This window comes from Nerophis ophidion, linkage group LG08 (assembly GCF_033978795.1).
Source record: "Nerophis ophidion isolate RoL-2023_Sa linkage group LG08, RoL_Noph_v1.0, whole genome shotgun sequence".
Lineage (NCBI taxonomy): Eukaryota > Metazoa > Chordata > Actinopteri > Syngnathiformes > Syngnathidae > Nerophis > Nerophis ophidion.
The window spans coordinates 64,870,335-65,013,723 of NC_084618.1; the positions used below are offsets into that span (position 1 = coordinate 64,870,335).

The following is a 143,389-nucleotide window of genomic DNA, read 5'->3' on the forward strand; positions in this document are numbered from 1 at the left end:
ATCCATTATGGATTGAACTTTCACAGTATCATGTTAGACCCGCTCGACATCCATTGCTTTCCTCCTCTCCAAGGTTCTCATAGTCATCATTGTCACCGATGTCCCACTGGGTGTGAGTTTTCCTTGCCCTTATGTGGGCCTACCGAGGATGTCGTAGTGGTTTGTGCAGCCCTTTGAGACACTAGTGATTTAGGGCTATATAAGTAAACATTGATTGATATTGATTGATATTTTGCAGTTATACAATTTAATAAATGAGAAACTGATGACAAAGTGCTGTATTTTACTTCTATATCTCTTTTGTTCAACCAAAAATGCTTTGCTCTGATTAGGGGGTACTTGAATTAAAAAAATGAAATCACCGAAAAAAGGTTGAGAACCACTGTTTTAGGAGATGAATAACGTGTCTCCCTGCCGACACTAGGGGGCGATAACGAACCTTTCGAAGCGCAATACTCCACGCAAAAGAAAGTAAAGAAAGCTCTTTTCCGGTACTCGTCAGGAGCAGCGGGTGAACGCAGACTGTTGAATTGTTTTGTTGTTTTTAATCCCGCGTGTCGCAAGCTGCAGCGGCCAACATGTCCGACGCCCTGCCAGTGTGGTTCGCGGTCCAGGCGGAGCTCCTGGGACACGAGGAAGAAGTGGACTCGCAGTCCAAGAGCTGCTTCGCTTGCTACGACGACGACACTTTGTTCGAGATGTTCCATCTAACGCGCGCTTGCATCGAGTTCGTGGCGGACATCGTCCGTGTCCGCATGAAACAATACATGCTCACGCCCTCATCCGTGGACATCATGATCATGATCACGCTCAATTTCTTCGCTCTCGGCGCCTCCGCCGTTTCCCTCCTCAGGCGCTTCGACCTGAAGACGGACTGCCGGCAAATTGTGTGGACGGTGTCCGAGGTGGTCGCCGGTATGTCGGATCAGTTCATCTCCTTCCCGCAGACTCGCAAAGCCAAAGTGGACATCGCACACATGGCGGAGGAGTTCTGCGGGATCCCCGACGTCCTGGGCGTGCTGGCCCCCACGCACTTCCACATCCGAACCTCCACGCATGACAAGAACTGGTCGGAGTTGGTACGCCAGCAATACGTCAACGCGCTGGGCTACAAGTCGGTGGTGAGCCAGATGATTTGTGACCTGGACGGCAATATTCTGAGTGTGGAGAAGTGTTGCGTGGGCAGCACCAGCGACCAGGACTTGTGGTGCACCTCCTTCCGAGGGCGGGAGATCGAGGATGAACTTTATGGACAATACTGGGTGATCGGTGAGGATGTGCAGATAGTTTATGTATTGAAAGCATCAATTGTCTCGGTGTCAAACTCAAAGCCAAGGGGTCTGATCTGGGCCGCCACTTCCTTTTATGTGGTCCATCACGTCATTTAGCCGCATCATTTAGTGTGGCCCACCACTTCATTCAACAAATTCCGTCACGTCATTTAACCATATCATTTAGAGTGGCCCACCACGTCGTTTAACGTGGTCTGTCACGTCATTTAACCACATCATTTTGTGTGGCCCACCACATCATTTTATATTCATTATGGTCTGCCACATCATTCAACCACATCATTCAGTGTGGCCCACCACATCATTTCTATTCATTATGGTCTGCCACGTCAATCAACCACATTATTTATCTTGGCCCGCCACATTGTTCAACGTGGTCCGTCACGTCATTTAATCACATGATTTGGGGTGGCCCGCCATATCGTACAACATGGTCTGTCACATCATTTAACCACATCGTTCAACATAGTCCATCACGTCATTTAACCACATCATTTAGTGTGGCCCACCACTTCATTCAACGCATTCCGTAACGTCATTTAACCATGTCATTTAGAGTGGCCCACCACGTCGTTCAACGTGGTCCGTCACATCATTTAACCACATCATTAAGTGTGGCCCACCACGTCGTTCAACGGGGGTCCGTCACGTCTTTTAACCACATCATTCAGTGTGGCCCACCACATAATTTCTATTGATTATGGTCTGCCACGTCAATTAACCACATGATTTGGGGTGGCCCGCCATATCGTTCAAAATGGTCAGTCAAATCATATAACCACATCAATCAACGTGGTCCGTCACATCGTTTAACCGCATCATTCAACGTAGTCTGTCACGTAATTTAACCACATCACTTAGCGTGGCCCACCACATAATTTATATTCATTATGGTCTGTCACAAATTTTAACCACATCATTAAGCGTGGCCCGCCACATCGTTCAACGTGGTCTGTCACGCCATTTAACCACATCATTAAGTGTGGCCCACCACATTGTTCAACGTGGTCCGTCACGTCATTTAAACACATCACTTAGTGTGGCCCACCACATTTCTATTCATTATGGTCTGGCACGTCATTTAACCACATCATTTTGTGTGGCCCACCACATCATTTTATATTCATTATGGTCTGCCACATCATTTAACCACATCATTTAGTGTGGCCCGCCACATCGTTCAACGGGGGTCCGTCACGTCTTTCAACCACATCATTCAGAGTGGCCCACCACATAATTTCTATTGATTATGGTCTGCCACATCAATTAACCACATTATTTATCTTGGCCCACCACATTGTTCAACGTGGTCCGTCACGTCATTTAATCACATGATTTGGCGTGGCCCGCCATATCGTTCTCACATGATTTGGGGTGGCCCGCCATATCGTTCAACATGGTCTGTCACATCATTTAACCACATCGTTCAACATAGTCCATCACGTCATTTAACCACATGATTTAGATTGGTCCGCCACATCGTTCAACGTGGTCTGTCACGCCATTTAACCACATCAATCAACGTGGTCCGTCACATCGTTTAACCGCATCCTTCAACGTAGTCTGTCACGTAATTTAACCACATCACTTAGTGTGGCCCACCACATAATTTCTATTCATTATGGTCTGTCACAAATTTTAACCACATCATTAAGTGTGGCCCGCCACATTGTTCAACGTGGTCCGTCACGTCATTAAACCACATTTTTTAGTGTGGCCCGACACATCGTTAAATTTGGTCCGTCACGTCATTTAACCACATCATTTAGTTTGGCCCGCCACATCGTTCAACATGGTCCGTCACGTCATTTAACCACATCATTTAGGTTGGCCCGCCACATCGTTCAACATGGTCCGTCACGTCATTTAACCACATCATTTAGGTTGGCCCGCCACATCTTTCAATGTGGTCAGTCACGTCATTTAACCACATCATTTAGTTTGGCCCGCCACATCGTTCAACATGGTCCGTCACGTCATTTAACCACATCATTTAGGTTGGCCCGCCACATCGTTCAACATGGTCCGTCACGTCATTTAACCACATCATTTAGGTTGGCCCGCCACATCTTTCAATGTGGTCAGTCACGTCATTTAACCACATCATTTAGGTTGGCCCGCCACATCTTTCAATGTGGTCAGTCACGTCATTTAACCACATCATTTAGTTTGGCCCGCCACATCGTTCAACGTGGTCTGGCACATCATTTAACCACATCATTTAGGTTGGCCCACCACATCTTTCAATGTGGTCAGTCACGTCATTTAACCACATCACTTAGGTCGCCCGCCGCATCGTTCAATGTTGTACGTCACATCATCATTTCTATTCATTATGGTCTGCCACATCATTTAACCACATCATTCAGTGTGGCCCGCCACATTGTTCAACGGGGGTCCGTCACGTCATTTAACCACATCATTCAGTGTGGCCCACCACATAATTTCTATTGATTATGGTCTGCCACGTCAATTAACCACATCATTTAGTGTGGCCCGCCACATTGTTCAACGTGGTCCGTCACGTAATTTAATCACATGATTTGGGGTGGCCCGCCATATCGTTCAAGATGGTCTGTCACATCATTTAACCACATCGTTCAACATAGTCCATCACGTCATTTAACCACATGATTTAGTGTGGCCTGCCACATCGTTCAATGTGGTCTGTCACGTCATTTAACCACATCATTCAATGTGGTCCGTCAAATCGTTTAACCGCGTCATTCAACATAGTCTGTAACGTAATTTAACCACATCACTTTGGGTGGCCCACCACATAATTTCTATTCATTATGGTCCGTCACAAATTTTAACCACATCATTAAGCGTGGCCCGAAACATTGTTCAATTTGGTCCGTCACGTCATTTAACCACATTTTTTAGTGTGGCCCGACACATCGTTTGAAGGGTCCGTCACGTCATTTAACCACATCATTTAGTGTGGCGCACCACATAATTTCTATTCATTATGGTCTGTCACAAATTTTAACCACATCATTAAGTGTGGCCCGCCACATTGTTCAACGTGGTCCGTCACTTCATTTAACCACATTTTTTAGTGTGGCCCGACACATCGTTCAACGTAGTCTGTCACGTAATTTAACCACATCACTTAATGTGGCCCACCACATAATTTCTATTCATTATGGTCCGTCACAAATTCTAACCACATCATTGTCACTTAACCACATTTTTTAGTGTGGCCCGACACATCGTTCAACGTGGTCCGTCACGTCATTTAACGTGGTTTGCCATGTAGTTCTACGTGGTCCGTCATGTCATAATGTGGTACGTCGTGTCATTTATATCTGGTCTGCCACGTTATTTTTTTATTTTTTTACAGACAGACATAGTTTTTTATTTCATTATTGTTATTTTGTTAATGTCAGAGTCCGTTCTGCAAAGGGATCATCCCTAGAAGCACGCAGCTTATGGACAGGGACCCACAGTTAAAATATACATCATCATATAATATACAAAATACAGTACAATACAATACGTTTCAAAAACTACCCACCAAATACCAATTTACAATTTCATATATAAATAAAAAAGGAATCTTTAAATCCACCAAATCAGTCTCAATATCCTATTATTCAAATTTGATTAAAAGGTTGCATCTTGAAGATCTGCGACAATCTCATCATACATACAGAGGTGAAGTCTAAGACCAAAATTATGCGACTAATGTCAATTCCTCAACCATAAGGGGTGTGCTAAATGTGCTAATCATAACACCGCAATAAATTTAGATTAAAACGCTTTATCAAATAGTTTTGAGAATGTGATTATTTTATAGAGATATTTAAATGTGGTTTTCCCCTTCATTTCCTTCTCAATGTGGTCTGCGACATCAATCAAGGTGGCCCTCAAAAAAAGGAGTTTGACAGATCTGGTCTGCACTATTTGTCCTCATCGTAGTCACAGGGTCAGCTGGAGCCTACCCCAGCTGACTTTGGGTGAGAGAGGCATGGTACATCCTGGACGAGTCAACAGCCAATCCCAGGGCAAATACAGACTAACAACTGTATGCACAATTTAAAGCAAATGTTTTGGCCATTTGCGGCCCGCAACTAATTTTTTATTGGCCCGCGACACATTCGAAGGACAAAATAAACACATCCCGGTTCAGAACATTTAATCAAAGATAAAATGCTACATGTGTACATATAACTTGCAAGATATGGTACGTTTTTGTGTGTGCTAAAGCCCTCAAAAAAGGTTTTATATGGTCGAATAAAAATATTAGAAAATAATAAGTACAATATTAGTCTAAATAATAATACATATGCCTTAGATGTTACACTAATTTGCTTTGTTACTCTGTAAATTAAAAAAAAGTGGATTTTACGTTACAATTCTGACAATTGTAAATAATTGTACTGTAAAAAATAAGTGGTACTATTTTTCCCATTCATAGTAACGCACTGTAAAAGGAGTAAATTTTACTGTTAAAAAAAATTGCAGCTCAGGTGCCAGAATTTTACCGTAATAAAAAAGTGGTACTGTTATTTACTTTATTCAGTGTAAAAACCATCATTAAAAATGTTTGACGACCTGCCAGTTTTTTAACGTAAAATCTCCAGATTTTTTTTTTTGAACAGTTTACCCTATAACAAAGCGGTAAGATGTAGATGTTTTGTTCAGCATATATTGATTGACCTACATTGTATCTGTTTTCGTATCTTCAATGTGTGTACAAAGTGGCCCCCGCATACGCCACTTGTTATGTGTACGGCCCTTCACTGAAAAAACTTTGGACACCACTGATTTAAAGTCTCCAATTAGCCCAACATGCAAGCTTTTTTAGACACTGTGTGTATTTGAACCACTAATGCTAACCACTACCTGGTTGTCATGTTGGTACAAAACCAGGGGATACATTGTGGTCATCTACCGGCCCCTCATTTGTTGTTGTTCAACATAATTTGTTTTTATGGTCTCTGACTTCCGGTTAATTGCCCTTTTTTGTCTATCCGTTAAAAGGAGGCGAAGGCTACCACTTGAGCAAACGCGTCCTGACTCCCGTGTCGGACCCCAAAAGTGACGCTCAGATCCGCTTCAATGAAGCCCACGCCAAGCTCCACTGCGTGACGCGGACAACGCTGCGATCCCTCAAGTGGCGCTTCAGGTGCTTGACCAAACTCGGCTTCACGCTGGACAAGTTGACCAATGTGGTCAAGGCTTGCTGCGTCTTGCACAACATCGCCAAGAAGTTCTCGGTGCCCCTGCCGCCTGGGGAGGAGAAATTTGAAGACCCTCAGCCGAGGAATCCTTGCCAGGGGTCGGCGGCGGTGATCAACCCCGACGGCTTGAGAGCTCGGCAGGAACTCATCGAATCGAGCTTCAGTACTGTACCCGGTCAAGGAGAACCGGAATAACATCCAACAGGAGGACAATGTTGAATTTTCACACATGAGGCCGACACTCACCGGACATTCCACACCTAATCCAATACATTTACCTCAGTGTCCATTGAACGACCCCATTTTTATTATATTTTAAATAAGCAGTGGTTCCATATTGGAAGTACTGTGTTCAAAATCTAGCCTTGATGCTGGAATTTTGAGTGTTTAAAACTGCTTTTAGGTTTATTTACAGGTCATTGACTACAAAGATGGAAACAATAAGAAAATAAGTAAACTATTACCAATACATTGTACACTGTTTTTTAAATGCATATTATCTAAAAGAAGTAGTAGCATAGTGTAATCTAAAACAGGAATACTATTTACATAGAGAAACATACTACATCTTGGTGCAAATCGAGATAAAAGTGCTTTTTTTTTTGGTTACCGTGACAAGTATTCAGGATTTTTTGGGGGACCTGTGGGAAAATGCAAGAAGGCTTTCTAATTCAAACTCTGAGCGTCTATAATTCTCATATATATCACATAAGCATTCTCTTTCACATTTTCACCAGTCTCGCTTTAAGACTTCAGACGGTCCAAGATGCACTGGTTCAGGAAAACATACTGGGACTGCAACGAAAGCAGAAGTCCAAGTTGAAAGGTCGAAAGAACATGCCGGCGTGTGAGCTGTATTCCTGCCCAGTGCAACTCTTGTGAGAATATAGCGAGCGCATGCCTGTTTGTGTGCGTTTGTGTTACCTCGTTCTGCACCATGTGTGGCCGCTGTAGTCTCATTTTGTGCACAAAAGCCTTGACATTCACTGTCTTATCTCTGTGCAGCTGTTGAAGCAGAACATCTAAGGCTATGATGGTGCCGGTCCGGCCCACTCCGGCACTAAAAGACGAGATCATCCATTCATTGTGCCCCGTCTTATTATTACAGACATATTTGTCGTTTGAAGCACCATACCTGCAGTGAACTACAATGGGAGCATTGTTCCATTGTGCTTCTATATGCTGCCTAATGAGGCTTCTGAACTGGATCAGGACATCTGTACCCTGAGGGACTCCATGGTCAGGCCAAGCAGTAAAGTGGAAGTGTTTGACCATCCTCTCCACCAGGTTGTTTCGCTGGAAACACACATATTAGGAAGCACATTTGTACAGCATTAAAAAAAACCCACCACATAGTAATAGTGACCTCTCTTCAACATTTATTGGACCAGTCTGTGACAGTGCCAACATAAATGTTGAAGTTGCAGGTTCTATTTACATTGAGCACACATTTTTATGACATCTAAAAAAATAAAACCCTGTTGTTCCCCTCTTACTGATGCATTAATTAAGAAATTGTAATCAGATTACATGTTTCACATGGAATTCCCTTAACGTCCAGTTGGGCTTTTGCTGTTCCGATGCGATTGTGATGGTCAGCTCTCCGTGAAGGCAACTTTTGTTTTGTGAAGGCCAGTAACATTCACATTTAGTCTGGGGGGAAAAAACATGTATTTTACTCAATACCTTTGTGGAACTAACGGTTGTATGCAGTGGTGTGGTGTCAGAATTTTTTAAGTAACAGCCAGACACCCACACAAATATTTTCTGTGCATTAAATATGGTAAAACCAACTCCCATGTGGGTAAATATATGCTAAGCCAGGGGTCATCAACCCAAAACGTTGAAAGAGCCATATTGGACCAAAAAACTAACCTTGTCTGAAGCCACAAAAAAGGAAAAGTCGTATATGAGTGTTATAATGAAGGCAACGTGCTACGTAAGTGTCTGTATTAGCTATGATAGCCTACTATCAAAATAACTATGTGTTGCAGGCTGAAGCAAATCTTAGTTGACAGAAATGTTGACACTTTTTTAATTTATTCTGCACATTCTTACAACATTACAAACTATTAGTAAATCAGAGGTTACTTGAAAGGTGAGATAATTCCTGGAAATTACTGGCTTTTAATGGCCAAAGGTATAAATGTTTGTTTCCAAGTTAAAGGAAACGCCAGGCTGTCTTCTTTTAACAGATTTATTACAATCTTTGGCAAGCTAGGTAATGTTTGCTGTGGTCTGGAACAACATGGCACACAACTCTGAAATGCAGCCAATAAGAGGATAAAAGTAAAGAATATTAAATGAGCTCAAATATACCTACACATGAGGCATAATGATGCAATATGTACATACAGCTAGCCTAAATAGCATGTGAGCATTGATTAGCTTGCAGACATGCTCTGACCAAATATGCCTGATTTGTATTACAAGTAAATAACATCAACAAAGCACCGCCTTGTGCATTCACGCACAGCATAAAACATTTGGTGGACAAAATGAGATAAAGAAGGAGTGGAATATGTTCATGTAAACAAGCTGTTGCGTCACAGTCCACACTATACTGGGATGACGTGGCACAGTTGAGAGAGGTGGCCGTGCCAGCAACCTTAAGGTTCCTGGTTTGATCCCCACCTTCTACCAACCTCGTCACGTCCTCACCCTTCCTCCTGATGGGTTGTGGTTAGGGCCTTGCATGGCAGCTCCCGCCATCAGTGTGTGAACGTGTGTGTGAGTGGGTGAATGTGGAAATAGTTTCATAGCGCTTGAGTACCTTGAAGCTAGAAAAGCGCTATACAAGTATAACCCATTTATCATTTACTATGGTGAGTTCAAGAAACGCCCAAAATTAGCAGGACAAAATGATGTTTGTTCACCAAATACTGTCATCAGCGAAGCATTCACACAGAACATATTAAACAGTGGGCTTTCTAACAATTGGGAAGGTTTGTGTCATGTTTTTCCTAAAACAAAAAACATACAAAAACAAAAAATGTTTTTCCCCCCATCTTTTTCCATTTTCAATCCTTTTTTAAAAATGCTTCAGGGAGCCACTAGGGCGCCACTAAGGAGCCGCGGATTGATGACCACCATGCTAAATCATTGAAAAAAACATCCACATTTTAGGTTAGTGCTTAAGTGAAAAAGTAAATTGGTGTAAAACCATTAAGCAATTTTACACTTTGGACACCTCTGGTTTATTGTAGGATTTAGTTGCTAAACGCACCCGCGTGCCTTCAACGCAGTTGGTCACCATGACGATGGCGCTCACTCTCTGCTCCCAGATCATTCTCCAGAAGTCACTAACTGTGGAGGGCAGAGGGCCCTGAGTGGCGATGTACTCACAGCTACTGCTGTAACCCTGCGAAAGCAATAAATATACATGCTGGTTTGAATTGTTTCACTTGGAAAGGAAATAGCTGGTGGCCAACAGGCCAAATCTGGCCCATGAATGACTTAAAGCCTTTTTGTTTGTGAAGTAAAGAAGTATATATATAAAGTAAAGTTAAAGTACCAATGATTGTCACACACACACACTAGGTGTGGTGAAATGTGTCCTTTGCATTTGACCCATTCCCTTGTTCACCCCCTGGGAGGTGAGGAAAAAACACTGAGGCTATTTCATTCCTACAAGCCTGTTTCGCAGGTTTCTCTGCTCTTCAGGGGATTTTAAAATGTGTTTTTTCCTGACCTAACGTATATTCTGCTACACCCCGGTATTGAGCACTGTATTATAGATAAATCACAGAAACCTTGACTATATATATATATATATATATATATATATATATATATATATACGTATATATATATATATATATATATATATATGTGTGTATGTATATATATATATAAGGGGTGGGCAAATTAATGCGTTAATTACGCGTCAACTCATCAATCTATTAACGCCGACAATTATTTTATCGCACATTTGCGTATGTTGTTTACATGCTTTTATTTTGTGAACGCCTTTTCTTAACAAGATGGCATCTCCCGGATGTACTTCGGCGTCGAGGGGCTCTTGGTAAAGATGGAACATTTGGCAAAAATACCGGACAATTCTGCAAATTTCATGGCTGGCTTACAGCGTGGTCACTCCGGGATCACTTACGACCTCCAGACAATTCTGAATGTGGATAGATCGGGCCGTTTTGGACTGAATGGCGCGTGCTTGCTAGACCGGCTAGCTAGCATGGGAATACTTTGCCGGCTACATCCAGCGGCTTGTGAAGCAGCGGAGTATATGTGTTGTCTTTCTATTTATGAATAATGCAGACGAGGCGTGTTGGCTGAGTTCTTAACGTCTGCTTTCAGAGCGTGCATATCACAACATACAAGATGCCGTCATGGCGACACACAACCTATACCGGGCTACCGCGCATGCTCGTCACTCCTGTTGCATGCTGGGTGGGGTAGTTCTTTTTTTCCCTGGCTCATAACATCACAATATAGTACCATGTATATGCGCTCAGTTTATCAAAGCACCAAGCAAACAATCGGAAAATTCCCATCATATCAATTCCTAGATATGGTCATGATTATTTTAAGTGCACTACGCAGAATAAACACAACATTATTAATATTGCTACTACGGATAATTTGATCAAAAATTCCCTAAAACAGCCCACTACCTAAAATATGGGTTTTTTTAAACATAAGATCCCTGATAAAAAATAATGTTTCTGCTGTTACCTCAGAAATTGCCTGTTCAGATGTTATGATTGTGGCTCAGAGATTTGTATGTAGATTATATTTATTTTCCATAACAAACAGGATAACTTAAATACCCTGGCAGTGACAATAAGCTTAAATGTTTGTATTTACATTTTTTGAGTTGATTTTCATAAAATATGCTATTTAACTGCTACTGTTTAACAAGGACTGATTTAAATTGTGTTTGGACAACCAATGTTTTGGCGCTTTTGTTCATGTGGGAGAATATTCCAATAAAGGTGCATTACACACTACTTTTGAATTCATTATTGGGCTTTGCGTGTACAATGCAGTTAATCGCGATTAATCGGAGAAATAGTGCGATTAACTTTGATTAAAATTGTTAATCATTGCCCAGCCCTAATATATTTATATAAATATATATATATATAATTTTAATATAAACACACAAACATACAAAGAGATTTCCCAGCCACATTCAATCAATCCAATGTTGCCCCCTTGTTTAAACCGTTTGGCACTCCTGAAATAACACATGTATATAAAAAAATATATATAACAGTTTTGAAAGATTTGCTGCTGTTATTATATTTAATCGTGAAGTTTAATTTTAGGAAGAGAGGAAAAGCAACAGATGCTATTATTTTAGTGTTCAAAGTAGTTTAATTAACCTTTTAACATGCTAATATATACAATCAGTTTTCAAATGCAGAACACTTTGGTTAATAGAAAACTTTTATTTTACAGCTACTTTTATCATGCATGTATACGTTTCCTGGGGATGCAAATGGAGACCCCTATAATCAATTTAAATTACAAACCCCAAAACCGGTGAAGTTGGCACCTTGTTTAGATCGTAAATAAAAGCAAAATACAATGATTTGCAAATCCTTTTCAACCTGTATTCAATTGAATAGACTGCAAAGACAAGATACTTAACGTTCGGACTGGAAAACGTTGTTATTTTCTGCAAATATTAGCTAATTTGCCTACAACATGTTTCAAAAAAGCTGGCACAAGTGGCAAAAGAGACTATGAAAGTCCAGGGTGTACTCCGCCTACCGCCCGAATGCAGCTGAGATAGGCTCTCACTCCCCACAAGCCAGAAAAAGGGACAAGCGGTAGGAAATGGATGGATGGAAGTTGAGGAATGCTCATCAAACACTTCTTTGGAAAATCCCACACGTGAACAGGCAGGTGCCATGAGTGGTTATAAAAGCATCTTCCATGAAATGCTCAGTTATTCAAAAACAAGGATGGTGCAAGGGTCACCACTTTGTGAAGAAATGCGAGAGCAAATTGTCAAACAGTTTAATAGCAACATTTCTCAATGAGCTATTGCAAGAAATTTAGGGTTTTCACCATCTAAGGTCTGTAATATCATCAAAAGGTTCAGAGAATCTGGAGAAATCACTGCACGTAACATTGAAAGCGACATCAGTGTGTAAAGATATCACCATATAGGCTTAGGAACCCTTCAAAAAAACACTGTCAATAACAACAGTTTGTCGCTACATTCATAAATGCAAGTTAAAACTCTACTATGCAAAGCGAAAGCCATTTGTCAACAACACCCGAAAACGCCGCCGGCTTCGCTGGGCCCGAGCTCATCTAAGATGGACTGATGCAAAGTGTTTCTGTGGTCTGACGAGTCCACATTTCAAATTGTTTTTGGAAACTGCGGACATCATGTCCAAAGTGGAAGAAAACCATCAGAACTTTTATAGGCGCAAAGTTCAAAAGCCAGCATCTGTGATGGTATGGGTGTGTATTAATCCCCAAGGCATGGGTAAATTACACATCTGTGTAGGCACCATTATTGCTGAAAGGTACAAACAGGTTTTGGAGCAACATATGTTGGCATCGTCAGCAAGACAATGCCAAGCCACGTGTCACAACAGTGTGACTTCATAGTAAAAAAGTGCGGGTATGATACTGGCTTGCCTGTAGTCCAGACCTTTTTCTCATTTAAAATTGTTAAAAGGAAAAGCAATTTTACCAATTACAGTGGTAAAAATGGCCCTGTGCCAATTTTTTTGCAATGTGTTGCTGCCATTAAATGCTAAGTTATTGATTATTTGCCCCCCCCAAAAAATAAGTTTCTCAGTTCGAACAATAAATATCTTGTCTTTGGAGTCTGTTCAATTGAATTATAATTTGAAAAGGATTTGCAAATCACTCTACTGTGTTTTAATTTAGGATTTACACAATGTGCCAACTACACTGGTGTTGGGTTTTGTATTACTTACCGGCATGTAAGAGGCATTAATGTAGTCAGACATGCCATTTGTGGTTTGTAGCTTCACTCTGCACCAGTCATCTGGAAGAAGATAAGAGTTACGTTTTCAACTTGTTGTTTTTTTAAAGCGATCATCACACCCTTACATGGCAAGATGTTAGTGAAGCGATTCTTCGCAGAGTTGACAGGCATCAGAGCAGCATTTTGCATTTGATCCATGCCAACAGAAGCAAGACTCTGAGTGGCAAAACAGGAGTGTCAGACAGCTAAACACAGTAAAAAAAACCTGTTCTACAGTGTTTTGATCACCTCATATTCCTCTCTGAAACCTCGGTTCATATCCATGCTTAAACTGTAAAAGTGTGCGGGAAACTTTGCAAGAGGAATATCTCTGGAGAAAGAGTAGAACAAGCATTTTACCTTATTGTTCATAATATAGGAGCAAACAGATCCCATGCGTGAGTGTTCAGATATTGGCGATTCGCCATACATCGTGCCAAGACATCCCCTGTGAGATTTTTGCATCATAGGGATGACAGCGCAAAACGAATGTACATGCTTTGAGGCAATGCCGTGACATCATTGATGCATTTTGAGCTTCATCTGGAAAATGGATCAAGTTGGAATCCTTACACACAACAAGAATTTTGGACATTATTAGTGAATTATGTATGTCTCTCTGCCTACACACAACACAGTAATACCTCGCATTTCCCATGACCCACGTTTCGTATGATTCGTTTTTTGGCGGAAATACAAGTTTGCCCTAATAAGCACTAGGTGTGTCATTCAAAAGAAATAATCTAACTCATTGGTGACTCAGTCGTTGTGCCTTTTGCCAGAGCCAGCACATGTAGGTGTCTGGAACTGGAAAGTAATTGGGTTTGCTTCGGTTTTTGTCCGACCTGGTTTTCTGTCTCTCTGTAATTTTTGTCTGCCCTTGAATAGGATTTTGCTGAAAATCTTAATTTCCCCTCTGGGCTTAATAAAGTACTTCTGATTCTGATTAGAATAGGCAAAAAAAATGTTTCATTTCAAAGGCTAATTAATAGACTGCAACTTTTTAAGATTCCTTCTGTCAGTTCAGGATTGCTTCTTACATTTTCTCTACTTGTAATGTATGGCTAATAGCTCCATCTTACGTGACTTTGTGAGTAGAAACGGTGACACCGTCAAGGAAAGACTTTCTGCTCCTGAAAGAAGCAAAAGGACTACTCTCACACTTCTGATGCAACCAAAGAAGCATTTATCACTAGAACTCCCACAGAGCAGCCATTTGGCATTTCTACTTATAAAACCCACCGGTCAGCCGATCGGCAGGAAGGCCCTCCTTTTGTTATTTAAAAGGTTGCAGTCACATGAGCCATTATGGCCACATTGATCATTAGCATGGCAGTGCTCCTTGAGTTGAGTTTGAGTTTATTTCAAACATGCAAGCATAAAACATGATACATCACAATTTCCAGTTTCTCTTTTCAACATATTGGAAAAGGAATAGGAATAAGCAGAGCTTATTTATTCCTACCCCTTTTCTTTTACATAACAGTTGCTAAAACTTTTGTACACTTCATGTTTTCAATGTATTCACAATATACTCCATAGTAATCACAATAAAAATAAATAAATAATTGGTGAAGTAAGTTTTAGTCCATACGAGGAAATAAGTAAGATTATTTTGAGAATGAAAGAATGAATGGGTGAATACATTCAGAATGTTTATCATGGTTCTTCTTTTTTGCACTTTGTAAACACTTTAAGTTTGAAGAGTTTCTTGAAGTGGATCATATTAGTACATTGTTTGATTGCTTTGCTTAATCCATTCTATAATTTAATTCCACATACTGATATACTGAAGGTCTTAAGTATTGTACATGCGTACAAATGTTTTAAATTACATTATTCTCTCAGATTATATTTCTCCTCTTTTGTTGAGAAGAATTGTTGTATATTCTTGGGAAGCAGGTTATAGTTTGCTTTGTGAATAATTTTAGCTGTTTGCAATTTCACTATGTCTTGGAATTTCAGTATCTTTCATTCAATAAATAAAGGGTTTGTATGTTCTCTATATCCAACATTATGTATTATTTTAACTGATCTTTTTTGTAACACCTTTAGTGAATGAAGTGTACTTTTGTAATTATTTCCCCATATTTCTACACAGTAACTCAGATATGGTAACACTAGTGAGCATTAGAGAATATAAAGTGATTTTTGGTTTAGAACATATTTGGCTTTATTCATTATTGACGTGTTTCTTGCTACTTTATGTTGTATATTTTTTACATGAGATTTCCAGTTCAATTTATCATCAATCATTATACCTAGAAATTTGGTTTCATTTACTCTTTCAATTTCTATTCCGTCTATTTGTATTTGTGTTAGACTTTCTTTTCTACTGTTACCAAATAGCATTATTTTAGTTTTACTGAGATTCAATGATAGTCTGTTTTTGTCAAAAAACTTTTTTTTAATTTGTTAATTTCTCAAAAATGTTTCAATTATTAAGAGCAAAACAGGCAAAAACAATATACAAATTCTAAAATAAAACAAATCAAATACCTTTCTGGTGTATCTCAGTTTGAAAAAATTGTTACTTAAAATAAATCATTATCTTGTACGGATATCAACTTGATGAGCAATTCTGTAAATGACTGGTGGGGCTGCCACAGATTTTGAGTGTTTTTTTTTAATGTGGTTCTGTTCTTTTACTTTTCCTATGTGCCTGGTGGGGATGTTGGAAGCCCAGTGTTGTAGGGTCCTGATAACTTCTACATCAGCTCCTATCTGATTCTCCACCTCTCCCATATTAGGTCAAGGTGTTTTGAGTGAAGTGGCCCAGTGATTGCCCTCGTTTTCATAACAAAATGAAGGTTCACAGGGGGCCTTCCAGCCGATCAGATGCCCTCTGGTAGAGCAAAAAATCCTGGGAGTTCTAGTGTTATGAGTCTGTGCGCACCAACCTGATGATACCATGCGGTCGTTTCACTAAAATAAACACTGTCACACACACCAGGACGCCGATAAGCAGGATAGAGATAACTGACGCTGAAATGACCCCTGGAAAGATAAAAATCCAGGCTAAAATCTCTCAACAAAAAAAAAGGATACACAAGTAAACAATTAGACTTGAACTCACCACGCGGATCAGTAGAACATTGAAAAACATACGCTTTGGACCTCATCATTCTTCTTGACAATGACGCCAGAGACACCCCGTAGGTTCTCGCAGGTTGGAAACCAGGTATCTTGACATGTTGTTGTCCGATATCATCCACTATGCACGTTTTTCCACTCACATTAACCTCCACAGCAGTCCACAAACCGTCTGGCTTATCCCAGGCGACAAAGACAGAATAGCCTGAATCCCAGTAGTTGCAGTGAGCAGTTAAATCCGGCGGAACTAAATGGAAGTGAAAAGAAGATGCATGACAAAAACAATGTGATCACAGAGCGATAAACCAGTTTAGTACTTACTGGTTGTCAATTGGTGACGGCACTGCACAAAGTGAGTGGAATTCCTTTCATACCGGAGTGACAAGTTGTATGTCGCGCCCGGATATAGTCCTGAAAAGGACACCGTTTGACTTCCTGTTGCACTGACATGAGAGTGAGAGCCGTTGGAGGCGGTTGCGCTTGTAAATAAGCCCTCGATCGCTCCTTGGATGGATGATGTTGTGACATGCCAGGGAACGTTGGTGCAGTTAATGGCTGAAATGCAAACAATATTGTTGGGAACTATCATGTGTACACATACTGGTGCAGTTCACTTCAGCTCTTTGGGAAAAATATCTGGTTGATTGAGAAATATGTTTTACATTCCTGTGCATGGAAACACAATTTAATATGGATCATTGCAAATTGATATTCAGTCTGAACAAAAAACTGAAATAATATTTTTTGATTAACTTTAACCAAAAAAATAAGAGTAACTTTGCAAAAAACATTGTATTGATAAAACTAAAAAATAAATACATTTAGAAACAACAAATACTAAATTTCAACCCAAAATTTGTAGTCAATTTTAAAATACCCAAATCCCAGTTTCTACACCTCCTATAAATATGATAACCGTGCTTAATTGCACTCAATTTTAAAATACCCATATCCAAGTTTTTACACCTCCTATAAATGGTAAATGGGTTATACTTGTATAACGCTTTTCTAACTTTTTTTTAAGGAACTCAAAGCGCTTTGACACTATTTCCACATTCACCCATTCACACACACATTCACACACTGATGACAGGAGCTGCCATGCAAGGCACTAACCAGGACCCATCAGGAGCAAGGGTGAAGTGTCTTGCTCAAGGACACAACGGACGTGACTAGGATGGTAGAAGGTGGGGATTGAACCAGGAACCCTCAGGTTGCTGGCACAGCCACTCTTCCAACTGCGCCACACCGTTCCCTAAATATGATAACCATGCTTAATTTCCCCCTATCTTTTCTCCAACCAGTTTGTTCTGCCTGTAGTGGGTTTAATACATCCATCCATCCATTTTCTACCGCTTGTCCCGTTCGAGGTCGCGGGGGGTCGCTGGAGCCTATCTCAGCTGCATTCGAGCAAAAGGCGGGGTACACCCTGGACAAGTCGCCACCTCATCGCAGGGCCAACACAGATAGACAGACAACATTCCCACACATTCACACACTAGGGCCAATTTAGTGTTGCCAATCAACCTATCCCCAGGTGCATGTTTTTGGCTGTGGGAGGAAGCCGGGGTACCCAGGGGGAACCCACGCAGTCACGGGGAGAACATGTAAACTCCACACAGAAAAATCCCGAGCCTGGGATTGACCCCAGGACAAGTCAGGACCTTCGTAATGTGAGGCACATGCACTTACCCCCGCACCACCGTACTGCCCGGGTTTAATACAGTCCCAAACTGGAATTGTATACTTGCAGTACCTGTTACAGAGAAGCCTGTATAAGCGGTGCTGTTGAGCCCAGAGAACATTGTGATCACAGTGAATGGATACTCCGTTCCGGGTTGCAGAGACGTGAAGGAGTGGGAGACATTTGTCGATTTGACTGTGACATTTGTGCCGTGAATGTGAAGCAAGTAGGTCCACTGGGCATCCATCTTCTCCCATGCCAGAGTCAAACTGGTTTCTGAACGCTCAGTCACGTTGACCACAGCCACCATTGAGGGCACTGATGTTGACAAAACACTTGAATTGAAGCAAGTTCTCAGGTGATATTATATAGAACAGTACTGTATTGGCAAGGCTACGTACCTGTTGAAGCGGCAAACGTGAATCCGGTGCTGGTAACGTTCTCAAACATGGTGATGAGAGTGAAACTGTATCTTTTCCCAGCAGCGAGCGAAGAAACCTCACGCATAACCACCGCTTTCCATCCATAACTCATGTCCCGTTTGGTTATGTTGCAGTCGGGTGTACATTGTAGGGTGTACGTTGAGATATTGCCAACCTTGTCCCATGACAGAGTAATGCTGCTTTCAGTCTGGGTCACCACATCCACATTTTTGACATCCTCAGGGGCTGAAAGAAAAGCAAATTTGGTGCATGGACACAATTTGGCTAAGCAGATATCATTTTGTTCAAAGAATGTGAGACAACTTACCAGTGGGAGCAGAAAATATGTAACCACTGCTGTTGGCGCCCATGAATTCGGAGATGAGCCTGAATTGGTATTTTCTTCCAGCAGTCAGATGGGTAACCACATGCTTGACCAACAACTGACCCGGCCAAGCATTAACCCGCTCCTCCTTTTCACCGCCGCGAAGGCCATATTGTAGGAAGTATGTGGATATGCTGTTCAACTTTTCCCACTGGAGTGTTATACTGGTTTTGTTCTGCTCCTGCACCGTCACCTCTTGAACATTTTCCGGCGCTAATTAGACAAAAGAGTTTAGCAGCTAAAAAGGCTTGGAGGTGAAGGCAACAGTTAATACCCACGCTGGTTTGTGGTCAAGAGGCTTGTCAAGGTGGGGGAAATCACCGTTGTTATCCCTGTTGTTATTTCTGTGCTGCTCGATGTTGAGTGCGTCGTTGGTTCTTGAGTGGTAATGCCCTTAAAAAAATAATAAATAACTGTAAATAGGAAATCAAAACTTGTACTGGAATCTTTTATATTAACTACTTGAGATATCAAACATATTTGAGATATCAAATTGAAAGGCTAATTTGTAAATTTTGCCTTCAGCTCAGTTGTGATCATTAAACTTGATATCCCAAAAGTGAGTATACATACACGCCTTACTACTATAGAAAATAAACTTTAGAGTAGTCAGTGGAAAAACTCACAATTTCATCAAGAATATATCTGTAATTTAGAGTCAAAATATCTAAACAAACTTAAGTTGCAATCCCCTGAATAGTATTTTTCAGTGAGACATGACTTCTTCACCACAACTGAAGATGCCGCACCGATCCGCCGAACAAGGTGCTTGAAGTCCTACACTTGGGGCAAGATCTCTTCCCCAAACCGGAGATGGCACTCCACCCTTTTCCGGGCGAGAAACATGCAGTCAGACTTGGAGGTACTGATTCTCATCCCAGTCGCTTCACACTCGGCTGCGAACCGATCCACCGGGAGCTGAAGATCCTGGCCAGATGAAGCCATCAGGACCACATTCTCTGCAAAAAGCAGAGACCTAATCCTGCAGCCTCCAAACTGGATTCCCTCAACGCCTTGACTGCGCCAAGAAATTCTGTCCATAAAAATAATGAACAGAGTCGATGACAAAGGTCAGCCTCGGCGGAGTCCAACCCTCACTGGAAACAGCTCCGACTTACTGCCGGAAATGTGGCGTCTTTAGTAATGGGGACGCTTTATCGGTCCGTTGTGGTGAAGAAGGAGCTGAGCCGGAAGACAAAGCTCTCAATTCAACAATCGATCTACGTTCCCATCCTCACCTATGGTCATGAGCTTTGGGTTATGACCGAAAGGACAAGCTCACTAATACAAGCGAGCAAAATTAGTTTCCTCCGACTGGTGGCAGGTCTCTCCGTTTGAGATAGGGGAAGAAGCTCTGTCATCCGGGAGGAGCTCAAAGTAAATCCGCTGCTCCTCCACATAGAGAGGGGCCAGATGAGGTGGTTCGGGCATCTGGTCAGGATGCCGCCCAAACTCCTGGAGTTTACGGCACGTCCAACCAGTAGGAGGCCACGGGGAAAACCCAGGACACGTTGGAAAGACCATGTCACCCGGCTGGCCTGGGAAATCCTCGGGATCCCCTGGGAGGAGCTGGTCCAAGTGGCTGGGGCGAGGGGAGTTTGGGCTTCCCTGCTTAGGCTGCCGCCCCCGTGACCCGACCTCGGATAAAATGGATGGATGGATGTACATAACAACTTGTTTTTAGGCAATAGATCCTCTGAGGAAAAAAATACTACTTTTGAGGATCAAAAGTTTGTTATACAACACAAAACTTCACAATACAATTAAGTATATATACCTAATTGTATTGTGAAGTTTTGTATAGCTATTAATAAGTTGTAATTGCTCATTTCAAGATCACTTTTAAGTTTTTAAAGCTTAAATATATTGTCTTATTTCAAGTAGTTTTACAAAGACAATTTTGACTTGTTCCATTAGCAGATTTATTTCGCTCATTCCAAGAAAAAAAAAGCCTAATATCTGCAAAACACGTTACTATTAAGACAATTACCTCAAGTGGTAGTAGCGTTATAGTATGGGGCTGCATGAGTGCCCCATGTATTAGGGAGCTGCGGTTCATCGAGGGGAAACATGCATTGTACTGGGACATTGTGAAGGAGTTTGTACGCCACTACTTTATACTGAGAGCATTTTCTAATGTGTTGACATGCAGCTCAATAACCATATCTTTTCTACCAGTTGGATGGTGCAGTTGTCCCTAATGTTGACACCAGTATGTTCAAATAACTAAAGCCACCGGAAGTACACAAATAAGATTATAATATATATATATATATATATATATATATATATATATATATAAGCACAATAAATTCCAATATTATTAATTTACTGAACGTCATTTTCACTTCCTCATGCATGGTTTCTCTAGGTGGATATAGATGCTGAATGTAAACCAAGTCTGTCACTGACATGCAGTGAATAAAAGTGGGTGATCAGCAAACTTACCCAGAGTAGACTCGGGTAGACACAAAGCATCAGGAGAGCGAAGGTGATCGTAATCGCTGTCATTTTTTTAATGCCTTCTTTGAGTTTACAAGAGTCACATCGGATTTGCTGGCAAAAATAGCAATAAAGGTTGACGAGAAAGTTTCAGTATTAACTTCATTCCAGAGGTGTTGTCTTTTAATTCAATTCTGGACCGCACCCTCCTCTGGTAGACTCTTGTCCACTTGACATGTTTGCAAGGCTCTCCTTCTGCTTCTCCCCTTTTACAACCACTTCGACCTTTGCTATGCCTGCTACTTCCGTGTGAACATATGCACTTGCATGTCGATCCTTCAATATGAAGGCAATTTTGGTTCGCATTTTCATGAGTCAAATTGAGGAAATAACTGTGTGCCTACTTTCTCTGAGGAAGTGTGCACCCTAACCATCAACAATACGATAGTTTTAGACTCTACAAAGAATTAGTATTCATCTTTTAAGAATTTAAAAAACTATTATGCCTAAAACATTTTATTGTTGTTGTTTATTCCATCCTTCCATTTTGTTTATATGGCTTGCCTCCGTTAGGGTCACGGGTCAGCTGCAGCCTATCCAAGCTGACTTTGAGTAGAGGCAGGACACACCCTGGACTGGTCACAAGTCAATCACAAGACACGTACAGTATAGACAAGCAACCTCATTGTACATTAATGTAAAACAACAAACGCACAAAAATATGTATTAATTAATATAGTTAACGCTTTAAATTGTGTGCTTAATAACAAAAATGTTTCGCATTGATCATGTTTAAACACAGGCACAAGACATTGATACAACGTTGAAGTCCTTTAAAACTGACTTTTGAAACAACAATGCAAAATAGCTGTATTTGTAAATTGAGACAACGTTTGTTAGAATAATTGTATCTAAGTTATCAAAAAACGTTGTGTTTCAATGAGTTCCCGGCGAGCAGACTAAAGATGTCTTTAATCCTACTAAGCAAAAGGTTTGTAAAACTCCACTGTGTAGGATGGGAAGCAACATGAAGGTGTTCTGTTTTTTTCATGTATTAAAGTTAAAAGTTAAAGTTAAAGTAGGAATCAACTGAACAATATTGTATTGACCCAAGAACTGCAAAGTTGAGAGGAAGCAGGGTCTGACTCCCCTCAAGGCGACTTTTTGGTTGAACTGTTTTACGACCTTTTCTGTGAACTGTTTACGACCTTTTCTTTGAACTGTTCTGTAACCACAGGAGATGGCTGTTTACGACCCTTGTCCCTTAGAAAAAGCTGTTACCATGTAATCAAGGAAAGTCCAAATAAAAGAGTCTTTCGCCAGAGCGTGTTGAGACACTGTACAAGGCTACATCCAAGCCGTGGATTGTCGTTGTGGCTTGTGCAGCCCTATGAGACATTTGTGATTACGTCAAGTGATCTTTGTTTACAAACTTTGTAATTGATTAAATAGTTAGGAAATGACCAAATTTCAATTGTCAAATCAACGTCACAAGCTGACATTGAAAAAACGTCAAAAAGCATGTTGTTTGAACGTTGTATTTGTGTTGTAAAACATTTTTGGGGAAATGATTAAATTTCAATGATCAAATCAACGTCAGAACCCAACATTTTCAAAAGGCATGTTTTTTCAACGTTATGTTTGAGCTGCTCAATGTCAGGAACTAATTTAACAAGTCCTCAACATTGTTTTAATGTATTGTGCCTGCTGGATAATCACATAATTTATTTTGACAGCATTTGCTGCTTTACCTTAGCTGCAAAGGGTTAGTGATTTGGTGTTCTAGCTGGCAAACTTCCCTTCAAAATACACCCTGACAGTACTTTAAATAAAACTGTTTGCAAGTTTTATTTAAAGTTCCAACATCAACACACTCCACTTGCCCTGGACATTCAAGTAAATTCCCTGATTACCCGGAATTACCAGTAATTTGCCCCTATTGAAAATAGATGGGCAGTATACAAAACTCTCCATATCCCACATTTCTCAATCGTTTTGAAACGTTCCAACATCCACACACTTCACTCACACTGGAAACTCATGCATTTCAGTTCCACCCACGCGTATCAGCAGTTCATGTATATATTCCTACTGAAAATGCAAATTGTAGTTTGTAATATCATAGTCCCGGCGGTCCAAATCAGTAGCGGGGCGTGCGTTTTCAGCGATGTCCGACTTCAATGAATACCTCTCAAAATACAATAATTGATGTCCCCACATGACCATTGCTGGAGAAATACTATACAGAAACACATTCATGCATTAATGGGCATTGTACAAAACGGATTATTTTAATATATTTGTATTGGTAATGTACACGAAGAATAATCACAGAACTGAATAACCTTGATTTATTTTGTCCTGAAATGCTCTTTAACCCTAACCACAGACCTGAAAGACGAGCTGCTGATCAAGTCAATACATACGCCAGTTCGAAAATGATTGAGGAGAGTCTGACTGGTGTGCTTGCTGGCAAATTTCTCTTTGAAATACACTCTGACTGGATTTTAGAATAAAACTGTTACCATGTTTCGAGCAATTGAATGACATGCATTCAAGTAAAACATTTTCAAATGTTCTTAAAAGACATTCTAACAAAAAATTGCATTTGTGTCCAAATATCTTTTTAAGTTAATTTTGGCTATGCAAGCGAGTAACAACATGTGAATAATCATAAGTAATCCAAAAATAAAAAGTGAGATTAATATGATTGAAAAAAAAAAATCATTTGACTGCACTAATATAATATTAGACAGCTATAAGACAAAGTCTTATAATATAATAAAAAATATTATTATCTCAATTGAAGAGACATGTCTATCCGACGTGTACTCAGTGATTATTGAAAATGTTATTTTGCGTTTTTTCAAATACTATGAAATAGTTTTGTTAAATGAAATGAATTTTCCAATAATTTCACAGCCACGTCGTTCACAGCATATCACTCCCCTCTCTTCTTTCAACAGTATGTGGTTATGTTAAATATATTAGCAAAGATAGATAGATAGATTAATACATACATAATTTCACCTGGAGGCAAAGGATTATTGGTACTGTATAGAGCAAAAATAACGCAAACATATACTCCCCATTGTGTAATACTTTCCACATTTTTGACCAGCAATTTACTTTTATAATGCATTTGTATAGGGTGGTGGTCAGCAACTCGCGGCTCTCCAGCTGCATGCGCCTCTTTAGTGCTGCCCTAGCGGCTCCCTGAAGCATTTTTTCTGTATTGAAAATGGGAAAACATAGGGGAAAAATATTTTTTTTGTTTTAGTATGTTTTTCGTGAGTGTGTGTGTGTGTGTGTGTGTGTGTGTGCGTGCGTGCGTGCGTGCGTGTGTGCGTGCGTGCGTGCGTGCGTGCGTGCGTGTGTGCGTGCGTGCGTGCGTGTGTGATTCACTGATGACAGTATTTGGTGAACATCGTTTTGTCCTACTAATTTCGGCGTTTTTTTTTTAGCTCACCATAATATGGACTGTGACGCAACAGTTTGTTTACATGTAAAATCTTCCACTCCTTCCTTGTCTCATTTTGTCCACCAAAAGTTTTATGCTGTTTGTGAATGCAGAATGTGGAATAGATATTACATTTCAACATTTCTGTCAACGAAGATTTGCTTCGGCCTGCGACAAATTGTCATTTTTTTCATAGAAGGCTAATATAGACACATCATATGTTGCCTTCATTTATATTATGGGATCTGAGCCGAGGATGTGGTTGTGGCTTGTGCAGCCCTTTGAGACATTCGTGTTTTAGGGCTATATAAGAAAACTTTGATTGATTGATTGATTGATTGATTGATTGATTGATTGAAACTTTTATTAGTAGATTGCACAGTACAGAACATATTCTGTACAATTGACCACTAAATGGTAACACCCGAATAAGTTTTTCAACTTGTTTAAGTAAGGGTCCATGTCAATCAATTCATGGTAAATATATAACAATAATATGCAGCTTTTCTTTTTTTGCGGCTTCAGACAGATTTTTGGGGGGTATTTTTTCAACGTTTTGGGTTGCCGACCCCTGGTACAGGGACTTTACAGTACCCCAGCGCCTCTAAAACCCAGACTAGACTCCACACTTCCCAGAACAAAGTAGTCAGGTTACTTCTAGACCTCCACCCCAGATCACACCTCACTTCTACCCACTTCTCCAAAGTGGGCTGGCTCAGGGTGAAGGACAGAGTAAAACAACTTGCACTGAGCCTCGTCTATAAAATCCGCTCCAGCTCCCAATACCGAAGTACATGTCAAACTACTTCCATAACGTAAATGACCACCATGACCACGACACCAGGGGGAGCTCCACAAACCACGTTAAACCCAGATTTTCATCTAACAAAGGTCTAAACTCATTCTCCTTCTATGCCACATCAATAAGGAATGCACTCCCAACAGGTGTAAAAGAAAGTGCATCTCTATCCTCCTTCAAAACCGCACTAAAAGAACACCTCCAGGCCACTACAACACTACACTAACACACTATACCACCATGGATTGTAAATAATCAAATGTAAATCAAATGTATATACTTGTTCTTATATACTTTCTGAGCTGACTATGTTCACTGCTCGCTGTACATATCCTACCAAGTCAGACCTACACTGTTTCAAAGTCCATTTCTCTGATGATGCAATTGTTGATGACTGAAGTGCTGATATTAACCAAACCTGACCCCAAAACCCGGATTGTAAATAATGTAAATAACTCAATGTATATACTCTGATGATTAACTTGTGTGATGACTGTATTATGCTGATAGTATATATTTGTACCATGAATTGATTAACGTGGACCCTGACTTAAACAAGTTGAAAAACTTATTCGGGTGTTACCATTTAGTGGTCAATTGTACGGAATATGTACTGTACAGTGCAATCCATCCACCCATGCATTTGTTACCCCTTTCTTCCCTTTGGGGTCGCGGGGGACGCTGGTGCCTATCTCAGCTGCATTCGGGCAGAAGGCGGTGTACACCCTGGACAAGTCGCCACCTCATCGCAGGGCCAACACAGATAGACAGACAACATTCACACTCACATTCACACACTAGGGCCAATTTAGTGTTGCCAATCAACCTATCCCCAGGTGCATGTCTTTGGAAGTGGGAGGAAGCCGGAGTACCCGGAGGGAACCCACGCATTCACGGGGAGAACATGCAAACTCCACACAGAAAGACTACTCAGGACCTTTGTATTGGGAGGCAGACGCACTAACCCCTCTTCCACCGTCACTGTGAAGCCCTGTACAGTGCAATCTACTAATCAAAGTCTCAAAACCCCGACTTAAAGTTGAAAAACTTATTCAGGTGTTACCATTTAGTGGTCAATTGTACGGAATATGTACTTTACTGTGCAAGCTACAAATAAACGTTTCAATCAATCAATCAATCAATCAATCAATCAATCAAACGGATACCATACAGCAGTGATTCACAACCTTTTTTCAGTGATGTACTCCCTGTGAACATTTTTTTAATTCAAGTACCCCCTAATCAGAGCAAGGCATTTTTGGTTGAAAAAAAAGAGATAAAGAAGTAAAATACATCACTGTGTCATCAGTTTCTGATTTATTAAATTGTATAACAGTGCAAAATATTGCTCATTTGTAGTGGTCTGTCTTGAACTATTTGGGGAAAAAATAGATATAAAAATAACAAAAAACTTGTTGAAAAATAAACAAGTCATTCAGTTATAAATAAAGATTTCTACACATAAAAGTAATCATCAACTTGAAGTGCCCTCTTTGGGGATTTTAATAGAGATCCATCTGGATTCATGGACTTAATTCTAAACATTTCTCCCCCAAAAAAGAAATATTTAACAGCAATATTTATGGAACATGTACACAAAAATCTAGCTGTCAACACTGAATATTGATTGCATTGTTGCATTTTTTTTCGCAGTTTATGAACTTACATTCATATTTGGTTGACATATTATTCAATAAATATATTTATAAAGGATTTTTGAATTGTTGCTATTTTTTAAATATTTAAAAAAAATCTCACGTACCCCTTGGCATACCTTCAAGTACCCCCAGGGGTACGCGTACCCCCATTTGCCATACAGTTCCCAGACCAACATGTAATAAGCCCCCAAGACGACAGGAGGCAGTAGAGACACACACAATATTAAGCGAGTCAGCCAATGCTCGCCAAGGGGAAAAAAAAGGTGTTTGCTTATTTTTTTGTCCTTTTACTGCTGTGTTGCGAGGAAGGCTCACTTTTTCCCCACACACGCTACGGGGTGACGACATGCAAAGGTGAGCGACGCCAAGGTATTATAATTGCCATGATAACTGTTTCTCAGGTAACATTTCGACCTCGCTGGGAACGTGTAAACAACAGCTAACCTTGTCGCAACTGTTGTAAGAACGGGACATGCCTTGAAATGTGCTGTGTTTTTAATTGACTTTCGGTGGATATCCTGTGGTAGTCTTTCGACATTATTTACTCTCGCCACTCTTGCAAGTCAGTATGTTTCTCTAGTTCAGAAATGCAGTCTGCCGTGAGGCAAAACCTCCACTCCGAGTGTGAAGGAGAAATCAACAAGCTCATCAACCTCAAACTGAGTGCATCTTACACCTACCTTTCCCTGGTAACCCTTTTTTTTTTTTAAACCTGTTCTACGTTCTTGCATACACTAAATGCATCATTACATGTTGCTCTTTTCCTTCTACAGGGCATGTATTTTGACAGGGACGATGTTGCCCTGAAGAAATTCTCCAGTTATTTTTTAGAGCTTTCCGGAAAGGAGCGAGAACAAGCTGAGAAGCTGCTGGAGTATCAAAATACACGAGGGGGTCGTATTTTGCTGCAGACTATTTCTGTAAGTGGCAGATTTTTTTTGATTAAATTAAATTAGGGCTGTCAAAATTACTTACTCAACTCACGCGATTAATCACAAACATATTGCATTAATCATGTACAGACTATGATTATATAACAACAGACCTGGGCAAATTAAGGCCCGGGGGCCACATGCGGCCCGTTAAGCTTTTCAGTCCGGCCCGCCGGACATTCCCAACTGATTTTTTTTTAGATCTTTAAGATGGAAAGTGTAGCTGCCATTATTTTGTGCAGTGATGTTTTCTAATGCAGTGTTTTTCAACCACTAGTGTGCCGTGGGAGATTATCTAGTTTCACCTATTTGGGTTAAAACTATCGTTTGCAAAGCAGTATTAATAGTCTGCAAATGATGTGTTGTTGTTGAGTGTCGGGAGGCAGTGTGCAGGTAAAAATGTGTTAAGCCAAAAATAAACAGAAGGTGAGTGCCCCTAAGAAAAGACATTGAAGCTAGGGAAGGCTATGAAGAACGAAACTAAAACTGAACTGGCTACAATGTAAACAAAAACAGAATGCTGGACGACAGCAAAGACTTACTGTGGAGCAAAGACAATGTAAGTCCGAACATGACATGACAATCAACAATGTCCCCACCAAGAAGCATTAAAAACAACTGAAATATTCTTGATTGCAAAAAAAACTACAAATATCGCTCAAAGGAAGACATGAAACTGATACAAGAAAATACCAACAACAAAAAAGGAGAAAACACCACCAAAATAGGAGCACAAGACAAGAAGTAAAACACTACACACAGGAAAAGACCAAAAAAGTGAAAATAAGTCAGGGTGTGATGTGACAGGTGGTGACAGTACACCTACTTTGAGACAAGAGCTATATGGACGAATGCTTGATTATGCTTTAAAGTCATATCCAACAATTGTGACGACTTTTTACTGTCAACTGAGTTTCTTTTTTTAATGATTTCTGCTGGTGGTGTGCCTCCGCATTTTTTCAATGCAAAAAATGTGCCTTGGCTCAAAAAAGGTTGGAAAACGCTGTTCTAATGACCGAAAATCTTCAACTGTACTAAGTATTTCAATGGTTGGAATCTGCGCTTTTAAATGATATACCAGTTGCTATGGTAATCTAATTATTTACTATGGTCATCTGATTGGTTACGATGGTAAGCCACCAAGCAGTGTGGGTGGGAAGCGTTTCCACAGATGCGGAAGGAGATTTTCACAACAAAGTGCTAAAGCTTAGTGATGTATCGGATATATCAGATTGTAGGTGGGTTTATTTTGTACCCTTAGTGTTCATATTTCACTGTTTGTTGCATTTATGTTGCGTTTCAGTTGATGGTAAAATATGTCGATGGAAAAGGGGTGAAATGTTCATATTTTGTAATTGTTCAGTTTTTTATCGTTCATAGAAAAATTTAAAATTCTATTACGTTTTTTAAGGCGGTCTGTCATAACGTTTTTAGCATTCAATCAGACATTATTGTGAGGTTTTGTATTAGTGTTCTTAAAAATAGATACACCGGCCCCCAGACACTTTTTTTTCTCTGAATGTGGCCCTCGAGTCGAAGTAATTGCCGTGGCCTGCCTTACAACATACTTGCCAACCGTCCCGTTTTTCCCGGGAGACTCCCGAATTTCAGTGCCCCTCCCGAAAATCTCTCGGGGAAAACATTCTCCCAAATTTCTCCCAATTTCCACCCGGACAACAATATTGGGGGTGTGTGCCTTAAAGGCTCTGCCTTTAGCGTCCTCTACAACCTGTCGTCACGTCCGCTTTTCCTCGATACAAAAAGCGTAACGGTCCAGTCACATAATATATGCGAAACACATAAGTGATACTTGGTCAACAGCCATACAGGTCACACTGAGGGTGGCCGTACAAACTTTAACACTGTTACAAATATGCGCCTCACTCTGAACCCACACCAAAACAAGAATGACAAAACACATTTCGGGAGAACATCCACACTGTAACACAACATAAAAACAACAGAACAAATACCCAGAACCCCTTGCAGCACTAACTCTTTCGGGACGGTACAATATACACCCTTTGCTCTCACCCAACCCCGCCCACCTCAACCCCCCCATCTCCCGAATTCGGAGGTCTTATGGTTGGCAAGTATGCCTTAGAAGCTCTTTTACCATAACCGCAACGCGGTCAGTGATCAGATCAATGGATAAGTTCAGTTTCAATTTATTTCAAACATGCATAGGACTGCGCGGGTTCCCTCCAGGTACTGCGGCTTCCTCCCACCTCCAAAGACATGCACCTGGGGATAGGTTGACTGGCAACACTAAAATTGGGCCCTAGTGTGTGGATGTGAGTGTGAATGTTGGCACTTTGATGAGGGGCAACTTGTCCAGGGTGTACTCTGCCTTCCACCCGAATGCAGCTGAGATAGGGGCGGGGGTGTAGCCTTTCTCCTCTTTTGTTGAGAAGAATTGTTGTACATTCTTGGGTAGCAGGTTATAGTTTGCTTTGTTCATCATTTTAGCTGTTTGCAAATGCACCAAATCGTTGAATTTCAATAACTGTGATTTAATGAATAAAGGGTTTGTATTTTCTCTATATCCAACATTGTGTATTATTCTAATTTATCTTTTTTGTAACACAGTTAGTGAATAAAGTGCACATTTTTATTTTTTTCCCCCCATATTTCTACACAATAACTCAGATATGGTAACACTAGCGAGCAGTAGAGAATATAAAGTGTTTTTTTGTCTAGAACATGTTTTGCTTTATTCATTATTAATGTGTTTCTTGCTACTTTGTTTTATATTTTTTACATGAGATTTTCAATTCATTTGATCTAATATTAAACCCAAAAATGTGTTTTCTTTCACCCTTTCAATATCTACTCCGTCCATCTGTATTTGTGTTTGACTTTCTCTTATATTGTTACCAAATAGCGTTGTTTTAGTTTTACTGGGATTACTGTTTTTGTCAAACCATCTTTTTAATTTGTTAATTTCTTCTGTTATTATTTGTGTTATGTTCTGTGATTTCTCTCCTGAACAAAATGCAATTGTATCATCTGCAAATAATACTAACTTTAAGTCAGTTTGAAAATGAATGAGGATACTCCGACTTGTGAGCTCCCTGGCAAATGTATCTCCAAAATACAGCATGAACAAATTTGGATAGAACTTTTATCAAACAAAGCGACATGCATTCAAGTAAAAGGTTTAAAAATGTTTGTGGATGACATTCTGAAGATAACATTGCATATGTGTACACATGTTGGTGTCTTTTCTTAATATAATTATAATCACGCAAGTAAGTAGTCACCCGAAATGTGATTGATCTGATTTAAAAACATTTCATTTGACAGCCCTAATTAAAATATATACTTTGTTAATTTTATCGTTCTGAATGCAGAAACCAAGTAGGGAAGATTGGAGAGGCGGTCTGGACGCATTGTCATTCTCCCTGGACTACCAGAAGGCAATGAACACTTGTATTCTGGACGTGCACAGCAAGGCTGGCAGCCACACTGACCCACATGTAGGTCAACCCCACAATCCTGCAGAAAACAAAGCCTGTGCAAGTGAAATGCTCACCGCTGTTTGTTGTTCGTAGCTGTGCGACTTCCTGGAGCAGCACTTCCTCAACGACAGCCACGACACCATCAAGAAGCTGGGCGACTATGTCGGCAGCCTGACCCGCATCACCGCGTCCGAAAGCTACGGCCCCATGGGAGAATACCTCTTCGATAAACACACCCTGTAAAGACCAGCATCGTACAATGAAAACCAAGTAGCAACCGCCTGGCAAAATAATGTTTACGTCTAAAGCTAGTTTTGTACTACAAGAAAACCAACTACCCTCAGGTATCTCTATACCTCATAGCTATGGTGCTTACAAGTAGTATTTTCCTACTCCCTTATGTATGGATTCTACCCTATTTCCTACATTCCTTTTGGGTCATAGTTTGAATAAACCAACACTGCCAAGACCTCATTTTTGATCACACTCTTGTTTTTCTGCAAGCTTCTTGACATGCTATCATTTGACCTGCCATGTCTACCACTATAGAACACTGTAAAGATAACGGGACTTTGCTTCGTTACTGTCATGTTGTAGCTTAAAGTTTAACTTTTGAGCCAGCAGCACCTACTACATAGCCTGTGGTAAAAAAAAAAAAAGTGAATGACATGTTTCAGCAAAGATAACGAGGACGTCACTTGTGCGGCACAACCACACGTAATCTAGTGATCCAGTGTACGCACACACCCTTAATGACGCAAACGTATTCCACTGCTGTAAAATGAGTGTGCAGTCACCAAAAAAAAATTATAGTTTTTCAGCAATAAGACAGTGTTCAGTTAGTATGAGTTTAATATGACATTGTGACCAGTGTTTAGATAGATAATACTTTGATTCCTTCAGGAAAATTAAAAATGTATACGCAATTGCAGGAAGTACCAGACATTTTTTCCCTCCAAATTAATTTTAAAAATTGGTTTTATAAAGCGCTTTTTTTCAACTTAAGTCGGGGTCCATGTTAATCAATTCATGGTATTAAAAAAAATATATATACATATATATATATATATGTGTGTGTGTTTCATGCCCTTTTATTCAAAGAAAATCCTGTTTTATGGCAAAAACACATGTTTTCAATGTTCTAAATGGAAAACTTGATGTAAAATATTTGGGGCCTCAAATAGGTAAATAATTCACAATAACATTGTTAGTGGTTTATTTATCTTTTAACAATGAAAGTTAAAAAAAGATAGACTAAAGGTCTCGGAGATCCATAACCATATACCGTATTGTATTCATAATATGTGCATACCTGGCCCCTTGTCCAGGGTCTACCCCGCCTACCGCCCGAATGCAACTGAGATGGGCTCCAGCGACCCCCCCACTACCCCAAATGGTACAAGCGGTAGAAAAATGGATGGATGAATGTGCTTTTCAAGACAAGACGGTGTCAAACAAAAAAAACTACATAAATTATTAAACATCTTTTCGCTAAAAATACTTACTACTATTCATTATATTATTATGGGCTTAGTCACTCACTGAAGCATATATTTATATTTGATTATTTCTGTTTGTCAAATATAAATCCACTCTTCTGTCAAAACCCATTAAATTGTTTTGGGGTCAATGTTAAAATGTTTAGTCCCTCTAGCTACGGAATTATTACTGCAACACCTTGTCTCTGGACTCCACTGTAAATAACAGATTGACAGATAAGACATTGCTTTTTTTTTTTTTTTTTTTTTTTTTAACCACATATACTGTTATATAAATTTGTCGGATTATGGCAAGAATGCTAATTTCCATCCGCAGTCCCTCAACATAAAAACATATTGGCACAACAGCACAATACAATGTAATAAGTTAAAAAAACACAAGCATACGGCAGCAGTCATAATGAAATGGGTTGAAAATGTATGTTTGTAGTGGTAAAGACATCTACCACGAGGAGGATTACAGCATCTATTTGAGGTATGGTGTTTATCTAGCTGAGTCAAGTGTGTCCAAAGTGTGGCTTGCAGCTTGCTTCTTAGGCATTCAAAAAAAATACAATCCAACAACAAAACTAAGCAAAACAATTAATGTTAAAAGTAATAGCACTAATATTAATAATCCTATTGGCCACCTACACTATATAGCTGATATGATAGCACTTTTCCCCCATTAAATACATACAGTATACTATCTGAGCATATCTACATACTTTTAGCCTGTTTACAAAATGACCCAAGAATCTTTAGATTTTTCAGTACTTGGCCATCTGTGAAAAAAGTCTGGACACTTCTGATAGAAGTGGACCTACTGTTACTATAACAATCTACAAGGTTAATACAGTCTGCTTCTCTTTCTTCCCCTCCATTTAGATGCTTTCTTTTGTATTTCAAGTAGTGATTACATAAATGTATTGTTGCATTTGAACAATTGTATTGTTGATAATAGAGGTCTATCCATCCATCCATTTTTCTACCGCTTATTCCCTTTGGGGTTGCTGGTGCCTATCTCAGCTACAATCGGGCGGAAGGTGGTGTACACCCTGGACAAGTCACCACCTCATCGCAGGGCCAACACAGTTAGACAGACAACATTCACACCCACATTCACACACTAAGGCCAATTTAGTGTTGCCAATCAACCGATCCCCAGGTGCATGTCTTTGGAAGTGGGAGGAAGCCGGAGTACCCGGAGGGAACCCACACAGAAAGATCCCGAGCCCGGGATTGAACCCCAGACTACTCAGGACCTTCGTATTGTGAGCCAGACGCACTAACTCCTCTACCACCGTGAAGCCTGGGAATAGAGGTAATTATTGTTATTATTCATTATCAATAGTGCTATTTCTATTGGTATTTGTATTGCTCCATTTATAGTGTAATAATGTTCATTGCCATTTCTATATTATTATTTATTTCACTAACTGCTTCTTTGCTATCACTTTTACCATCATATTTGTACAAATTATATTTGCTGATGTTGTTCTATTGTTGTTATTGTTATTGTAGTGTTTGCTGTTGTTGTTGTTGTCATCTCTCTGTCTTATCTCCCTCTTATCCCCACAATTTCCCCCTCTGTCTTCCTTTATTTCTCTTTCTATTCCCTCGTGCTCCAGCCCGGGTGCAACAAATAATAATATAAATTAATTTAATAAAGTCAACAAGAGAAGTAAACCACACTTCTCTTTTGTAAAGTAAATTTGTACAGCCGATATGGGCATCTACATCAACTATATAATTTGCCTGAGAAGCTGGACAGGACAAAAAAAAAAAAAAGAAGTGGACGATGCAGTCGGCAATGAATTTAGGCCTGACCTGTATTTAAACGGTTCAAAAATATTGGACTTTTTCTGCAAGAAGCTGTACTGCGACAGTTAAGCAATGCTGCAGTAATGATGTCACTATCTGCTATGACATGCTGTGATGTACTAACCAACATGTCAGTTCTCAGCTAAAGCAGCTTCCATTTGTTAGTTTTTCATTTTAAGTCCTGCCTTGTTGGCTGTCAACTGCTGACTATTTAGAGGCTGTTGCATGTTGGATCGTCGCCTCTGCCATGTCCAGATGTGACGGTGCAAACACATGGCAGCCTGCCCGTGGATTACTGCGCCCACAACGCTCTACTAAATGTGCGGATATTTACAGTTACAGTGCTTCCGAATTTCCAGAATTTGTTATGTTACAGCCGTATTACAAAATGGAAAAAAAAAAAAAAGTTGTCCTCAAAATTCTACACACAATACCCCATAATTACAATGTGATTAATTTTGCAGGTTAATTAAAACTAAAAACCCTAAAAATCACATGTACATACGTATTCAAAGCCTTTGCTCAATATTTTGTTGATGCACCTTTGGCAGCTATTATAACCTTAAATATTTTTAAATATGGTGCCACAATCTTGGCACAGCTAGCTTTGGGCAGCTTTTCCCATTCCTCTTTGCAGCAGGTTTTCATCTAGGATGTCTCTGTACATTTCTGCATTCATCTTTGTTCTTGTCAGGGAGGTGACCAAGAACCTGATGGTCACTCTGTCAGAGCTACAGCATTCCTCTGTGGAGAAATGAGAACCTTCTAGAAGGACAACCATCTAATCCAAGCCATGATAAACAAAATTCTCTGGACTGATGGGACAAAGGCTGAACTCTTTGGCGTGTATGCCACATGTCATGTTTGGAGGAAACCAGGCACCGCTCATCACCAGGCCAATACTATCCCTACAGTGAAGCATGGTGGTGGCAACATCATGCTGTGGGGATGTTTTTCCACAGCAGGAATCGGGAGACTCGTCATACTAGAGGGAAAGATGAATGCAGAATTGTACAGAGACAGTTTGGATGGAAGCCAATGCTTCCCATCCAACATGATGGAGCTTGAAAGGCAAAGCAAGGAGAAGTTAAAGTTCAAGTTTAAGTACCAATGATTGTCACACACAGTCATAGGTGTGGTGAAATTTGTCCTCTGCATTTGACCCATCCACTTATTCACACCCTGGGAGGTGAGGGGAGCAGTGAGCAGCAGCGGTGGCCATGCCAAGGGAATCATTTTTGGTGATATAACCCCCAATTCCAACCCTTGATGCTGAGTGCCGAGCAGGGAGGTAATGGGTCCCATTTTTATAGTCTTTGGTATGACTTGGCCGGGGTTTGAACTCACAACTTACCGATCTCCACCGATTCAGAGTACACACTCTAACCACTAATCCATTGAGTAGGTGGCCTAGTGAAATTGGTAAAACTGTGCCAAGGTTGTGGTATTCCAAAATACTTGAGGCTGTGATTGCTGCCAAAGGTGCATCAACAAAGTATTGAGCTAAGACTGCGAATACTTATGTACGTGTGATTTTTTTCTTTTAAATACATTTGAAAAATGTAAAACAAAAAATTCACATTGTCTTTATGGGATATTGTCTGTAGAATTTCGAGGACAAAAATGAACGTATTCCAGTTTGGATTGAGGACGTAACACAACCAAATGTGGAAAAAGTGATACTTTCCGAATGCACTGTATATGGCAAAGCATTGCTTCCAATTTCCTATTTTGAGTGAAAGTGGTTAAATTTAAGGTACAGCAGAAGCAGCGAGGATTAACGAAAAGAAAAGACTTGTGTTTCACGGATCATTTTAATAAACTTTTCCAGCTCAGACATTTTCCTCAACGTGTGTGCAAGTGTGACAGAGGCTAAATAGAAAAATCATGTGTTCATTTAGAATCCGACATAAAGTAACAGATGTGTGTCACCATTGGAACATCACAAGATGGGAAAGGTGGCTGGGGTGGAGGATTAAGCCCCAACACTGCTCTAGTGATTTGCCAACGCTTCAGCTTTCATGTTGCCAGTCGTACGGAGGGAGTGATGGCTGTGTAAAAAAATATATTTTCTTCAAATACAACTTAATAGGTGTGTCTGTATAGAGGGAATACCAGGGACATATTCACAGGTAAGATGGATACTGTTCATTTCATACAGTAGGATCTAACAGCATTTGTCATTCATCTCACTCAGAATTGTCCTGGTTTTAAAGGCGCTTTATATAAAAAAATATCTGAAACGTTTCTGTAAATGCTATTCTAAAAATTTATCATCCCTCCTTTAAGTAATAGCTCTTGGGAAAAGTTACTAAAAGGTCATAAGTGTTGCATGTGCATACAAATGTTTTAAATTAGATTTGAGAAGAATAGTTGTACATTCTGGGGTGGAAGGTTATAGTTTGCTTTGTACATCATTTTAGCTGTTTGCAAATTCACTGTATCGTTGAATTTCAATATTGTTGATTCAATAAATGAAGGGTTTGTATGTTCTCCACATGCAACACTATGTGTTATTCTAACTGACCTTTTTTGTAACACTATTAGTGAACGTAATGTACTTTAATTTCCCTGGATTTCTTCTACACCAGTGGTTCTCAAATGGGGGTACGTGTACCCCTGGGGGTACTTGAAGGTATGCCAAGGGGTACGTGAGATTTTTTTTAAATATTGTAAAAATAGCAGCAATTCAAAAATCCTTTATAAATATATTTATTGATTAATACCTCAACAAAATATGAATGTAACTTCATAAACTGTGAAAAAAATACAACAATGCAATATTCAGTGTTGACAGCTAGATTTTTTTGTGGTCATGTTCCATAAATATTGATGTTAAAGATTTCTTTTTTTGTGAAGAAATGTTTAGAATTAAGTTCATGAATCCTGATGCATCTCTGTTACAATCCCCAAAGAGGGCACTTTAAGTTGATGATTACTTTCTATGTGTAGAAATCTTTATTTATAATTGAATCACTTGTTTATTTTTCAACAAGATTTTAGTTATTTTTAAATCTTTTTTTCTAAATAGTTCAAGAAAGACCACTACAAATGAGCAATATTTTTGCAATGTTATACAATTTAATAAATCAGAAGCTGATGACATAGTGCTGTATTTTACTTCATTATCTCTTTTTTTCAACCAAAAGTGCTTTGCTCTGATTAGGGGGTACTTGAATTAAAAAAAAAATTCACGGGGGTACATCACCGAAAAAAGGTTGAGAACCACTGTTCTACACAATAACTCAGATACGGTAACACTTGCGAGCTGTAGAGAATATGGAGTGATTTCTGGTCTAGAACATATTTTGCTTTGTTCATTTTATAAATGTTTCTTGCTACCATGTGTTGTTTATTTTTGTATGAGATTGCAAGTTAATTTGATCATCTATTATTACACCCAAACATTTGATTTGAATTTGTATGTGTCTGACTTTCTCTTCTACTGTGACCGAATAGCATTATTTTCATTTTACTGAGATTCAAAGATAGTCGTTTTTTGTCAAACCATCTTTTTAATGTGTTAATTTCTTCTTTTGTTATTTGTATTGGTTTCCGTGTGTTTTCCCTTGAACCAGTTGACATTAGACTCAGGAAAAGAAAGTTAGTTACAGGTGGTTATATCTGATAGAATTGAACTGCACCATGAATTTGGCCTTTAAAGAATTACTCGTTTTGGCGAGCAAGTAATTTAACCATTTTTATTGTTGATGTGGCATTGCATTATATGATATATAATATCTAGACTCCTGTATGGAACACTGCAACTGTCATATTAAACATACAGTATGCCTCTACAAACCTAAGCAACATTATCTTTCCAAAGGTGGAATATAGTTCTTCTATTGGATCTCATGATATTGCGGCTGGTTGCGGAATGACGGAGAAAGCCAACTCCTTTTTATCCAAGCTTTCAGAGATCCAGCGTCTGGATTAAAATTGCCGGGTTAAATCCAGTTACGTGCAGAGACAGTATACGAGCACAAAAGCAAGAGGGCCAAACGGTGGAGGGAAAGCATGGGTAGCGGTGGGGAGGGCAAACAAGAGGGATTAAGGTCAGCCATGTCGAGCTTCTAGCTTAGAGATGTTCCATGCTCCTGCTGTAGTGCAATACACAAACGTGGGGATTACACCAGTGTACATACGCAGCTGTGATATCTGTTGATACGGCGGCCAATGTGACGCACAACATAGCAAAATAACCGTTGTTGGGGGTTTTTTTGGCTGCAGACATGAGGCTGGTCAGCGGTGGGATCCGGGCTCGGAGGGCCGCAGAGCCCTCGGAACCAGAGTCGGAGGAGGCGACGGAGAAAGTTCACCAAGAGCACCAGCATACAGAACACCATGGGCACACCGAGCATCACCCCGGACACGACTACAACCACATGAAGGACAAGTTCATGAATGAACTGGAACATCTACCCAGTGAGTATTCTTACTGTCTTTCATCTTGTGAGAAATAAGTAGGAAATAAAAAATACCACTCGAAAATGGCGGAACTCCGTAAACCTGACAGACGTATACAGCGTTGAAAATCATTATAATTATTACAATGGCACAGGCCAAAATTTTGGACACACCTTCTCATTACAATGTGTTTTCTTTATTTTCATGACTATTCACATTGTAGATTGTCACTGAAGGCATTAAAACTATAACACCTGTGAAGTGAAAACCCTTTCAGGTGACTACCTCTTGAAGCCCATCGAGAGAATGCCAAGAGTGTGCAAAGCAGTATTCAGAGAAAAGGGTGGCTATTTTGAAGAAACTAAAATATAAAACATGTTTTCAGTTATTTCACCTTTTTTTTTTAAGTACATAACTCCACATGTGCTCGTTCATAGTTTTGATGCCTTCAGTGACAATCTACAATGTAAATAGTCATGAAAATAAAGAAAACGCATTGAATGAGAAGGTGTGTCCAAACTTTTGGACTGTACTGCACTTAAAAAATGTTATTGGATTTTTGAATGCATTATTTTATTTGTATTTTTGAATCACAATATTTATTCGTCTTGGACAGTGACAAAAAAATAATTATTTGTCAATTTTCTACTGATTTGGCATGCAACTTTCTTTGGCATTCTACAAACCTCTCATGAGAGCCTTTTATCAAAATGTATTGATATCTGGCATGGTAAAATATCAATAAATTATATTAAAACTAAGAAATATTACATTATTATTTTATAGTTATCCAATATGTTTTACCGTTTATAAATGTTATTAAAATGTATCAGTAGGTCGTGAGTTCAAACCCCGGCCGAGTCATACCAAAGACTATAAGAACGGGCCCATTACCTCCCTGCTTTGCACTCAGCATCAAGGGTTGGAATTAGGGGTCAATTCACCAAAATGATTCTCGAGCGCGGCCACCGCTGCTGCTCACTGCTCCCCTCACCTCCGAGGGGGTGGAACAAGGGGATGGGTCAAATGCAGAGGGTAATTTCACCACACCGAGTGTGGGTCTGACTATCAGTGGTACTTTAACTTTAACAATTCCATCCTTCCATTTTCTACCGGTTGTCCCTTACGGGGACACAGGGGGTGCTGGAGCCTGTCCCAGCTGAATTCGGGCGGAAGGCGGGGGACAAGTCGCCACCTCATCGCAGGGCCAACACAGATAGACCGACAACATTCACACTGACATTCGCACACTAGGTCCCATCCATTTCCATCCATTTTCTACCGCTTATTCCCTTTCGGGGTCGCGGGGGGCGCTGGCGCCTATCTCAGCTACAATCGGGCGGAAGGCGGGGTACACCCTGGACAAGTCGCCACCTCATCGCAGGGCCAACACAGATAGACAGACAACATTCACACTCACATTCACACACTAGGGCCGATTATAATCTACCCTAAAAGACAATTAGACACTTTCTAAAGATTTTGTTTTTAATTCTACTAGGTTGTCGGGAGATTCCTGATCAAATGTCTGTGCTAAAACTCTACAGCATGTACTTAAATTATGCATGCATTTCTATAGTACAGTCGTCCCACATCAAGCTTCAAATATTGCGGCTTTAATACATTGCAGATTTTGGGGGAATATTAAAATGTTTTTAAATTAAAGTTGAAGTTAAAGTACCATTGATTGTCACACACACTAGGTGTGGTGAAATTTGACCTATCCCCTTGTTCTACCCCCTGGGAGGTGAGGGGAGCAGTGAGTGGCGGCGGTGGCCGCGCTCAGTAATCATTTTGGTGATTTAACCTCCAATTCCAACCCTTGATGCTGAGTGCCAAGCAGGGAGGTAATGGGTCTCATTTTTATAGTAATTGGTATAACTCGGCCGGGGTTTGAACTCATGACCTACCAATCTCAGTATGGACACTCTAACCACAAGGCTACTGAGCAGGTAAACCACATTAAACCGCATTCTACTTTTTTCAGGTCCTAAATGGCGCATTTTCAAGCATACAATGGCTGGATAAACTAAAAGCATCAATACTACAGTAGTGTTAGCCACTGTTCAGTATCATCACCAATGATTGGCTTAGCCTAAAGCAGCATTACTATATTGGATTAAAATAGTGTAAAGGTGGCAAAAGGGTGTTATTTCATGTTAGAGGGCTCTCATAATGTTGAAACCTTTCTTTTAGAAAGTGGTAAAACAATGTTTTGTGTTCTTGCTATTCAAGTATTTGAATTAATAATGAATGATTTCTACTTCGCAAAAATTAATTAATCGTGGTCATATCCAGAACCAATTAATGGCGATAAACCATATATGTAATGTTTGCTAAAAGTTGTTAGGTGTTATTATATAGTGCAAGTTTGCAATAATAGTTCATTTTTCTGCTCATGCCCACTAGTATTATCTGATTGAGCAGGTATCTATAGCTGAAAAGAATGCCATAAACTGTCTCTTGAAAATGTGCTTGTTCCAGTTAGTAGGAGAAAAAGCAAACTTTGTTCGAGCAATATCACAGATTAAACTAGTGGTTCTAATTTCAAGCTCTAAAAACATACACAGATGGCAAGTGCTTTAGATTACTGAAATAAAACAGTCATGGATTTTTTGATTTCATGTCATTTTAAATGAGATTAAAATCCACTCGAGGTCAGTTTGGTGTTTAAATCTTGACAGATGACATTCAAACACGCAGTTTGGTGATGTGACTTTAAGGCAGAGTTCTTCAACCTTTTCTAAGCCAAGGCGCATTCTTTTCATTGAAAAAATCTCGAGGCACACCACCAGCAGAAAACATTAAAAAATGAAACTCAGCAGCCGATATTAACACTTAAAAGTAGTTCTCGCAGTTTTTGGATATGAATTCAAACAATAACCAACCATGCATCACTATAGCTCTTGTCTCAAAGTAGGTGTACTGTCACCACCTGTCACATCACGCCGTCACTTATTTGGAGTTTTTTGCTGTTTTCATGTGTGTAGTGTTTCAGTTCTTGTTTTGCGCTCCTATTTTGTTGTTTATTGTCATGTCATGTACGGGTGTACTTTGTGGACGCTGCCTGCTGCTCCACACGCTGTAAGTCTTGGCTGTCATCCAGCATTCTGTTTTTGCCTACCAGTCAGTTTTAGCTTCGTTTTGCATAGCTGTCACTAAGCTTTATTGCCTTTTCTTAGCAGCATTTGCCTTTAGTTAATTTTTGGTTTAAGCATAAGATACCTTTTTACCTTCACTCTGCCTCCCGCTGTCGTCTGCATATTGTGATCATGAAAAACCATGGTTCCAAAGCCTACTGATATGGAAGAGTATTACACGGTTACTCCGCCAATCTCTAGACAGCACAGACACTCAACAACGGCACATTTGCGGATTATAATTACTGTTTTGCAAAAAATATTTTTAACCCAATTAGGTGAAATTACATAATCTACCATGGCTCACCAGACAATATCTCACAGTACACTAGTATGCCGTGGCACAGTGGTTGAAAAACACTGATTTAAGGATTAGAAATCAATGTTCTCCATTTTTTAATTGAACGTTGCAGTTCCCATGTGGGCGGTGGGAGCCATCGTGGTGCTGGTCCTGGTTTTGGTGGCGTGCTTCATCTTTTGCCTTTTCAAAAAATGCTTTGCGAAGAAGAAAAAGCCAAAGAAAGTGAGAGAGAGGAAGACGGGACGCCGCAGGAAGGACAAGGAGGGTGAAGGCGAAACTGGAGAGAAGGTATATGACCAGATGTGATGGCAGAGCATGATCCAGGAGGAGTACTCACGGCACAGATGCGTCTCCTTGCAGGAAGGGGAGGTGAAGAAGGAGGGTGCGGAAGAGGAGAAAGAGCAGGAGAAGTTGGGGAGGTTGGAGTTCTCCTTGGATTACAACTTCACCGATTCCCAGGTTCCTCTCCTGAAAGCCAAAATCAGTCAAGTCAAAGAATTCTACTTGAGGCTAACTTGCTGTGCTTTACCACAAAGCTCATCGTGGGAATCCTTCAGGCTCAGGACCTGGCAGCTATGGACATGGGGGGCACCTCAGATCCTTACGTCAAAGTCTTTCTGCTGCCGGACAAAAAGAAGAAGTACGAAACCAAGGTTCAGCGCAAGAATTTGTGTCCTGTTTTCAACGAGACGTTTATTTTTAAGGTATGGACAACATATTTGTTTTTGTTGTTGTTTAGAACTGTAGAAGAGTCTGTCCTTTGAAACGCTTGTTTTATTCTCTAGATTCCATATGCAGAGCTGGGAGGAAAGACGTTGGTGTTGCAAGTGTTTGACTTTGATCGCTTCTCCAAGCACGACATGATCGGTGATATCAAAATCCCCATGAACAGCATTGATTTAGGCCAACCAATTCAGCAATGGAAGGACTTGGAGAGCTCGGAAAAGGAGGAGGTACATCTTGCTTTCATTCCATGACGCCTTTATCTTTATTGGAAAGTGGTTATTCACTTGTTTTTGTCTCAGCAGGAGAAACTGGGTGATGTTTGCATCTCTTTGCGATATGTCCCCACTGCCGGGAAACTGACGGTGAACATCATGGAAGCCAAGAATCTGAAGAAAATGGATGTTGGTGGCTTGTCAGGTGAGGTTGTGATACTTTATGCCAGTGGTTCTCAAATGGAGGTACGCGTATCCCTGGGGGTACTTGAAGGTATATCAAGGGGTATGTGAGATTTAAAAAATATTCTAAAAATAGCAACAATTCAAAAATCCTTTATAAATATATTTATTGTATAATACTTCAACAAAATATGAATGTAAGTTCATAAACTGTGAAAATAAATGCAACAGGTGTTGACGGCTAGATTTTTTGTGGACATGTTCCATAAATATTGATGTTAAAGATTTATTTTTTTTGTGAAGAGATGTTTAAAATTAAGTTGATGAACCCAGACGGACTCTATTACAATCCCCAAATAGGGCACTTTAAGTTGATGATTACTTCTATGTGTAGAAATCTTTATTTATAATCAAATCATCGTTATTTTTCAACAAGTTTTTAGTAATTTTTATATCTTTTTTTTCCAAATAGTTCAAGAAAGACCACTATAAATTAGCAATATTTTGCACTGTTATACAATTTAATAAATCAGAAATTGATGACATAGTGCTGTATTTTACTTCTTTATCTCTTTTTTTCAACTAAAAATGCTTTACTCTGACTAGGGAGTACTTGAATTAAAAAAATGTTCACTGTACATCACTGAAAAAAGGTTGAGAACCACTGCTTTATGCCACAGATCTTGCCTGCTTCATCTTTTTAATAAGTGGCCAACCACGTGTTTAAAATTGGCTTTCCACATTTTGGAACGTGGCCTGCCACATAATTTTTATGTATTTGGCCAACGAAAGGCTGAAAAATAAAGTACTTTCTGCCCCTAAGTATTTTTTCTTTCACCTTTGACAGACACATGTACTGCATGCAGTTGTATATAGATAGATAGATGGAGATAGATAGATAGATAGATAGATAGATAGATGGATAGATAGATAGATAGATAGATAGATAGATAGATAGATAGATAGATAGATAGATAGATAGATAGATAGATAGATAGATAGATAGATAGATAGATAGATAGATAGATAGATAGATAGATAGATAGATAGATGGAGGGATGGAGGGATGGAGGGAGGGAGGGAGGGAGGGATAGATAGATAGATAGATAGATAGATAGATAGATAGATAGATAGTACTTTATTTATTCCTTCAGGAGAGTTCCTTCAGGAAAATTAAAATTCCAGCAGCAGTGTAGAGTTGAGATCAATTTAAAAAAATAAAAAAAATAATGGGGGTGTAAATGGAAACAAAATAGAGAAATATTACAATAAGAATAAAAAAAAAAGCAACAATGGGAATAACAATATAACAGTAAAATAAGAATATAACAAGAGAAAGTAGGCAGTAGTGACCATGTTATGAAAACGTATTGCACGGTTATTGTTTTGCATCCCCTGTCATCCTAATACCCCCCGTCCCAGAGAGGAGTTGTACAGTCTAATGGCGTGTGGGACAAAGGAGTTCTTGAGTCTATTAGTCCTGCACTTGGGATGAAGCAGTCTAGCACTGAACAGGCTCCTCTGGCTACTGATAACGCTATGCAGAGGGTGACTGGCATCATCCAGGATGCTCACTAGTTTGTCAACAGTCCTCTTCTCTGCCACCGTCACCAGTGAGTCCAGTTTCATTCCGATTGTAGAACTGGCCCGCCTGATCAGTTTCTCAAGTCGGGAGCTGTCCTTCTTAGATGTACTGCCCCCCCAGCACACTACCATATAGAACAGAACACTGGCAACCACAGACTATATATATACATATATATATATATATATATATATATATATATATATATATATATATATATATATATATATATCTATCTATATATATATACACATATATATGTATATATATACACACACACACATATATATATATATATATATATATATATATAGACTATATATATTCTACACTTTAATATATTTAATAAAAAAAACAAGGGATTCATTTGCCCCCATTCCTGGGTGGATCTCGCATGAGAGGAAGAGAGGGGGCTATTAATTTTGCAATGTAGTTTACTGAAAATGATGGAAAGCGGCACTCTAGCTAGAAACTGACGCTGTGGTCAATGTTGGAATTGCCACAAAACACATTTTAAGATATCCATCACTCTACTGCCATCTGGCGGCTGAAATAGATAGCGCACCCTCATTTGGTCATGTTTTGTGTCAGGTGAATTGCAACGAATGGGGCCATATGGATCCCATTCCTTCTGTAGGATATTTAATTTTATAATTAGTTAGTATCAACATTTCAGTTATTCTCTTTACCTTGCACCTTTCTGTCTATTTTTCCATTCTACAATGTGCTGCAGCCTCATAAAAAATCGGCCACTTTCGGCAAATGGCCGCACTTTGGAAACTACTGGTTTATTTACTTTACCGGGAAGGCAAAGTGTTACCAATTGACTCCCTCTCGTCAAAGGCTAATACTTCGTCCAGACATGCAGTGTTACTGCCCCGGCATGTCTGGATCTTCTCTCCAGCAGCAATTACTTTGCCTTTTGTGACCGCAATGTATGATGCAAAGAACACTTCCTGTCTTTCACTTTTAAATGCACACAGCAAGTGTTTGTCTTTGCTTCCATTTCCAGATCCGTTTGTAAAGATTGTCCTGCAGCAAAACGGAAAACGTATCAAAAAGAAGAAGACGACTGTCAAGAAAAACACGCTCAATCCCTACTTCAATGAGAGTTTTAGCTTTGAGGTGCCCTTTGAACAGATACAGGTAGGTTAATGCTACCACATAAAGGAATCCTAAGGAATTTACAATGCAAAAAGGTCATTTGTGTTGTCTATTTTCAGAAAGTGCAGGTGGTTATCACAGTGTACGACTATGATAAACTTGGCAGCAACGATCCTATCGGTAAGACCTTCATGGGTTATGGAGCTACAGGCGTTGGCCTGCGCCACTGGTCAGACATGTTGGCCAATCCCAGACGTCCAGTCGCCCAGTGGCACACTTTGCTGCCAGAGGAGGAAGTCGACGCAGCGGTCAAAGCAAAACCTCGTTAGATAGTGACTTTGTGTTTCTTGTGTCAACCCTTATGTTTCGCTCTCACACATTTATTTTGGTATACTTTAATGTGTGGATGTGTGGATGTAAAACATGAATGTTTTCTTTTTTTATATTTGTCAATCTCTTTACCCCCCAATTGTAAATGTAAAACTTTGCTGCTCACATGTTCAGATGTTTTTCACTACATGTTTTTAGTGTATTGCTTCATGTAAACAGTGGATCAAGCATACAGCAAATAAATCTACAATTGGCACTTATCTTGGATGGGGCTAAACCTTTTTCATTATGTAGTAAGTTTGTTTTTACATATGTGTATTTATACTGTATATGTAATATGTAATATTTATATATACATATATAATTGTGTGTGTGTATATATGTAATGTAATATATATAATATGTCATATTTATATCTAAATGTGTGTGTATTTGTATGTATATAAATATATATATACATACCATGTATAAATATACACACATTAATATACTGTATGTATACAGTATGTACATACACACAAAAATAAATATACATACATATATGTATATATAATGTATATATATGTATGTATATATATATATATATATGTGTGTGTATACATATATATACATACATATATATACACATATATATATATATATATATAAATATATATATATATATACATATATATATATATACAGGTGTGTATATATAAAATATAAAATACATGTGTGTATATATAATATATATATGTGTATATATATTCACACTTATGTATTTTATGTATATACACACCTGTATGTATATATATATATATATATATATATATACATATATATATATCCATCCATCCATCCATCTTCTTCCGCTTATCCGAGGTAGGGTCGCGGGGGCAGCAGCCTAAGCAGGGAAGCCCAGCCGCTCCTCTCTCCAGCCACTTCGTCCAGCTCTTCCCGGGGAATCCCGGGGAATCCCGAGGCGTTCCCAGGCCAGCCAGGAAACATAGTCTTCCCAACGTGTCCTGGGTCTTCCCCGTGCCCTCCTACCGGTCGGACGTGCCCGAAACACCTCCCTAGGGATGTGTTCGGGTGGCCTCCTGACCAGATGACCGAACCACCTCATCTGACTCCTCTCGATCTGGAGGAGCAGCAGCTTTACTTTGAGTTCCCCCCGGATGGCAGAGCTTCTCACCCTATATCTAAGGGAGAGCCCCGCCACACGGCGGAGGAAACTAATTTCGGCCGCTTGTACCTGTGATCTTGTCCTTTCGGTCATAACCCAAAGCTCATGACCATAGGTGAGGATGGGAACGTAGATCGACCACGTGTTTAAAATTGGCTTTCCACATTTTGGAACGTGGCCTGCCACATAATTTTTATGTATTTGGCCAACGAAAGGCTGAAAAATAAAGTACTTTCTGCCCCTAAGTATTTTTTCTTTCACCTTTGACAGACACATGTACTGCATGCAGTTGTATATAGATAGATAGATAGATAGATAGATAGATAGATAGAACTTCCAGCTCTGCTCCTTATTCACCACAACGGATGGATACAGCTTCTGCATTACTGAAGACGCCGCGCCGATCCGCCTGGCAATCTCACGATCCACTCTTCCCTCACTCGTGAACAAGACTCCGAGGTACTTGAACTCCTCCAATGGGGCAAGGTCTCCTCCCCAACCCGGAGATGGCACTCCACCCTTTTCCGGGCGAGAACCATGGACTTGGACGTGCTGATTTTAATCCCAGTCGCTTCACACTCGGCTGCGAACTGATCCAGTGAGAGCTGAAGATCATGGCCAGATGAAGCCATCAGAACCACATCATCAGCAAAAAGCAGAGACCTAATTCTGCAGCCACCAAACCGGATCCCCTCAACGCCTCGACTGCGCGTAGAAATTCTGTCCATAAAAGTTATGAACAGAATCGGTGACAAAGGACAGCCTTGGCGGAGTCCAACCCTCACTGGAAACGGGTCCGATTTACTTTATATATATATATATATATATATATATATATATATATATATATATATACACACATACACACACACATAATGCCAAAAAAATAATCATTGTACGTGCATCAAAGCGTGTGAAGACCGGTCATTTATATGCACATGCTGAATATGTAACGTATTTTAACGGTGAACATAATGTCGTCATCAATGTGTTTACTTTTGGGTTGTCGCCCTGCCACAAGAGGGCGACACGCGGTTGCCTAGCAACGACAGATAAACTCAAGTTCTTCCATCTTGTCGACTACACATATCGTTTTTTTTAGTGTTTGTTGCTCCCACGAAACTTCTAGTAACACTTACGTCGAGTTGGAATCGAGTGTGAGCCCCCACAAGACAGAATGAGCGCCGGGCGGCCATCAGAAGGAGCAGGCTGCGTCACCTGGTGGGGCTTCAGTCCTGCACGAGACCTCGTCAATACAGGTGGTTAAAGCTTTTACTGTTTTTGGTGACTCTTCTAAATGTTTTGTATACGATACATTTGGTATATAAATATATATATGGAGTGTTGAAAAAAGTAAAGTAGCATTTTATAACAATTTAACAAAGAGAAATTACTTACCGTTCAATGGCCCCTTAAAAACAGCACCAATTGTTTGGGATTAACTCTCGCGAGAATTTCATGATCGATTAAAACATTTAAAAAAATAAAAGCCCAGTCTAATAAAAGTATTTGAATTGGTATAATAATTTGTTGATATAAAACTGGATACAAGTAGAAAATAATAAAATAGAACAAATCTTGATTGTCCACCGAGGTAGAAATTTGTCTTTGGCTCACCAACACGAGACAGACAGCACTAAAAACAACCATTGCCAATAACAATAGGAAGGAATAAAATTAAAAGTATCACTTTGTCGAAATTTAAATAGCAATGGCGTTTGGTATACAATATCATTCATTTGCAATTCCAGCAATTTGTATACCTCTTATTTACTATTTTTATTCCAATTGTAGTTTTTTATTTTTAGTCTTATTGTAATATTTTTTCTATTTTGTTTCCATTTATACCCCCATTATTTACTTTTTAAATTTGATCTCAATTCTGTACACTGCTGCTGGAATTTTTATTTTCCTGAGGGAACTCTCTTGAAGGAGTCAATAAAGTACTATCTATCTATGTATCTATCTATCTATCTATCAATCAAAAGTGGACTTCTATTTTTGCAGGTGTACCTAAATCCCAGTTCAGCACATATTCCGTACAATTGACCACTAAATGGTAACACCCGAATAAGTTTTTCAACGTGTTTAAGTCGGGGTCCACGTTAATCAATTCATGGTACAAATATATACTATCAGCATAATACAGTCATCACACAGGTTAATCATCATAGTATATACATTGAATTATTTACATCATTTACAACCCAGGGGGTGGGATGAGGAGCTTTGGTTGATATCATGAAAACAATATTTTAGAAAAGCTAAATCATTAATAAAACTAATGAGTAGGGTAATATCTTACGAAATTATACAACAAAATACAAGATGAATTAAAAAAAATGTTTATTAAAATGTATTCACAAAATTCAAAATGTGAAAAACAATTTAGTGATTATGATATTTAAAAAAAAAAAAAAAAAAAAGTTGTGTTCCTTTAGAACAAATGTGTCCAAAGTGCGGCCCGTGGGCCATTTGTGGCCCCCGGCCCATTCTAAAAAATACTATAATACAAATTTAAAACATAAAAGAGAGTAATAAAAGAGTAAACAGTGACATGTAACAAGAAAAAGTTGCAATGTTGACACTAATAACACAAAGCTGCCATGCGGACTGTTATTGACCTGCTGAAGGCTCCAATTACTTCACTGGAACAATTTCACTTTCAAATATTTTGGGGGGATAATATTGCATATTTTGTGCGAAACAAAGTTTTCTTTTATAAAAAGGGCATCAAAAAAACAAAAAAGTATGAAAAAAATTATAAAATCTTATAATCAATAGATCTACAGACTTAAGCGTTAAAGGTAAAAAAATATAAATATACATTTGGCTTAATTTCAACACTTATTCTTTTTTTATTGTTATGAATTATTGACCTACTTAGGGTTCCAATTACTTCACGTCAAATATTCCACTTTGAAATGTTTTGGGGGAAAATGTTGCATAGTTTGTGTGTTTGCCATATAAATAAGGGTTTTGACATAAGGGCCATAAACATAAAAAACAAAATTTAAATAAATGTTATAACGACAGAAAGACCTGAAGTTGATCTCGAGATTCAAGCGTTAAATGACAAAAATAATAATTTATGACTTATTTCTAACATTTTTATGACTGAGACCCTTCTGGAGACCGGGGACCAAACTTGAGGAAAGCCATAAAGGTAAAAAAACAACTATTTTATAGCTTTTAAAAAAGAAAAATATCAAAATGGCCCCCGCATACTTTGATTTTCCAGTTTGCGGCCTTCAGTGGAAAAAGTTGGGACACCCCTGTTTTAGAACAAAAATAATTGGACCAGCTTCCTGACAAAAATACTAAATCCCACTTTTAGAAAATCTTTCATAGTTCTTCTAGAATGAGTACTGGGCAGGAGTCCCAACTCTTTTGTCCATATAACAAACATTCTCTACCTGTCTTCAGGTCCAGTGAGACGTGACCGGGAAGTCAACCTTTTACTGGTTGGAAGTGGAGATCCGAGACATATCCTGAAGTCTGTTGCTGGTCTGAGGGAGGAGGAGGTCCTTCATGTGAGACTCTAGGGTGTGAGCCGTCTAAAAGAGGAACGACACAATGACGCAAACGTAAATGTGTTTGATTGCAGGTCTGGGTGCTTGAAAGCAGCATGGAGGTGGTGGCCAGACAGATGCTGCTGCTCTACATTGCACTGACCCCCCAGGAAATGATGGGACTTAACGGTATAGGCGTGTTTTGCTCCCCGAGTTAAGTCGAATGGCAGTTTCATGTGAGTATTTTCCACTTTCAGAGAAGACAGAGGTGTTCTTGGAGTTGTTTGGCAACAGCGTGATCCGCAGTCAGACGGAGGACACTTTGAAACGTGCGGCGTCGCAGCTGTCGCTCCACATCAACGACACCATGGAGTCAGACATGCATCCTTGCTTGGACGCATCCCTTCTCAAGGTGCTCTCGTCAGCCTCTTTGAACGGTTTTGCAAGTTACCCACTCTTGTCCAAATGTGTCTAGTTCAGGGAGCGGGATGAACTGGTGAGGATTTTTAAATCCTGGGTGCAGCCTGTTATGTCGTCTGCTCCGATCTCCATCTCCAAAGCATGGGATTACAGAGTGAGGCAGCACCTTGGGACACGCTACGACTCCAAGAGGGGCTGCTTCGACTGGGACCTCATGATGAAGCTACACGAGAAAGGGGTACTGCATATTAATTCATTGTTCCAAATGGGGTCTAATCTTCTAACTGTGCGAGGTCAAAAGGTCATTGACCAATTAAGAGTGTGTCCTAGGATGTGTATTCTTGGCATGTGAGTCCCATTATTGTCTGTAAGGCAGTGGTTCTTAACCTGGGTTCGATCGAACCCTAGGGGTTCGGTGAGTTGGCCTTAGGGGTTCGGCGGAGGTCAAAACACACCCAACTCATCGTATGAATACAAACTTCTCCCTATCGGCGTATTACGGATACGGCAACAGCTGAAAGATTTGCAGGTGTGTAATTTGTTGTAAGTTTATGCACTGTGTTGGTTTTGTTGTTTGAACAAGGTGATGTTCATGCACGGTTCATTTTGTGCACCAGTAAAAAAAAAAAATTGTCACACTTTAGTATGGGGAACATATTCACCATTAATTAGTTGCTTGTTATCATGCAAATTAGTAACATATTGGCTCCTAACTAGTCATTAATAAGTACTTATTAATGCCTTATTCAGCATGGCCTTATTATAACCCTAACCAAATAACTCTGAATTAAGTCTTTGTTACTTAGAATATGTTCCCCTATAGTGTCCAAATAACTCTAAATTAAGTCTTTGTTTCTTAGACTAGGTTCCCCAAGTTTCCAAATAACTCTAAATTAAGTCTTTGTTACTTAGAATATGTTCCCCATACTAAAGTGTTACCAAAAACATATAACTTTGTCTTGAATTTGAAAAAAAAAAAACATTTTATTTTTCACTAAAGAAGGGTTCGGTGAATGAGCATATGAAACTGCTGGGGTTCGGTACCTCCAACAAGGTTAAGAACCACTGCTCTAAGGGTAGTGTTGGTTCAACTCAGAGGCTGAAACCTGAGGTATAAACAATATGTACGCTCCTGATTGGAAATACCGTATTTTTCAAACTATCAGTCGCAGTTTTTTTCATAGTTTGGCCGTGGGTGCGACTTATACTCAGGAGTGACTTATGTGTGAAATTATTAACACATTACCGTAAAATATCAAATAATATTATTTAGCTCATTCACGTAAGAGACTAGACGTATAAGGTTTATCGATTAGGTCTGACAGATTGTTTGGTAAACGTATAGCATGTTCTATATGTTATAGTTATTTGAATGACTCTTACCGTAATATGTTACGTTAACATACCAGGCACCTTCTCAGTTGGTTATTTATGCGTCATATAACGTACACTTATTCAGCCTGTTGTTCACTATTCTTTATTTATTTTAAATTGCCTTTCAAATGTCTATTCTTGGTGTTGGGTTTTATCAAATAAATTTCCCCCAAAATGCGACTTATACTCCAGTGCGACGTATATATGTTTTTTTTCCTTCTTTATTACGCATTTTCAGCAGGTGCGACTTATACTCCGGAGCGACTTATACTCCGAAAAATATGTTATACAAAACTTGGTGTTTTGAAATAAGAGCTCTCTTTCGGCTCGCAAGCACAGATGCAAGTAACAAGCATCCCCGCCACTGGTTGAGGTAACAAGTCACTGCAAACCCTGTGAGATCCGACCAAAACATTACGGCCCGTATTCTTTAAGATCCTGAGGATGCTCGCAGAGCGCTACCTAACTTAACTTAAAAGTTCCTAGTAAGGAATCTTAGCTTCGGAGTGATTCCAGAACATTCTCAGAGAACTCTGACCCAGGAAGGGAGAGAAACTCCTAGCTTAGTGAGGTGTGGTTGACCCTGTTGCTAGGCATTAGTCATCATTTCAAAAGCTGTGTTTGGTAGATTCTAAAAGCTTGATTAAAACAAATATATACTTTTGTTAATGAACAAAAGATGGACACTCAAATCGATACACTTAGCGGAATCTAAAGACTGTAATTGTAAAATATATTTCACATAAAATAAAATATCCGTTAAATATATATTTAGCTGTACTTTACAATGATCATACAAATTCTGTGAAAAAGGAGGCCCACTTAGGTGTACAGTATTCACTATTCAAAGAATATATATTTTTTCGCTCAACAATTGACATGCTGGTCATTTTTGCACTTTCAACATTTCAACTCAATTTGGTATATAAGAGGGTAAAATGGTGAGGCTTTCTTTCATCTATGTGATTGCTGACCGCCTAATAAGAAGCAGTGTTGGTTTACTTTCATTTCGGGTGGTATTGCCCTGTGCCGTTGGGTTGGAGAAGTCAGTGCATCGCTAATGAGATCAACCACAAACATGATTCTGCACGATCCAATCTGAAGCGTTTCATTAATTCACTGTCATGCAGTGTTTGGAGAATATATCTCCGGCCTCTTCCGTTCATTAAACGACTGTAGTTGCTGGTAGTGCAATTTATTGCAATGTTTTTTAACCATCGTTGGCCCCGAGAGGGCCGTCAAAAACTATGTTTCCCAGCTTTGGTCCGTATGGGCCGCAGTGGTACTCAGTTATGGTGCACTTTTCACGGTTCTTAAGCACAAATATTATGACTAAAATGGTAATGCTGTTATTTAATATGAATTTTAATTTTGTTGACGGTTTATATCAGAAACATATATCATGATTACTATTTGTTATCAATGTAGTTAGAATTTATTTTAGCACAACAGTTTGTAAATTGTCAGAAATGATTGCAATAAACGTAATTTTTTTTATTAGTTCATATGATGTTTATTTAAAAACATATATATAATTTATTTTTTATTTAGTTAGAATATTATTTTAGCACTGTGTAATTTTATGTAAATGTATTTTTCATCATTTTTTATGAAACCCGTCTTTTGCAGGATATTTCATTAGTATTTATTTTTGTAATCAGCCTGACATAAGCCTTGATAATAATAAGCTTTGGGATTACCACAAGGTTTCATAACATTTGACAAGGTTCTAAACCAGTGGTTCTTAACCGTGTTGAAGGTATTGAACCCTACGAGTTTCATATGCGCATTCACCAAACCCTTCTTTAGTGAAAAATAAAATGTTTTTTTTTTCAAATTCAAGACAAAGTTATGCGTTTTTGGTAACACTTTAATATGGGGAACATATTCTAAGTAACAAAGACTTAATTTACAGTTATTTGGAAACTAGGGGAACCTATTCTAAGTAACAAAGACTTAATTCAGAGTTATTTGGTTAGGGTTAGGGTCAGGGCTAGAGGGTTAGGGTTATAATAAGGCCATGCCGAATAAGGCATTAATAAGTACTTAATAATGACTAGTTAGGAGCCAATATGTTACTAATTTGCATGATAATAAGCAACTAATTAATGGTGAATATGTTCCCCATACTAAAGTGTGACAATTTTTTTTTTTACTGGTGCACAAAATGAACCGTGCATGAACATCACCTTGTTCAAACAACAAAACCAACACAGTGCATAAACTTACAACAAATTACACACCTGCAAATCTTTCAGCTGTTGCCGTATCCGTAATACGCCGATAGGGAGAAGTTTGTATTCATACGATGAGTCAGGTGTGTTTTGACCTCCGCCGAACCCCTAAGGCCGACTCACCGAACCCCTAGGGTTCGATCGAACCCAGGTTAAGAACCACTGTTCTAAACTATAAAGTAGGTTGGATGTAATTATTGAATACGATTAAAATCAAGAGTAATTTTACTAATTCAGTGTTAACACTTGAGTTCGGCCCTTAGGTCAAAAGGTTAAGAACTCCAGCCTATTGTATTGTTTTTGCCCATTATTACCTAATTAAAAGGTTGTTTTATTTTTAGAAGGCATCTTACATGTTAAAAGTGTGTATTTTTTTGGGGGGGGGATTAGTGGGCAAACACCAATAAATGACATTTATGTTATATACGGGTGATTTGAGTTAAGAGCTCTACCACATAACTAATTAAGCTTGTGAGTTGAGGTACTGTAGAGTAATATCTTGTTCAAACATGCAATAATTAAACATTTGTAACCAACTTTATAATGCTCCAAACACACATGCTGGACACCCTGTTTGTGACACTATGTCTTGATGATGTGACCACAGTGTAGTGTCATCAACAAGCAGCAGTACATGCGGTGGAGAGATTGCGGCCAGGCCTTTGAACTAAGAGAGGGGGTCTACCAAATAACCAACCCGAGCCTGCTGTCTCTGCGTGTCTTCAACCAAAGAGTCGACCGAGTGGCCCTGAGAGGCTACTGGGGAGACATTGTGTCCAGTCCGTACATCTCCTTTGGCATTGAAACTGAAGACCAAAACTTGCTGAAGACGCAGAACGGGCAGCACATGAAGGTAAAAAAAAAGGTCATAAGCATCATTCCATACCCATGTTGCATTCTTTTCTTTTGTATCCGCAGACAGCCCAGGACATCTCCTTTGCAAATGTGCAGAAATTGCTGCAATCTTTGTCCAGAAGACTGGAAGGTCCTCTGATTCCTCAGTCAAGCGCAAAGGAGGAAAAATCACACACAACTAGTGACCATAAACTTGTCACCATCAATGGTATAAAGATCAGGCATGATGACAACAAGCACTCCAGGCCTGTTTAGTCAGTGTGGTTCATCATGTGTTGTTTTTTTGTTTTTATCAGACCTGATGCGTCTCAATCGCGTTTCTGTCAACTTCCTGCCTTTGGATTCCCTTCAGAAGATGCCCAACAAAGGGAAATACGCCCATTTCTTCAATATAGTCTACATTTCCACCAGGTGACAAATACACACTCGCCTGCCGGACAAAATATTCAATACCACTGAAAACATGAAGAAGAGTATTTTCACATTATTTTCTTTAGAAAGAAGATTTTTTTAGTACAGGACTTGTAACAGGTACCTAATGAAATGGTTCGTGAGCATGTTATCTACTAGGGGTGTGGGAAAAAATCAATTCAAATACGAATCGAATCGAATATGTTGTGCAATTCAGAATCAATTCTCATTTTTAAAAAATCTTTTTTAAATTTTTTTTTGTATTTTAATTTATTTTTTTCTTTATCAACCCAACAAACCACTACACAGCAATACCATAACAATGCAATCCAATTCCAAAACCAAACCTGACCCAGCAACACTCAGAACTGCAATAAGCAGAGCAATTGAGAAGACACAAACACGACACAGAACAAACCAAAAGTAGTGAAACAAAAATGAATATTATCAACAACAGTATCAATATTAGTCATAATTTCAGCATAGCGGTGATTAAAAATCCCTCATTGACATTATTATTACACATTTATAAAAATAAAAAAAAGAACAATAGTGTCACAGTGGCTTACACTTGCATCGCATCTCATAAGCTTGACAACACACTGTGTCCAATATTTTCACGAAGATAAAATAAGTCATATTTTTGGTTCGTTTAATAGTTAAAACAAATTTACATTATTGCAATCAGTTGATAAAACATTGTCTTTTACAATTATAAAAGCCTTTTTTTTATTTTTTAAATGTACTACTCTGCTTGCATGTCAGCAGACTGGTGTAGATCCTGCTGAAATCCTATGTATTGAATGAATACAGAATCGTTTTGAATCGAGAATCGGAAAAAAAAATCGATATATTATCGAATCGTGACTCCAAGAATCGATATTGAATCGAATCGTGGGACACCCAAAGATTCACAGTCCTATTATATACTATAATTGTGCATCCCAACATTTGAATCACAGTGCTGCAGTATGCTGCTGACTATGCTGTTTCTGTGCCCTTTTGAAAGCTTCGCGCACCATTTGAGCCCAAAAATCAAGCAGATTGCAGCACCAGACGCTGTGCTTGTTGTGGAGTTGGCCAAGTAAGGTTTAATTCCCACCCCGCTCCCAATAGCTTGTTACCATGGTGACAACACACAAAAAAATATTTTTACATGTGCTGCTTTTGAACCTCAGGTATATTTTGGACCTGAACAAAGAGCAAGAAGCGGGCTTTGCCGAGCGAGTGTCCAGCATGTGTACGGATGCTGGATTCCAACTGTGTCGTGAAGCAACTAGAGATGACGTCCATGCTGTCTTCATCCCACAGAAAGACATTGCATAGGAGATTAGAGATGTGTGTTTACCTGCACTCTTCTGTCAAATACTATTTCACACCACAAGAGAGGAATACAACCGTGTAACTGCATGCCACACAGTCATTTATTCATGTCATTTGGTACAACACTGCGTAGACCTTGCCTTCATGAGGGTGTGGACTCACTTCCAGCGTCCTCCAACCTTCCCTTTACCGTGCACCTTTTTGCTTTGGGACAAGAGAACATCTTTGAGCGTACAGTGTGTGTGCATGTGTGTGGGCCTTTCACTGGAGTACCACATGAAGATGGACTCACAACTTTTGAGCGTGGTGGATTCTGTTCAGGAGGACGTTGATCTGGAAAAGAGCAGAAGATACGTAAGAGCATCCAACAAAAGTTTTTGTTAAAGTCTCTAAAGCTGAGCTGGCCAAATATTTTGACTCGGGGGCCACATTGAAAGAAAAAATGTGTGAAGTGAATTATATTTATATAGCGCTTTTTCTCTTAGTGACTCAAAGCGCTTTTACATAGTGAAACCCAATATCTAAGTTACATTTAAACCAGTGTGGGTGGCACTGGGAGCAGGTAGGTAAAGTGTCTTGCCCAAGGACACAACGGCAGTGACTAGGATGGCGGAAGCGGGGATCGAACCTGGAACCCTCAAGTTGCTGGCACAGCCGCTCTACCAACCGAGCTGTTCCGCCCCAGTATAGCTTGACCCCCTGCGTCTGGGGGGCCAATGTCTATGTGTATAAATCATATCAAAGTCACAATGTCCGATAAAATTGAAAAAAAAGTAATGACAGACCACCATCAAAAAACGTAATGGATTTTTACCGTTTTTTTGATGAATGGGACACCTAAAATGTACATTAAAATAAAGAAAGTTGGAATTTACAATATTAATTATGAATAATAAAACACGTAATATTAACAACATATGAACATTGCTCCTCTTTTACTTCTCAGACCAGCTCCTCATTAGTTGTGTATCTTTTACAATAAAGTAAAACACAACAAAAATGTAACAAACAGCAACATATGAATGCAAAGGGTAATAAAAACCTAAAATATGATAAATTATCACTTTTATGCAGAAATTTGTTGTAAAAATGAGCTTTCGCATCTGTTCCTAACACATGCGTTTCGGGCTGTCTGCTCGGTAAACAAACCCTGCCCACTCTGCTTTGTTCCTCATCAGAGCTGCTGTGACGTAGTTTACCGTAATAACTGGTATAACACTCAAAAGCGCAGATTTCAACCATTGAAATACTTTCTATAGTTCAAGATTTACGGTAATTTAAAAACAGCATAGCACATCATAATGGCGGGTACAGTTTTGATGTTAAAGGTCTAAAAAAAAGTTATGTAGAACGTCCGGCGGGCCGGATTGAAAATCCTAATGGGCCACATTTTGCCCAGGTCTGCTTTAAAAGGACGATTCATGAGCTGTAGCTCCCCAGTGTTATTAGCAATTATCGTATTTTTCGGACTATAAGTTGCAGTTTTTTTCATAGTTTGGCCGGGGGTACGACTTATACTCAGGAGCGACTTATGTGTGAAATGATTAACACATTACCGTAAAATATCAAATAATATTATTTAGCTCATTCACGTAAGAGACTAGACGTATAAGATTTCATGGGATTTAGCAATTAGGAGTGACAGATTGTTTGGTAAACGTATAGCATGTTCTATATGTTATAGTTATTTGAATGACTCTGACCATAATATGTTACGTTAACATACCAGGCACCTTCTCAGTTGGTTATTTATGCGTCATACAACATACACTTATTCAGCTTGTTGTTCACTATTCTTTTTTTAATTTTAAATTGCCTTTCAAATGTCTATTCTTGGTGTTGGGTTTTACCAAATTAATTTCCCCCAAAACTGCGAGTTATACTCCAGTGCGACTTATATATGTTTTTTTCCTTCTTTATTATGCATTTTCAGCAGGTCCGACTTACACTCCGAAAAATACGGTACTTTTTTACCTGGTTATATAAAAGGAAAATGAATTAAATGAAAATTCTGACTGAGCTGCACAGGCACTTTAGCTCCATTTTATAGTTATGGTATGAATCACACCATCAAAAACTCAAACATTACAAAGTGAGATTTTTATTAATTTAAATAAACAATGTTAATAAATTTTAAGATCTTTCAAACTCATATTTAAGGCTTAAGGTTTTAAGGCCTTAAATTCAAATTATTGGATTTTATCGTGACCTCTATGGAAAGTCAAATTCAAGGACCCAGATTTCCCTCGCCCGGACGCGGGTCACCAAGGTTCCCATTTGGAGTCAGGCCCAGAGGTGGGGCTTGATGGCGAGCGCCTGGTCACCTCGCTGAAAGGAAGGAGCCTGAGCTGGTGCGCGAGGTGGAGAAGTTCCGGCTAGATCTAGTCAGATACACTTGTTGCTCATCCGCAACAAGAGTCTTGTCCAAAAGGTAAAAGTGATATACAATGTTCATTAAATAGTATTTTGCATTTTGTTTTCTACATGTAAAATGTGTTTTGTGTCAATATGTTTGAGTGTCTGGAACAGATTAATTTAATATAAATCAAAAGTCTGCAGGGGAGGTCATGAAATTTTTTGTTGATTAGTGTTTTGTTTTTTTACATTAGCATTGATCAATGACAATGGAGTGAACATAGATATCGATTCGAGTAGTAGCTGTGTGTGAATGAGGCACACAGCTGCGTTAATATTTTCAAGCCAAATAGTTCAGGAATTTTTCTCCAGCTACACCAAATAACATTGCAGTAACTCCACTTTTTAGTTAGCTTTATTATGCCTTCCATGCAGCAGTGTGCCATGGAAGTGAGAATGAACATCACAAAAAGCTCAGTGGAGGAAAAACAACCACGATTTGTTCCCTATTTCATGACGATTGCGACCGTGATTAAAGATAAAAGTAATAATGTTTATGAAATCTAGGGTGGTTATTTACACTGTGCCGTTACAAAAACCTGCAGGGGAAGAGGAGGTCATTGTTTTCGTCTAGCCTGGGATAATATTGAAAAAAGGTCGAAATGACTGAAAGACAACAGTCTGTTTTTTATTGTTTCATTTTTTTCTTGATTTTAATCTTATTTGTTTTTTTTTGTCGTTTGTGTGTTCAGTGTACAGTATGGGTAAATTAGGAGATGATTTATTAATATTTTAGGTAGAGGTATTTTAGAGTATTGCACAATAAAAAGGGACCACTAGAACCAGCTTAATTCAAAACATAAATGTACACAAAATATATTTCATTTATATAGTTGTTTGTGGATCTTTGGCCAGGAAAATGTTGAAAAGCCCTGAGTTGAATGATTTCTTGTGGAAATAAAATATTTTGTCGTTCAAGCTGGTTGTTGTCAGACATTTTGGAACACATTCGAAAAACCGAGTCATAAAATAATTAAATGGGAGATGTGTACTCACTTTTTTGAGATACTACATACAGTACATGAATAATAAATGAGAATAGGTCAAAAGTGGTCTCTGAAGGGATTACCTCATACTTCTGCCTCTTCATCTTCTCGGACAGTTCAAATTTCTCAGACTCCAGCTGGTAGATCCACTCCCACATCTCCCCGGCTCTCTTTCTAAACAGAAGAGTTGCATTTGTCATGGACCTAATCCACATACACCTGCACCATCTGCATACATCATGTGTTTCTTATGAAGTTTTTGAGTAACTGAATGGACAAAACTATTGGGACGCCTGGCTAATACACTTATAGTAGTAGGAGTTGATAAAACTAAAGAAGCGGAGTGTCTCAAAACTGAGTTAGTGATAGGTGATATGATTGAAAGTGACCTCAAGCCGTCTTCCCGTAGATTGTCGATACCAAGCGGCATCTTCCTCTCAGCTAGTGTTTTGTTCTTGATCTCCCTGGCAGTTTGCTTCTTTCCTCTCTTCTGTTCTACCTGCAGCCATCACACAAGTGTACACATTACATACAGCCAAATGGACATAAAGGAGTACTATAAATATGAAATACTACTGACCTTAGCCAAGAATCCTCCAAAGTGAGCCCCCATGTTGGAGAGCACCATCTTCTTTTTGGCGTCGTCCTCTGCCCTCTTCTTGGCCTCCTCCTCCTCCTTCCTCTGCCTTTCCTCCTGCAGACGTAATTGTGAAAATGTGTTCCAGGCAACATGTCAAAGTCATCTCTGTTAATCACCGCGATCCTTGTCTGTCTGAACCGCTCCTTTTCCGCTCTCACACGCTGCTGCTCGGCTCTTTCTGCTCGGCGACTCTCCTGAAGAAAACTGATGAGCGATTCATCCTCCGTCGTCTACACATAGTTCAAGTATGTAGGAAAAAATATTACAATTCTGGCTTTGAGCCCGATCAACTCCTCCTCCTCTTTCTTCCTCTGCTCAAAGTGAACGTCAATCAGGGTTTGGAGCTCCAGAAGATCTTTCTCCATCCTCTTCCTGTGGATATCCTGTCAAGAAAAAATAACGAAGACAACAAATCAACCTATTCCTTAATCAATAATAACATTTTTGTGTGCGTATAATAAAAATAGGGAACATACATCAAAATCAACCCTCTCTCCCTCAGGGATCTTCGGGACAGCGATCTGTGTGACCATTGGCCTATCAAATAACATAACTCATCAGGTTGATACTTACACTTGGAGAGGTTTGAGACAATGATAATATTTATCCTAATTACTGTCTATATCCATACTTTTAAAATATGTTAAATGTCAATATTAGTAACATAAATGAACAATTTTATTTTTACACAGGCATTATCTTGGGTTCAACACCCCAATGAGGTCGGTTGCAGGGAGTGGCGTGGGGAGACATCCCCGCTTAGCCACTGCCTACCCACCGCGAGGTGTCCTGGCTCGGGGGCGAAACAATAGTAAACGGTGGCACCAGCTGACGACCCTGCAGCTGACCTCACAGTGCACTAAAGGAGGTGCGACAGGCAGAAAATCCAAGCAGTTAGGTCTGTACTTTTTAATAGAATTGAATCTAATTATGAACAATAAGATGAATTGCATATTCATAATTGTTTCTTATATTTTGCTGTCCCAATTTGATTACAAAAACAACTATTAATTCGAATTCTATGATGCTAAACGTTTTAAGATGTAAAAAAGGCACAATAATTATATATATATATATATATATATATATACATATATAAAAATCAAACGTTTCCGAATATGTATTATTCTGCATCTACATTGGCTATTTAAAAATGTTGTAAAAACATATAAAACAATTTAGTGTTAATACCAATACAAATTAATTAATTATATTTGTAGTATATATATTTTTTTGTTATTTAGTAAAATAAAACCTTTGAATAAAATGTGTGTACTATTTGAGGTGTAATAACAATTTCATAATTTTATAATTATACAGTAATTATGAGCTGTTATTTAAAATATAGCATATTTACACCGGCATTTGGTAGTGTTTAAAATGTTGTTTAGCTAATTTAATAATAACAATATCATTCTGTAAAAATTAAAATATGTAAATAAATATGTAAAACAATATATATACCAACCTTATAACAATAAAGCTGTTCATCAGTATATAACATCTGCTAAGAGCCGTTTAAATTAAATAAAATTCACTATTAACAGTATTTTTTTATTAAAATAATATACTTTGACATGTAAAATAATGACAATTTTATAACTGTATAATCATTGTTTCTCAGTACATATAATCTTTCAGCTGCAACAGCACTGTTTAAATCAAGTTAAAATTTTTGTTAAAATAATTTGATATTAACAATAATAATTGTATTTAAAAAACAATAAAAATACAACTTTGACATTATAAATAAATACCATTTTATTTTTGTATAATTATTACCCGTTTCTCAAAATTTAGTATATTTACACCCGCATTAGCTCGAGCTGTTTGAATTACGTTTAACATTTCAATCAGCTAATTGAATAATATTAACAATATTAATTGTAAAAAATAGATAAAACATATTGCCTCTTAATATTTTGGTTTCTTTAAGAAAAAATATTTCTATTTAAAATATAATTAAAGTTGCCTAATTTTTTGCCCCTCCTGAATAATTAAAAAAGAAAGCCAAAAATGAAGTCTAAGTATTATGCTGTGCACGTTTACTGCAAATTTGACCACAATAATAAAGATAAGTCATTTGTATTATTATTAAAATCGTAGCTTGTCAATCTTTGTAAAGAGATTCTTTGTTGTCCGATGATATTATGGGCTGTTAATAGTAATAAATTGTGATGCGCAATAGGTGTACTCACTTGTGTTTGGGCCGTTCTCCTTCAACAGAATAGGATACGAGTCAGTATTATTTTCACAGATAAAATAAGGTATGTTGTGTTTAAGATGCCTACCTCCTTCTCCTTGTTCCTCATCTTCGTCTGAAGAGTGAAAAAAAAGTTCATGTTAAAGTTAAACTACCAGTGTGAGACACACACTAGGGGTGGTGAAATTACTATCTGCATTTGACCCATCCCTTGTTCCACACCCTGAGAGGTGAGGGGAGCAGTGAGCAGCAGTGGTGGCCCTGCTCGGGAATCATTTTGATGATTTAGCCCCCAATTCCAACCCTTGATGCTGAGTGCAAAGCAGGGAGGTAATGGATCCCATTATTATTGTCTTTGGTATGACTCGGCCAGGGTTTGAACTCACAAGCTTCTAGTCTCAGGGCGGACACTCTAATCACAAGGCCACTTGCACAAAAAGTGACAGTGATCCCGAATGAACAGCACAAATTGATTCAAAGTGAAGTTCATTACCATCCTGGTGTAGTCTGGAAAAGGAAAAGAATTGGAAGAAAATGTAGCAAATGTGTGTTTAAAAGTGGAACAGTGAATTATTAGAATTGATAATAACTTACTCACCCCTGGTCTTCCAAATCTGACATTGTGACACTAAAACAGCAAAAGATTATTCATGAAATAGTGTTGGAAAATAGAAACAAATGCAGATCTTTTGTTGAAAGACAACAGTTTCAAACAAAGACCATTTGTTGTTAATGATTTGAGAATAGAAGAGATTGCAGTTGAGTCATGTCACCCTGGATAAGAGCGAGGTATTACGCGGACAATCATTCTTCTGTTTAATTTGATTTACTCCAAAGGACGTGGGATGGAGAGCTTAAAGCATTCAGCTTGCAGCTATTAACACCAGCCAGCTCTCTTATTGCCATCTAATCTACATGCATTTGGGCCCACTTGAGGGGCATCGCTCAGGTACACAACACACGGTTATGCACAACTCTAAACACACCTGAGCAGTGTAATGAGGTGCAATCCACATATATGCCCTCTGATAAAGGTCAGTTTTCTGTTAAAGGTATGCATTTATCCTTTTTGAGTAAGGAATTATATTTGGTGACAGAAATGTAAAAAAAGAAAATAGAATTTATTCAAATAAATTACTTTATTAAATTTAAGAAATCTCTGTAGATTGTCATTATGTTGAATAAAATCATTTCATAATTTTAAATAAATCATTTTTAATGGCTAATAAAACCTTTTTTTTTTGGTATTGTGTTACAATAATTGTACTTGTAAATGGTTTTATTTTATTTTCTTAAAGAGTAATACATCAAAGTCGAGGCCTGGGGGCCAGATTCAGCTCACCACATAATTTTTTGTGGCCTATGAAAGTCTGGAAATAAAAAAAAAGGAACTTCAGAAAAAATAATGTGCGTCAATAAAGCACTTCATCCTTCTTATTAATTATATCATTCTTTCAATTGTAACAGAAACATTTATTGCACTCCGTGTCTTTTAAACTTAAATCATATCTGACCAGGCAAAAAACATAATATACAGTGTATTCCAAATATATTTTGTTAAAATAAAAATATCTACGTCATCCTGACTTAAATTCAAAGTAAATTGTTTCGTCAATTTGTACATAAGTTTTTAAAATATTCAAATACATAGGGTCATCATGTGGCAACAAGTGCTAGAAAATGGATGGATTACACATTAAACGGTATGTGTATAAATACACTGTTCCAGGCGGCCCCAACTGCATGTGGCCTTTAAGTAAAACGAGTTTGACACCCCTGACTTATGGCATGCTATGACACATTGTACGACTGATTTGCAGGTGGTAATACACACAATCATTGTTTGGTGAAAAAGGGAAATACTATACCGTGCTACCATTTTTTGGTATCACATTTGTGAAAATTACAAATATGTTGATTCACTTTAGCACAACTATAGCAATATACCTCAATAATTTCCAATATAAGGTTAACGTTTGACATTGTAATGACTATACATATATAGTGAACTACTATTTAGTTCAATTAAAAAGGTACATATACTGTCATCTGCAGAAAATAGGGACAGTGATTACTGTGACGTATAATTGTCCTGATTTACTTAATGCTTTGTCTACAGATGTTGATAGTAGTAGAAAATAAATAGGGACTTTGGTGCTTTAAGATTATGGATGAAGGATGTCATAATTCCATTGGCCAACTCTGATTTATAATCAGTGCATGTCAACATGAATAAACACAAAATAAACAGAAGAGGGATTTGGCAGGGGAATTCATTTACATGTTAGGTGTTTGTGATGGCACATTCCTCTGAAGATGTTTTAACCTTTATCAGGTAAAGTATGAGCAAACGGGTCAGGCATTAAAACATCCATCAGAGGCCTTTACTGATCCAAGCAAAATGTTCACACTCCTATTTGCTGTTTTTGAAGGGACAGGCGGTAGAAAATGGATGGATTCAACTGAACAATAGGAAGCTAACCATGGTAAGCATAGCAACCGTGAATGGAGATTTTAACAAAATGAAGCAGAAAATGGCAAAAAGTTCTACATAATGGTGGATAAAGGCAAGAGAATATTGTACATACCAGTTATCCGGAGGGATGACGAGGATGTGCAGTCTGGCTGAGGTACAGCTGTTTTATAAAAGGATCTGGCGGCGGGATGACAAGAAGGGGTCGTGGAATAAAAATGAGCATGTGGATTATTGGCGGCTTTTGGGAGCTGAAGCCCCAATCTCCCCCCACCAGAGTTTGGCAGAGCGGCTCACGCACAAGGATGGGCCTGGATACTGAGCTCACAGCTGAAATAAGAAGGAAAAAAAAGGAAAAAAGACAGGTGGCAACAGCTCAGAACAAATGAACCTTTTACCCCGCACACAATCCCAATGAGTACTCGGGAAACAAGTCAGACAAAAACAAAACAAAAAGCAGTCGAGTCAACTTGTTTCTTACACAACATCTTTATAATTTGTAATTGCATAAAAAGTCAGACAATAGCAATATAAACACAAAACTAAGTCAATCGAGCTTCCTGTTTCCATGGTAACACACCTACTTTTCAAACTAACGGTTTACATTAATAATCCTTTAGGCCTGCACATGTTTGAAAATATACGTTGCATTGTTTTGGTGCTTATACATATAATTGCAGAGAATTAAAAAAAATCAATACAAAACATATTCATATGGGTGAAATGGAGTGATTTAAGTGCCTGATGAAAAAAACCTGAATGCTTATAAAAATAAAAGCCACGTTTCAGCGTAGTATGAAGCAAAAAAAAGGAATGTTTTGGATGCCTGTTGCCATCAGAGTTACAACACACGACACCATTTCCAGGCAAACAGAAGCACAAATAGTCAAAGCTTTAAGTAGCAACAAAACAAACATGCCCCTGTATGAAACAAAAATCCAAGTATTATTTTAAGAAAATAACTTAAAATAACAGGAAATCATTATCCCCCACTGAAATGAAAGCACTGTTATTCTGTGGACCTTACCATACTATATAATTACAGATGTAATAAAAACATCAGCTCCCTTGTGCCCAACTGAACTCCCTTCTCAACAGGCCGGTTAAATGTGTTATTTGTTTGTTACCCACTCCCTCTACATGAGAATATGTCCAGGCTTTCCTCCATCAGCAAGTGTAAAAAAACACTTTCCCTTCAGCATCTAATTTCTCTTCTCCTCGAACTAAAGGTTTTTCTTGAATTCAGGTCGACTCTCTTCACTTTTGCTGGGCTCTTTCTGGTCGGGGCTCATCAGCTCCAGCAAGTCGTGCAAGGCCTTTTTGATGTGAAAGCCAAACTCATGAGCATCCTTGAAGAAAAAAAACCCCAAACAAATAAAATTGAGGTATTTTACTATATACAGTACGTGCAGGAGTATGTCATGGTAAGTGGTTAACTCACAGTGTCGGGGCACGAGTGCTTGCAGGAGATGTGGAAGTTGATCAAATTGTCACCCAAAATGTAGTAAGACACACCATAACCATCATCAGCCACCTAAAAGACCAATTAAACAACTTATAACTAACCACAACATGACTGAACTCTTAACCCTTAAGACACCCTCACAGAGACATTTTGTGTCAATCAACTTTGTTTTTATTTACAGACATTTTGGCTGCTGTTAATGAATATTTGTGACATTTTTAAGAGAATTCAACTGATTTTTAATTTTTAGAATTGTTACATACAGTATTCCTGGTTTAAATTGTAATAGCTACCCCAAAAACCCACACATTTGTTGCAAATTACAAAACAAATACCCACACGTAAATATTTGAAAAGGCCCTTTTTTATCTGACATTTATGTCAACATAACCTACACAATCCAACATGTTAAGATTTTGGACTACTTTAAAGATTCTCCCACGAAGAGTGGCCATGCGCAACCCGAGGGTCCCTGGTTCAATCCCCACCTAGTACCAACCTCGTCACGTCCGTTGTGTCCTGAGCAAGACACTTCACCCTTGCTCCTGATGGGTGCTGGTTAGCGCCTTGCATGGCAGCTCCCTCTATCAGTGTGTGAATGTGTGTGTGAATGGGTAAATGTGGAAGTAGTGTCAAAGCGCTTTGAGTACCTTGAAGGTAGAAAAGCGCTATACAAGTACAACACATTTATCATTTATCATTATATTTGGCCAGAAGTTATGGTTACATTTTCCTTTTCAAAGCTTGCAGCAAAATTTAATAAACCTTTGAAAAGGCCATTTTGGAGTCCACATTTACCATATCATGAACTAGTGATCTATAATTGAGGTTACATTCTCAGACCCCCTGCAAACGGCCCAAAAAATAAGACACACACACCCAAAACGCCCTAAAAATTTAAATTGTTCATATTCTAAACACATTTTGAATTCAGTTTTAAACTTTTACAAGGACAATTACACAACATCATGTTTTGCTAAAGAATCTTCCTGCTGAAAAGTGTTGAGTGCATTCACTAGTGAGACAGATACATGTGTTGGATTCATACCTGCAGCCGTCTTTTACCTTTGTCGATAGCGCCTTCAAACCACTTTCTATTCAATTTGCCAATGTTTTTATTTTTTTTAATTGAAGGCAAAGAAAATAATTTGCAAATATGTTGGTTCGAGAATAGACAGTGATGTACCCACCAGCTTTGTGTTTCTCATTTTCAGAATTGTCACCCGGTGGTGTGTCATGGAGCAAAATGTGACAGTTTTCTGCAAGGGTGCAAGAATTTGTCGACAAAGGGCTACTTCACCGCGAATGAAAACTAAACACAATGAAGATACAAACAACTTACTGAAATTGCCAAGCTGACATTGATTTTTAATGGCAGTACGTCTGTGATAAGGGAGAATTTAAAGAGCAGGCCTGTCGAACAACTGGAGGATGCGGTCTACGACTCTTCTCTGTAAGACAGTTAGTTCGTTAGCTTGCTAGCTCACAAGCTTTTTTAGCCCAATTCCGCCAGTTAAACTTTCATCTAACTATGTGGACAGCTTTCTAAACAAATCATCATCACAAAATGCTCTATTCAGTTTGAGGAAGATTTTTATCAGCACTTTGCCTGCCGTTCCATTCAAAATGGACCATTGTTTGATTGAGTAATTATTTTTGTACCAGCCTAATTAACAGCATAGTAACGGTACGAAATAAAAATTCTGAAAGTAGTTATTTTTTATTGTGAGCACTTTCCTAAAATTATGTCAAGCTAAATCATAGCCACCGAATATGTACGCTTCATAATCCGACTAATCGCTAAGATAGTTGACGAGTAGGGTTGGGTATCGAGTAATTCCCAAGAAAAAAAGCAAGGGTCCATTGTCTGGCTGTGGTTTGGCTTTAAGTGGGAATATGTCGAACAGACAACCGTAATAAGTAGGGTTGGGTATCGAGTATCGATTGGAACCGGGACTAACTTTCCGATTCTCCCGGAATCGTTCAAAAATTTTAATTTTGATTCATAGTTTCGATACCCAATCCGCCGACCGGAAGAAAAAAAATGTCCGCCGACCCGGAAGAAGAAGCCGCTGAACACCAACGAAGAAGCGCCCACCGCCGGAAGTGTTAGCATAGCCGAGCGAGTCAGTCAAGCATGGATAGCGGTCGTCGGCGGTCGAAAGTGTGGCTTTATTTTACAAAAAAAAAAAGAAATATCGGCAAAATGCAACACGTGCGACAGGACTGTTTCGTGCTTAGGGGGGTGCACGTCTAACATGATGAAGCACCTCCGAGTTCATGGAGTACTAATAAATATGTGTCCCGTCTTCGACGCGCTGCGCCGACCATCCTCTGCCTCTTCCTCTGGCTCCGACACCCAGCCTGGCACCTCGGTGACTGCACTGCAGTCCGAATCCGGTTAGTAAAACAATACATATGCAATAAATAATGTGTTTTGCGTCAACGTTGAGGCAGCTAACAAATTAGCCCCCGTATTTTTTCATAGACAATTTACAACCTGCTAGCCAGGCTCCGCGATGTGCTCAGCGTACTCAAATGACCGTTGCGGCAATGGGGAAGATGTCGGTGCCACAGACGGAAGAGTGCCACAGAAAGGTCACTGCACACATAATCAACCTTTTCAGAGGTGGAATCTCCAACATTTAGGTTAGTTAAGCAATAACGTTAGAGCTAAGCTAATTGATACTGGGCTAAACAGTAACAGCAACATTACATGTTTGTTTATGTTTGCAGGGATATGGTGAAAACTCTCAACCCAAAATACGTACCACCTTCCAGGGATTACCTGTCAAACACATTGATCCCGGCATGGTACAAGGTGGAGAAGTGTAACATCATTACAGAGCTCAGTGAAATCAGCTCTGTGAGGAATTTATAGTAAAGTTCATAAAAAGTTAATGGAATTAAAATTGATGGAGAATGTCAGACTATTTCATTCAGTCTGTAGTTTTAGTCAAATATATCCTCGTTGTTAAAAAAAAAACTTATGTGCAATAACTACATTTTTATGCCATAGTAAATTAGCTGTGGCAATTTGCTCTTATTTTACCGACTTCCTTTTCTCTCCTGTGATGTGTGTGTAAATGGGGCACTTTTTGTCTATCGCATTTTTGCGATTAAAGAACTTTTAATATATTTACCGATTGTAGGTTAGTTAGCTCATTTAAAATATCCTAAACTTATTTTTGACCCTGCCTTTTTTTAAAGAAAGAATCGGAATCGAGAATCGTTAGGAATCGGAATTGGAATCGTTTGAATTCAAACGATTCCCAACCCTATTGACGAGTAGAAGTGGAGGAGATAATCGATTTTCAGATGCATCGCAATTCAGACAAGGACGATTATATAATCTATTAGTAAACACCAATGACTGATTTATTTATTGTATATAAGTAATGCAGACCGTTCTAAAATTTGTCTGACTGCAGCGAGCAACCTCACCGATAGATCCAGCCAGCTCCTTTATTATAGTGCACTTATGTTCCAGTTTTGCACACATTTTCATTAATTTAGAAAATGTGATGGGAAATTCTTCTTACAAATGTACTAAATACACTGTTTTTAAAAGTTGCAATTGTTAACTGCTTACTTGGTGAAACGAAAATAAATGTAAAACAGTTTCAATATATATATAAATTAAAAATGCATCAATAATCGATTTTTAATGGAATCGTAGCTCCTGAATCGTAATCAAATCGTGAGGCGGCCAAAGGTTCTTACCTCTAATGAATCGCGTTGATTATTTAAATAATTATTACTTGCTTTGCTACCTAAATGAAGTGTTTCCCCTCGTTGATGAGAGATCATATTTTTTATTTTTTCAATAATAAAACTGAGGTACCATGTAAATATATTGGCCTTTAAAAGGTTTAAATACCCAAAACATAATTAGTAATTGATATGTACCGCATATTTCAGGCTGAAGTAGTTTTGAAAGATTGACTCAGTAAAAATAACATTATTAAAAGACATTAACTGCAGTCTTTGAAAAATGTGTGATCCGGGACAGGAGTGAGGATATTTTAGAGAGCTATTAAGACTTATTGTGTAAGGGAAAGCAACACTGACCGGCCCAAAGCCTCCTCCACAGGAAATGTACTCAGGATGGTTCACTAGGTCAAACAGCTCTACCTGCTGGACGGATGTTTGACTGGTGGACAGCCTCCATGGCTCTGACAGAACCTGAAACAAGAAACGCTGAGTCAAATATGGTGGCAAAAAACTGATCATTGAGTAGGGGATTCGCAAAAAACCTCTTTAAGGAACGGTGACTCCACTCCAAGGTACTGGGACACGACATAGAGGCAAAAGAGGTGTCTGTCGATACCAGCGCCGGTCATTGCCATTCGGTAAAGAAGCTGGTGCTTCTCTGAAGCAGCGCGGAACAAATGCCTGCAGACTTCTGCTGACTAGTGGAGCGAAGTACAGTTTATAGTTAAAGTAAATATAAGTGACAAGTCTCCTTGGCTCATACTGTAGAGGTAGTTGTGCACACTGCAAACAGTTGAGAGGAAAAAGAGGACAAATGTTTTCTTACTTCTCCACCCACTAGCGCTCTGACAAAGGTACTGCTCTCATTGGTGCAGGAGCGAACTGTCTCGGTCCTGCCTTCCCTGAATAGACGGGTCATGGAGGCCTCATAGGTGAGGCAAAATGTCTTCCGATTCTGCAGCAGCAAATCAAAAGTCAGGTGGATTGTCAGGTACCAGATCACCTAATATACAGTACAGTAGCACATGGATGCACCTTACCCTAAAGTAGGCCAACTGAAGAGCCACCTGAATGAACGCATCTGGACTGACTCTGCACTTCTTGATCTTTCCCTTACCAAAGTCTCGGAAGGATATCACATGGAAGTCTACGTCGTCTGCTAAGGCTTGGGCCACAGCCAGGGAGCGAGAGATCTGCTGCTCGCACTAACACACAGACAGCGTCAAATTCAAGCACATTTTAGGAAAAACAATCTAGCCACCACGAAGCTTCAGCTATTTAACCTACTAACCTCTGGAGGGATTTCCCAGTTGAGCTTCTGAGGTCGTGCAAGAGATGGATCCACGTCTCCTTTGCAGTGACCCTCTTTGTTGTAGCCCAGCTGGAAACAGTCAGTGGCCTGGACGTACTATAGAGACAGTAAACACAACAGTTATAGGGGAAATGCATTTTTCTATGGAATTGGAGCCTATCATTCACAATTCTTATGCAAAACAAGAAAAAATGGTTCTTTTTTTATGCATCCTAAATAATATAAAAATGCATTCAAAAGTCCGCTTACAAACTAACCAAAGAGAGTTGCACTATTCTGCTTAAAAAGCCCTTAAAAACATTCAAATGCCTCCATTAAGGTTGTATATACATTCTATAAATATATTATTTTAGTAACAAGCACATTTATAATACAATTTTAATATTTACATATTTTGCTCATTTTACACAGACGTGGCACAATTTTAAAAACACATCATGATGTTCGCTTATTCTTTCAACATCACTGATTACTACTCACTGCAGACTTCATGAGAGCCAATAAACACAATAAAACATCACTTAGTGTACAATGTCTGCTGTCATTGGGATGCTGACTGATAAAAATCTTGTTAGATGAAGAATAACTCCTAATACTCACGAAGAAAGTGGGAGTGGAACCAAGCGTCTTTTTGTTTATTTGTCGCCATTACTGGGTTTAAATTGGCTGTCTAAGTGTACCAACTTGTCGGAATACATCCTCATCCTTCTACTATCCAAGTGAGAGGCATTATTTATGATGTAGAGTAAACTTTCACAAGCACCAACGTGAGAAATGCCGATGTCAACATTGCAGCAAAAAGGTAGTGATTACAGTGCTGCTATGAATAGTTTGTCTGCGTTAGCGCTTGTAATGACGTCACTAATAATTGGTTAATATCAAATTTGCGAAATGTAAATGAAGTATTGTTGGCGTTTTATTGATGGATATTTATTGGGTTTTATGGGCGAAATAGAGGACCTCCCATTGGCTCCATTGTAAGCTGACATTTATTTACGAGTTAGAATACATAAAAATAATTACATCTGTCACCTTGTCTTTCATGATCGTGAATGGTAGGCAACATTCTAACAAGAAATTAACTTCCTTTTTAAGTATATTGTTTTCAACGTTTGTCATTTTTGGCTTTTAGGTCTTCATCCTCACCTCCCACAGGTGCGCTATCACTGGTGCGTCGGCCCACGAGTGCTCCGCATTGATGCCATTCTTACCGTTCTTGAAGTAGACCACTGAGAAAGACTTATCAAACCACCTGAGGGACACAAAGGACGGCAATTAGATGTCGGCAGCGGAAAGTACATAAACGCTGCCAATGCAGATTTGAGCGACAATTACCTGTCATAACACTTCCCATGCAACAAACACTTAGCATAGCGGTCTAGACTCGCAGATGAGTCATCTTCCATCATGCCTTGCTCGTCGTCATCTAGGGTCACGAAAAACGCAGCTTTCTCAATACAGTCAAGTGAGCGCTTGTTGGTTCCGCAGCTGAAGTATTTGCTCCTGGCTTGAGCCCATGGAATTCTAGGCAAAAGCAAGCATTACGACTTTGCTTTACATCTCTTTTGAATGACAAAAACCCAAAACAACGTGACCCTGTGTCATACACACCTTTCGCCAGCAGTAAGAGCACCAAGTTTAGCTTCTCCAGGGCAGGGAGAGGAAGGGTCATCAAGAATCCTCTGAATCTGGAATTCAATCTCCCTGGGGGACAGGAGTCTACCCGCCTGGTACAACCTGAGCCGAAAGTAGCGTCCTCTATGGTATACAGCCACATAGTCGCTGTCCTGCCAGTGCTGAACTGTGTCTTCAAGAGGCCAAGTACAAACAGGAAGTTGATAAAAGTCAGTTTGTTTTGGACAATACATGAAAAATACTGTATGTAAAATAGCTTGTAGAAGTATCTGAAGCCTCGTTTTAGATTTATTACACTATTTTAGTGTCACTTTTTTAGTATCCGCATCGTCATTTATTTGGGGCCGCATTCCACATGGCTGGCTTGATTCAACACATGACTATTTGTGAACATACATGATCTCACAGGAACAGCTGCAATGTGCCAAAGCCACAACCAAGACTTTAATTCACGAGGAACTTCCCTCGCCTGCATCCACTTGAACAAAATGAAAACGACACTGGAACTTCCCAACGCTAAAGGCATACAGTAACTCACAGGCGTTATGCTCTAGACCCCGATTAAGTGAATTTCTGCAAAACTAATTTTATGACCTTATTGAACATTGTATGCATTTAAGTCTTTATAATCCCTCCACACAGCATTTACACTCTTATAACCACTCCTTTTGCTCTTAAAACACTTAATACTAGAGCTGTGAATGTTTAGGCACCACACAATTCGATCTGACTCAATTCTTGGGGGTAGCAATTTGATTTAGAATAGATTCAAAACGATTCTTAATTCAAAATCTATACTTTTTAAAAAATAACATTGGATGGCAGTTTTCTGAAATGACATTGCTTCAAAATTGATAAACAGCACTGATTAATTTCTGTATATTACTTAAAAGAAAACTAGTTTTGTTTAATAAAATGTTTCCCAAACCTTGAATAAAGTCAAATACAAAAAAGGACATGAGAAACACTTCTCTTTTCTGAAGTAAATCTGTACAAATCAACAATATGATTTGCCTGAGTGGCTGGATTGGACAGATTAGAGAGGATATATATTGATTTTTAAAATATTTTTAAATCAATTAAGAATTGTTACAAACAGGAATCAATTAATTTTGACGCCCCCTACTGAATACACTCTTCAAAACTTACACATTTAAACCATGAAAACTTAAATGGATAATTGAATCTCAATGTACTCATTGATACTTTAACTTGACCGCAAAATGGCGACGAAACCCTGTACACTCCTCATATGGAAACTCGTACATCATTTACAGTAGTCGGTTTAAAGATTGTATATTAGTATAGATTTACTGTGCACTGAAAATGTCACCACAGCCATTATGGTGTAAATATGGTCTGTACATATACTATGGAGCTGTGGTTTATTGAGAGAAATTTCAACATCCATCCATTTTCTACCGCTTGTCCCGTTTGTACTTTGAAATTCTGAAGCAAAACATGAGACTCTCTCGGGAAACCTTTTTTCACCTACAAGTTGATAAGTGCATTGCTAAAGAAGCCAAAAGGTGAAGGGGATGGTGTGGGTACGTATTTTTTCAGACCTAAATATTAACAGCTATTTAAAACAATCTTCTATTTAATCCATCCATTTTCTAACGCTTGTCTTCCTCGGGTTCGTGGGGGGCTGGAGCCTATCCTAGCTGCACTCGGGCGGAAAGCAGGGTACACACAGGACATGTCGCCACCTCATCCCAGGTCCAACACAAATAGACATAACATTTACACACACACACTTTGGACAATATAGTTTTGCCAATCTATTTTCTATTATATTTTATCATTTTCAGTCAACAGTCAATATGTACTGCTCCACAACTTGTTTGCTGACCACTGAAACAAAGGTAAAATATTTGCTGAAATGTGAGGAGTTACTCACGTTTGTAAAATACTACTGAATACGACAAAACACTGAAAGATGCGGGTTTGATTGGAAGGAGATTTGTACTTTTTGTCGGAAATTACAGAGTGATAAACGAAAAACAATGTGTGGTTTAATTTTATCAGTACACTAAAATCACACATTCATATTGGTCTTATTGACTGGTGATGTTTTACATTTTAGAGTGTATAATAAGGTAACCTTTTAGAGAATGTAAAATAAGGTAAAGTTTAATTTTTTAAATTATATAATTACTACCTGCAAGTCTTCCTGGGATTCGACAAGTGTCAAACATCCTCTCAAACTGATAGGAGCAGCAAGGAACTGCAGACCTCAACAACCACTGAGTAGGAAGAGGAAGAAAAAGAAGAAGAAGAAAAAGAAGCAGGGACCGCAGCAACGGCAGTCGCAAATGGAGAGGAAACCAAAACGATGGAATAAAGAAATGAAGGTGAGAGAGATGATGTGTGGGCAGATAAAAAAACTGTCATTAGAGACCAGCCTACAAAACCACACAGAGTTCATCAGGACAAAAGGTGATAGGTGAAGGATGAGAGGGTGGGCTGCGCAGCAGACATTGTAACACCAACTCACACACAACTTTTATTGCCAACACAGATGAGGATAGTTGTATTTAGATCCTAACATTCCGTATCATACATCTGGACAAGAGGCCACTTTGAGGGGATGTTGACACAGGGTGTGCGTGTTTGTGTGTGTGTTTATGTCAGTCTCTTTACCCGTCTCCTCTCCGGGAGTGCGTGTGGTGTTGAACATCCTCTCACACTGAGCCGCACACAGAGGAATGACAGTGCCGGGTATACGACTCTGAGGGTCAATGGAAAGGGACACGAAGGCAAAAGGAAGAATGGAGGAAACATTGAGTCAAGCAAATAGACAAAGGGAGGTGGATGAGAGACAACATGATAAAAGAACATGAGGGTCTTCACATACATATCACCATGTTCAAAAAATGGATATGTACAGTACATGCAAAAAAAAAAGTGGCCACATAATATCACATAAGCCAATGTACATGTTGTAAAGAATCACAGTTTGAGCTGATGTGATGCTTGTTGCTAGAGCAACAGTAGCCAAACTCACAGGTTTGAGCTCTTCTCTGTTGAGTTTGCGGCGGTATAGGAAGAATGCGTGGATAGTGTTGCCTGCACGGGCTGCCTGTATAGGTGTCGGGGTCACATACAGGAAGTCCTGCGGGACAGAAGACACAGACAGGACGTTAGTGTGAAAATCCACACTTCTATTTAAAAATGGAATTAAAGAAAACTTGGTTTAGTTTACGTAGCTTATTATTTTTCTTTGGTCAGTGGTCAATAAAATAAACAAACAGTTTTATACAAAGAAACAATTGTACATTCATAAATTGACAATGTTAAAAACTGATGTTTTTCCACAGAACAGTTCTTAGCAGTCTCAACATTTTGTAACATGTTTTAGCTACAATATCCCCATGGATCAATAATTACAGCACAATTAAAACTACCTCAAAACCAGTTGTTCTGAACAGGTCTGTTTAGAAGGCCACTGCTCATACAACTATTGCAGCTGTTCAGTTTTTGGCTTTAACGTGATAGTGGTTACATGTAGTCGCAGACACATAAGACAAGGGAGGGTATTTGCTTATGGACCTTCCAAGACATGTGCAGAGGAACTAGTTTTGAGGGCAGTCTTACACACAAATCAGCAATTAAGGGCACAATGGGGCCATTATCTGAATAACTCCCTTAGAGACACATTTGATTTTATAATTTCCCCCTAGATGGTTGGACAGGCACTACAGAGACACAACTACTGTATACATTAACAGTTAATTAAAAAAATTAATCTTCCTTGAGTTACAAAACCACAATATAAGAATATGATGTGCAATATTAGATGGAAATCCATATAAAAAGTCCAATACCATGCCATAGTAGTTACTGTTGACCATTATCGGGCTCCGTCCTCGCAAGTAGACATATTCTTCCCACCAGTCACTAACCTATTAAAAAAACATTGCAATGAGAAAGCTTGTGATGCAGCCTTTGCATGCTTATTCAGCATAAATAATGCAAAGCACAGAAACTTTCAAAAGGTGTACATTGTTAACGACATTTCAAATTGAATGTTAAAGTGGCTTTCTTTGGAAGAAGAGGAAATAAGGCCACTTACATAGTTGGCAGCCCACAGACATTTGAGTTTGAGGTACCACTGAAGTCGATTGCCCAGGCGGCTCTCAAACTCGCCAGCCAGCTTAGTCATCCGCTCATACTCAGCGTCATCCATGAGCGGACGCACTGACTCCAGATACTTTACAGGAAAAGAGACACACAGAGTATAATAAACGGATTAGACAGATGGGTCTTAATTGAAGCATTTAGTTTGTTGTCATTTTGTCTGCTTCACAACATACCCTTTTGACTGTGTCCTTGGTGGTGGGTAAAGGCAGGTTTGGCAGTGAGCCCTGGTAACTGTAGAGTAGAGGCTTTCGGCCAGAGAAGATACGCACCAGTGCCTGGCACATATACACAAGCATTTGTTAATAAAAACACGCCTAAAATACAGTGATTCAAAATGACAGCTAAGATGACGCGGCAAGAAACTAAGCACTGACCACCCAGACTTTAGTGGTGTTGGACATCTTGCCGTGCTGCTCGAAGATCCAGCGGTGGTAGGACAGGAGCTGCTTGAGGCACAGGCGCATGGTGAAGATGAGCAGGAGCCAAAGTAATGTGCTGAAGAGCACTGCTGACAGCACCGCCTGACACTGGGTGCTCATAGACTGGCTAAAGGGTTTGAGACAATGTGTAAGTGTCACATTGAAGATTCGTAGTTTACAAGGTTTTTCAGAATCACTTTAAAAATCTCCCATGTGATGCAATCTTTTAGCAAGTTTAATCAAACCTCAAAGGTCCCACAATAATGTAGCGTTGTTGTTGGAATGTAGACGGTTTAAAAGCGCTTTGAGTAAGCCCTACTGGGAGAACAGCATTTTGTGTTTGTCGCTTTAATGCTAATGAACTCTTTCCAAGAAGTGCTATTGTGAACTTTATCTACTTTTCACATACGTACTACAACTCTGTGCTGTATTTTTCCAACGTAATAGATGCCATATATTACATACAACACAACATTTAAAAGAAGGGACAGGAGAACACAAGCATTTGCAACACTAGCATAGCTACAGTGCTAACACTACACTCAAATCATGCCAGGTAGTCCTTTTCCCAAAAGTAAAAACACAGTGATCAAACTAATAGTTGAAACGTCTGTCGCTGACCTATTAGTTTTTTTGAATGTGTGGTGAAGCCGGACATTTTCTATTTTAATTGTTTAAAATGTTGTGTCTACACAGGCCATATTTAAAAAAACGTATTATTTCAAAAATTCAGCAAACTAGTGAAAGAGATTACAGATTTTTTTCCCTTTCGGTGCTCATACCAAAATTACTTTTAGAAACATAATAAAAAGGTAAATTTGTCATAATAGGGGACTGTTATCGCTATTTAAATTTCAGGTTTTGCAGAGTACAGTGGTTCCTCAACTTCCGAGTACCTTAACTTACAAGTATTTTGAAATACGTGTGGTTACTCTGCTTTTTGTTAAGGTTTAAGTTACCAGCATAACTTGAGTTACGCATTTTGCATTTCTGCCGCTGGCTGAAGTATTTCTTCACAACCCACAGCCAAAGAACGACACAATCCTGATCTTTAAGCACTTAGACTGAGAAACTTAGACATCTCCGGTTCGTCACTCAAAGACGTCTGTGTGCAACATAAACAATTTCCTAATCCCTATTGTTGCGCAATGGAAAAGCAGCCTGTAAGAGACACCTACAAACTTCCCTGTCCAAGGTAAATGCCAAACTATATTATTACGTTAAATTATTGCAGTTGTTCGTAATATGTGCTATGGTAATGTTTTTTAAACATTAATATATAATAAAAAGGCATGGTAGAATTTGAAATGGTGGTATTTAGAAAGGGGCAAGCCTGGTTTTAAACTGCTTTCAATGGGTAGGGCTAATTTAAGATATGAGTGTTAAGTTTAGAGCTTGGTTGTGGAATCAATTGGTAGTATTTTGAGGGACCACTAGACATGCATACATGGAACACTTGATAGCAAAAAAATCTTATGTGTTTTTTGTTGGAGTTGTAATTTGCGGTGGTGCAGAATGGATTTCGAGCTATCTTATTTGTAAACTACAACCGCTTGAGTAAATATGGGAGGTCACTTGGAATCCGAACAGTTACCTGACAGGCAGGTGCTCTTGTATCTTGGCTATAAGTCCCATGGAGGGATCAGAGCGAGTGTACATGGTGGCCAGAATTGCAATGACGACAAAAAGCCAGGAGGAGGGGCTGGCGGGATACACTCCTGTTATCACACTGTTCTGTTGATGAGAGAGAGAGAAAGAGAGAGATAGTATGCTTGAGCATCACTAGTAGAGATCCAATGTAACATTCTTTATTGACTGACAGGGTCCAGATCCGGCATGTATCTGGAGGGCATCAAGCAACTCACTGCACATGCTGCTGCAAGTCAATGTTGCTTAATTTCCAGAGCTATGCTCTCGAACTTATTATATGTATGACGTACCAAAGATAAATGAACATGGACGCACCTTAAGCCTAATGACACGCTTCTTCCAAGAACGAAGGCCAGAGCGGTAGATCTCGGTGAGGGCCTGATGGGACAGCTTTAGATCAATGCCCTCTGGGGTGACTGTGAACTGGAAGGCCACAGCCTGGTGGGCTTCTGCCATGATGCCTCTGCATGTTGACAGGGAGACAGAATATGTATGATGAATGCAGTTTGAGGGTTTGGGGACAGGACCTCAGCTCAGCTGCAGACCACAACGCTGGCCACATCTCAGAGCAGCTGCTCGTCATTCCACAGATGACCCAGTTAATCATGTGATGCTGGGCACTGCATGCTTAACTGTCAGCAAGAACAATAAACAAAGACTAACATGTACGATGGATGGAGCTGGACTTGAATTTCCAAAATGCGCATATCTGGACGACACATCCTTCCTACACGCTGGCACTTTTAGGAGGCACGTTAATAATGAGCTCCTTTTAAATGCAAAGTCAGTTTGAAGGGATTTGATCTGAAATTGCTGACTAGCTGCTGAAGTCAATTACTGTTTCTCTTCCCAAAGGGAATTGATTTTCATCCCGAAATAGGCTACGTCGTTGGTTAGAGCCCTGAGGTCTCTACCCCAGCAAAGGCAGTTTTAAAATGACTATATTAGTCACAATAATTCTATATGTTTGTTACTAAGGTGTTGAGTGGCGCACTCATACTAAGGATCTCTTTTAATATGTTGCCTTTCAGTATGCTATAATTTGTGACCGTGTCTGCTTACATACACTTTATGTATGCATACACAACTATGAACGATTGAGGCCAAAACTATAAGCCCTCCTTGGGAAATTAGACAACTCTTGATTTATTTCTAAAAATTATCATTAATAACAAGTGTTTATATGCATTTGTTTCCAAAATAAAGACATATGTCCACAAAGTTTGATTAAAATACTTTATTGCTACACCGATTTGAAAAAGGAAAGGGCAAACATGAGACATCCAAAATGATTAGCCCCTTGGTCTTTAATAGTCAATAGGGTACCCTTTCTGAGCCACAACTGAAAACAAACTCTTAAAGAGTAGTTCTTTACTAGATTAGCACAGGTCTCCTGAGGACTTTGGGCCATTCTTCAATTGCAAATTGTTCCAGCTAGTCCAATATGTGGTTTCCGAGCATCAACATTCCCGTTGAGCACCCGCCACAGACTCTAAATAGGATTGGTAAATAGAGAGTATATAGCGCTTTAATACCTTCAAAGTACTCAAAGCCCTTTTGACACTAGTTCCACATTCACCCATTCACACATAGATGGCGGAAGCTGCCATGCAAGGCGCAACCACGAATCATCAGGAGCAAGGGTGACGTGTGTCTTGCCCAAGGACAAAACGTACGTGACTGGGATCGAACCAAGAACCCTCAAGTTGTTGGCATGGCAGGTTTTACAATCAGAGCCACGCCATCCCAAGAGTGCTGCTTCCCACGTTGTTTCATAAAATCCTTTTTGATTACCTCTTGAGGGAAACGTTTATCCCTTTTGCGATTTGAACGATTTTTGAAGCCGAAAACAACACAAATATTGGGCATTCTTTTCTGTGAGAAAATCTAAATGGCGCCTATTACACATTGAGAACACAGCTAGCTTGATCACAACGCATCTTCTATAGTCGGGACGTGAGCCGGACGTGATGTCAGTCAAATCCAAACGATAGAAGCATTTAAGTCCCATCTTTAAACTAATTTGTATACACTAGCCTTTAAATAGAACCCCTTTTCAACCAGTTGATCTGCCGTCTCTTTTCTGCTCTGCCCCCCTTTCCCGCGTGGAGAGGTTATTAGGTGACCACAGATGATCCACGAGCTGTTCAAAGTCGGGACCCAGGGTGGACCACTCATCTGTGCATCAGTTGGGGATGTCTCTGCGCTGCTGACTTGTCTCCACTCAAGATGATCTCCTGCTGGCCCCAATGTTTGTCATTGTATCCCATTGGGTTGAATTTTTTTTTTGCCCTGATGTGAGATCTGAGCCGAGGATGTCATTGTGGCTTGTGCAGCCCTTTGCGGTACTTGTGATTTAGGGCTGTATAAATAAACTATATTGATTGAAATATATATACACTATAACCACATATAAACCTGTTTGATGCTTTGAAAAGTTACCTTAGGATCAATTTTGGTTCAGATCAGGTCGAGGTTGAGCTGAGCCATGATTTCATGGCAGTTTTAAAATGTAGTAGGGAAGTTCGAATTTTAAGGAATGCACTACCAACAGACCTTAAAAATCGAACTTCCCTACTACATCATTTTAAAACTGCCAGAAAAATCATGGGTCAGCTCAACCTCTACCTGATCTGAACCAAAATGGATTCAAACAGGTTTACATGTGGTTATAGTTTATATATATTTTCCTCATTCAGTTTTACACACATGTATATAGTGTCATGTACATAGTGTAAATAAACCCCCCCCCCCAATTTTTGTATATATTGTCTTCCAAATCACCTGACATGTATACTGTTTATCTGTACATAATCTATCTATTTTTTTAAAATATTTTTTATTCACACGTTACAGGTTATGTATCTTATACTATAGAAAGTATCAAATGTGAAAGGGACAAGCGGTAGAAATGGATGGATAGATGGATGGATTTCACAGACCACAATGGAAACAAGCCTTTGGGGTTTTTGTACCATCCATTTGCCTTTTTAAATCATTACATGGATTCAATTATTTAAGATGTCAATACACTTCTCAATAGATCAATCTAAAAAAATTGATTGTGTACTCCAATTAGCTACATTGTTAACCACCTCATACTAGGGTTGTCCCGATCCGATATTTGGATGGGATCGGCCGCCGATATTTGCCAAAAAATGCGTATCGGCTAGGCATGGGAAAATGCCGATCCAGATCCAGTTTTTAAAAAGACTCCGGTCCGTGTTTTCCAACGCACCGATTTAAATAATACATTCCACTCTTCTGCTGCTCCCTAAACTCTGTTCCGCATTTTCCAGCACACCTTCAAAACATCCACAGGTCTGTGTTCTAACCATTCAGATGGCCGTGTGAATTAAAAGTTACGGTAAAAATGTCAGCTGTGTGGGATTATTTTATCCTACAAAACAAAAAAGATGAAGAGGTGCAGTGCAAAACATGCCACAATAAAGTCAAGCGTGGTGGTAAAGTTGTAAGACATTTTAATGACTCTTAAGAGTGAGAAGCTTTTTAGCGCTCATCAAAGATAAACACAGGAGCAGGCTGACACCTGAGCATCTTGAAGTGCTCGTCTTTGTTAGAAAGAATCTCCCCATTATGCTTGGACTTCAATTGTTTGCCACCCCCTGACTGGGGCAAACAATTGAAGGTGTGTAGATATTCTTTTTTAAGTTTACACTTGTTCAAATAAATGATAAATGGGTTGTACTTGTATAGCGCTTTTCTACCTTCAAGGTACTCAAAGCGCTTTGACACTACTTCCACATTTACCCATTCACACACACATTCACACACTGATGGAGGGAGCTGCCATGCAAGGCGCCCACCAGCACCCATCAGGAGCAAGGGTGAAGTGTCTTGCTCAGGACACAACGGACGTGACAAGGTTGGTACTAGGTGGGATTTGAACCAGGGACCCTCGGATTGCGCACGGCCACTCTCCCCACGCCGTCCCAAGAACAAGTATTGATGCTGAGTTATAGACATTTTATCCCACTCAGGTTGTTTGTGTGTTTTGCTTTTTCTAATAATGTTTACAGCATTATTTGCACTTTATACTGTTCACATTTGTACTGTTTAATGATGCCATTTCTGTCATGTATAATATTTGATATTTTGTATTTATCCTTGAATACCAACTATTGTGTATTATTCAAACTCACCTAATTCAGCTGGCTAGTTGTTATCAAGAGTACTAAAATCCTTTTCAGCAAGAATCTGACAACTAAGAAGGCTAAATAACTTCAAACTTTAATACATGCTCGGATAGGCCAGTATCGGTATCGGATCGGAAGTGCAAAAACGATATCGGATCGGAAGTGCAAAAACCTGGATCGGGACATCCCTACCTCATACTAGCCGTATTTTAGACATACAATGCATAAAACAACAAAAACATGTGTCTTCTTGTCCTACATGGGGAAGGGAATGTGAATGTTTGCCAGAATTAGAAAAAAAGTGCAATTCCCCCTTTAGATGTACTGGTTAAAAGGGAACCGACGCGTCATGTCTGACAACTTACTTCAACAATCCAAACACCTGCATGTAAATAAATAAATAAATAAATGGGTTGTACTTGTATAGCGCTTTTCTACCTTCATGGTACTCAAAGCGCTTTGACATTACTTCCACATTTACCCATTCACACACACATTCACACACTGATGGAGGGAGCTGCCATGTAAGGCGCCAACCAGCACCCATCAGGAGCAAGGGTGAAGTGTCTTGCTCAGGACACAACGGACGTGACGAGGTTGGTACTAGGTGGGATTTGAACCAGGGACCCTCGGGTTGCGCACGGCCACTCTTCCACTGCGCCACGCGTTAAAATAGTTACTTAACATTTCTGTTTATGTTCAATCACATGACCGCTCTCTCTTTTTATGTGTCCTGGACAATAATAGGAGGAGGAAACATGAAAACAACGGGATTGTTAAAGACCATCTGTCAGCAACCAGTTACAGTTCAAGTTAACATAGTAACTGACTCACTTACCTTACTTTCTGGAATACTGCCCTGATCACTCCCTTAAAGGCCTACTGAAACCCACTACTACCGACCACGCAGTCTGATAGTTTATACATCAATGATGAAATATTAACATTGCAACACATGCCAATATGGCTGGTTTAGTTTACTACATAGCAATTTTTAATTTCCCGCGAAGTTTCCTGTTGAAAACGTCGCGGAATGATGACGCTTATGTTGACGCGTGCTTGTGACGTTATTGTTTGGAGCGGACATTTTATCCCAGCACCACTCACGGCTAAAAGTCGTCCGATTTAATCGCATATTTACACAGTATTTTGGACATCTGTGTTGCTGAATCTTTTGCAATTTGTTCAATTAATAATGGAGACTATAAAGAAGAATGCTGTTGGTGGAAATCGGTGGATTGCAGCTGCCTTTAGCAACCAAAACACAGCCGGTGTTTCTTTGTTTGTTGTGAAGCTTTAATATGGAACAGAGCGGTCAAGCGAACATGTTTCCCGACCACATATCAACCGGCCGGTTTCGGTGAGAAAATTGTGGTAATAAGTCAGCTCTTACCGGAGACATCAGCGGAGCTTGCGTCCTCCATGGCTTCCATCAGAGACACTGGCGGTCAACACACCCCTCCGACTTTCAGGTATGACTTTATAATCTCACTAAAACACTAGTAACACAATAATCAGATATGGCAATTTCCAGAAATATCCTAGTAAATGTGTCTAATAACATCTGAATCACTCTCACTGCCCTCACCTTTTTTTTCTTTTCCTTGTGCTTTACTCTAACTTTTCTCACCCACGAATCTTTCATCCTTGCTCAAATTATGTGGGAAATTGTCGCTTTCTCGGTCCGAATCGCTCTTCCTGCTGGTGGCTATGATTATAAACAATGTGAAGATGTGAGGAGCCCGACAACCCGTGACGTCATGCGCACATCGTCTGTTACTTCCGGTACAGGCAAGGCTTTTTTATTAGCGACCAAAAGTTGCGAACTTTATCGTCGATGTTCTCTACTAAATCCTTTCAGCAAAAATATGGCAATATCGCGAAATGATCAAGTATGACAAATAGGATGGACCTGCTATCCCCGTTTAAAGGGGAACATTATTACCAGACCTATGTAAGCGTCAATATATACCTTGATGTTGCAGAAAAAAGACCATATGTTTTTTAACCGATTTCCGAACTCTAAAAGGGTGAATTTGGCGATTTAAACGCCTTTCAATTGATAGCCTGTCGAGCGATGACCTTTCACCAGTGAAGTCACAACATGAAGCAATCCGCCATTTTCTCAATCTTATTACACGCACCAAGTCAAATTAGCTCTGTTATTTTCCGTTTTTTCGACTGTTTTCCCGTACTTTGGAGACATCATGCCTCGTCGGTGTGTTGTCGTAGGGTGTAACAACACTAACAGAGACGGATTCAAGTTGCACCAGTGGCCAAAAGATGCGAAAGTCCCTCGTTTGTTCCGCACACTTTACCGACGACAGCTATGCTACGACAGAGATGGCAAGAATGTGTGGATATCCTGCGACACTCAAAGCAGATGCATTTCCAACGATAAAGTCAACGCAATCACAAAGGTACGTTTTGTTGATGTTATTGACTTATGTGGCGTGTGCTAATCAGACAAATTTGGTCACGGCATGACTGCAAGCTAATCGATGCTAACATGCTATTTAGGCTAGCTGTTTGTACATATTGCCTCATTTTTTACTTATATTTGCATCCAGCCTTTCCCTCCACCCACATTTAATGCAAAACAAACACATACCAATCATTGGTTAGAAGGCGATCGCCGAATTCGTCCGCGCTTCCTCCCGTCCCGCTGTCTATCGTGATATGGCTCAATAGCTTCAGTTTCTTCTTCAATTTCGTTTTCGCTATCTGCCTCCACACTCCAACCATCCGTTTCAATACATGCGTATTCTGTTGAATCGCTTGCGCCGCTGAAATCCGAGTCTGAATCCGAGTTACTATGCTATACCTTTCTGTGCTATCCGCCATGTTTGTATCTGGTGGCTTCACACAGTGACGTCACAGGACAATAGACGGGTGGATATAACGACGGTAAAATCAGGCACTTTGAAGCCGTTTTTCGGAATATTGCGTGATGGGTAAAATTTTGAGAAAAACTTTGAAGAATAAAATAAGCCACTGGGAACTGATGTTCCCCTTTAAATAAGAAAATCTCATTTCAGTAGGCCTTTATTGTATTAGCAAATAAACCACTGCTGAGTGGCTTTGTGGTTACAGTGTCCGCCCCTGAGACTGGGAGGTTGTTAGTTCAAACCCAAGCCAATCATAGCAAAGTCTACAAAAAAATGGGACCCATTGCCTCCCTGCTTGGCACTCAGCATCAAGGGTTGGAATTGGGGGTTAGATCACCAAAAACGATAACCGAGCGCGGCACACGCTGCTCAATGCTCCCCTCACCTCCCAGAGGGTGAACAATGGGATGGGTCAAATGCAGAGGACAAATTCCACCACACCTAGTGTGTGTGTGTGTGTGTGTGTGTGACTATTATTGGGACTTTAACACTTGCATGCATGACAGTTAGCTGGTTGTCTGTTCTGGTGGGAAACAACAGTAAAACACCTAAAAGTCTAAACTCCAGCAAAGTCAAGTAATGGTTTAAAATGTGTTGACATGTGCATGCTAACGCGAGCTAACGTACTCGGACGCTAGCAAGGCTTGACACTTTTATCGTCAAGCTAGCGCTAGTTCCGGTTTTACGCCGTAGAGTTTTTATTTCCACTTGATAGTCGACGTTTTGCTTTCTTGGCATTCCTGTCGTGTTGTTCGTGGGAGTTGTGTGAACAAGGGCTGGGAATGACTTGGCGGAAATAAGCAAACACCTCCATGGGTCATCGGCCAAAGCAGAGTCCGTTTGAACTGTAACTAGACGCGCGCCCAGCCCGTTGGTGTTAGCTACTTACGTCATGTCGTCCTCAAACCGCATAACATTGTCGTCAAAATCTTACCCGTTTAGTCCTTTACAGGGGTGAAATACCACGCCAAGCGCCAAACCAGGAGGTTACGTTTAACCTAGGACATCGAAGAAGCCCCTCGGCGTGTCGCCGTCGTCAGTCGGCCCTCCTCGGCTCGACAACTGGAGTGAGATGCCAGGATGGACCCAATGCTGCGTTCAAGACTGTCGGAAATGTTACAATCACTATGGACCCTATGCTGCGTTCAGAGTTTTTTGCAACTGTTGCAATTAGGGCTGCGAATATTTGGGTGTCCCACGATTCAATTCAATATCGATTCTTGGGGTCACGATTCGATAATATATCGATTTTTTTCGATTCAACGCGATTCTCGATTCAAAAACGATATTTTTCCAATTCAAACAATTCTGTATTCATTCAATACATAGGATTTCAGCAGGATCTACCCCAGTCTGCTGACATGCAAGCAGAGTAGTAATTTTTTTTTAAAAGCTTTTATAATCGTAAAGGACAATGTTTTATCAACTGATTGCAATAATGTAAATTTGTTTGAACTATTAAACAAACCAAAAATATGACTTATTTTATCTTTGTGAAAACATTGGACACAGTGTGTTGTCAAGCTTATGAGATGCAATGCAAGTGTAAGCCACATTGTTCTTTATTTTTAATAAACGTCTAATGATAATGTCAATGAGGGATTTTTAATCACTGCTATGCTGAAATTATAAATAATATTGATACTGTTGGTGATGATATTCATTTTTGTTTCACTACTTTTGGTTTGTTCTGTGTCGTGTTTGTGTCTCCTCAATTGCTCTGCTTATTGCAGTTCTGAGTGTTGCTGGGTCAGGTTTGGTTTTGGAATTGGATTGCATTGTTATGGTATTGCTGTGTATTGTTTTGTTGGATTGATTAAAAAAATATAAAAATTGGATTTAAAAAAAAATTAGAATCGATTCTGAATCGCACAATGTGAGAATAGCGATTCGTATTCGAATCAATTTTTTCCCACACCCCTAGTTGCAATCATTTGATGTGAGTTCCTTGTAACAAAGTAGAGTGACATTAGACATTAACATGTTTTTAAATTGGTTAAACTGCTTAAGTTACTTAACGCTTGTTATTGAGTTATTGTGTAGAAATATGGGGAAACAACGACAAACGTGCACTTCGTTCACTAACTGTGTTACAAAAAATATTAATTAGAATAATACATAATGTTGGATATAGAGAATTACTAAGCCTTTATTTATTGAATCACAATTATTCAAATTTGACGATTTGGTGCATTTGCAAACAGCTAAATTTATGGACATAGCCAACTGTAAGCTATATCCAAGAATGTACAACAATTCTTCTCAACAAAAGAGGAGAAATATAACCTTAGAGGAAAATCTAATTTAAAACATTTGTATGCACGTGAATTGATTAACGTGGACCCCGACTTAAACAAGTTGAAAAACGTATTCGGGTGTTACCATTTAGTGGTCTATTGTACGGAATATGTACTGAACTGTGCAATCTACTAATAAAAGTATCAATCAATCAATCAATCAATCAATCAATCAATCAATCAATCAATCAATCAATCAATCGTACAACACTTAAAATCTTTAGCATATCAGTTTGTGGAATTAAATCATGGAATGGATTAACCAAATAAATCAAACAAAGCACCTGCAATATGATTCACTTTAAGAGACTGTTCAAACTACAAGTGTTCACAAAGTACACAGAACAAGAATTATGATGAACATCTTGACTTTTTTTTCTTTTTTTAGACAAAGATTATTTATATAATTAATATTTGTTTGCTTACTATGTTATATTATTTATTTGTTCACTGTTCTGTAACAGAGAACAAGGACATTTGATAAAATTGCTATGGTATGAAAATGGATAGGATTAAATAAGCTCTGCTTCTTCCTACTCCTTTTCGGACGTGCTGTAATGAAACAACTGGAATTGCGTGATGCATATTACATTGTATCTTAGGCATCCATCCAGCCATCCATTTTCTACCGCTTATTCCCTTTGGGGTCACGGGGATATATCCCAGCTACAATCAGGCGGAAGGCGGTGTACACCCTGGACAAGTCGGCACCTCATTGCATGTTTGGAATAAACTGAAACTGAACTGAACTGAACCCTTAAGATATCTTTGACACATTTTTTTTGCCTTTGTTTTGTTTGTGTTCTTAGGTAAAATCAAGGAAATAAAGAATGGTTCCCAACTACAATTGCAATGCTTTTTTAACTGTTTTTGGTCATGTACATGGCCCTTCACAAGTTGTCCACCAGATGCCGCTGTTGTTCCATTTCAAAGACTAGGGCATGGTTTTTCACCTTTTAGAGTTTTCAACACGGGTGGCTTTCAGGCTCAAGTATTAAGTTATGACATTTGTTTTTTGCAGCAGTTTTTAGGAAGCTGACATTTTTGTCTTGAGAACTTTGGGTGGTATAGCTCGGTTGGTAGAGCGGACGTGTCAGCAACTTGAGGATTGCACGTTCGATCCCCGCTTCTGCCATCCTAGTCACTGCCGTTGTTTCCTTGGGCAAGACACTTTACCCACCTGCTCCCAGTGCCACCCACACTGGTTTGAATTTAAAAATTTGTTATTGGGTTTCACTATGTAAAGCGCTTTGAGTCACTAGAGAAAAAGCGCTGTATAAATATAATTCACTTCACTTTGTGGGTTTTTTGTAGAAAAATAATGCATAACAATGTAAGTTGCTACCAATCATTGGCCATCCCATAGTTAATAATAACAAACAAAACATTTGTGATTTTTTCAATGATAATTATTCTACTTTAATAATTATATGATAGAACTGTTCTTTTTGCCACTATCCTATATTTACTCCATATGGTGCTGCGCTACTAGAATCTCAATGAACATGAGAGCACACATCTAGAGGATCAATAAAGTTACATCTAAGAAAATATTTACAAACAAGTTTTTCACATATAATTTATTTAGTAATATTACCTAAAAAAAAATCTGTTTTTGGGAGGCTGACATTTTTGTCAGTGCAGTAAAATATGAACTTCAAGGTACTAATTTTTATGACCTTTTTCTACCACATATTCTAAAAGGAAATGTCTTTATGTTAAAAGAATACGCGTTCATGTCTATAACGTAAGATAAACACTCAAAAATCACAGTATACGCACGCACATGGATTTAGGATTTATTATTGTAACCATAACAATAGGGTGACTCTCTTTATTTTAACCATCAATTCAATCAGAACTTATTTTTTATTTTTAAATCACAGGCAATAGTTATAATAGTGCACTTTTATACTTAAATTATGATACAGACATTTTTTTAAACACCTTATTCTACTGTCCCTTATGGATGGAGAATAGTTTACAATCTTGGCCACATTTGGGTCAGTGACAGTGAAGGTGTCGTGTGTGTGAGAGAAGATGAACGATGATGATGGTGAGCAATCATAAAGTGAGTGATGAAGTGCTACACAACATGTGAGGGGGGACACATTGCTCAAAAGGACGAGGCGGAAAAAGCAAGAGGTGAAGCCTTTTAGAGTTTCAGTAGCGTTCCTCTGTTTAGACCTAAAAGTTCAATCTGCAGCAGCTTATTGTTACTCAGCCATCATCCACCAATCTCCCAGAGATAAACATGGTGAATGACATGAACAAAAAAATCCCTCCATACTGCTATCAGTGTCTTAGACATTAAAAAAAAAGTGCTAGAAAAACATTTATGGAAAAATGTTTTGTTGGCATATCTTTGCAAATAAATTAATAAATAGATGGCTGTATACGTGAATAAATATGTAAACAAAACAACCTAAATTAGCACTCATTGGACAACATCCTGGACATCTGTTGCATATTGTGCTGTATGGAAGACTGGTGATGAGTATCAGCTAGTCTATTAGAGTACTTGAGGAATACTACATGACCATATGAGTCGCCGTGATGACTATAAACGCTGTGTTCTGAAAGGCTTTGCTCGCTTCTCCTCGTTCCAAAGTCCAGTTCAAGCAGGAATGTGAGAAAGTGTATAGATGAATATCCTGTTGTGTGTCCTTCATGGGAATACTCGGTAAGGAGGAAAGCTTGACGAGAGAGGCCAGGAATGTCTTTCTCTTTCAATGTGAGACAAACAGCTCTGATGAGGTTCATGGAAATATTCACACATAGTGTTTTTTTCTCTCTCCATAGAGTAAGTTCATATTTCTGTTGAAATTTAAAAAAAATTCTTCAGAGCAACAGGAGTCCAATGCAAAAATGGAAAATGCATTAGTTCATCTTGTCTCTGAGTAGAAATAGCAAGAAAGAAAATAATACCCAGTCTGTTTCATCTTTCCAGCACGGACGCATGTCTGTCTTTGCTGCTCTCGCTGCATGTCCTCAAAGGAAATAAATAACTAAATAAAAATATATTTTTCACATTCACTTACTTAGCTTACTTGGTTGGTTTTCTTTGAGTCAGTGTCGGCCGCTGCCTTCCTGAGCAGATCAGCTCAAGCCCACTCGGAGAGCAGGCCAAAGGATGCTAACGCTGCAGGTTTAATTAGCCGCATGTTTTAGTATGGACTAGTAGTTGCATGTTGCCTGAGAGTGACATGAACACACACAGGTTCATTTTAGGAGTGAGAGCCAAGACAACACGCTTAATTCTTTTTGGTATAAAATGCTGTAGTACAATGCTATGGTGGCCCAGCCTATCGGGTCATATCAGCTTCCTTTTTCAGGCGGATTTGCTAACTGGCATGCACATTGGCGCTTCAAAATCCTAGTTAGGACTTTGGGAAGCTGTATCTACCATGGATACCACACTACTCATTCACATAGTATGTTTCCATTAAAGGATGATCCCATCTTTTTCATTTAAGGGTTAGAATCCAGGTAATCCAAAGGATCAAAACCTTTGCTCAAAACAAAACACAACGGGGAAAGGCTCAATCCTTGTTAATATCTATCTAGCCAAGGAAGGATAGCAGAAGTGTGTGGCTCGCATGAATGCTTGGAGATGAAGTTAAAAGAGTTTTAGTATTGGTTGGGCATCCTGCTGCGTGCTTGCACTTTGCAACCTACGGTTGAGATTGAGTTCCGTTGGTGGACAGCAGTCGGGTTCTCTCTTTCGCTGAGCCTCTGCGCTGCAGAACTCCCCCGCTGCCTCCAATGCCTGCGGCATCTGTTCGGTCGCCCCACTCGCACCTGTCGCCCCCACCCTCTGAGCGCCTCGAGTTTTGGCGGGTGGGGGTCCTGTGGGGTCGTCCGTTCTTCTCATCTGGGAAAGGATCAGGAGACGAGAACAGAAAAGTAACTTTTATGTACACATGCTATACTTAATTTTGAGGCAATATGAAGCTCCGATTAGGAAAACAAGTCAAAACCTTTTATACATCTATAGCCTTTTTCTGTGTTGATTGGAAAACAAGTCAACACATTTTATACATCTATAGCCTTTTTCTGTGTTGATTGTTGTTTGTATATCTGTGTTGGCCCTGTGATGAGGTAGCGACTTGTCCAGGGTGTACCGCGCCTTCCGCCCGAATGCAGCTGAGATAGGCTCAATGCTCCCCCCGTCACCCAAAAAAGGGACAAGCGGTAGAAAATGGATGGATTGAGGTATGCTAAAGCAGCAAAAAACGACATTGTGTTAAATGAAGAGTTTCCTGAAGCTATCTCTGAGAGTTGATATAATAATGTAACTGCATCATAAAGCGTACGTGAACTCCATGGTGTTTCAGGGATGAATAGTCTCTCCTATTGCTATTGTACTATTTTTTTCAGCTATAATTACATTAATCATTAGTAATGTAGCAGCCTAAAAATATAACATTTACATAATACAAATCAACTACAAGCTTCCCAAATTATGTAGTATATTAAGCATGATGAGTTGAGCATATGTCACCATGTAGCCCCACTTTTAACTCTTTTTTTCAAACGCTTATTGCAAAAGCTTTTTAAGTTGACTTAGGGACGGCGTGGCGCAGTGGAAGAGTGGCCGTGCGCAACCCGGGGGTCACTGGTTCAAATCCCACCTAGAACCAACCTCGTAACGTCTGTTGTGTCCTGAGCAAGACACTTCACCCTTGCTCCTGATGGGTGCTGGTTGGCGCCTTGCATGGCAGCTCCCTCCATCAGTGTGTGAATGTGTGTGTGAATGGGTATATGTGGACGTAGTGTCAAAGCGCTTTGAGTACCTTGAAGGTAGAAAAGCGCTATACAAGTACAACCCATTTATTTATTTATTCATTTATAGTAATTCATTATTTTGTCATTATTTTGACTTACTAAGTCATTATTTTGACTTGGTTAATTACTAAGTCAAAATATTGAAGTCATAATAATGACATACTTGGTATCTCAGGTAAGTAGGACTGTTTTGTGTTTTAAGATATACATCGCCATTCAGCAAATGGAGCGATAAAAAACTAAATTGTAGGCTTCTTGGAGACGTGATGGCAATAGCCTGAGTTACACTATTCTTTACACCCACCCACCTGTGCCGGGCAGCACCAACTGGGAAACACTGTACCACTGTACATGTTGGTGTGTTCGCAGCATTCAAAGCCTGTTTTATCGTGTTTCACACGTAGCATTTAGTAGGCTATAAGGCTAGCTAGCTGCAGGCTACAAACAACATCCATCCATCTGGTTGCTGGGGGTCAGTAGAGCCTATTTTAGCTGCTATCGGGCGAAAGGCGGGGTACACCCTGGACAAGTCGCCACCTCATCACAGGGCCAACACAGATAGACAGGCTACATTCACACTCACATCCATTCACTTGGGACAATTTTAGTGTTGCCAATCAACGTACAGTATTTTTGAAAAAAGCATACCGTCTGTTTACATTTAGTCATGGGTAAGCACAAAAATGAGTGAGTATTATTTTTGGAACAGCAGCACAGTGATCAAAGTATTCAAAAGTAATAATGGCTTATTTTTTCAGGCAAACATGCATATCAATAGAGGCTGGGCACCCTCACTCAATAACATAAGAGACACATAAGAGATGACAGCCGCAGATTAGGGGCAAATTGAACGGAAGACAAAGAGCCTTTACAGCCTCTGCATTCTGAAATTCTTCACCGGTATAAAAACTGACTGTTGACAAAAAATGGATATGTTTGGTTTCAAAAATGGTGGCAGCTTACTCAAATTTCTTGTTCATTGGATGTGCTCGTATGTATAAATTACACCAATTTTACCTTTTTTCTCTCTCAATGTAGTGATCATTTGGAATAGTGTACAACAGTTTGTCTCGGTACAGTCCCTTGATCTTTTATTTTGTACAATCCATTTTAATCCAGTTTGTTGCTGTCGCTCACATTACTGGGTGTACAGTACAGTCATGTAAACAAAAGTTTTGACAAGCAAAAATGATTACAGCTGCCTCACAATTAATTGCCTAATCACATGCCCTTTCGAGCCCTATAATATACATGCGAATCATTTTAAAAACTGCTTTTTATTAATTGTGATAAATTGTATTTTTATAGCTAGGGTACAATGTGGAAGCAGGCAATAATTGGAGAGTGGCATAAAATTTTTAATCAAAAGGTAATTTATCATCGATATTGTACAATACAGCAGCAACAGAATCAATGTTGTAATAGAATGTGTTTCATACTCCTGATACTTTAAATGTAGTTACATTGCACATAGTTTTATTATTTTACATTAAGGTACTACATAAATAAACTTTTAAAAGATGCATGTGTATATATTTCATGAGCTACATGATTTGCCATGATGCATGCACAATCTCACCAGATAGGGCTTGCACCAGGGGTTGATCATGGGAGCTGAGAAGTTGGGCTTGGATTGTTTCCACCACTCGTCTGAACCTGCGACTTGGACCTAAAGATGCACATGAAAATGTTAATTAACAGCAGTGGTTATTGTACCAAACATTATTACTGCATTTCCAGAGCATAAAGCATAAAGTTGAAGTTTATGGTGAAGTTTAATGAGGAAAACAATGCTGTCATGATCCCATATGACAGTTTTGACTTTGTTCACAATTTTCCTGTGTTTTGTATAATTTCCTGTCCTGGTGCTCGAGCCTATTTAGTCTCACCAGAGCTGGATCATTGCGCTTTGTACCTTGACAAGTATTGGTCTTCTGTGCATTTTCATGCTGTGCTAGTTTGTTTTGCACTACCTCTGTTTTCCCAAAGTAACCATACTTCTTTCCTGCACATTGCTCTGCATCCTTGGGTTTAGACCAGGGGTCGGCAACCTTTACCACTCAAAGAGCCATTTTGACCAGTTTCACAAAATAAAGAAAACTATGGGAGCCACAAGACTCTTTTGAAATTTAAAATGAAATAACACAGCGTACAAAGTCTTTTTTTGCTTTGTGCTATGTATCAACCAGGGGTCTCAGACACACGGCCTGCACCTTAATATGAAAATTTAATGTTAGCGCGGCCCGCGAGTTTTATTTGAATGCCGCTTGACAACATCACATTCCAACCATCTCAATTTTTCTGGGAGACTACTGAATTTCAGAGCAACTATTCTTTCAACTGTCTGCTGGTTTTTACTCTAACAACAATAATAAGGGTGTGTTATGATGACAATGCGTTTAGCGCCCTCTACAACCGTAACAAACAGCTTACCAGCCCATTCATATGTTGTATGAGGCTTCTGCAGACACACCTAAGCGACTGCAAGGCATACTTGTTTAACAGCCATACAGGTTAAACTGAGGGTTGAGATATAAACAACTTTACCACACTTACTAATATGCGCCACACTGTGAAACCACACCAAACAAAAATGACTAACACATTTTGGGAGAACATCCGCACTGTAACACAACATAAACACAACAGAACAAATACCGAGAATCCCATGCATCCTAACTCTTCCGGGCTACATTATACACCCCCACTACCACCAAACCCTGCCCCCCCCCTGCCTACCTCAACTGAAGCACGGAGGGGCGGGGTAGTGGGGGTGTATAATATTAACACAGATACGACTGCATATACGGCGGATACTACAAATATCAAAAATAGTTTCTCTCGTTTTGATGAAATAACATTAGAAGAATTGTTACAACGTGTAAATGGAATAAAACAAACAACATGTTTACTTGACACACTTCCTGGGAAACTTATCAAGGAGCTTTTTGTATTATTAGGTCCATCAGTGCTAAATATTATAAACCTATCACTTTCCTCGGGCACTGTTCCCCTAGCATTCAAAAAAGCGGTTATTCATCCTCTCCTTAAAAGACCTAACCTCGATCCTGACCTCATGGTAAACTACCGACCGGTGTCTCACCTTCCCTTTATTTCGAAAATCCTCGAAAAAATTGTTGCAGAGCAGCTAAATGAACACTTAGCGTTTAACAATCTATGTGAAACCTTTCAATCCGGTTTCAGGGCAAATCACTCTACTGAGACAGCCCTCGCAAAAATGACTAATGATCTATTGCTAACGATGGATTCTGATGCGTCATCTATGTTGCTGCTCCTCGATCTTAGCGCTGCTTTCGATACCGTCGATCATAATATTTTATTAGAGCGTATCAAAACATGAATTGGTATGTCAGACTTCGCCCTGTCTTGGTTTAACTCTTATCTTACTGACGGTGCAGTGCGTCTCCCATAACAGTATGACCTCGGACTATGTTAAGGTAACGTATGGAGTTCCCCAGGGTTCGGTCCTTGGCCCTGCACACTTCAGCATTTACATGCTGCCGCTGGGTGACATCATACGCAAATACGGTATTAGCTTTCACTGTTATGCTGATGACACCCAACTCTACATGCCCCTAAGGCTGACCAACACGCCGGACTGTAGTCAGTTGGAAGCGTGTCTTAATGAAATTAAACAATGGATGTCCGCTAATTTTTTGCAACTTAACGCCAAAAAAACGAAAATGCTGATTATCGGTCCTGCTAGACACCAACCTCTATTTAATAATACAACTTTAACATTTGACAACCAAATAATAAAACAAGGTGACTCGGTAAAAAAATCTGGGTATTATCTTCGACCCAACTCTCTCCTTTGAGTCACGCATTAAAAGCGTTACTAAAACGGCCTTCTTTCATCTCCGTAATATCGCTAAAATTCGCTCCATTTTGTCCACTAAAGACGCCGAGATCATTATCCATGCGTTTGTTACGTCTCGTCTCGATTACTGTAACGTATTATTTTCGGGTCTCCCCATGTCTAGCATTAAAAGATTACAGTTGGTACAAAATGCGGTTGCTAGACTTTTGACAAGAACAAGAAAGTTTGATCACATTACGCCTGTACTGGCTCACTTGCACTGGCTCCCTGTGCACTTAAGATGTGACTTTAAGGTTTTACTACTTACGTGTGTGTATATGTGTAAGTGGCAACACAAAGTGCTTAACATAAAATAAATAAAAATAAAATCAATAAAAGACAGAAGAAAACCCACAAACACAACACTATTAACAATAACAAACAGCATCTTTGGAGCATCCACACTAGGCAATAACTAAAATGAACACCATCCAAAATATATTACAAAACATTATGAAGTATATTAATAAATGTAATATAAATAATACATAAATACATGAATAAAACATAAAATAGAGAGAATCCATCCATCTATCCATTTTCTACCGCTTATTCCCTTTCGGGGTCGCGGGGGGCGCTGGCGCCTATCTCAGCTACAATCGTCAATAAATAGAATAGGAAATAACAGAACATAAATAAACATACAACATTTTAGGAGGGTTTGAAATGATCAGTAAAAAGCCTGATTAAATAGGTGTAGCTTTAACCTTTTAATAAAAAAATATCAACAGGCTCTGCAGGCGGATCCACAGGTGGGGGGCATAGTGGCTTTATGCCGCCTCAATTTGAGTCTTTGTTCTGGTATTTGGTAAAGTTAAAAGTTTGTGTCCAGAAGACCTCAAGATCCATCAGGGTTGATACAGTAAAAGCATAGATAAGAAGGCGCAAGGCCTTTGAGACATTTAAAGACTTATAATAGAACTTTAATGCCGACCCTGAAGAGGACATGGAGCCAATGCAGCAACTTTGAAATTGGTTTAATGTACTCCCGCCCTCTGGTCCTCATCAGCACGTGCACCTGCGTTTTGTAATAATTGTAGAATTCTAATATTTGTTCTGGAAAGACTAGAGACCATTACAATAGTCTAAGCGACAGGAAATAAAAGCATGCCTTAGCATCTCTGTGTTGGCCTGAGACAGAAACGGGTGGACTCTCTTTCTCTGTCTCTTACTATTGTATTTTGATATACATTCTCTTAACTTACCTGATATGAGGGTGAACGTCACGCTGTAGATTCCCGTCTCTCTCCTGCCCTCCCTCTCGGCCCTCTCCCGGTCCCGCTCTCTCTCGCCCTCGGAGAAGGCAATATCCACCTGAAACTTGACGGGCTTCTGGAAGACGGAAGGGCCGCCGGAGGACTTGTATTCGGCTCTGAAGCTTGTCTGGGAGATGACGCTGTGGCTGAGCGACGGGATCTGTGTGGTGGGGAGACAGAGAAGAAGCCGAGAGACCGACAGACTTACGAGGCGGGAGAAGTACGGAGGGCCGACGTGAGTGTAAAAGGGAGACAAAGGGTGAGGGTGAGGAGAGGAGAGAAAGAGTGAGCCGTGGGCGAAAGCAAAGTGATTCATCAACATGCAACTTGTGAGCAAGACTGAAAAAAAGAGGACACAGATATAAAAACTGAGATGAAGCGCATAGGTCAAGAGAGTGAATGTGAATAAGGCCAAGCTAGTGAGCATAGTGATATGTGACAGCACAATAAATACTTACAGACAGGAAAGCGTGGACAATGTCGGCTTTGACAGAACTCAGAGGTTTGTCTCTGATCACCACAAAGATCTGCTCCTCTTTTTCCAGGCCAATGAAGTTGCCAAACCATGACTTCTTAGCCAACCTATTAGGGCACAGGTAGCAGAAATAAACAAGAGGAGAGCAGGAATTTGGACATTTTAACATTTAGGTGACTTACTCAGGGCTGGATTCTGGTGTTAAACTGGACATGTCTTCTGATGTTGGAACTAAAATAGACATGTTTAATTACATGTGCAATTCTGCATATAATATAGATAGAATTGGTACACTTGAGAACCAGTATCCTCTGCAGTGGACATTTCTGTTTTGCATTACAAATGTTTCATGAATTTGTAAACGACAAAGGAAACGTAATGTCAGCTGCAGAGGATGCTGGTTCTCAAGAGGATATACAAGGCTGTTCACCTTGCAGTTTGCGGCGATGGAACCGAGGAGAACCCAGCAAGTTGTTCTTAAAAGAATTCAGGCGAGTTCTCCAATGGGCGGAGCTGCTTGCCGCTATCCCGCTACCTCCTGGGCTGGAGGGCGGGGTCAGCGAAAGAGAGCCCACCCCGCCCCCTCCCTCTGCCCGCGAGGAGGATGAGGACGAGGAGGAGGAGGGTGGGGTGGAGGAAGGGTGGTGAGGGTGGTGGACAGGGGTGCCCAAAGGCGTGGGCAACGGAGAGCCCTGGGGAGTGACCTGTGGCACAGAGTGGGCAGAGTTTGGGTACAAGGTCTTAGTCACGGACTTAAGGACAGATGACGAAGGGAAGAAGAAACGGGGAATGGGTGAGAGAAGCGGAGAAGGGGATGGGGAGCGGGAGGATGGGTTGTGTCGAGGCAGGGATTTGATTGGCTGGAGGTGAGGCCGTTCGGTGGGTCCCTTGGTGGGCAGGGTCTGGGTCTTTGGATGGGGGGGAGCTTTGGGCTTTTCGAGGGCCCGTGTTGTGCGAGGTGTCGTGACGCTTCCCTGTTTGGGCTCCTTTGTTTGGGGAGTAACGGCAGCAGAGATGACATCTGATTGGCTGAAAGTGAAGATGGGGCTTTGATAGGACTGGGGAGTGGGTTTTGTGGGGTTTGGGGCAAATGGAAAACAAGAAAGAGAGGGGATGGAACATGGAGAAAGAAGGATGGAAATGAATATCATGCTTCATGACAGAAGACTGCATCTTGTGAGTTGTGAAAGTGTCCAATGAAAGTCTAACCGTGACAAAACATTGATATCATACAGTGACAGTTGTGGTAGAGACAGGTGCAATGATTCAATTACTTTCCTAAATACACGCATACATTAGCTGTTCATGCAAGGTATGGAAGAGAAGTGACATGAGCAGAGTAAAAAAGTGAAAATGTCACACAAACCTGCCGAATGAGGTTTAACCTGAGGAGCTTGATTTGTGATAATGTTCAAAAATAATTAGAGGAGATTGATACATGGGATGTTTCTGGACGTTAGGTGTGGTTTTAACAAAACATGTGCAATGTAATCATTTTCAAAGTATTCTTGTACAAAGTATCTCTTAGAAACTTTACATCAGGGAGATAACAATGTTAATAATAGACTTTGGCATTTTGTTCAGCCATTGCCAGCAAGTAGAGCAGCAACAGCTGAGTCTTACCCTGGGACTACTGAGTGGGCTGGAGGAGAGACCAGTGGAAGCTCCACTCACTGAGCGAGACCTGAAGGTGCATCAAAACAGCTCATTCATTAAAATGTACATAATGTTGTATTCCACACAGAACATAAGTTGGATGTACTGTACCTCTGACTGTGTGCCGTGTCCAGGGCCCTGCGTGGAGGCGTGGGAGACCCCTGTTCAGTGACACTCAGCACCTCCAGGCTCTTCCTCTCTGGACGGCAGCGTCCATGTCGCGTCAGCATGGGAGAGTCAACGCGCTTTCTAGGAGGATCTGCACAGTAACCAGTAAAAATCCCGAATTTGCATACATTTATATGGACATCCTCGAGCAGACATCCTTAAATCAAGACTACAAACATCCCAAAATAAGATAGTCAGGCTACTTCTCAAACTTCCACTACAGATCTCACCTCACTCCTACCCACTTCACCAAAGTGGTCTTGCTCAGCATGGAGGACAGAGTTAAACAACTTGCATTGAACCTCGTATACAAAATTTGCTACACCTCCCTGATACTGATGTACATGTCAAACTACTTGACCGCCATAACCACAACACTCGGGGGAGTTTCACAAATCACATCAAACCCAGATTCCAATCTAACAAGGGTCTTAACTCATACTCCTTTAATGCCACTTCAATATGGAATTCACTCCCAAAAGGTGTAACAGAAAGTGCATCCCTGTCCTCCTTCAAAACTGCGCTGAAAGAGCACCTTCAAGCGGTTTAAAATTTTACCTAAAACCATCCAAACCCTCCACATCCCACCCTCGGATTGTAAATAATTGTATATGTTTTCTCATGCTCTCTGAGCTTCTACCATTCACGGCTTGCAGTAAATATACACAAAAAGTCGGGACCTACATTTCTACATTATTATGATGCCTATAGTGACTCTGTTTTAAACATTATTTTGCATGATGACTGTATTATGCTGATAGTGTACCCCGCCTAACGCCCGAATGCAGCTGAGATAGGCTCCAGCACCGAAAGAGACAAGCGGTAGGAAATGGATGGATATATTTGTACCATGAATGGATTACCGAGTACCCCGACTTAAACAAGTTGCAAAAGTTATTCAGGTGTTAACATTTAGTGGTCAATTGTACAGAACATGTAATGTACAGAGTAAACTTTACATCATCAAATAATGTATTCTCTTCCCTCACAATCTGCTAATAAAAAGCTTCAATGAGTGAATTAAAAGGACTACTAATCATTCTGTATAGTTGCTATTTGTATTTTGGTCAGAGTTATATTATTCAAACCAAAAAAAAACAAGAACACCACCAGCTGGCTTATGTTAACAATTGTGGTTTAACAGAACATACATATTTTTTAAATTTTCCATATTTTTAATATTATTATCTCAATATAATAAATTGTTTGTCACTAAGGGCAGTCAGATAACAAACCCACACGCAACAAGCAACTAACAATTTGCAGTCATGCTTTTGTTGCAATAGACCAGGGATCACGAACCTTTTTGAAACCAAGAGCTACTTCTTGGGTACTGATTAATGCGAAGGGCTACCAGTTTGATACACACTTAAATAAATCGCCAGAAATAGCCAATTTGCTCAATTTACCTTAAATAAATATATATATATATATATATATATATATATATATATATATATGTAGGTGTGGGAAAAAAATCACAAGACTACTTCATCTCTACAGATCTGTTTCATGAGGGGTTCCCTCAATCATCAGATGATTGAGGGAACCCCTCATGAAACAGATCTGTAGAGATGAAGTAGTCTTGTGATTTTTTTCCCACACCTACATATTGCGCTCTACCACGGTATCGAGCACTATTCTCTGGATAATCCAATCAAGACACATATATATATATATATATATATATATATATATATATATAAATGAGTATTTCTGTCTGTCATTCCACTGTACATTTTTTTTCCTTTTACGGAAGGTTTTTTTTGTAGAGAATAAATGATGAAAAAAAACACATAATTGAACGGTTTAAAAGAGGAGAAAACAGGAAAAAAAAGAAAATTTAATTTTGAAACATAGTTTATCTTCAATTTCGACTCTTTAAAATTCAAAATTCCACCGAAAAAAAGAAGACAAATACTAGCTAATTCGAATCTTTTTGAAAAAAATATAATTTATGGAACACCATTAGTAATTTTTCCTGGTTAAGATTAATTTTAGAATTTTGATCACATGTTTTAAATAGGTTAAAATCCAATCTGCACAAATTGGACCAAGCTATGTTTCTAACAAAGACAAATCATTATTTCTTCTAGATTTTCCAGAACAAACATTTTAAAATACATTCAAAAGACTTTGAAATAAGATTTAAATTTGATTCTAAAGATTTTCTAGATTTGCCAGAATATTTTTTTTGAAGTTTAATCATAATAAGTTTGAAGAAATATTTCACAAATATTCTTCGTCGAAAAAACAGAAGCTTGAATGAATAATTAAATTAAAATGTATTTATTATTCTTTATAATAAAAAAAAAAATACTTGAACATTGATTTAAATTGTTAGGAAAGAAGAGGAAGGAATTTGAAAGGTAAAAAGGCATATGTGTTTAAAAATCCTAAAATCATTTTTAAGGTTGTATTTTTTCTCTAAAATTGTCTTTCTGAAAGTTATAAGAAGCAAAGTAAAAAAAAAAATGCATTTATTTAAACAAGTGAAGACCAAGTCCTTAAAATATTTTCTTAGATTTTCAAATTCTATTTGAGTTTTGTCTCTCTTAGAATTAAAAATGTCGAGCAAAGCGAGACCAGCTTGCTAGTAAATAAATCAAATTAAAAAAATAGTGGCAGCTCACTGGTAAGTCCTGCTATTTGAGCTATTTTTAGAACAGGCCAGCGGGCGACTCATCTGGTCCTTACAGGCTACCTGGTGCCCGCGGGCACCGCGTTGCTGACCCCTGCAATAGACTGTACATTCAATGATAGACAATGTTAATAGCTAAACTTTGTCAAATCACTTTTAGCTGATAAAACACTTTAACTAATATATGTGCGTGAAGTACTTGGGGCGTAGTTAATGTGCTTAAAGCCAGAAGAGAGTGCGATATAATGCTTAAAACACTTTCAAAGGTTAGCATCCTTTGGAAGTGAAACAGCTGCTTGAGGTTAACAGCATCCCTTTAAAGAACTGTGGAAAAAGCTAAAAGTATCTTCAGCTTCAGCTTCCCTTTAGAAGTAAAGCTATACTGCCTCCTAGAGACTGACCAGCATCATTGCGTGGAGGCAAGTCCTCGTCCTCATAGCTGGGGTAGCGCTCTTTCCTGTCAAGTAGTAGGTAATAAATCATCTTCTCTTGGTTTTCTCTGAAAGGAACAAACACAACAAATAAGACACAGTCGTTAAGGAGTTCAGCGCTGTACAAGAAAAGTGAAAAGTTTTGCTTAAAATTTGACCATCTGGTCTCTTCTAAAAACAATCAGTCAATACCTTTAACAATAACCCAATACAAAATTATTTATGTTTTCAAAAGGAAGAACCTGACTAATTTGATTTTTTTGAAACAAATTTTAAAGAACAGCTTTCCTTTTTTATTTACATTTTTTGTGGAATGGCTGCCTGAGTTCAAACGGGCCTCCGTTGTTTCTATTCAAGTCGTCAGCTTCTTTTTATTAGCTGTTAGGTTAGTACGCTTACTAGTAAGCATTTTTTGTGCCGGCTTGAGCAGCTCTATCAACATGATTTTCTTCATCTATAAACATCCTCAATCCTATAGAACATGAGTCCAAATGAAAACCACAATTTGGAAAGATAGCAGGCACTTGTAAAGAGCGCACCTTGAAATGGAATTAATTATAAAACATGAGTTAAAGCCTTGGCTAAATTCCTTTGTAAAAAAAAATTATCTTAGCAGTTTGGAACAGGCCTAATAAAAACCAGATGGCGCCAAAAACATCCTAAAATTATACTCAATTTCATTTGAGGTACAACTGGCCTTTAAGTAACCCATTTGTCATATTTGGGATTGTGAAAAAGAATTAAGGGGTGGCTTACTCTTCACATTGCAAATCCCGCGTGAGCTTGACCCTGTCTCTGAAACAGCCCAGCGAGTGCATGCTGTCAAGCACATCTGGGTCCAGCTCAGTCAGGGATAAGATTCGCCTCACACACACTCTTCTGGGAGGAGGCTGCTCAGGACAAGGCTCATTACGACCACCCCTGGGACACACACACACACATGCGTGTCATGAGTATAATGAATGTGACTGAATATGATGTAGCATCACTTAAAAATAGTACTTCACAGAAAAATGACTGTATACTCACAGATACCAAGCATGTTTCTGAATAGTCTCAAGCTGTAAGACAGACAAGAGGAGAATGGTAATATTATTTTTTATAGGGGTAGCACACAGTTGAATCTTTTTCACTTTTGTTTCTATATTCTTGTTGTGTCCCTACTCGCCCCTAGTCGTTCTAAAAAATCTTATTTTTAATGATGTCACTTCATGGGCATGATACGGCATCTGACCCACTGCTAAGCAGATGAGCTTGCTAAGGAAAGGCTTTGCTTCCATCTTGAAATAAAGTCTGGAAATCTTCCAACTATCCTGCATAAGTGGGAACTGTAAGTTTGATGATTTTGATTATAGTCAAAATATAGGCTAAACTAGCATGAAGTCGCTGTTAAAATGTTAGTGTTATGCTAGCACTTTAGCTCACATAGCCAGGGATGTCAAAGTGGAGGGGCAAATGGGGATGTGAAACTACTTCGTATATATCCATCCATCAATCCATTTTCTACCGGTTATTCCCTTTGGCGTCATATATGTTAATATAAAATAAATATAGCCATGAAATTTTAATAATAACTTTGCTTCAATCGAAAGAGAGAATGTATAACTACTTACACCTCCCTATCAAAAATGCAAAATGTTTAATTCTCCTTGAATAGCAGCAAACCTAGCATGGAACACTTCACTCAACACAGACATCATATCGTTATCAAAGCTCACCCTTAAGCAGTCACACGTAGCACCATAATTTTGGGACAAGGATAAAGTGATTGAAGAAAGGTAAAAATACATGAAACCTATTTAAATAATAATATAACTAATATTGATTGATTGATTGATTTGTTTCTGTTGGATTTCTATTTGTTTCTCAAATAGTCACATCTAGTGTTAGATTGGTCAGATCCTTAGATCTATTTATTTTGTTTTAAGTTTCACATTTGCATCTCATTGCACATAATTGTTGTGCATTCAAAGGCCATGAATTAAAGTTATAAAATGAGATGTCACTATTTTTTAAAGATAGTTGGAGACTTAACCTCCAAGAGATGCACTACTGACATCATTGTGTATTCGTATGATTTGTACTAGCCACTGATAATAATCATGTGAATCAGACAATCTCTGCTTTACATTGTTTACAGAAGTAAAGGTAAATTTCTATATTTATACATACACATTTCAGTTAATAATGACTGGTTATATTATTATTTAAATTATTATTCTGGTAACTTTGTATGGATTTCATATTTTTTGCTAAAAAAAACTAAACTAAATTACTTAGAGGAGTTTATGTAGATATGTTTTTTCCACCTTTGAAAAGTCAAAATCCTTACTCAAGGCTTTAAATGAGTTTTAAAAAGAGGTTTTCAACAAAATCCGTGCAATATGTAGTTTTATAGTGCATGTTAACATATAAAATGTGTGTGTATGGGGCGGCGACATTGGGTTTAGGGTGGGATGGAGGGCCTATCAGGAGAACCCATGTATGGAGCCAAGAGTGTGGTGCTACCCGTCTATACTTACTATAACTGTCTTTTATGTCCTCCTGTCACACCCTCTAATGTTTTTATACTGATATATGGCATCTACTACGATAAGGGCAGTTACAGTGGACGGTATATGTAAAAAGTGGATAAGTGCACAATAGCGCTTCTTCGGAGGAGAAAGGTGTACATAAACACAGCTTATTAACAAGCTTATTATACAACCACTTTTAAACCGTCTAAATTCTAACAGGAAATGCCACATTTTGTCCAATACATGACTATAAAACCAAGAACACTTTTTCAATATTGCTATTAAAAGGTGTGTCCATAGAGTGGATATGTGGATGTGGGTATTACCCATAGTCACATACCGTTAGTCGCTTTTCAGGGTTGACCTCAATCATGCCCTTGAGGAGGGACTGGCAGTCCGGGGGTATGAAGTGCGGCATGTGGAACACGCCGCTCTTTACTTTCTCCAAGAGCTGCCGTAAATTGTCATGGTCGAATGGCAAGGCGCCCTGGCAAGGGTGGAGAGCACAAAAGGGTGGTCAATAAATGGGAAAAAACTGAACTCCAGACTTTTATGGCCACAAAAAGACTTACCACCAGCAGAGCAAAAAGAATGACACCACAGCTCCATACATCTGCTCTCCTACCATCATACTTCTCTCCCTAGCAAAGACAGAATCCCATACGAGCCATAACATTTATATAAAAGCAGATGCTATTTGGCACATAACAGGAAATGTGTTTTTGGCACTGAAAAATATCACTTACCCGTATGACTTCAGGGCAAGCGTAATGTGGTGATCTGAGGTAAAGAAGATTGTTTGCATTATTTCATGTGCATTCCAAAAAATTTGATGTCTGGGTTTTTTTCGCAGCATATTTTTTCTGACTGCACTCACCCGCAGCTAGTCTCCAACAGACTGTCTCCCACCTGGAGGGATGCCATGCCAAAGTCAGCGATACGGATGTTGTTCTTCTCATCCAGCAGCAGGTTCTCAGGCTTCAGGTCTCTGTGGCTGCATCAGTGCATAAATAATGACTGTACAGTTTAAAGAAACGTCGCCCTTTTAGGAATTATTACTAGATGATGTACTCAAAAACTGTCCTTAGAAAATGTGTTACACAACCTACGCCAGGTCAAAGATCTTCCTAAATAATCAAGCATAACATTCAACCACTTAAACAAATGTTGTTTAGAAATGCAAGTAAATTACTATAATTTGATTGTTGATGCCATAATCAATAATTATATACTTTACTATCTTTTGCTTTAAAAAAAAGTTAATATACAAGAACAATTATATTTCAGCACTAAATATATAATTTAGGTTAAAGGGCTTATAGATATTAGCTGAGATGGGCGCCAGCACCCCCCGCGACCACAGGAGGGAATAAGCGGTAAAAAATGGATGGATGGATACATAGTATAATGATCTTTGTAGTATTCACTAATGATGTTCATTTAGGGTTATATTTTAGCATTAAATGTATAATTTTATATATAATTTAACTTAAAGTTTCTATGTAGTACAGTCGCTGCTCGTTAATCGCTGCTGTGTACATGACCGCGATAAACTAATTTCCATCAAAAAAACAGTTTACAACCTTCTAAATATTTGTTCAACATCATTAGAGCCCGTTGGATATTTGACTAACAGCCTTTAGTCAACTTTACACTCTTTTAACCAATATAGTGATGAACACAGTACTGAACAGTGCGGTATGATTGGTTTGGTCTCCTCTCATGGCCAATACTACTGTAGAATTTATATTTTTAGTTCATTTAGTCACTTTTTTATGCTTGAAAATGCAAAATTTACGCCAAACATGTTGAAAAATGTGCTTTAAAAAAACAGCAATGTGGTAAAGCCACTAAATTTGAAGCGGGCTGCGGCAAGAAGCGACTGTATAATGATTTAGGTCATTACAAATGTTTATTTATGTGTAACCTGTGGCATAAACCCTCATTTGTGTGGTGGTCTAAAACATTTGTTAAGGGGGAACAGCTCTTTTTTTTTTTTTTTTATTTATTCTGTAAGTATGTAATACAGTGCATTTGGAAAGTATTTACAGCGCTTCACTTTTTTCTTCACATTTTTTTAATGTCACAGCCTTATTCAAAAATGGAATAAATTAATTTTTGTTCTCAAAATTCCACACAGAATTCCCCATAATGACAATGTGAAACAGTTTTTAAGATCTTTTTGCCAATGTATTACAATAATAAAGCAATAAATCACATTCACATAACTATACACAGCCTTTGCTCAATATTTTGTTGATGCACCTCTGACAGAAATTGCAGACTCAAGCTTGACACACCAATCTCTGGGGAGATTTACTTACTCCTTTTTGCAGCACTTCTCAAGCTCCATCATATTGTATAGGAAGCGTCGCTGCACAGCGATTTTCAGATCCCTCCAGAGACGTGTAATCTGATTCAAGTCTGGTCTCAGGCTGGGCCACTCAAGGACAGTTCCAGAGTTTTCCAGAGTTGTCTATAAGCCTTTCTTTTGATACCATGGCTTTGCGCTTAGGTTCGTTGTTCTGCTGAAAGATGAATCGTTGCCCCAGTCTGAGTTCAAGAGCACTCTGGAGCAGGTTTTCATCCAGAATGTCTCTGTACATTGCTGCATTCTTATTTCCCTCTGTTCTGACTAGTCTCCTTGTTCCTGCTGCTGAAAAACATCCCCACAGCTCGATGCTGCCACCACCATGCTTCACTGTAGGCATGGTATTGGCCTGGGGATGAGCAGTGCCTGCTTTTCTCCAAACATGACACCTGGCATTCATGCAAAATAGTTAAATCATTGTCTCATCAGACCAGAGAATTTTGTTCATCATGGTCTGAGAGTCTTATAGGTGCGTGTTGGCAAACTCCAGATGGGCTACTATGTGCTTTTTTACTAAGGAATGGCTTTCATCTGCCTACTCTACCATACAGGCGTAATTTGTGGATTGCTGCAGAGATGGTTGTCCTCCTGGAAGGTTTTCTTTTCTTCCCAGAGGAATGCTGTACCTCTCACAATGTGACCATTGGGATTTGATTGATTGATTGATTGATTGATTGATTGATTGATTGATTAATTGATTGATTGATTGATTCAAACTTTTATTAGTAGATTGCACAGTAAAGTACATATTCCGTACAACTTACCACTAAATGGTAACACCCAAATAAGTTTTTCAACTTGTTTAAGTCGGGGTCCATGTAATTCAATTCATGGTCACCTTCCTAACTCAAGCCCGTCTTCTCCTATTGCTCATTATAGACGGCCGGCCAGCTCTCGGAAGAGTCCCGGTGGTTCCAAACTTCTTTCATTTCCGGATGATGGAGGACACTGTGCTCATTGGGACCTTAAAGGTAGAAGATATTTTCTTGTACATTTACCCAGATGTGTGCCTTCAATCAACCCTGTCTCAGAGGTCTAATGAAGATGTTTTCAACTTCATGCTTAGTTTGTGCTATACCATGCACTGTAAAGTTGGTGACCTTACATATAGACATTATATATGTGTCTTTCCAAATCAAGTCCAAATCATGTCCAAACAACTGAATTTACCACAGGTGGACTCCAATTAAGCTATAGGAACATCTCAAGGATGATCAGTTGAAAGAAGATGTACATGAGCTTGCTTTTGAACCTAATGGTAAAGGCTGTGAGTACTTATGTACATGAGATTTCTATGGGTTTTTTTGTTTTGTTTTTTTATTAATTTACAAAAATCTCAAACACTAAAGTTTTCACATTGTCATTATTGGGTGTTGTGTGTGAAATTTTGAAGACAAACATTAATGTATTGCATTTTGGAATAACATAACAAAATGTGCAAAAAGTGAAGCGCTCTGAATACCTTCCAGATCAGGGGTAGGGAACCTATGGCTCTAGCAGTGGTCCTTAACCTGGGTTCGATCGAACCCTAGGGGTTCGCCGCTGAGGTCAATACACACCCAACTCATCGTGTAAATAAAAACTTCTCCCTATGTATACCCACGAACAATTTTCCCTCTAATTTTCCATCTGATTTGCAGGTGTGTAAATTGTTGGGAGTTCATGCACTGTGTTGGTGTTGTTCGTTGAACAAGGTGATGTTCATGCACGGTTCGTTTTGTACACCAGTAAAAAAAACATAACTTTGTCTTGAATTTGAAAAAAAAAAAATACATTTTTGTTTTCACTAAAGAAGGGTTCGGTGAAGGCACATATGAAACTGGTGGGGTTCGGTACCTCCAACAAGGTTAAGAACCACTGCTCTAGAGCCAGATGTGGATCTTTTGATGACTGCACCTGGCTCTCAGATAAATCTTAGCTGACATTGCTTAACACGGTAAGTAATGAATAATTTTGCTGGTATTCACAGTGTTAAAAATAACGTTCAAAATATAAAACATTCTCATGCATTTTAATCCATCCATCCGGTATCTACCGCACCTGTTCAAGAAGTCGCATTAATGGTAAGAAGTATTTCATTTATTTTTGGTTAGCTTCAATATAACATTGTTATTATAAACAGAAGAAGAGACTTATTATACTCTGAAAATGTTGGTCTTACTTAAAAATGCACGCATTTAGTTGTATTCAGTCTTTAAAAAATATATTATATGGCTCTCACGGAAATACTTTTTTAAATATTTGGCTTGTATGGCTCTCTCAGCCAAAAAGGTTCCCGACCCCTGTTCCAGATGCACTGTTGGGGGCATTTATTTATTAAACTGCAGAAATCGTCTGGTTAGTTTGGGGTTGGGTTGAGGGCCTTTAAATCTACATATTTCTGTGTTTTTGTTTTTGTTTTTAAATACATTATAATAATAAAAATACATATATTCCTTTTCTATACCGCTTACCCTCATTGAGGGTCACAGGTATGCTGGAGCCTATCCCAGCGGATTTCCGGCAAGACACAACCAAGGCTGGTGGCTATCCAATCGCAGGGCACATATGGACAAACAACAAAATAATAAACAATTTCTATAAATCATTTGATTATTTCCCAGCCAAAAATATATTATACTTAAAAATTAAGTCAACTATATATATATATGTATATATATATATATATATATATATATATATATATATATATATATATATATATATATATATATATATATATATATATGTGTATGTATGTATGTATGTATATATATATATATATATATATATATATATATACATACATACATACATACATACATATATATATTTTTTTTTTTAATATATATATATATATATATATCACTGTCAAACTCCTCACTCATGTTCTCTAATTCTTTTTTCAAATCCTTGACAGGTCAGTTCTGAAAGTTTAGCATGTCCGAAATGCTTTGACCTGCATTTTTTTTTTTTAACTTCAGCTTCACAAATGCGATGTCTGTAAGCAGTGTGTGTTGTGGTTAAGAATTCTCCAAGGCCGTATCAGATGTCCTACCACCTGTTTTTCTCTGTTTTTTTTTTTTATTTAAATTACATATTCGGTCTAAGTGACCATCTGTACAAATGACTAAAAATTACGGAGCAAAAGCACTTGTAATGCAAGAACCAACCAAATGGAGTGACTGTGGCAGAAGTCCAGAGCGGAGATGATCTGCCTGAAGAACTTTCTGGCTTCTTTGGGCGTCAGTCTGCCTTTTTTTACCAGGTAGTCAAACAGCTCCCCTCCTGACACATGTTCCAATACCAGGTACCTGCAGGCATTGACAGAAGATTTTTTTTTTAAATTTAACAAACACTTTTTGGCAATGAATAGTAAATAAATGTTAATAAAATAGTAAATATAGCTCTCAGTTGTATGTAGTTCAGACTATGACCAAGACACTGTTGTTAAAACCAATACTTTTGGAATATGCCAGTCATAAGGGAGTATTGACTAACTTTACTCATTATGTTGTGCAGCTGTGTGAATAGAAAACAGCATGTGGGTGGTGTTTTTTATCATCTTTGTCTCTAGCAAAGGTAAAACCATTTTTATTTTTTAACCTTTTTATACAAGTCCTGCATGCTTTTATTTCAAGTCGCCTGGACTACTGCAATGCACTTTATGCTGGCATTAGCCAAAAAGCTCTCTCCCCGTTACAGTTAGTCCAGAACGCGGCAGCATACATTTTAACACAACGTGAGCATATAACCCCAATTCTTGATACTTTGCACTGGCTCCCTGTTCATTTTATAATTGATTTTAAAATCTTGCTTTTTGCTTTTAAAGCTTTGCATGGACTGGCACCTCATTATATCTCGGACCTCATCCAAATTTATACCCCTGCGCGCGCTCCGAGGTCTGAGAGACAGCTCCAGCTTATGGTGCCCAAGACGAGACTTAAAACCAGGGGAGTCAGGGCCTTCTCTGTGGTCTGCCCTACGCTCTGCAACACTCTGCCCCTCCATGCTCTAACTGCTCCCACAGAGTGTTTTAAGTCTCGTCTTAAGACCCACTTTTTTATTCTCTGGCTTTTTACACTACGTGCGTTGTGTGGTCCTCTGTGTTTTTAAATTTTGATTTCTATTTAGGGCAGCACGGTGGGGTTAGTGCATGTGCCTCACAATACGAAGGTCTTTAGTAGTCCGGAGTTCAATCTAGGGTTTGGGATCTTTCTGTGTGGAGTTGGCATTTTCTCCCCTTAACTGCGTAGGTTCCCTCATGGCAATCCGGCTTCCTCCCACCTCCAAAGACATGCACCTGGGGATAGGTTGATTGGCAACACTAAATTGGCCCGAGTGTGTGAATGTGAGTGTGAATGTTGTCTGTCTATCTGTTGGCCCTGCGATGAGGTAGCAACTTGTCCAGGGTGTACACCGCCTTCCGCCCAAATGCAGCTGAGATAGGCTCCAGCACCCCCGGCGACCTCAAAAGGGACAAGCGGTAGAAAATCGATGGATGGATTTCTATTTATTGTTTTAATTGGTTTTACCCTTTAAAGTCATTTTTAATAATATTTATTTTTATATTTATTTTTTGGTTGTTTTTATTCAGTCATTGGTTGCGCCCAGGAAAACATTTGAATATCCATCCATCCATACATCTTCTTCCGCTTATCCGAGGTCAGGTCGCGGGGGCACTAACCTAAGCAGGGAAGCCCAGACTTCCCTCTCCCCAGCTACTTCATCCAGCTCTTCCCGGGGGATCCCGAGGCGTTCCCAGGCCAGCCGGGAAACATAGTCTTCCCAACGTGTCCTGGGTCTTCCCTGTGGCCTCCTACCGGTTGGACGTGCCCTAAACACCTCCCTAGGGAGGTGTTCGGGTGGCATCTTGACCAGATGCTCGAACCACCTCATCTGGCTCCCCTCGATGTGGAGGAGCAGCGGCTTTACTTTGAGTTCCTCCCGGATGACAGAGCTTCTCATCCTATCTCTAAGGGAGAACCCCGCCAAACGGCGGAGGAAACTCATTTCGGCCGCTTGTACCCGTGATCTCATCCATGTGGTCATGACCCAAAGCTCATGACCATAGAAAGGATAAGATCACATTTGAATATTGTTCTTAATATTGTTGTGCAGCACTTTGGAAACATTTTTGTTGTTTAAATGTGCTGTACAAATAAACTGGATTGGATTGGATTGTGTGAATACTGTAGAAGTGAACTCACAGGTACTTGTTATTCTCGTATACATCGTGCAACTTTAACACGTGCGGATGCTCAATCAGTTTCAGGATGGCGATCTCCCTCTCGACCTGTTGGCAGAAAGAGAATAATGTTGAAGTTAGGACTGGGCAATATATCGATATATACGATAAATCGCGGGTTTGTCTCTGTGCGATATAGAAAATGACAATATCGTAATGTTCGAGTATACGTTCTCACGTAGTTGCTTTTAGCTGCGGGCGTACACTTCAGGCTCTTTTCACTCTTTCCTTCTCACAGACAAGCAGGCGCAAATTCTTACATACGTCACAAACTGTCACGTCATACGTCACATACGTATACACCCTTGCAGAGCAGAGAGGTAGCATACTGGGCTACGTTAGCTGCTAACGTAGCCGTACGAGAGAAAGAAGGTGCTGATCTGGTAACAATGAAGGAAGACTTAATTCCCAATAGAAACAGCAGGGTTTCCATCGTCTGGCGGTGGTTCAGCTTCAAGTGGGGATATGTCAAACAGACAACCGTAATTTGTCAAGTGTGGGGAAAAAGCGTTGCTATAAAAAGAAGCATTACTGCTAATATGTAGCATCATTTGAAAAGTCACTTCGCTAGAGATCGAAGAGAAATTCATAACTGTAGTACCCTACCACATAGTGAAGGACGAATACTATATGATTTCCTAATACGCAGCTCATTTTTATTTGACACTTAAAATGTCTCTGACAATCTTGCACTTAATGTTTTGGAAAAGACTTGAATGTTTGTGCCATTGCTTAATAACTTTAATAAATACAGTTTTGGTCAATTGACTTAGTTGTGATTTCCTTCTCTGCATGAAAGTTTAAAAGTAGCATATATGAATGCAGTATGAAGAACAATGTTTTAATGTATACACATATAATCATCATACTGCTGTAATTATATGCATCAAATTTTCATTCAAGGCCAAGGCAAAATATCGTAATATATACCGTACATCGCGATATGGCCTAAAAATATTGCGATATTAAAAAAAGGCAATATCGCCCAGCCCTAGTTGAAGTAGTATTTTCACTGAGTGAGTCTCAAACTTTACCTTCATCAAAACCGACTCGGACAGCTTCTCCCGGTTGACTATTTTAATGGCGACCTTCTGAGCCGTGATGCAGTGGATTCCCAGCTTGACCAGTCCTAAAAGACGACAAAAAAAGACCGGTTATCTTGTGTTAAAATGCAGCCTGACCATGCCATCACCGTCCACTCACCTGTCTGCCCCTTTCCCAGGGTTTTTTCCAGTCGATAGGGCCCAACATATTGAGCGGACTGACTCAGGGACAGCTCCTTACTCATACTGCTCTGCTTGAGGCACACTTACACTATTATTGCAATTATTGAGAGCTTATCCGGGTGTTATTGTCATATCTGGAGATATGGAGGAAAGTCTATAATCTCCATTTAAACCCTGACGACCTGCGCTTGTGGAGAGTGCTGATTAACAGCTCGGTAGTGCTGGCTTGAAGCGGACAGGCGGACACGACAGAGGAATAAACGTAAACATGGCAAACTAATGAGTTGAAGCATTAGCTTATTTGCATAACTAGCATCTAGTTAGGTAGCTATATGACGGCTGTTAAAAGACGCATTCAGAAGTATCACATTGAACCATCAAAGCAAACAATGAAGCACTGGTGACTATTTATTTCGCTGTCAGGCCTATTTTGTTTGTCTCCTTCCAAGTGCAACAACACGCGAGTTAGTGTAGCCTCGCCGCCGCTCTCCCACACAGCAGCGAGGCTAGCTTTAGCTTCGGCGCCCTGACCCAGCGGCCGCCTGTCAGAAGAAGCGACACCGCCTCAAATTGTGCGCCACCGAGAAACGGCTACACTTGTCGGGACACGGACGCCTCATTCCCTCAAAAGGTGGCGAAAAAAACGCATTCCGGCGTCGTGTAAAGTCCTCCTGCCCTCCCAGTCTGCTCCCCCCCGAGCGCTCGACTCTACATCCCTGAGAGTATAGCCCGCCGCCGATATCACAGCATCTTCTCCGCACAGGTGCACGCCGCGATATCCCCACGCGATTTATCGACCACTTTCGCTGCAACTGAGAGTGGATGAGCTGTATAGGCCCTGTTGTATCACACTCCCCTGGCGTTTCTTGTCGTAAATCGATGATTTCTCGCCTCTCTTCCTTCCTTCGCATCACTCGCATCAGCATCCGGGTCCTTCTCCATCCTTGCGCCTCGCCTCCTCCCAAGCCCCGCCCCTCCTCCCTCCTGCATCCGAGCCATAAACAGGCCTCGCAAGTGGCCAATGGGAGACGGATATACTGCGCATCTGCTCAAAACGCGTCACCGCAAGTCATTATTTTACAAACATCCATCCATCCATCTATTTTCCTACCGCTTATTCCCTTTGGGGTCATGGACAGACACTCACATTCACACACTAATCAACCTATCCCCAGGTGCATGTCTTTGGAAGTGGGAGGAAGCCGGAGTACCCGGAGGGAACCCACGCAGTCACGGGGAGAACATGCAAACTCCACACAGAAAGATTCCGAGCCCGGGATTGAACTATAGGACAACTCAGGACCTTCGTATTGTGAGGCAGACACACTAACCCCTATACCACCGTGCTTCCCCATTTACAAACATCCGTCCATCCATCTATTTTTCTACCGCTTATTCCCTTTGGGGTCATGGGGGGGCGCTGGTGCCTATCTCAGCTACAATCGGGCAGAAGGCGGTGTACACCCTGGACAAGTCGCAACCTCATCGCAGTGTCAACACAGATAGACAGACAACATTCACACTCACATTCACACACTAATCAACCTATCCTCAGGTGCATGTCTTTGGAAGTGGGAGGAAGCCGGAGTACCCGGAGAGAACCCACGCAGTCACGGGGAGAACATGCAAACTCCACAAAGAAAGATTACGAGCCCGGGATTGAACTATAGGACAACTCAGGACCTTCGTATTGTGAGGCAGACGCACTAACCCCTATACCACCGTGCTTCCCCATTTACAAACATCCGTCCATCCATTTTCTAGCGCTTATTCCCTTTGGGGTCGCGGGGGGCGCTGGTGCCTATCTCAGCTACAATCAGGCAGGTGGACAAGTCGCCACCTCATCGCAGGGCCGACTCTCGCTACTGTGTTGGATCCACTTTGGACTGGACTCCCACGGTTGTGTTGGATCCACTATGGATTGAACTTTCACAGTATCATGTTAGACCCGCTCGACATCCATTGCTTTCGGTTCCCTAGAGGGGGAAGGGGGGGGGGGGGGGGGGTTGCCTACATATGCGGTCCTCTCCAAGGTTTCTCATAGTCATCATTGTCAGCGACCTCCCACTGGGTGAGTTTTCCTTGCCCTTATGTGGGCCTACCGAGGATGTCGCTGTAGTTTGTGTTGTGGTTTGTGCAGCCCTTTGAGACACTAGTGATTTAGGGCTATATAAATAATCATTGATTGATTGATTGATTGATTGATTGATTGATTCACACTCATATTCACACACTCGGGCCAATTTAGTGTTGCCAATCAACCTATCCTCAGGTGCATGTCTTTGGAAGTGGGAGGAAGCCGGAGTACCCGGAGGGAACCCACACAGTCACAGGAGAGGACATGCAAACTCCACACAGAAAGATCCCGAGCCCGGGATTGAACCTAGGACTACTCAGGATCGTATTGTGAGGAAGACGCACTAACCCCTGCTTCACCGTGCTGCCCCATTTACAAACATCCATCCATCCATTTTCTACCGCTTATTCCCTTTGGGGTCGCGGGGGGCGCTGGTGCGTATCTCAGCCACAATCAGGCACCCTGGACAAGTCTCCACCTCATCGCAGGGCCGACTCTCGGTACTGTGTTGGATCCACTTTGAACTGGACTCTCACGGTTGTGTTGGATCCACTATGGATTGAACTTTTACAGTATCATGTTAGACCCACTCGACATCCATTGCTTTCGGTCCCCTCAGGGGAGAGAGAGAGGGGGGCAGAAGAGAAAATATATAATTGTATAATTTCTAATAATCGTATAAACTGTGAGCTTGTTTTTGAAGTTACTTATGGAGCAACAAATAAATGGTCAAGAAATGAGGGCAGTGGTTTAAGTATGATGTACTATTTGTAATAAATAGGACACTCCATCCATCCATCCATCCATCTTCTTCCGCTTATCAGAGGTCGGGTCGTGGGGGCAGCAGCCTAAGCAGGGAAGCCCAGATGTTCCTCTCCCCAGCCACTTAATCCAGCTACTCCCAGGGGATCCCGAGGCGTTCCCAGGCCAGCCGGCAGACATAGTCTTCCCAACGTGTCCTGGGTCTTCCCCGAGGCCTCCTACCAGTCGGACGTGCCCTAAATACCTCCCTTAGGAGGCGTTTGGGTGGCATCCTGACCTCATATGGCCCCTCTCGATGTGGAGGATCAGCGGCTTTACTTTGAGCTCCTCACCCAATCTCTAAGGGAGAGCCCCGCCACCCGGTGGAGGAAACTCATTTCGGCCGCTTGTACCCGTGATCTTGTCCTTTCGGTCATAACCAAAAGCTCATGACCATGGGTGAGGATGGGCTCGACCGATAAATTGCAAGCTTTGCCTTCTGGCTCAACTCCTTCTTCACCGCAACGGATCGATACAGCGTCCGCATTACTGAAGACGCCGCACCGATCCGCCTGTTGATCTCACGATCAGCTCTTCCCTCAATTGTGAAATAAAAATGTACTAATATGATCTACTTCAAGAAACTCTTCGAACTTTAAGTGTTTACAAAGTACAAAGAAGAAGAACTATGATAAACATCCATCCATCCATTTTCTACCGCTTGTCCCTTTTGGGGTCGCGGAGGGAGCTGGAGCCTAACTCCGCTGCATTCGGGCGGAAGGCAGGGTACACCCCGGAAAAGTTGCCACCTTATCACAGGGCCAACACAGATAGACAGACAACATTCACACACTAGGGCCAATTTAGTGTTGCCAATCAACCTATCCCCAGGTGCATGTCTTTGAAGGTGGGAGGAATCCGGAGTACCCGGAGGGAACATTCTGAATTTATTTCATCCATCCATTAATCTTCAAAATAATATTCCATATTATTTTGAAGATATAATATAATATAATGAATATATGAAATGTAACTTACTTTCAACGAGAATTTTTTTTTATTTTTATTGTGATCACTTAAGGAGTATATTGTTAATAAATTGAGAACAGGAAGTGAACCAAAGTTGTAGCAACTGTTATGTAAAAGAAAAGGGGTAGGATTAAATAAGCTCTGCTTCTTCCTACTAGAAACTGGAAATTGTGATGTACCATGTTGTATGGTTGCATTTTCGAAATAAACTCAAACTACAGCTCCTGTCTCAACGTAGGTGTACTGTCATGACCTGTCACATCCCCACCTGACTTATTTTAAGTTTTTGGGTGTTTTCCTGTGTGTAGTGTTTTAGTTGTTCTCTTGCCCCCCCAATTGGATGGCTTTTCCTCTTTTGTTGGTATTTTCCTGTAACAGTTTTATGTCTTCCTTGAACTGTATTCCCCGCACCTGCTTTGTTTTCGCAATCAATACTATTTTAAGTTGTGCGGACGCTATCCTTCTTTGTGGGGACATTGTTGATTGTCATGTCGTGTACGGATGTACTTTGTGGACGCTGTCTGCTCCACGCGCTGTAAGTCTTTGCTGTAATCCAGCATTCTGTTTTTGTTTACATTGCAGCCAGTTCAGTTTTACTTTTGTTTTGTATAGCCATCCCAAAGCTTCAATGCCTTTTCTTAGCTGTACTTGGCTTTTGTTTATTTTTGGTTTAAGTGTTAGATACCTTTTTACCTACACACTGCCTCCTGCATATTGTGATCACGACTAACCATGTTCCTGGCATCTACAAAGCAATTAGCTACCTGCTGCCACCTACTGATATGGAAGATTATTACATAGTTACTCTGCCGAGCTCTAGACAGCACAGACACTCAACAACAACACATTTGCGGATTATAATTACTGGTTTGCAAAAAGACTCCCTTTTTAGACCAGTTGATCTGCTGTTTCTTTTCTTTTTCTTCTATGTCCCACTCTCCCTTGTGGAGGGGGTCCGGTCCGATCCGGTGGCCATGTACTGCTTGCCTGTGTATCGGCTGGGGACATCTCTGCGCTGCTGATCCGCCTCCGCTTGGGATGGTTTCCTGGTGGCTCCGCTGTGAACGGGACTCTCTCTGCTGAGTTGGACCCGCTTTGGACTGGACTCTTGCGACTGTGTTGGATCCATTGTGGATTGAACTTTCACAGTATCATGTTAGACCCGCTCGACATCCATTGCTTTCCTCCTCTCTAAGGTTCTCATAGTCATTATTGTCACCGACGTCCCACTGGGTGTGAGTTTTCCTTGCCCTTATGTGGGCCTACCGAGGATGTCGTGGTGGTTTGTGCAGCCCTTTGAGACACTAGTGATTTAGGGCTATATAAGTAAACATTGATTGATTGATTGAATTAGATGAAATTACATAATCTCCCACAGCACACAGTAAAAGACTGATATATGATGTACTCATATCCCTGTTAATACATAGTTTTTTTAAAAATATATTTCGAATCCTTCAAATCATGACTGGTACTTTTACTTAAATTTGTTTTCTTTAAAGTACGTCACAAAATTTAAAATCCTATTTTCCAAGGATAATGCACCTGAAACAGTCGCAAATAATGTAAATTCTCCATAATTAGAATTTGCGTTTTATTTTTGCATGTTTATTCCGAAAGAATGATACACCTTTTCTATTTTGCAGTATAGGAAATCCCCATTAAAGGTAACTACAGCAACGTTTACTATACATATCAAATTACTTTTTTACCCTCACTGATTTTTAGATCTCAATGATTCTAAGAACTTTGTCATATCAGCACACACGAGACGGCTTCAAAGTTAGTACCCTAGGTCGCAGATTTAGCCCAATGAGTACTACAAGAACGATACAATGTACATAAAAAATTCAATACAATAAGCTATACATAGACTAGGTTATAAATAACATTGGTTAATATGAAAAGATTATATACTTGAAAAATAGAATGAATTGTTATCTGTAGTGCAAATAGAATCTAGAAACAATGATGGCAACCCAAATTATTATGTTATATAAGTATTACATTTTTACTTGTAAATGGTAAATGGGTTGTACTTGTATAGCTCTTTTCTACCTTTTTTTAAGGAACTCAAAGCGCTTTGACATTATTTCCACATTCACACACACATTCACACACTGATGGCAGGAGCTGCCATGCAAGGCGCTAACCAGGACCCATCAGGAGCAAGGATTAAGTGTTTTGCTCAAGGACACAAGGGACATGACTAAGATGGTAGAAGGTGGGGATTGAACCAGGAACCCTCAGGTTGCTGGCACAGCCACTCTCCCAACACCGCCACGCTGTCCCCTTGTACTTGATTAACATTTCAGCAAAGTAACTTCACTTCTACTTGGATATCTCTAAAGATTATCAGCATTGTTGGAAAACCTGCAAATAATACGATATTGTACAATACTTATGGAGAATCAGCTATAAGTCATATAGACTGAAACAATCATAAAACTATGGACGTTTTTTCATTAAGTGGGACATTTCTTGAATCATCTGCAAAGTGGAAGCTTGCTAAGATCTCTATCTGAAATGTTTTGTGTGGGTGGATAATTCCCTGAAGCCTAGCTTCAACTGTGCCAAGCTGGGTGATTCTCATGCAAGCAGCCAGCACCATTTCTCTCACAGTCGTGCTTTGCTGATGCTAAAATAGAAGGGAAAATATTGTCTCTAGCAACACTTCATGATCGAAGCATTCTTTGATTTATATTTTTATTATAGACTCAGGCCACCTTTTTTTATACTCATATTTAGGATATTAGGATGTTGCAAAAACATAACATTCCTCTAAAAAAAACAGTAACCGTACAATATTATAATACCCACATCCCCATTGAAAATTAAGATTTGTTACCAACCTTGTGTAGTTTCATTCTTCATATTTATTGTTAAATCCATAAATATAAAGTTACAGTGCATTGACAGTCAGTCCATAATGAAATATACAATATTTTCAAAACACCATCAGTCTAGCTAAAGTGCACAGTGTGTGTCAGATAATCAAAGAACTCTGAGATGCTAAGCGTATCTTGTGGGGACCTAATGTGAAAAAAACAATAGTAGTAATCTTGAACATAATATGATAAAATATATGTGTTTTTCTTACCACAGTACTTTTTGTTAGTGATGTACATACAAGCTCTGATTGATTGATTGATACTTTTATTAGTAGATTGCACAGTACAGTACTGTCACGACCTGCTTTGACCGTACAATTGACCACTAAATGGTAACACCCGAATAAGTTTTTCAACTTGTTTAAGTCGGGATCCACGTTAATCAATTCATTGACTGTTTTGTACTATAAAGTTTGAATGATATCGCAGCCCTAGATACTTTATATTGAGAGATATCGTGAATGTATCAAGAGCCTTCAGACAGGGTCTTTGCACAGACCTGGAAGGCATCAATGAGGTCTCTGCACTCCTTTGCACTCTTCTTCTTGATACTGAAACACAAATCCACATCATTATCACGATGTATTCATTCAACAAACACTTTGCGTAGGATTACCTCCAAACTCATACCGCGTCCTGGATTAGGACAATGGTGCTGCTAATGTTTAAACGGGATGTTTGTACTGTATGTGCAGCCAGTGCATGTGAGTCGTCTGTAACGCCACTAATCACCTCAGCACGTGCACATGCGACATGTGTCTGCTGCTGCTTCTTATGCGTATGAAACACGAACCGCCGGCCTATGAATGTGCCGGACAGGTCAGGCTATTTTCAACCTTAAAAACATTTCGGTTACATAACAGTTTAGCATAAACAAGTGCCCCAAGGTACAAGTTGAAACCACAATAAAATCAGTCAATATATGCTTTATTATAACACATGTATGCATTCACATGTCAACAAGTAGGTATAAGTTCTGCAATTAAACTAAAAATAATGTACAGACACAATTATATGAAAAACTCACCAATTGCCGACGTCCTCTTTGATAACCTGGCAAGGTGCCGGCAAGGCTTCGTCACAGTCTGGCATGTTGACAGAACAGCTGCAATTTCTTTTGGGAGGTGTTCTCCTGGGAGAGTTTGCAGTCAAGTGTGGGTCTAACACGGAAGGGCACAGACAAGCATGGGGAGGGTGAGGAGGGGCAAGGAAGGCAGTGTCATAGCATATTAGCTTCAAGTACTCTGGGACAAATATTCATATTGTTGAATACTGTGTTTTGTTCTCTACAAGTCTTCTTATTTAAGTGTTTTCCCCCAAATACCACAGTTCTCCTTTGTATGGGGAGCTTTTTTTTAATGAATATGCAGATAACTGACCTTTTGAGGCATTCATTGTGCATCACAAAGACCCTCTTAATGCATCTCAAATACTCACAACAGGGGAGCGAGCATGAAGGCTTTTTTCTTGGGAGAAAAGAGTGGAGACCCCTACAGTTGGCTTAAGATGTTGGGCTAACAGTTTCTACATTTGTTTAAGCAACAGCACTGTATTAGCATTGAATTAAATATCGCAATTACTTTAAATAGAAAGTATTTTTTTGCAACATAGGACTAAATAAGCCTTTTAAGATTCTAACATGTATTGAAAAACATTAAAGTGATTTTACTCTGCAATTCTGCTGCTGCTTTGTCAACAGCTTGATGGCTAACAAGTAATAAAAATAAGTATATTTTGCATGAAGTTATGAATGAGTCATTTGTATAAAGCAATCATCTTCATACAGTTGATGATGAAATGGCCAGTTGTTTTCTTTCACACTTTAAAATACAAATGGTAATACAAAGATAGAATGTATACTATACAATGAGCACCATAACATGGTTGGACTGAAAAAAGGAGTAGAAACACGCAGATCTATGTTCATCTTACCCATGTCTCAGCAAATACAAATCCATGGTCACAGACACAATAGCTAATGTGTTTACAGTTTTATAAAATGAAAATGATGTACAATACTGATAATCTGTTACAGAAACTGAGCCAATAGGAGGTAACAATGTACAGTACACAACATATAATATCATCATGCTGCCCTAGCAAAGATACAAAACCTCTGTTCTGATTTGACATTGAAAACTACTATTGTAACGTTATGTTTCACTTTGGCAGTGGTGTATAATTACAAAGTTTGGAATATATTGCCTTGTCCAGCAACAAAAGAGTGACACGTTATACATAAAAATAAACATATTGTTTAACAAAAACCATAAAAGTATAAAACAATGCATATTTAGTATTAGGTCAGTGGTTCTCAAACCGGGGTACGCGTATCCCTGGGGGAGTAGGTGATATTTTTTTTAAATATTCTAAAAATAGCAAGAATTCAATAATCCTTTATATATATATTTATTGAATAATACTTCAACAAAATATGAATGTAAGTTCATAAACTGTGAAAAGAAATGCAACAATGCAATATTCAATGTTGACAACTACATTTTTTGTGGACATGTTCCATAAATATTGATGTTAAAGATTTATTTTTTGTGAAGAAATGTTTAGAATTAAGTTCATGAATCCAGATGGATCTCTATTACAATCTCCAAAGAGGGCACTTCAAGTCGATGATTACTTTTATGTGTAGAAATCTTTATTCATAATTTGATTGATTGATACTTTTATTAGTAGATTGCACAGTTCAGTACATATTCCGTACAATTGATCACTAAATGGTGACAACCGAATACGTTTTTCAACTTGTTTAAGTCGGGGTCCACGTTAATCAATTCATGGTACAAATATATACTATCAGCATAATACAGTCATCACACAGGTTAATCATCAATGTATATACATTGAATTATTTACATTATTTACAATCCGGGGGGTGGGATGAGGAGCTTTGGTTGATATCTGTACTTCAGTCATCAACAATTGCATCAACAGAGAAATGTGGACATTTAAACAGTGTAGGTCTTAATTGGTAGGATATGTACAGCGAGCAGAGAACATAGTGAGTTTAGAAAACAGAAGAACAAGTAAATAAAATAGAAGTACATGTGATTATTTACATTATGTTATTTATAATCCGGGGAGATGGATGTGAATGGAGGAAGATATTAGTAAAGGGTTGAAGTTGCCTGGAGGTGTTGTTTTGGAGTGGTTTTGAAGGAGCATAGAGATGCACTTACTTTTACACCTGTTGGGAGTGCATTCCACATTGATGTGGCATAGAAAGAGAATGAGTCAAGACCTATGTTAGATCAAAATCTGGGTTTAACGCAGTTTGTGGAGCTCCCCCTGGTGTTGTGGTTATGGCGGTCATTTACGTTAAGGAAGTAGTTTGACATGTACTTCGGTATCAGGGAGGTGTAGCGGATTTTATAGACTAGGCTCAGTGCAAGTTGTGCAATTGAATCACTTGTTTATTTTTCAAAAAGTTTTTAGTTATTTGTATATCTTTTTTACCAAATAGTTCAAGAAAGACCACTACAAATGAGCAATATTTTGCACTGTTATACAATTTAATAAACCAGAAACTGATGACATAGTGCTGTATTTTACTTCTTTATCTGTTTTTTTTCAACCAAAATTGCTTTGCTCTGATTAGGGGGTACTTGAATTAAAAAAATGTTCACAGAGGGTACATCACTAAAGAAAGGTTGAGATCCACTGTATTAGGTCATTAGGTCAGGTTATTATAGTGTGCAGGTGTTCCTAATGTTATGACCAGTGAGTGAGTATGTGCAGTACCTCTGTCGTCCTGCTCCAGTGCGGCGTGTGCCATCTACTGGTGCATGTTTGAACCGCAGGGGGAGCCGAGCAGACAGACGCTGGATGTTGAATTAAAATAAACACTGTGCAGTACATGAAGTATTAATAAAATCAACACATAACTATTTGTAGGTGATTTTAATAAAACAGATGCATGTGTGGTCTTGGCGGGGGAAGTGTTACAGGAAACATTAGGTTGTGAATTAGCACAGATTTCCCTACTTGCGGTATTCTAACAACGTCACGGCGTGCCGAGTTTCCGTGTTTGTGTTTTTTTTTTCAAGTTAGTTGCGCAGAACAATTAAGGGACAAGTAGAAAAAGCAAGCCGGGTTGGTTAGCAGACGTTCCCGGGGAGCGTAGGGGTGGTCAGCGCGGACACGGAGCAAGAGGGAGCCTTGCGAGAAAAGCAGAGGGGCGGACGGACAGCCGCCTTCAAAAATGGCGTCTCCGGATGAAAATGTGTTTCGATACATATGAGAAAAAAACGCGGCCTTCTTCCTTTACGGGGTATTTTTTCATTCCTACGGTCGCGTTCTCGGCGTGCGAGTGTCTCGTTTGACTACAAGAGGAAGGCATAGACACGAGAAGTTAAGGGAAATAAGGCCGCTTTTATTGATATACGTCGTTGCTGACAGCTAGCATCTGCTGCTAGCATGCTAGCAGAGAAGGAGGGGTGTGCTAGTGGCGGTAATGGCGCTTGTTATTTGCATGGAAAGGACAAACATTTGAATTAGGGATTTCTCCTTGTCTGGGTGAGTCGCCCGGTCGGTGTGCCTGGCGCGTTGCGATAATTTTCACGGACGCTAGCTCGGCGTAGCCGAAACTAGCCCTAAAGAAAGGGGAGGAGGCATCGAAGGAGCGGAGGAAAAAAAAAAAAGGGGGACGCGTTCAAAATCAAATGTTTATCAGGAATTCACGCATTGGCGGCCAAATCCGCGACATCTTCATCATGAGCCGGACTGCTTTTGGACTCGCTTCGTGGGAATGATGCAAAAGGCAGGAACATGAAGAAGAGCGTGTTTTATCGAGGCGCTTGGATTATAACCCCGTAGACCCCCCTCTTTTTTCATCCAGCTTTCTCCTCCTCCCCTCCATTTCTCTTTCAATATGCTCTTTTCCACTCCTGAGGACTTGCTTATGAAACCGGGGAAAATAGCCTGAAAGCGAGCGCACGGGAAAGACTGGTTTGGATTCTCCCCTCCTTGCGACGACGCATCGCACACGGTTGTACCCCCACATAGATGGATAGAAATTACCCGGGAACAGGGTTCGGCGATTTGGGCGCTGGAGCAGGATGGAGTTACGAGCGATCGGCCAAAGCAAGGTAAGGAGGAGGCATCGGGGGGGCGGCCAGACAATGCGCGCATGCACGGGGGGCACCGGGTAAACAAATTGTCGCCATTGGGCTTCACACTCCGCGGATGCATTGTCATCCAAACAGTTGCATAGTAATAACATTATCCACAGCAATGGACGCGGTGTGTGCGTGTCGTGGGGGTGGGCGGGGTGGAGAAAGGAGGAAAAAAAAAAAAGGTTGAGGGGGATTTTGAATTGAATGTGATTGACAGACAGTGGCTTTTTAGGTGGATGCCTGGATGGGGAGATGGTGGGGGTGTCTCCACAGCTTTTTCTCCCCCTCCAGTTTGTGCAGGCCCGGACATGCTCTGATAAATAAATAAATGTACTGCGTTGATAGGATTGATATAATGCTGCAAAAAAGCTCCACAGTAGCCCCCACTCTTCCCATGACATACTCCAACGGGAGTGTGTATTACTGTATAATCGTAAAACCAAAAACAAGGGTAAATGTGGTCGATTTTTGTCAAAATGTCCACATTTTTGCTGCATTTGCCTGGCTGATTGGAGACGATTTGCTCATTTGCATAATGAAATCGTGCCATATAACACTGCATCCTATTCGTAACGTGGATCTCAGTGCAACCTGATGATGTGACAAGGATAACGTTGAAGATGATACGGTTTAAAAAAAAAAAGACCCGTGTTACCTCCACGTTAGCATACCGAGCTAGCTTTGCAGCGCACGGAAGTCAATTGCGGCCTGCTAGCATCACTTAGCTACACGCTTGTAGCTCATCTCTGCCCGGCTACCCTCAACCTAGGAAGCTATTGTGCTTCTTAAGGATGCGATGTGTGCTCCTGCGAGAGTTGCTGATATATGCACGGCGCTCGGCTGATTTTTTTACACCGTCCAGCTGTTAGCCACATCACCGTAATCAATGGGAGCTGACAAATAAATAGCTAGTCTCGTCTGTTAATCAAGAGCGCTGCACTAATCTGCACGAATATCCCCCCCAATGATTTATTTCCTGCCCGAAATGCAGCCCCTCGCACTCATTAACAGCAAGGCCTTGTGTCTGCTTTGCTGTCTGTGCTGAGAGGCAAGCACAATTGCTAGCATGTTCAAAAATGGTCAGCCGGTCACGCATGTGAGCTGCAAGCAATTCATGTTCACTTCATGCATGTCATGTTCTAGACAAGCTGTTGGATTTAGTTGATATGCAAAATGTGCATTGGCTCTTGATATTGACTATTGTTGTAATTTATTGATTATGTGATGTTGCAAGACATGCAATTTTGCAGGAAGAGGCCACCCTCTCTCTGTGTGTGTTGGGGGGGGGTCACATTTTTTAAGAGCAGCTCATGTTTTTTTATGTAAATGTCCTCTGAAATTAATGACACTTCACTATCCACCGCTCTTCTTCCTCCCAGTCTTGTCTATGGGAGTTCCAGATCATCCCACCCTGAATCGGAGCTCCTCCACCGCCAAGCCTACGCCACCCCACACCCTCTGCAGGGCTATGCCACCAATCACCACCCAGGGAGCTCCGGCCAAGGCGGGGCTTGGGGAGCAGCTGGACGGAGTTTGGGTGAGATAAAATGTCATACCTACCCGTGTCACCAACATTAGGCCCCCCCCCTGACCCAGGAATGAATTATGGGGTGGCTGGGCAGGTCCTTGCTAGAGACGTTTGCTGGAAAAACGTGCAGAGCATTATTGGATTCAGCCGAAGGCTTCAGAAAAAAAAAGTTATGCATTACAACGCTGGACTTGATTATGAAATATAGCAATTTAGGATTAAATCTTTAATTAATACAATATATAATATTTATAATATCCAAGTAATGAGATAATTGATCGACGACAGATCAGAGAAAGCAGCTTCTAGTAAAAAATGGAACTGTGAGAAATGGATTATGTCAGTAGAACTTTAACAGTTATTCTTATCTCAGTATTAAGAAGGGATCATATCTTGAACTCTGTGTGTGACTGACACTCATTCTTCTCCTCGCCCCTGTGACTTGCATAAAGTCTGCTAAATTGCTATTGCATTTCATAGTTGCAGTTCACACTTCTTTTAATACTAAAATGCATGTCTAACAGGACTGTGTTTCCTTCTCAAAGGTCTGTCTGGGCTGTTTGACACTGGCCTGCACCACGCCAGCCCCTCAGCCCCCGATGCCTCCGTCATGAATCTGATTTCAGCGCTGGAGTCCCGAGGTCCCCAGGCTCCCCCTTCTGCCTCCTCCCTACTCTCGCAGTTCCGCACACCATCCTGGCAGACAGGTGGGCCTGTGTTACATCTTCCCTCATGTGTTGACATTCAAACAGACCCCACTGTCAATATGACATTTAAAGAACCTCCTGTTGGTGCTATTATCTTTCTGCAGGAATCGTAGAGTGGCTGGTCATTGTTTTTCTTTCAAGATGATGATTCTTGTTTGCATTTAGTGAATGGCTAGAAGAATTCTTTTGAGTAATTTTTCTTTTGTCCCCCCCCAAAACAGCGATGCACACGTCGGCTCCTCCAGAATTATTTATTTCTGGAGCCCTTCCTGGCTCTGGCTCCTTCCCTTCCTCCTCCGCTCTCTCAGCCTATCAGCACCCAGCATCCTTTTCCAGTCGCTCCTTCCCTGGTGCATCCCTTTCCCTCCAGGACACGCCCACGTTTAGCCCCACATCCAACGGTCTGCTCTCCCCACATGACCCCTTACTCCACATAAAGGCTCCCTCCCAGTCCAGTCTGGGTTTTGACAGACTCCTGTCCTCACAGGGGGCTGCAGCAGCCGCCTACAGGGGCAGCCAAGATCCTACGGGTGCAACATCAGCCCAGGGTTCCTCTGCCAGGCACCTGCAATCGCACCAGTTCAACCTGCTGTCATCACAGCTCCAGGATCAGTCCTCCCAGCTGTATAATGCCTCAGTATTCTCCTCCGCCCAGCCCCAAGCTCAGTCCCAGTCTCAGTCTAATTCGGCTCAGGAGAGGGCTGTGCCCAGACAGGATAGCGTTATCAAGCACTACCAGCGGCCAACGCCAACGCAGTCGCAACTCTCATCTTCCGCTGCCCACTCCCTGCAGCACTACCTCAGCTGTGGGGGGGCAGGGTACCAACAAATAGCCACCCATCACAGACATGCTGGACTGTCATGCAGCCCGCTGGGTGACCAGAGCCCCTCGTCTGACCACAAGGCCTCCTCTCGTACAGAGCAATATCGACCAATCATCCAGCCTCCATATTCTTCATCATCCTCCTCTTCTTCCTCTGCCGGGAAAGGCACCAAAAGCAGCTCCAGCAGTGGCTACTCATCTGCCAGTTCGGCATCGTCCTCAAGAACTCCTCTGACGCCCCCTTCTGCATCCTCTACCTCTTCATCTTCCTCATCTTCTTCGGCCACCCCTGGGGCTCACCCTTCAAACTCAATCCCAACCTCCAGCTCAAGTGCTGCCCCCCCAAGGCAACAACCTCCCCCTCAATCTGCTCCCCCTCCCCCACCCACTCAACAGCAACAGCCTCCTCCTACCACCACCTCAACACCTCAATCACTCCCCAAATCCTGCCTGTCGGGCTATGGTTCTCCCGTTCCTCCTGTGAAGACCCCCACCTCTGCTCTTACTGGTCAAACCCCACCCCAACAGCAGACTCAGTCATACTCTCCAAATCAGCCCCCAACTTCTCACCTGGCTCAGTCTTATGGAGGCTTCAGTTCCCCACAGGCCCAGGACCTGAGCTCAGGTACTGGGGCAAAAGGTTATGGAAGTTTAGGAGGGCGAAGTCAATCCTACTCGACTGACATATATGGAGCTGATTCTGCATATGGATCACTTCCTTCCTCTCTCGGGGGAGCCGGAAGCCCATCACTGGGCTACAGTGCCCCAGGACATTCCCCTGCGCTTCTAAGGTCAAGCGGTTCATCAGGTAGTGGAGCATCTGGGGGAGGAAGCAGCAGTGGTGCTGCAAGTGGAAACTCGGGGTCAGGAGGTGGAGCAGGAAATGGTATGACCAGTGAGAGAGGTGGAGGAGGTAGCGGGGGAGGGTCTTATCATATTCCAGATTCTAGTCCCTCCCCATCTGGAAACTCGGGCATCATCCGCCCAGGGTTGCACTCTCCTGTGCCTGCATGTCCCACGCAATCTCCCGGAGGTGCTGGTTCTAATAAATACATATCATCCGTCCTCTCACCGACCTTCCTAAGCTCCCCACAGGGCTACCCTGACACCAGAGGTCCCAACTCTCAACCTCAATCCTATCACCCCACCACCTCCAAAACAAAGGCTGAAACTTCAATGCTCGGGGTTGGTTCTCAGAGATCCCAAGAGGAAGTAGATGATGACGATGAGTTCTTGATCCAGCACTTGCTGCAGGCACAAGCGAGTCCTGCTCCCCAGGCTTCTCACCACCACCCCCAACAACAGCCCCAACAGACATCTCAGCAAACGCAGTCTCAGTCAGCTCCACCGACAACTGATGCAGGCAAAGGCCTTAGCTATGACATGGGAAAGTCTTCTGAGGAAAGGTACCATCCTCAGAGTGTCATACGCACCCACAGCGCCACATCCTCTGCTGGAGTTAGCAATGCAGCTTCTGCAGGCTCAATCTCCGGGCTGGAGGGTCAGCTGGAGATTTCATTGAAGAAACAGCAGCAACAGCAACAGCAACATCAACAACAACAACAACAGCATCATCACCAACAGCAGCAGAGGAACGAGAGACCCGCTGGGAGCACCAGGAATAGTGGAGGCCGAGGCAGTGCTGAACAAGTACACTCTCATCTTCTTCACCATGACAACTTAGGCTCAGTCGTCCACTACGGGCGAGGGGACCCTTATACGCAACACTCACTTGGTCCCCAGCACTCCTCACATAATCAACACGTGTCTTCACATTCGCAGATACCACCCCATTCCCAGATGGAATTACAGAAAAAGGAGCGTGCCGAAATCTCTTATCATCGAAAAACACCAGAAATTCAGCCACAGCATCCACAGCCTCAAAACGCTGCTTCTCTTATGGATTCCCCCACGGATCAGTCCCACCAGTCGCCACACCTCCTCCAGTCCGTGCTGTCCCATACAACACGCAACAAACTGGAGCCTCATCCACAGCACCACAAGATGGACACACACCGGCAACACCAACAGCACCATAAAATGGACACCCTCCCATCACATCAGCAACACCCTAAAATGGACTCCCACTCGCAGCATCAGCAGCACCACAAGATTGACTCTCATTCCCAACAGCAGCACTCCATCAGCCAGCAGCAAGCTGCAATGGAAAGTGCTGGTGGACGACTTGGCTCTAACAAGCATCAGGCTCAAGCTCAGTCCCAAACTACTCAGCTCCAACTTCAACTCCAGTCGCAAGCTTTGGAGGTGGCAGCTGCCCATTATAACCATGGACCCTCTTCACATCAACATGAACAGGGCAAACAAAGCTCAGTGGTTTCTTCTTTAGACATGCTGGAGCGCTCTCTTTCCCAGACATCCAGTGCTGATGTAGCCATTGCAGAGGACAGACGTAGTGGGGGAAGAAGCGGAGGAAGCAGCGAGCGCCACAGACAGCAAGAGCAGCAACAGAGGCAGCACCCGTCTCACCATCACCAAGCGCCCCACACGGCCTCAGAACTTCACTCTTTCCTCTCCGAGCCGGAAATCGGCATGTCCACACCTTCCCACATGCACCACCTTTCACAGCACCACCCGCAACAGCAACACCCCAGTTCTCAACACCAACAAGGCCATCCTCACCACCCTCATGCCCAACCACAAACTCCACACCCTCACCATATACCCCCTCCCTCTGCCACAGCCCATTCCCAATCCCAAACTGATTCGCAGCAGCCCCTACCATCACAGCTCACCCCCCAGCAGAGCCAGCTGGACCAACAGCGCTCAGAACAGCACCAGTTTGACACTGTTAGTCCGGTGGAGAAAACAGACCAGAACCAACAAAATAACCGCTTTGTTCCCCTCACGTCCATCTGCTTTCCTGACGCCCTTCTCCAGGATGAGGACCGCTCCTTTTTTCCAGGCATGGAAGACATGTTTTGTGCAGAGGACTACAAGTCAAGCTGTGCTGGTGGTGCAGGACCCGGTCAGGAGGAGATGAATGAAAGCCACACTGGGCAAGAGGGTCTGGGCTCCATGAAAGCTGGACAGAGTGGAGGTGGACCTGGGGCAGGTAATGGCTCTGGCTATGATATGATGGGTCATCATGGAGATCAGGGTTATGAGCCATACTGTCACAGCCTGCAAGAGCCTAGCAACAACACAATGACTCTGGATCTTGACTCCCTTAAAACCCATGAACTGCCTTCCACAGTTAATACTGAACAACTGGGTTTAATTCAGTCCCAGGGCCCACCTATGGGTATGGGCCCTAATACTGCTGGACCTAACACACCTGGTGCAAAGATGTCATCTGGGCCCGGAGGAACCAGCACAGGGGCAAGTTCTGGCGGCCTCCAGTCTCCGATTTTCTGCTCATCTCGTCCGAAGAAGCTCCTCAAGTCTAGCTCCTTCCATCTCCTGAAGGAGCGCAGAGACCCTAACACACTGCCGAAGAAAAGTTATGCTCAAGAGTATGAATTTGAAGATGACGAGGATAAAGCTGACCAGCCAGCTGACATCAGGTTGAACAGTCGCCGGATTCCTGACCTTCTTCCAGACTTGGTGTCCAGCTGCAGAAAAGGAGGGGCAGGCAGTGGGTCTCTCAGCCCTTTAATGGGCGACATTGACTTCTACCACTCATCTGGCTACCCATCAATGGGGGCACACTCTCTTTTGCCTCAGGATGGCCCGAAAAAGAGAGGTCGGAAGCCTACTAGGCCGAAGAGGGAGGGCCCCCCGCGGCCTAGAGGCAGGCCTCGCATCCGTCCCATGCCCGAGCCCTACACGCCGCGAGGAATGATGGGAGAAATGGCCGGAACAGTGAGCGGCGGAGGGGGATTCAATGTGGAGGGACGAGGGAGGGGAAGGGGGCGCAGTAGTCGGGGAAGAGGAGGTCGGAGAGAGGATATGTACATGGAAATGAGCGGTAAGGAGCCAGAACAGATGCATCACCACCAGCAGCAGCAGCAGCAGCAGCAGCAGCAGCAGCAGCAGCAGCTTCATCACCAATCTCAACAGCATGAACCTATCCCACCTCTGAAGGTCAGTAGACTTATATTGATTTGATTAATTGGTTTCAAGTTAAAGAGACTGTTTGCAACTTGCTCAAAGTAACATTTTTGAAACCTAAAATATAAAAAGGACCCCACTGGCTAACTTATGTTACCACTCGTGGTTTAACAGAACTATGTACATATTTTTCACAACTACTAATTACATTGATAATGAAGATTGTTCATTTGAGAAATTTGTCTGGAGTTCAGGCTTGTCACTTACCACTGTCTTGTCCACATGTACAGGCTGGGTGCACGTGCGCATACACAAAATCAGTCCAAGAGAAGCAACTAACAATTTGCATGGCTTTTGCTTGGTCTTAACTTGACGTCACGTCTGGCTCATTATATATGTGTTGTGGTCAAGCAGTATCTGTTCTCAATGTGTACTAGGCGTCATTTAGCCTTTGTCGAAGAAAAATGCCCGATGTTTGCTGTTGTTTTCGGCTGTACGAACCGCTTGAATTGCGAAAAGGATAAACGTTGCTTTAGAGTTCCCCGAGAGTAAATCAAGAAGGGTGAAAGAGTGCAATATCTTAGGAAATGACGACGACAAAGTGGCACCCACTCCACTCCAAAAGAGCAGCGAGTCCAACGTACAAGTTTGCAGTGACCACTTTGTTAAAGGTTTGTTTATTATACTTTACTTGATTAGTATTTCTCATTGACGTATTATCTTGATTTTGTTAGTATTTTAATTTCAACAAACCGAAACTAAAAAAGTCGGGGTCAATGATACCTTGTCAGGAAAGGTACTTCCACATCTCCCCTCTTGTTAAATGTGTCAGAGTATAATGACTACAGGACAAAATTTAAATATGGTGATCCATCCATCCATTTTCCTACCGCTTATTCCCTTGGGAGTCGCGGGGGGCGCTGGGGCCTATCTCAGCTACAATCGGGCGGAAGGCGGGTTACATTTTGGACAAGTCGCCATCTCATCGGAGGGCCAACACAGCTAGACAGACAACATTCACACTTACATTCACATTTTAGAGCCAATTTAGTGTTGCCAATCAATTTATAATTGTTACTTTGTCAAATAGATATGCAGTCACTGGTGTCAGTTGTTGGGTGCTGTTTGTTTACATGGACGCGTCCTCGCAAGACGCAGAGATGAATCGTGAAATGCAACCTTAGCTGAGCAAAAATTATGCATGACTTATGTGGGAGAGTCTTGATACCCATTACCTTGACCCAGCCACACACAAAGAAGTTTTGCCTACAACTTCTTTGCGTGTGCATACAACTTATTTGTATGTGCTCTTTGTGTGACCTGTGCTTTTTCAAGTTTTCATTTGTTTTGTCGTGTTGAATGACGTCTGAAGCACAAGACAGTTCGATATGTCTGGGAACTTCACTGATGCATAATCATTGACATCAATCGACAAATCGTTTTTTGATAAAGTATAGGGATCTAGTGCATTGCATAGTTTGATTTTTTTTGCTCATATTTTGCAGGAAGCTCTAGGCCACTTGCATCTTGGCTCGGTTGACCACTGCTTTTCACTTTCGTGAAGAAGTCACGTGACGGGATACAAGCAATACAATAAATGATAGCTAATGTTAGTAGCTAATGCATGTATGTGTTTGTTAACGACGGGTGTAGTTTACGTCATTACGTGGTAAAAGCCGGGGAGGAATGTAATGTTTACAACACCCTGGAAAGTTAGCAGCCTCTGTAAAAGCTGCAAAAATATGCCCAAAAAATTAATTATATATATTTTTTCTATTTGTTATAGATCAAGTTGCCAATTCCCATGTCCTCCTCCGATTCCTTGCTGAGGACAGACTCTCTGTCTGGCACAGACCCCGCTTTGTCTGATGGCTCAGTTGGGTCAGCACCCTCGCTTGGACTCAGTCCTGGTCCATGCAGCACTGAGAGCACCAGGATGCAGGACAAAAACAAGCAGAAAAGCCTGATGATGAATGAAGGAATAGCTGGGGACGGTTTGGAGGAAAGGGTAAGAGCTTCTGGATGACAATGCCATGTTAAGCATCTTTATTTGTTTATTTTTTGAGCAATTTCAGCTGAGTCTATGTGTCATTTCTAGGGTGATGAGAAGGATTCTGAGTCCAAGGCTGGCTTAGTCGCTTCTTTCTTAGACTTCCTCAAGACCGGGAAGAGACCCCCAGGCTTGGATATTTCCCCCGGGATGGAACCTGACAATGGTGAAACCTCCCCTTGCAAATCAGGCGGTCTGCGCCCACTATCCCCGGTGCCTCCACCGCCCCCGCCGCCACCACCTTTTGGGGACAGCGAAGGGAATGGCGGTCTTGCCCTGGGCAGCTGCCCCAGCCCTAAGCGCTTGGAGGACGAGTTGAAGCGGAACCTGGAGACTCTGCCTTCGTTTTCCTCTGATGAGGAGGACTCCGTCGGAAAGAATCAGGACCTCCAGAAGAGCATCTCCTCAGCCATTTCCGCCCTGTACGACACTCCTCAGCTTACAGCCAACATCCATCCCTCGTTACCTCCTCCTCCGCCGCAGTCTTCACACTCCCCTCTGACACCCACATTGCCGCCCCCTACCCTTAGCCCTCAGCCTGCCATGCATACACCCCATGCACAACTCCAGCCCGATGAACCTGGCATCCTCCAGTCAGAGGACGAAAACATGGATGAGAGTAATGAGGGGGAGAATGAGCAGGAGAGGAGTACTAGAGAGAATGAGGAGAATGATATGATGGAGGAGAGAGAACCTCAGCTGGAGACTCTTGGTGCTCCTAAGCTTGAAGGTAAGCCAATCTCCATTTATTTAGCAATATCCGATTAGTGTTAGCTAATGTACACACACGATATATGAAATAAAGTGAAACAAACAAATATAGTACAGAACTACTCCAAGATGCTGTCATAGAAGCCTAATACTATTCAAAGATACATTCATGGGCAACATGAAAGATTACCATATATGTAAACAGGCAGGCAACATTCGTAAGAGGAATTGTATGCAGTTTGCATTATTATGAATCTATTATTTTTGATTACATGCCTTTTTTTTTTTTAGGATTAGCTCAAATTAATTTTTTTCTAGCATTAACAGATGCCAGCCTGTATTTACCACACTGTCTCAAGGTTTTTGTTTTCAATTACATCAACAGTTAGCATATCATTAAATCAGGCAGCCTGTGTCTTCTTAAATAGGCTGTCTAATTATGTTCATGTTTTAAATACATTGTGGTGTTCTATTGATCTGTCACGTGGTCCTGAGCCTTGATCTCATTCTTTCCAGTGTCCCTGCCGGAGATTACTCCTGCAGCAGCAACCCCCGAACCTCTCTCCATCCCACCATCTCCTGCTTCATCTTCCTCGTCTCCTTCCCCTCTTCCTCCTCTTTCTCTTCCCTCATCTCCTCCTCCACCACCGGAGGAACAAAGAGAGCACTCCAAGCCTCCGAGTCCCGTTGCTGCAAAATCTCTGACTCCTCCACCTCCCTTGACTGCTACTCTCCCTTTGCCTGCTACTTCTCCGCCCCCTTCTGCCACTTCTCCTCCTCCCGCACAAGCTTCTCCGCAGAAGGAGTCTCCCACACCCTCCCCAGAGTCCCCAGCTTCTCCCGAAGAAGAGCGACCACCTCCGAAGCTCACCTCTTTGCACCTGGCTCAGAAGCAAGAGGATGCAGCCATTGCCGGAGAGAGCGAGGAGGATGAGAGCGAGAGCGGCGGGGAGGGCATCTTCAGAGAGAGGGATGAGTTTGTGGTGCGGGTAGAGGACATTCGAACACTCAAGGTATTTAGGCGGAGAATGTGAGCTCTCTTTTATAAATTTCCTCTTGAGATCTAAACCCCTCACAGATGTATACACACTTTTTGCACACAGTTGGCCCTGCAGACTGGCCGGGAGCCTCCACCTATCTGGAGGGTGCAGAAAGCCTTGCTGCAGAAGTTCAGCCCAGAGATCAAAGATGGACAGAGACAGTTCTGTGCCACAAGCAATGTAAGGAAGCTGCCCACATCAACGGTATTTTCGTTAGTAGATTAGCAGTCAGAGTGGGACATACTGTAAGAGTTTTTTTATTTTTATTTTAGTATCTTGGCTACTTCGGAGATGCCAAAAGACGATACCAGCGCATATATGTCAAGTTTTTGGAGAATGTCAACAAGAAGGACTACGTCAGAGTCTGCTCTCGAAGGCCGTGGCGTCGAAACACACCTGCTCTCAGGTATATCTTGATAAATTTTCTAATTAGACTCATTTGGACCACCGAGCAACAATGAAGTAAAACCGGTTTAATCGTGGGTAATACTGCCGTTTGTTCTGTATTTGACGTTTAATATAATTTGTCAATGTGCCATAGGCGCCAGTCTTTCCCCAGAATGGCTTCTCCTCCATCAAACCAAGCGCCACCAAAAGAGGAACGATTGACCCCGCCCAACCAGCGGGAGAAGGAGCCGAAGGAGAAAACAAGAACGAGCACGCCACCGGCAAAGGAACTACTGGAGAAAAAGGAGGTCTCAGCTGTGGTGGCCAAGTCCAAGGAGAAGGAGGGCGAGGTGGATAAAGACAAGGACAAGCGAGTGCAGCCGTCTGAGGACAAAGCGGAGAAACGCACCACAGAACGCGGGAGAGCCAAGGATGAAAGGAAAGCACCAGAGAGGAAAGACAAACCTGAGCGAACACCAAAGTCCAAAGCGGCTAAGGTGAAAGCCGAACCTCCCCCTAAGAAGAGAAAGAAGTGGCTGAAGGAAGCTCCCTCCTCCTCTGACTCAGACTCCTCGGATGAAGCCGCTAGTGAGAATGAAAGTAAGATAAGTTAATATTATGTCTTTCAAATAGCTGAAAGTTTTCTCGTGTTGATTGAAGTTGACTTCCTCCACCACACAGTGCCCGTGAAAGGGGGCGTGAACAACCGAGCCATGAGGGAAATGTTCCGCAGCTACGTGGAAATGCTCGTCAGCACAGCCCTGGACCCTGACATGATCCAAGCCTTGGAGGACACAGACGGTGAGAACTCCTCTAACTAAACAAAGCACAGATGTGGTGAAAGTGGAAAAATCCTCAGAGATCAGCAGCAAATATTACACCTTCATAGAAAGCTCCTTTTTAAATAGCAAATTAACGCAACAAATTACTGTACCTACATTGTTTCCCATACATTCATTTATTTGCCACAGATCAATTTCAATTGCCCCAAATAGATTTGGTGCTACATGTTAAGAATTCCACAGATTTGTGCACTTTTTTCTTGCAAAAGACTATTTATAAACCTTTTACTTTGAAAGTGTCACTTCCGCATATGGGTTTGCATATGTCACGATTAGTTTGTTATTACTCATGTACTTTTTCTGACATTTTAGAAGATCTATTTGAAAAATTAATGACTTCAGCTAAGTGTGTGAGACGCTTGATGTTCTGATGTTATTATAGTCAAAAGGACTGTGTTTGCTTGTTATTTGGTAAACAGCAGCTGCTATTATCAGGAATCCCTGATTTCCTCTTTTTAACAGAATTACTCTATTCTTATACCCCAGTGATTCTCAAATTGTAGTGGTACGCGGGCTCAATCTAGTGGTACGCCAAAGAGAAGACCAAAGGCTCAATGGAGGACTGCGCTACCAATGCAAACATTTAAACTTTACAATATTTCTGTTTTGCGGGGTAGGACATTTAAATACAAACAATTTATGCAAGCACTAGAAAGACCGCCATGCGGACACACACAATGAAGTTACCGCGACTAAAGCTAATGAGGCGGAACAAAAACAAACTGACAGATCCGTTCCAGCTGAAAGAAACGTTTTCACGAGAACCCAGACATGGAGTCGGCATTCGTGGTAAACTAATGGAATTCATAGTATTAGATTATCAATCGCTGTCAGTGGTGAAGAATGTGGGATTTCACCGCTTGCCTGATCGTAAGTACATGAAACAGCCCTTCCAGACCGGTATAAGACTGTTGGCAAGCATGTGTTCACAAAATTACAAGGCACGGACTCTTTCAGCTTCACAACAACATATTTGGAGCATATTGAGTCGGCCAGGGAGGTAAGGCATCTAAGAGATAGAAACCTTTGGTAAATTTTCTTGCAGCTATCCATCCAGCCATCCATCCATTTTCTACCATTTGTTCATTTCGGGGTCTCGAGGGTGCTGGAGCCTGCCCCAGCTGCACTTGGGCGGAGGGCAGGGTATACCATGGACAAGTCGCCACCTTATCGCAGGGCCAACACAGATAGCATTTTTCCTTAGCCCTTGCCCTACCCACTGAGCTAGTTTCTGTATAATCCTACTTACTAACAATGATCCTTTCGAGCTGCTTTAAATATTGACCGACATGTCTGAGAAATGCCATCATTTAAAAGAATGACAAGCATGTCGGCTGGTGTTATTAATGATATCACCTCTACCTTGTCTGGGTGCCAGATGAGCTTTATCTGCCCCCCATGAGGAAGATCGACAGCATCCTCAGCGAACAGAAGCGGAGGTTGTTAAGGAGAGTCAGCATGAGCTCTCAGCATCAGGTAAAATCTGCTCTGAGGTGTCCTTCAGGCCTGTCACTGATGCCCTCACTCATACTACTTTTGTTTAATTCCCTGCATGGTTTCTCTTCCACAGGAGGTTCTGCATGCGTACCCCCAGATCATCGTGGACCCCTTGGACTTGGGAGTTGTGAGGGTGCGGCTTAGCGGCGACGCCTACAACCGCAAGACTCTCAATCGAGTCAAGAAAAGTCTGCCTAAACCACAGGTGTGTTGCACAGGTCTTGGAAAGTTAAGTGTTACTCGGGCATAGTACGCTCAGAAAAGCACAAACATCCACCAAGGCCTGACAATCCTAATTTGGATCATCACTAAATTGCACACCTTCAGCATGTGTCTTAATTTTTGTCATTAACTTACATGCATTATTACTCAAAACAGCTGGCAACACTATTGACTACACCTCACAGTGGACATGTCCAAATTGTGTCCTCAGTGGGAATATTTCGTGTTTATCAAGCACTGCTTAATCCTTTTGGACATGGATTTAATCAGAGCTGCATGGGTTGCTACTAGAATCTTC

At 40.4% G+C, this 143,389-nt stretch overlaps 9 protein-coding genes and 1 long non-coding RNA gene across 20 annotated transcripts in view; 5 read left to right on the top strand and 5 right to left on the bottom strand.

Annotated features, from left to right (window-relative positions):
• Positions 1-421: 421 nt before the first annotated feature.
• On the top strand, positions 422-9,419 carry si:dkey-197c15.6 (putative nuclease HARBI1). Its single transcript, XM_061909359.1, has 2 exons — positions 422-1,269; positions 6,282-9,419. Exons 1-2 carry the CDS (start codon positions 579-581, stop codon positions 6,674-6,676), a joined length of 1,086 nt encoding a protein of 361 aa, XP_061765343.1. The 5' UTR covers positions 422-578; the 3' UTR covers positions 6,677-9,419.
• LOC133558177 (receptor-type tyrosine-protein phosphatase H) lies at positions 6,765-21,782 on the bottom strand. The gene is made up of 17 exons (XM_061909358.1): positions 21,487-21,782; positions 19,317-19,431; positions 18,982-19,251; positions 18,633-18,899; positions 18,304-18,549; positions 16,869-17,102; positions 16,531-16,794; positions 16,355-16,451; positions 14,537-14,587; positions 13,704-13,785; positions 13,541-13,631; positions 13,405-13,475; positions 9,708-9,842; positions 8,012-8,134; positions 7,617-7,777; positions 7,406-7,541; positions 6,765-7,276 (listed from the first exon to the last, which is right to left on the bottom strand). The coding sequence occupies exons 1-17, from the start codon at positions 21,547-21,549 to the stop codon at positions 7,226-7,228; spliced, it is 2,457 nt and encodes an 818-aa protein (XP_061765342.1). The 5' UTR covers positions 21,550-21,782; the 3' UTR covers positions 6,765-7,225.
• A 5,812-nt stretch (positions 21,783-27,594) lies between these two features.
• Positions 27,595-32,264, top strand: zgc:56095 (Ferritin, lower subunit-like). The gene is made up of 5 exons (XM_061909360.1): positions 27,595-27,751; positions 27,978-28,086; positions 28,171-28,317; positions 31,683-31,808; positions 31,884-32,264. Exons 1-5 carry the CDS (start codon positions 27,744-27,746, stop codon positions 32,031-32,033), a joined length of 540 nt encoding a protein of 179 aa, XP_061765344.1. The 5' UTR covers positions 27,595-27,743; the 3' UTR covers positions 32,034-32,264.
• A 4,780-nt stretch (positions 32,265-37,044) lies between these two features.
• On the top strand, positions 37,045-47,340 carry syt5b (synaptotagmin Vb). Of its 4 annotated transcripts, none has more exons than XM_061909361.1 (9): positions 37,045-37,224; positions 39,323-39,517; positions 43,053-43,228; positions 43,301-43,399; positions 43,477-43,644; positions 43,726-43,893; positions 43,966-44,083; positions 46,659-46,792; positions 46,870-47,340. In XM_061909361.1, the coding sequence occupies exons 2-9, from the start codon at positions 39,325-39,327 to the stop codon at positions 47,077-47,079; spliced, it is 1,266 nt and encodes a 421-aa protein (XP_061765345.1). In that variant the 5' UTR covers positions 37,045-37,224; positions 39,323-39,324; the 3' UTR covers positions 47,080-47,340. The 4 variants fall into 4 exon arrangements, with proteins under 4 accessions (XP_061765345.1, XP_061765347.1, XP_061765346.1 ...); XM_061909363.1 differs by having other exon boundaries at positions 37,046-37,224; positions 43,969-44,083; XM_061909362.1 differs by lacking the exon at positions 37,045-37,224 and having other exon boundaries at positions 39,189-39,517.
• On the bottom strand, positions 38,838-43,560 carry LOC133558181 (uncharacterized). The gene is made up of 3 exons (XR_009807907.1): positions 43,470-43,560; positions 43,278-43,408; positions 38,838-39,192 (listed from the first exon to the last, which is right to left on the bottom strand). It is a non-coding gene; the product is annotated as an uncharacterized LOC133558181 (long non-coding RNA).
• A 1,929-nt stretch (positions 47,341-49,269) lies between the features above and the next one.
• LOC133558183 (dynein axonemal assembly factor 3-like) lies at positions 49,270-59,703 on the top strand. Its single transcript, XM_061909367.1, has 10 exons — positions 49,270-49,504; positions 51,672-51,778; positions 51,853-51,946; positions 52,015-52,169; positions 52,233-52,415; positions 56,393-56,638; positions 56,704-56,848; positions 56,937-57,051; positions 58,061-58,135; positions 58,230-59,703. The coding sequence occupies exons 1-10, from the start codon at positions 49,423-49,425 to the stop codon at positions 58,375-58,377; spliced, it is 1,350 nt and encodes a 449-aa protein (XP_061765351.1). The 5' UTR covers positions 49,270-49,422; the 3' UTR covers positions 58,378-59,703.
• Positions 58,438-67,438, bottom strand: LOC133558184 (troponin T, slow skeletal muscle-like). 2 transcript variants are annotated; one of them, XM_061909368.1, is made up of 13 exons: positions 67,207-67,438; positions 65,217-65,246; positions 65,112-65,125; positions 64,707-64,733; positions 64,614-64,632; positions 62,892-62,952; positions 62,682-62,798; positions 62,532-62,609; positions 62,356-62,469; positions 62,165-62,274; positions 61,859-61,949; positions 58,667-58,707; positions 58,438-58,578 (listed from the first exon to the last, which is right to left on the bottom strand). In XM_061909368.1, exons 2-13 carry the CDS (start codon positions 65,237-65,239, stop codon positions 58,533-58,535), a joined length of 741 nt encoding a protein of 246 aa, XP_061765352.1. In that variant the 5' UTR covers positions 65,240-65,246; positions 67,207-67,438; the 3' UTR covers positions 58,438-58,532. The 2 variants fall into 2 exon arrangements, with proteins under 2 accessions (XP_061765352.1, XP_061765353.1); XM_061909369.1 differs by lacking the exons at positions 62,892-62,952; positions 67,207-67,438.
• Positions 67,439-67,561: 123 nt separating this feature from the next.
• On the bottom strand, positions 67,562-89,573 carry LOC133558182 (carnitine O-palmitoyltransferase 1, liver isoform-like). The gene is made up of 19 exons (XM_061909366.1): positions 89,409-89,573; positions 81,745-81,892; positions 81,374-81,513; positions 79,735-79,906; positions 79,534-79,635; positions 79,293-79,430; positions 79,045-79,122; positions 78,225-78,332; positions 77,861-77,948; positions 75,194-75,389; positions 74,918-75,106; positions 74,729-74,834; positions 73,562-73,678; positions 73,311-73,475; positions 73,097-73,225; positions 72,813-72,968; positions 72,628-72,741; positions 68,533-68,625; positions 67,562-68,440 (listed from the first exon to the last, which is right to left on the bottom strand). Exons 2-19 carry the CDS (start codon positions 81,883-81,885, stop codon positions 68,315-68,317), a joined length of 2,358 nt encoding a protein of 785 aa, XP_061765350.1. The 5' UTR covers positions 81,886-81,892; positions 89,409-89,573; the 3' UTR covers positions 67,562-68,314.
• Positions 89,574-92,554: 2,981 nt separating this feature from the next.
• Positions 92,555-119,357, bottom strand: brsk1a (BR serine/threonine kinase 1a). 6 transcript variants are annotated; one of them, XM_061909371.1, is made up of 19 exons: positions 117,384-119,354; positions 117,215-117,309; positions 116,143-116,228; positions 114,106-114,246; positions 109,460-109,576; positions 109,329-109,362; positions 109,155-109,223; positions 108,923-109,069; positions 107,096-107,127; positions 106,823-106,987; positions 106,037-106,134; positions 102,938-103,085; positions 102,794-102,854; positions 101,601-102,228; positions 101,353-101,401; positions 101,154-101,277; positions 100,645-100,855; positions 97,139-97,228; positions 92,555-94,645 (listed from the first exon to the last, which is right to left on the bottom strand). In XM_061909371.1, exons 1-19 carry the CDS (start codon positions 117,466-117,468, stop codon positions 94,446-94,448), a joined length of 2,580 nt encoding a protein of 859 aa, XP_061765355.1. In that variant the 5' UTR covers positions 117,469-119,354; the 3' UTR covers positions 92,555-94,445. The 6 variants fall into 6 exon arrangements, with proteins under 6 accessions (XP_061765355.1, XP_061765354.1, XP_061765359.1 ...); XM_061909370.1 differs by having other exon boundaries at positions 92,555-94,657; positions 117,384-119,351; XM_061909375.1 differs by having other exon boundaries at positions 101,601-101,874; positions 117,384-119,350.
• An 8,831-nt stretch (positions 119,358-128,188) lies between these two features.
• Positions 128,189-143,389, top strand: part of prr12a (proline rich 12a) — a 23,112-nt gene continuing 7,911 nt past the window's right edge. The window contains exons 1-13 of one of the 2 annotated variants that reach the window (XM_061909377.1): positions 128,189-129,246; positions 130,653-130,810; positions 131,347-131,508; positions 131,730-136,375; positions 138,129-138,350; positions 138,441-139,122; positions 139,620-140,116; positions 140,207-140,323; positions 140,416-140,549; positions 140,685-141,130; positions 141,212-141,331; positions 142,751-142,848; positions 142,946-143,074. In XM_061909377.1, coding sequence (XP_061765361.1) covers positions 129,164-129,246; positions 130,653-130,810; positions 131,347-131,508; positions 131,730-136,375; positions 138,129-138,350; positions 138,441-139,122; positions 139,620-140,116; positions 140,207-140,323; positions 140,416-140,549; positions 140,685-141,130; positions 141,212-141,331; positions 142,751-142,848; positions 142,946-143,074 — 7,494 coding nt within the window. In that variant the 5' untranslated portion in view covers positions 128,189-129,163. Of the gene's footprint in view, positions 129,247-130,652; positions 130,811-131,346; positions 131,509-131,729; positions 136,376-138,128; positions 138,351-138,440; positions 139,123-139,619; positions 140,117-140,206; positions 140,324-140,415; positions 140,550-140,684; positions 141,131-141,211; positions 141,332-142,750; positions 142,849-142,942; positions 143,075-143,389 lie in introns of both variants that reach the window. The other variant, XM_061909376.1, reaches the window with a different exon arrangement.

What these genes read in the sequence shown, in the direction of transcription:
- LOC133558177 (XM_061909358.1), bottom strand. Translation starts at nt 21,549, where the DNA reads ATGACAGCGATTACGATCACCTTCGCTCTCCTGATGCTTTGTGTCTAC. An exon ending in GTTTCTACTCACAAAGTCAC is followed by an intron (nt 13,786 to 14,536) that starts GTAAGATGGAGC and finishes CTCTTTCTCCAG; the next exon opens with AGATATTCCTCTTGCAAAGT. An exon ending in CTTCACTAACATCTTGCCAT is followed by an intron (nt 13,476 to 13,540) that starts GTAAGGGTGTGA and finishes ATCTTCTTCCAG; the next exon opens with ATGACTGGTGCAGAGTGAAG.
- LOC133558182 (XM_061909366.1), bottom strand. Translation starts at nt 81,885, where the DNA reads ATGGCAGAAGCCCACCAGGCTGTGGCCTTCCAGTTCACAGTCACCCCA. An exon ending in GTCTGTGGGCTGCCAACTAT is followed by an intron (nt 79,123 to 79,292) that starts GTAAGTGGCCTT and finishes TTTTTTTAATAG; the next exon opens with GTTAGTGACTGGTGGGAAGA. An exon ending in GAGCGCTAGTGGGTGGAGAA is followed by an intron (nt 72,969 to 73,096) that starts GTAAGAAAACAT and finishes TCGCTCCACTAG; the next exon opens with TCAGCAGAAGTCTGCAGGCA.
- syt5b (XM_061909361.1), top strand. Translation starts at nt 39,325, where the DNA reads ATGAGGCTGGTCAGCGGTGGGATCCGGGCTCGGAGGGCCGCAGAGCCC. An exon ending in TGAACTGGAACATCTACCCA is followed by an intron (nt 39,518 to 43,052) that starts GTGAGTATTCTT and finishes TGAACGTTGCAG; the next exon opens with TTCCCATGTGGGCGGTGGGA. An exon ending in AAGGCGAAACTGGAGAGAAG is followed by an intron (nt 43,229 to 43,300) that starts GTATATGACCAG and finishes GTCTCCTTGCAG; the next exon opens with GAAGGGGAGGTGAAGAAGGA.
- si:dkey-197c15.6 (XM_061909359.1), top strand. Translation starts at nt 579, where the DNA reads ATGTCCGACGCCCTGCCAGTGTGGTTCGCGGTCCAGGCGGAGCTCCTG. An exon ending in TGGACAATACTGGGTGATCG is followed by an intron (nt 1,270 to 6,281) that starts GTGAGGATGTGC and finishes ATCCGTTAAAAG; the next exon opens with GAGGCGAAGGCTACCACTTG.
- LOC133558183 (XM_061909367.1), top strand. Translation starts at nt 49,423, where the DNA reads ATGAGCGCCGGGCGGCCATCAGAAGGAGCAGGCTGCGTCACCTGGTGG. An exon ending in ACGAGACCTCGTCAATACAG is followed by an intron (nt 49,505 to 51,671) that starts GTGGTTAAAGCT and finishes ACCTGTCTTCAG; the next exon opens with GTCCAGTGAGACGTGACCGG. An exon ending in GGAAATGATGGGACTTAACG is followed by an intron (nt 51,947 to 52,014) that starts GTATAGGCGTGT and finishes TTCCACTTTCAG; the next exon opens with AGAAGACAGAGGTGTTCTTG.
- zgc:56095 (XM_061909360.1), top strand. An exon ending in TTTTGCTGCAGACTATTTCT is followed by an intron (nt 28,318 to 31,682) that starts GTAAGTGGCAGA and finishes TTCTGAATGCAG; the next exon opens with AAACCAAGTAGGGAAGATTG. An exon ending in GCAGCCACACTGACCCACAT is followed by an intron (nt 31,809 to 31,883) that starts GTAGGTCAACCC and finishes TGTTGTTCGTAG; the next exon opens with CTGTGCGACTTCCTGGAGCA.
- LOC133558184 (XM_061909368.1), bottom strand. Translation starts at nt 65,239, where the DNA reads ATGTCAGATTTGGAAGACCAGGG. An exon ending in GAGAGAGGGTTGATTTTGAT is followed by an intron (nt 62,799 to 62,891) that starts GTATGTTCCCTA and finishes TTTTCTTGACAG; the next exon opens with GATATCCACAGGAAGAGGAT. An exon ending in TTGGAGGATTCTTGGCTAAG is followed by an intron (nt 62,275 to 62,355) that starts GTCAGTAGTATT and finishes TGATGGCTGCAG; the next exon opens with GTAGAACAGAAGAGAGGAAA.
- brsk1a (XM_061909370.1), bottom strand. Translation starts at nt 117,468, where the DNA reads ATGAGTAAGGAGCTGTCCCTGAGTCAGTCCGCTCAATATGTTGGGCCC. An exon ending in GCCTCCACGCAATGATGCTG is followed by an intron (nt 103,086 to 106,036) that starts GTCAGTCTCTAG and finishes GTTACTGTGCAG; the next exon opens with ATCCTCCTAGAAAGCGCGTT. An exon ending in CCATCGCCGCAAACTGCAAG is followed by an intron (nt 101,402 to 101,600) that starts GTGAACAGCCTT and finishes TGTCTATTTTAG; the next exon opens with TTCCAACATCAGAAGACATG.